Source organism: Lepidochelys kempii, chromosome 1, assembly GCF_965140285.1.
Source record: "Lepidochelys kempii isolate rLepKem1 chromosome 1, rLepKem1.hap1, whole genome shotgun sequence".
Taxonomy (NCBI): domain Eukaryota; kingdom Metazoa; phylum Chordata; order Testudines; family Cheloniidae; genus Lepidochelys; species Lepidochelys kempii.
In genome coordinates, this window is record NC_136380.1 from 212,802,247 (window position 1) to 212,946,425 (window position 144,179).

The 144,179-nt window shown below is 46.4% G+C and overlaps 1 protein-coding gene across 1 annotated transcript; it reads left to right on the forward strand.

Moving 5' to 3' along the window:
- Positions 1-15,740: 15,740 nt before the first annotated feature.
- On the forward strand, positions 15,741-100,131 carry LOC140898583 (scavenger receptor cysteine-rich type 1 protein M130). Its single transcript, XM_073312584.2, has 15 exons — positions 15,741-15,810; positions 44,057-44,371; positions 46,096-46,410; positions 69,856-70,170; positions 70,607-70,918; positions 80,953-81,270; positions 82,786-83,100; positions 85,166-85,492; positions 86,286-86,321; positions 86,705-86,842; positions 87,794-87,886; positions 88,897-88,968; positions 89,680-89,769; positions 98,363-98,515; positions 100,007-100,131. Exons 1-15 carry the CDS (start codon positions 15,741-15,743, stop codon positions 100,129-100,131), a joined length of 2,994 nt encoding a protein of 997 aa, XP_073168685.2.
- The last annotated feature ends 44,048 nt before the right edge of the window (positions 100,132-144,179 follow it).

Sequence of the window (144,179 nt, forward strand, 5' to 3'; positions counted from 1 at the left end):
GCCAGGGGCTGCGGGATGGGTGTGGAAGTGACTTCATTTGGCATAGGGGATGGAGTGGCAGTGACATCACAGAGCCCCCGACATCAGACATGCATGATCAGTGAGGGGGTGTGACCTCTGAAATCCCTGTCTTTTTGCTGGGGGAACATACAGAGGTTTCAGGGTCACAGCCCAGGTTGGGAGGTACAACAGCAAAGCTGACCCCAAGGTTGCAGGACAGCCGGTGACACAATCCATCACTGGTCTGGATTACACCCCCCCAACACTAGATCACTGTTCTGGACTTCCTCTTGCCAGTCTGTCTCTTTCCCTGTCTGCACCCCAACCTGCTGCCTGGGCAGTGTAATGTGCCAGTGCAGCATCCTCTGCAGCTCTTGTTGGTCCCAGAGTGTCAGGAGGAAAGTGAGAATCAGCATCTCTAAACATCCGCCAACAAGGACCATCATCTAAAGCAGTGGTTCTCAACCTATTTATAATTGTGGGCTGCATATGCGGCCCACAAAGTGTTACCTGGGTTGCAGGTTGAGGACCACAGTGCTCCCCACCTAACACCCCCACAAACCTCTATGCCCAGCATCCACCACCCAGAGACCCCTCCACAGAGTGGGGCCAGGAGCAGAGTGCTGGGCATGGGGTGGGTAGCAGGGACCCAGACCCTGTTGTGTGGGGACCCCTGACCCTGGATCCCGCTGTGTGGGGCCGGGGGGCAGCCAGGACTCTGACCTCAGACTCTGCTGCAACTCTGGGCCTCAGCTGGGACCCTGGACCCCGGACCCCGAGCCCGCTGTGTGGGGCTGGGCAGTGGGTGGCAGCCAACAGCCTGCAGCTCACCATGTGGGGCTGGGCGGTAGCTGGCAGTCCAGAGCCCGGAGCTTCCTGTGTGTTGTTTCCTAATACCCAACTAGACCTCCCACACTGCAACTTGAGACCACTGCTCCTTGTTCTGTGATCTACCATCACTGAGAACAGCCGAGCTCCATCCTCTTTGGAACCCCGCCCTCCCCCCATTCAGGTAGTTGAAGGCTGCTATCAAATCCCCTCTCACTCTTCTCTTCTGCAGACTAAACAAGCCCAGTTCCTTCAGCCTCTCCTCATAAGCTCCAGCCCCCTAATCATTTTTGCTGCCCTTCTCTGGACTCTCTCCAATTTGTCCACATCCTTTCTGTAGTGGGGGCCCCAAAACTGGACTCAGTACTCCAGGTGTGGCCTCACCAGTGCTGAATAGAGGGGAATAATCACTTCCCTCAATCTGCTGGCAATGCTCCTTCTAATGCAGCCCAATATGTCATTAGACTCCTTAGCAACAAGGGCACACTGCTGACTAATATCCAGCTTCTCATCCACTGTAATCCCCAGGTCCTTTTCTGCAGAACTGCTGCTTAGCCAGTGGGTTCTCAGCCTGTAGCTGTGCATGGGAATCTTCCATCCTAAGTGCAGAACTTTGCACTTGTCCTTGTTGAACCTCATCAGATTTCTTTTGGTCCAATCCTCCAATTTGTCCGGATCACTCTGGACCCTATCCCTACCCTCCAGTATATCTACCTCTCCCCCCAGCTTAGTGTCATCCGTGAACTTGCTGAAGGTGCAATCTATCCCATCATCCAGATCATTAAAAAAGATGTTGAACAAAACTGGCCCCAAGACCGACCCCCTGGGGCACTCCACTTGATACGGGCTGCCAACTAAACATTGAGCCGTTGATCACTACCCGTTGAGCCTGACAAACTAGCCAGATTTCTATCCACCTTATAGTCCATTCATCCAATCCATACTTTTTTAACTTGCTGGCAAGAATACTGTGGGAGACTGTGTCAAAAGCTTTGCTAAAGTAAAGATATACCATGTCCACTGCTTTCCCCATGACTGCAGAGCCAGTTATCTCATCATAGAAGGCAAGCAGGTTGGTCAGGCATGACTTGCCCTTGGTGAATCCATGTTGACTGTTCCTGATCACCTTCCTCTCCTCTAAGTGCTTCAAAATGGTTTTCTTGAGGACCTGTTCCATGATTTTTCCAGGGACTGAGATGATGTCTGTAGTTCCCCAGGTTCTCTTTCTTCTCTTTTTTAAAGATGGGCACTAGATTTGCCTTTTTCCAATTGTCCGGGACCTCCCCCGATCACTATAAGTTTTTAAAGATAATGGCCAATGACTCTGCAATCACATCAGCCAATTCCTTCAGCACCCTCTGATGCATTAGAACTGGGCCCATGGACTTGTGTATGTCCAGCTTTTCTAAATAGTCCTTAACCTGTTCTTTCACCACCGAGGGCTGCTCACCTCCTCCTCATACAGTGTTGCCCAGGACAGCAGTGTGGGAGCTGACCTTGTCTGAGAAGACAGAGGCAAAAGAAGCATTGAGTACTTCAGCTTTTTCCAAATCATCTGTCACGAGGTTGCCTCCCCCATTCAGTAAGGGTCCCACACTTTCCCTGACCTTTTTCTTGTTGTTAACAAACCTGTAGAGACCCTCCTTGTTACCCTTCACATCTCTTGCTAGCTGCAACCCCAGTTGTGTTTTGGCCTTCCTAGTTACACCCCTGCATGCTTGAGCAATATTTTTATACTTTTCCCTAGTCATCTGACCAAGTTTCCTCTTCTTGTGAGCTTCCTTTTTGTGTTTAAGCTCACCGAAGATTTCACTTGTAAGCCAGACTGGTTGCCTGCCATATTTGCTATTCTTTTTGCACATCGGGATGGTTTGTTTCTGTGCCCTCAGTAAGGGTTCTTTAAAATACAGCCAGCTGTCCTGGACTCCTTTCCCCCTCATATGAGCCTCTCAGGGGATCTTGCCTATCATTTCCCTAAGGGAGTCAAAGTTTGCTTTTCTGAAGTCCAGGGTCTGTATTTTACTACTCTCCTTTCTTCCTTTTGTGAGGATCCTGAACTCAACTATCTCATGGTCACTGCTGCCCAGGTTGCCACCCACTTCTACTTCCCCTACCAAGTCTTCCCTGTTTGTAAGCAGCAGGTCAAGAGGAGAACGGCCCTTGGTTGGTTCCTCCAGTAGTTGCACCAAGAAGTCGTCCCCAACACTCTCTAAAAACTTCCTGGATTGTCTGTGCACTGCTGTATTGCTCTCCCAGCAGATGTCAGGGTGATTGAAGTCCCTCATTAGAACCAGGGCCTGTGCTCTGGAAACTTCATTTAATTGTCTGAAGAAAGGCTCATATACCTCATCCTCCTGGTCCGGTGCTCTATAGCAAACATCCACCACAACATCACCCTTGTTGCTCTTGCTTCTAAACCTAACCCAAAGACTCTCAACAGATGACAAATGTCATCTGCATATGTGACCTTGTGGGACTGGGTACATGGAAGGTTGTTTCTGTACAGGTTGAAAAACATAGGTGTCAGCACAAAGTCCTGGGGTAGACAGTTTGCTTGTTTTCTCCAGGCACTGTCTCCCATGTGCACTCAGAATGTCTGTTGCGGATGAGAATGTCAACAACACTGACTATTCATGCTGGGGGTGCTCTTGACTAAGAACCCCCATGTGCCAGACTATGTCATATGTTGCTGTCAGGTCCAGAAATATGACACCTGTCTCCAGGTTTTTCTGAAAACCATTTTCAATTAATGTTGGGAAAGCACCTTGAATGGAACAGACAACAGAGATATCGGTTGATGACTTTTGATATTCACCGTGTCTTCAAAAGTCGCTTTTTGTTGACCATTTGCTTGAAGAAGCGCTCCAGCCACTGATGAAAAAAACTCTCAAGGTAGTTCAAAAACTCTGGCGATATGTTGTCATAGCCAGCAGCAGTGCCACTCAGAATTTTGTCTAAATCTGAGGCTGTGAATGGCTCTCTGAGTTGCTAAGAGGCACTTCTCTGATGCCACTGACGCCATTCATCACAAACTTGTCATCTCACATGCTTCTCATTTAGGGTCTTTGACACATTCAGCAGATGGCTGGCAGCTTGGTTTGGTTTGACAGGTGGCTGGCTTAAGGTTATTGGTTGCTGAGCTGCACCGAGATGACAAATCAAATTCAAGCCTTTCTGGCTTGAGTGGGTGATATCTTGATTCCAAGTTGTGTCTTCCCATTGTGCCCATCTGGCAGCATCCAGTGACCTGATTAGATTATCAGAAATCTCTGGATCACCAAAGGATTCATTCTGACAGAGGAGTTTAGCACATTCAGCCTCAAGGCATGGTATATAGGCTGGATGGTGGCTGCATGGTACAAATGTACTGGCAGCACTGAAAATGGCTCATTGGAAGAGACTATAAGCTTCATTGACTGGGGTGATGCGTGATGGTATGGAGATGACACTTTTTTCTAGAGCATCTGAGTACTTCTACCACTTTGCCTTCTTGAAGTTCCATCTTGGTTTGTTAAAGGTTCTAATGATTGGGAGTTTTAGGACGATGTGGATAACAGAAGGTTTGTGTTGCCTGTGTGGGAAATCTTCCAAGACCAGATATGATGCAGGTTTGGAATGATCACTGATGACACCCAGCACAAATCATGAGGTATTCCTGAGAGCATCTGGCTGAGCAGAATATGCCTCTCTGCTTTGCATCATGGGTAAGGGCATGATTGTTGTTAGATGACCACTCCACCAGTTTGTCTCCATTAGAGTTTGATGCTGAGTATCTCCACTCAGGATTGTGGCAGTTGAAACCACCTATGTAGACAGCTGGGTGAGCTAGTCTCGACAAAACTTGCTGGTCCAGTTAACATTTGGTGGCTTATAAACATTTGTGATCTGGAAACCTCCCATCTGAATCACGTCACAGACATTAGTTGATGTATGTGGACCAGCATCTGAGAAGTTTGACAGGATGTAGATGGTGCGGCTGTATTTGGTGTGGGGGTGTGGCACAGTAGGTCAAAAACAGCTATCTTGAATCACCTTGAGAACAGCAATAGGAGGTGGGGGGACAACAAAAGTGTTAATGGGGATCAGAAAAGGCTTCAGGCTGGTGTGGTCTGATGTGAGGAAGGGCTGAGAGATGTCTTGTTATTATTCTTACAAGTGTGGAAGGGCAAGAAACTCCTGTATGGTCATATTGCCATTTTCCCCCAGCTTGGAGGAAAAAGGGAAGGATAGGGAGCTTCCCCCACCCTTGCAGGACACTACTGTCTGCTGAGCCATCAGCTGGTCCAAAAAAGAGTTTACCTGTCCCAACAAAGCCTGGCAGAGTGTGGTCAGTGAGATCTGTCCGAGAGAGAACTGGGACTGACTCTGCAATGTCTTGCGGATGGCCACCTCCAGATTTTTACCAATAGTTTGGAACTACCAGAGAATAGACAGGCCTCAGAAAATCCAGTTCAGGTCTTGTACTGACCCCAGTATGCGGTGGGAGTTTCTTATGCAGTGAAATCCCCGAAGGCTTATAAGACGATGGTGACACAGGGAAAGGATCTGCCCTTTCCAACCTCAGTTACACTTCCTGTCGCTGCTGAGACCCAAACATGAGGAACTCAAGCATAGGAACATCTGAGGGGTCACAATGTGGGCAATGCTGCTGCATTGTCTCAGGCTCCCCCACCCTCCTGTACAATGAATGTCAGGAAGATGTTACAATTCTCTTTCCTGTGTTCTGCTCCTTTAAATGTGAGGCGTCTCCTTGCCCTCCTCCAGGATGGGCCAGGCTGGGAGCACAGCACGGACCCCATACTGGGCCTCTCTCTCTTTATACTGATCACCTCTTTGGTGTTTTCTTGACTGTGAAATAAACTGAGATGGAAAGGGCCTTTGGAAAAGATTATTTTCTGTTTGTGGGGACTAACAGAGACACATACTAAAGTATATAGTCATACAGGAATGAATAGGAAATTCAAACAGGAAATGGTTGCCGTATCTAGCCACAGAGACAGAAGTAAAATTGTATCAATCGTCTCCCTGCCCATTCTCAATATGGAGTGAAACCCAATAGATTTTCTCCCTTAAGGAGTATACTAGCCTCAGTGCCAATCATGAGAGCCCAGTAGCAGGACTCTATGGATATTTTATGCTTTCTGGCAGTGTGAATTAGAACATTCCACATCTTCTCCCCACACTTTTGATCCCAGATCAGCAATGTCACAGGATGCAGTCCAGCATCGGTCCCCATGGTGTAGCAATGCTGCCACCCTATCCTCCATTTCCCCTGTGACAGTCCTAAAAAGTGCCCATACCCCATATGGCAGTTCCCCTTCCCTGGGGCTGTGTACTGGAACACTACAAATATGTACTCCTTTCTTCAGCTTCACAGCAGTGATCCTCCACCTTCTCCCTTTAGCCCTTCCTAGCTACACTTGGGCAGGGCATCACCAGCCCCTGTACTCCAGCTCCTAGTCTTGGTGTCTCTTTTATGTGAAGGATCTGGAGGATTCGACAAAGGAGCAGATATGAACGTGAACAACAAGAATTAGCCAAAGTTATAACAGTAAATACTGTGACATCATGGGTGTCTGAATGAATGAGGAGAGACCAAGCACATTGTCTAAAAGTCCACACTCAAATGCAGACAGATCCTTCATACAGCAGTGCCACCTCCCCTAAAACTGGGAATGGGTGGCACCTTCTTCCACAAGAAAGAACAATCACTTACCTTATAGTAACTGTGGTGTTTTGAGATGTCTTGTCCAGGTGGATCCCACTGTTGGCGCCAGAGCCCCATGTGGGTGACTTCAGAACTTTCTAGAAAGCAGAGTCCATTTGGGACTATGCTGAGCCTTACATATCCTCATGCCTTATTTCCCCTCATCCTTCCCAGGACAGAAAAGGCCTGTGACAGACAATTTCTAGGACAAACCTTATTGAATTAAGTATCTTAGTAGTTCATTGTATTAAAAATGAAAATGTGTGTGTCATATTGTCAGATTGTATGTAACTCCCCTAGATAGAAGGCCTGACTAAACCCTCTGAAATATTATGAGCTTCAAAGGACTATTTGAAACAATGCAAACTTTTAAAGTTGAGTGTGTTTCTTAGGACATATCTGGGATAATTTACATCTCTGGACCCAACCTTTTGAAGCTATGCCCTGAAGAGAGATCTATTGCTTACAAATTATCTGTTCCCAGATCAAAGACCCAGGCTATATAAAGGATGAGGCTAAATTATTCATCAGTGTGCTTGTTCTGAGACAAGGCTCTTATGAACTTGTAACCACACACACACACAAATCACACATGTATTAGCACATGTGAAGGTTCTTTTATATATGTAGATAGATAGATGATATGTTTTCTCCATAATGATTTCACTTTAAGAATAAACATGCTTGCTTAGAAAAAGCTGTGCAGTAAGTTAATGGTGAGCAATTACTCTGTTTATAGCCTGTGAGGAGAGGGCAAAGCAAGGCCGCTGAGGCAGTCTGCCTTGCTGGGGAATTCACAGTGTAGGCAAGGAACCGTGCAGCCTGGAAATGCCCAGGTCAGGAGAGAAAGAAAGAGACACATGTATCAGCCCCAAGAGAGGTAATGGCTGAAGAGCCAGAAGCCTAAGAGTGCGTGCCATTGCTCGACCACTAGGGGGAAATACAGGTGCAGTTGCTCTGACCTGTGACAGGGCCCAGCCGATCTTGGGTGGCTTGTGAATCCTCTGAGGTTGTCCTGAGGGCTGGGAACTGCTCATTGGGTGTCCAGCAGCTGAGGGAACTGGCAGCCTGACATCAGGAATGATAATGGACTTCTCAGAGACCTGATGGCTCAGGCTGCCATCAGTCCCCTCTGCCTCCATGTTGTCTTCTCCAGGGGACCTGTAGTGATAATTGGGGCCTACTAGTAACTGTAAGCCTAACTGTGAGAAAATGAATAAAAGTTTGTAATATGCCATACAACCTATAATACAAAGCACAAAATCAGTCACACCCATAAAGAATCATAAAGATCAATATAAAGAGATCCTTTAAATACATTAGGAGTAAGAGAAAGACAAAGGAAAGTATAGGTCTTCTACTTATTTGGGAAGGAGAGCTAATAACTTCACTAAAAAGGTGAATGGTGATCAGATACTCAACACAATTAATATTAACAAGGGATAAGGAATGCAAACCAAAATAGGGAAAGAACAGGTTACTTAGACAAATTAGATGTCTTCAAGTCACCAGGGCTTGATGAAATGCATCCTAGAATACTCAAGGAGCTGACTGAGGAGATATCTGAGCCATTAGCACTTATCTTTGAAAAGTCATGGAAGATGGGAGAGATTCCAAAAGACTGGAAAAGGGCAAATATAGTGCCAATCTATAAAAAGGTAAATAAGGACAACCTGGGGAATTACAGAACAGTCAGCTTAACTTCTGTACCTGGAAAGATAATGGAACAAATAATAAAGCAATCAGTTTGCAAACGTCTAGAAGATAATAAGGTGATAAGTAACAGTCAGCATGGATTTGTCAAGAACAAATCATGTCAAACCAACCGGATAGCTTTCTTTGACAGAGTAACAAGTCTTGTGGATAGCGGGGAAGTGGTAGATGTGGTATATCTTGACTTTAGTAAAGCTTTTGATACTGACTCGCATGACCTGCTCATAAACAAACTTGGAAATGCAACCTAGATGAAGCTACTATAAGGAGGGTACATAACTGGTTGGAAACCGTTCCCAGAGAGTAGTTATCAGTGGTTCACAGTCATGGTGGAAGGACATGATGAGTGGGGTCCCGCAGGTATCAGTTCTGGGTCTAGTTCTGTTCAATATCCTCAATGATTTGGATAATGGCATAGAGAGTACACTTATAAAGTTTGCAGATGATACCAAGATGGGAGGAGTTGCAAGTGCTTTGGAGGACAGGATTATAATTCAAAATTATCTGGACAAACTGGGGAAATGGTCTGAAGTAAATAGGATGATAAGGACAAATGCAAAGTACTCCACTTCGGAAGGAACAATCAGCTGCACACATACAAAATGGGAAATAACTGCCTAGGAAGGAGTACTGAGGAATGGCCATAGTGGACCACAAACTAAATATGCGTCAACAGCGTAACAACAGTGAACATCATTCTGGGATGTATTAGCAGGAGTGTTGTAAGCAAGAGATGAGAAGTAATTCTTCCGCTTTACTCCACGCTGATTAGGCCTCAAGTGGAGTATTGTGTCCAGTTCTGGGTGCCACATTTCAGGAAAGATATGGACAAATTGGAGAAAGTCCAGAGAAGAGCAACAAAAATGATTAAAGATCTGGAAAACATGACCGGGAAGACTGAAAAAATTGGATTTGTTTAGTCTGGAAAAGAGAAGACTGAGAGGGGACATGATAATAGTTTTCAAGTACATAAAAGGTTTTTACAAGGAGGAGGGAGAAAAATTTTTCTTCTTAACCTCTGAGGATAGGACAAGAAGCAATGGACTTAAACTGCAGCAAGGGAGGTTTAGGTTGGACATTAAGAAAAACTTCCTAACTGTCAGGGTGGTTAAGCTCTGGAATAAATTGCTTAGGGAGGTTGTGGAATCTCCATCATTGGAGATTTTTAAGAGCAGGTTAGACAAATACGTCCGGGATGGTCTAGATAATACTTAGTCCTGCCAGGAGTGCAAGGGACTGGACTAGATGACCTCTTGAGGTTCTTTCCAGTCCTATGATTCTATGATTGTATGAAATAATATATAGATAAATTGGATGTATTCAAGTCTGTAGGGCCTGATAAAATTAATCCAGGCCATTTAATGCACTAGGTGAAGCAAGCTCGGAACTGTTAGCAATTATCTTTGAAAACTCTTGGCGAATTGGTGAAGTTCCAGAGGACTGGAGAAGGGCAAATATAGTACCTATATTTTAAAAAGGGAGCAAAGAGGAACTGGGGAATTATAGCCCAGTCAGCCTAACTTTGGTACCTGGAAAGATACTAGAACCAATTATTAAACAATCAATTTGTAAACCCCTAGAGGATAATAGGGTTATCAGGAATAGCCAGCATAGATTTTGTCAAAAACAAATCATGCCAAACCAAGCTAAGTCCCTTCTTTGACAGTGTTGCTAGCCTAATGGATAAGGGGGAAGCAGTAGACATGATGTATTTCGATTTTAGTAAAGCTTTTTGATAATTGTCCCACATTACGTTCTCATAAGCAAACTAGGGAAATGTGGTTGAGATGAAATTACTATAAAGTAAAAGATGAAATTACTATAAACTGGTTGCAAGACCATAGTCAAAGAGTACTCAATGGTTTGCTTTCAAACTGGGAGGGCGTATCTGGTGTGGTCCCAGAGGATCTGTCCTGGGTCTGGCACTATTCAGTATTTTCGTTAATGACCTGGATAATGGAGTAAACAGTATGTTTATAAAAAAGTAGATGACAGCAAGCTGAGAGGGTTGCAAGCACTTAGAGGACAGGATTAGAATTTAAAATGATCTTGACAAATTAGAGTATTGGTCTGAAATCAACAAGATGAAATTCAATAAAGACAAATGCAAAGTACTTCACTTAAGAAGGAAAAATCAAATGCACAACTACAAAATGGGGAATAATTGGTTAGGTGATAGTACTACTGAACAGGATATGGGGGTTATAGTGGATCACAAATTGAAGATGAGCCAACAATGTGATGCAGTTGCAAAAAGGGATAATATAATTCTCTGGTGTATGAACAGGAGTGTCATATACAAGACACAGGAAATAATTGTCCCTCTATTTGGCACTGGTGAGGCCTCAGCTGGAATACTGCATGCAGTTCTGGATGCCACACTTTAGAAAAGATGTAGACAAACTGGAGAGAGTTCAGAGAAGAGAAACAAAAGTGATAAAATGTTTAGAAAACTGACCTATGAGGAAAGGTTGAAAAACACAGACTGAGAGAAGACCTGATAACAGTCTTTAAATATGTTAAGGGTTGTTATAAAGAGGAAGGTGATAAATTGTTCTCCAGGTCCACTGAAGCTAGGACAAGAAGTAATGGACTTAATCTACAGCAAGGGAGATTTAGGTTAGATATTAGGCAAAACTTTTTAACTATGAGGGTAACTAAGCTCTGGAACAGGTTTCCAAGGGATGTCGTGGATCCTCAGCACTGGAGGTTTTTAAGAACAGGTTGGCTAAACACCTGCCAGTGATGGTCTAGATTTACTTGGTCCTGCCTCAGCACAGCAGGCTGGACTTGATGATTTCTCAAGGTCCCTTACAGCCCTACATTTCTATGATTCTATGGACATGTTTTTTTTGGTAAATGGTGCAAAAAAAAAAAAAAAAGAAACAGACAAACTGAATTAGTCTAAACAAAAAGGCCTACTGTGACACTCTTTACTTTAGAGTAGCATGCTGGCACCCCCATATCAGTGACCATCCCTGGTGCTGTAGTGTAGTAAGCAACCCTTTCCAGGACTCTCAGTGCAGGCCAGTATTTAGGGCTGCCCTGTGTGGTAACTCTAGGATACACAATCTGCATTAGTCCACCAGTGTTGCCACAGGAGCCATTAGAGAAGCCACCTGCACCAGCCCCTGCAGATCCCTAGGGAGACTTAGGAGCATCTCAGCCATTTGTGTCCGGTGTGCCTGGAATTAGATGTGGCCCCTTTGCCTGCTTCCCATCTGGGCACAGGGCTTGGTAATTGCCAAGCTCCTCCATGCTAACAGAGGCCAGAACTGGTAGGGCTACCCCAGTCAGGCTGGTGGCCAAATATGTCCCCTTCTCTTTCTGAGATCAGCAGTTAGGCTCATTTGTCATTACTAATGGTGTTGGGTGCAGCATCCAGCTTCCTGACCATCAGACATGGGGGCTTCCTGACTCACCAGGGGCCTCTGCCATCCCCATCATCTCATTTGGTGCTGAAGCAGGGTGCATTCATAGAATCATAGAATATCAGGGTTGGAAGGGAACTCAGGAGGTCATCTAGTCCAACCCCCTGCTCAAAGCAGGACCAATCCCCAATTTTTGTCCCAGATCCCTAAATGGCCCTCTCAAGGATTGAACTCACAACCCTGGGTTTAGCAGGTCAATCCTCAAACCACTGAGCTCTCCCTCCCTGCATTGCTGTCCCAGGTCTTCCCTGACCCCTCAGTTGGTGGGAGATCCTGCAATTTCATTGCTCACTTCTCACAGTGGAGCCTCCATCTGTCCCCGCCTGCTCTGATTCAGCACACAACCTGCCTAGGACTGCCTACTCCATCTTGGCCCACCCTGAACGTAGCTGTGAAAGCTGCTTAGTGGACCCTGCTTCTGTTTGCTGGCATGGGCTCCCTTCCTCACTGTCCTGCAATTCTGGCCCCAGAGGGACATCTGGGGAATCCAAAGGGACAAGGAGAGACTATGTCCTCTAAAATCCAACGCTCTGCTGCCTGGGATAGGGGCCGAGTGAGCCAGAGCCCCTCCCTCCATGCTTGGCCCCGGGGAGGGAGGCACAGGAAGAGAGGAACAGAGGCCTCCCCCCAGGCAGGTAGTGTGGGGTGGGGAGAGTGCAGCAGTCCCCTGGGGCACAAGACAGGGGAGTCACTAGGCAGAGGACATGTGGGGCAATCACATATCCTCTCCTTTAGATTGTGCCCCCTTCAGTATGGGGAGGTGCCAGTTATCCATGCCTTCTGCTTTGCACCACACTTGCTGTGAGGGGCAGATTTAAAATTTCATGCTAAACTCTCCTCAGGTAGGCCTGCTCTAACACATACCTACTGTGTTGGGGTGTATATCCAATCTGGCACTGACAGAGTTTTTTTTTTTTTTTTAAACAGAAAGGAGATTTATTTGTAACAGTTACAGAGAATACAAAAGAATAAAAAAAAACTTAACAACAAAACAACGCAATCAGAAGGTATAACTCAACAGCTTTCAGGAGGGAGAGGTGTTCAGGTTAGCCCAGGCCCAGAGCGGGGGGGCTTCCTCGACACTCGTGGTCTTCCACCCTCCTGAGTTACCTGGTGGCCTAGAGCGGGGGGGCTTCCTCGACACTCATGGTCTTCCACCCTCTCGAGTTACCTAGTGCCGCGCCCAGGGTCACCGACCCTCCCTCTCCTGAGAGTGCCCGACAAAATGGGCACGGCTGCGGGGTGGGTGGTTGGGAGGGAGGGGGGTACACCCATGTATAATAGGACCCCTGGCACTGACAGAGTTAGAGGGAGCTGGAGAGCTCAATTAAGGCACATGGTGGAAACGACTGGGCATGGCTGGCCCAGTGAAGGATGAGACCCAGCTGAGGAGGAGCTGGGTGACTAATAAAAAGGAATGGCAGAAGGAGAGAGGGAAGCTCAGGGGAAGAGTTGGTCTTGAGATCCTCCCCCGAATACTCTGGCAAAAGTGCAGGAGGAGAAAGGGAGCAAACACAAGTGTGGAGCAAGCTCTGGCAGTGAGCCTTGATAAAAGAGAGAATCTGGATTTCCAAGGAGAAAGTACTGGCAGGTGCTCAGGTGAGGAATGGAGCACAGGGAGAACTTAAGATGGAGGAATGTTCAAGCCCAAAAGGGCTTGGGGAACTCCATGCGGGAGCCCTGTGAGCTCTGGCCCAGAAAGAAGGGTGAGCCTGGAGAAGCCGTGGTGCCTGGGAACATAGAGAGGTCATGGAGGCTGAGAAAAATACAGTTTCATACTGGGCCTAGGAAGAAGCTGTGGAAAAGGTCTGCTGACAGACTGAGGTAGGAAGAAGCCCAGGGCGGCAGTGCGTGTGTGTGGGATCTGAACAGACAGATTTTGCCTGCTCACTACAGGGTCCTTAGGCTGCAATCCAGAGGAGAGGGAGGGTCTGGGAACCCTGATAGCCCACTGAGAAGGGTGGTACAAGGTCCCCAGAGACCAGGGGTGGAAGGATTAGTGAGTCTGGACTTGGATCAAAAACTCAGTGTGAGGCTGCTGGACTTTTATCTGTGGTGCTCTCTGCTATCCTGGAAAGGAAGGACTATAAGTGAGCTAGCCAGAGGGCCAAGTCCTGAGAAGAAGCAGGCCAGGCTGGGCTGGAGTGACTGTTGTCAGGGGGAACCTGCTATGCCATGCCCAGCCACTGCGGGCAGGCCAGCCAGTGAGCCATTCTTCAACACTGACACGTGGCTTCTTCAGGCTGAATTTAATCTTTGATTGCCCCTCCCCTGGCCACCTTTCCACTGGGTGGAAGTGATGGGGGCTGTCCATTTATTACTCATCCCATTTTTTTGGTGATATTCAAGACCCACCTGCCCCTTTGTTACACTTTGTGTGTATCAGTGTTACAATCTGCCATGCAAAATTAAGGACCCACCAGCCCCCTAATGCAGTGGTTTTCAAACTTTTTGCGCTGAGGCCCTGCTTTGAGATAAAAGTTTTGGTTGCGCCTCCCCAACCTAGACAAAAAGAGGTGAGTTGGGGGTGCAGGTGGAACTTCCTCCCCTAGCCCTGCCATGCTGAGCTGAAGCCTGAGCATCGCCACTCAACCCCCCTGAACGTTCCTCTCTTCCCCCTAGAAGGGCATGCCCCGGTTTGAAAACCACTGCCTGAATGTGTTACATAACGTGCTCCATTGTTTTTCCTTGCTGACGTCTCCACTTGGGGGCCTCATGTCCTTATGGCCAATGTAGTGCTCTCCTTGGTACAGGAGAGGTGGGATTCAGCTGCACTGACTACACAACAGAAGCTCTATCCAGATTGATGCAATCAAGCAGGACCCTGGGGTTCTCTCTAGCTGCCAGGCGGACTAATGCAGATTGTGTATCCTAGAGTTACCACATAGGGCAGCCCTAAATACTGGCCTGCACTGAGAGTCCTGGAAAGGGTTGCTAACTACACTACAGCACCAGGGATAGTCACTGATAATCAGACCTGGTCAAAAGTCGGAATTTCCATTCCTGAAAAAAAATCGTTCTATTTCTCAACAAAAAGTTAAATTTCCCATGAAAGCAAAAATCTGAAAAAAGAAATTCATTTGAAAATGTCTAATGGAAATTGAGCCTGAGAGCTCAGCTGTAGCTCCTAGGATTTCTAAACTCCTGACTCTCCACTGGCTGCCAGGAAGTCCTGAGAGCCCTGGCTCAAGCGGAAGTGAAATCTGAGCCTGAGAATCCAAGCTCCAAAGGTCCCAGTTCAGCTAAGGTTCAGGGGACCCTGGAAGCCCTGACGTCCCCGACTCTGGGGCAGTCTGTGTACAGGGCCTGGTCTGGAGCCACAGAGTCTGGATGTCCATTGGAAAATTCCTAATGGGCTCTACTCATAATCAGATCAGTAAGCATTAAGAACAAGGTCTAACAGCCTGAACAGAAAGCCCTACAAGCCTCTGTTGCCAGTGATAGTCACATGTTAAGAAGGAAGCTCTATGACACACTACTCCCTCCAATTTGCTACTGCTATTCATGCTCCATTCAGGAGGCCTTGAGCAGTCTAGGTTCCACAGGAGGAGCAGGGGTGGTTCCCTGTGTTTCTGATGCAGCTGATCCCAGGGGTACTGTCCCAGCTCTGTGGTTTTAGTGGTGTGGCTAAAACTGGACCCCAACATCTCTGAGGGGTTGGATTTTAGAGGTTTATTTTTCTCAAATTATACAATGATCAGCATTCAAGGCTCCACATTTATTTGCCTAATAAGGCAGAATCATTTTTCACGCTGTTCTGCCCTGTACCAAGGAGGGTGGTTGCATGATGATCTGAGACTGAAGCGAACATGACATCAGAAGCGGACTCGTCACTCATATATGGTCACAGCTGGAGTTTTAGAATTGTATTGGATGTTTTGGCTGCATAAAGTTTTAGATAAACTCTCTGATAATGTCTAAAAAGGTGAATGTTGTTTCTATTGGTTCCTTCTGGCAGCTGATGCTAGTGTCTGAATCTATATATTTCCCTGCAACTGCTTTGTTGTCACTTGTTAGACACAGAGAAGCCAGTGCAGTGTCAGGAGGGCACAGGGGTCAGGATGGCAATGAAGGGACATATCTCTGCTCAGCTGCTTTGGCTGTTTCTCCTCTCTCTTCAGGTCGCCATGGGTAAGTGCCTGCTTTATTTCTCTTACTGAGCCGGGCAGTCTGGAACTGAGAATCCACTAGAAATGTGTTTTATTCCAGAAGTCAGTGGACAAAAGGCAAGCAGGCAATTGAGTTAAAGTAAATTTGTGTCTCAAATTAGCTCCCAAAGGTGATTTTGAGAGAGGAGGTTTATATATTTACAGTAATCATAGATTTTACCCAGTCACCGACTGTGCGTATTTATGAATTGTCCCACTCTTGTAGCACTGTGAGCCCAGATTTGGTTTCAAGGAAAGACTGACTTCAGTGCTTAGAAATTCCTGATAAAGAAACTTGCTACAAGACAAGCAAAGTGGGCTTCTATATTGTGAAATCCAGTCTCATCCCCCTGTCCAGCTCTGTGCCTGAGTATGGGGCCTGTAAATAATTCCAGACATACAGCCCATACAATTTAAATAACACTGCTATGCTGTGTGTGTCAAATGTTCTGGGCCAACTTCAGCAGGGTTTGAGCGATCCATGTGTCAGGACATTGAACGGTCCAGTAGCAGCCTGTTTCTTTGAATTGGTGCAGTGTGAGACACTGAAGTATAAATCGGTGAAGTTGAAGATGGGAATCAGATTTTAAAACCTCAAATATTTTGCTAGAGACAAACCGTGGTATCACACCTGGTAAGTGCAGATCACAGATAGCTCTGCAACATCTCTGTGTCTGGGAGGGTAGAAGCTGGGGATTGCAGAGCAAGACATATTCAGGAGCAGTTAATGTGAGGTCAGGGCTGTGGTTAGGGAAATTGGTGCCCTGGGCAAACTTGTATTTTGGCCTCCTTGCCCCCCATTGCCCTGGGCCCTGATGCCTCCCTGAACTCCCCCTCACCCCCCATGGGCCCTGCTGCCTCCCTGGGCTCCCCCCATCACCCCTGACCCCCACTCCCTATCGGGACTCTCCTCTGGCCCCCATTGCCTCTCTGGGCTCCCCCTATCACCCTGTGGGCCCACTGCCTCCCCTGCTCATTGCCCCAAGCTCCCTTCCACGACCTCACACCCTAGGACTGCCCTGCTCCTTGCCTCTTGGCCATGGTGCCCCCCTGACCACAACGCCCTGGGCAGTTGTCCACCATCGTCCTCTCTGTCTGGAGTTTGTACCTGAACTTCCCAAGAAATTCAAACAGAATTAGCTGGAGTTTGATCTCACAATAAAACTGAACTTCACCAGAGAGAAGCAGTAGAGAATTCCACTGGGATTCCTGGGTAACCACACTGACAGGCTTAATGTGAAAATATGGGACCCTATTCTCTCCACACGGTCAGAATGATTTCCATTAGCTACCATGGGCGTAACTTGTACCTTTCAGAGAGAGAGGGTGGCTGCGGATTCCATTTATGAACAGTCTGGTGAGAGTATTAATAGGAGTTGGTTACAGTATTGCTTTTCTTGCCTTTAATGTGGCTCTGTGGAACAGGAATATCATCATCACACTTGTGTCTAGTTAAAAGTTCATAATCCAACAGACCATGAGCATGTTGTATGAGCTTGAAATTAAATAACAGTTTAAAATGGCACAGGAGTTCTCTGCCACCCTCCCTCAGTAATGGGGTGCTTTTCAAATCTACAAATGCCCATTTATATATGGGCCAGATTCTCACTCTTGAGAAACTTCTCGTGCTGTGTAGGCCCTTGCTGCATGAATAGTCCTGCTGAGTCCAGTGGGACCACTTGTAGAGTTAGGTGGTGCTCGGCATGAGGAAGAGTGTCAGAATCTGGCTATATCTCTCTAAACACAATCCCTCATAGGATATACTAGAGGAAATATAGATTAATGTTATGGGGAATGTTCCCCCTTAGTGTATGGAGTACCCCCAACAAAGGCTCTGATTAAAGAATCCCATGAAATTTAGTATGCTGAAAAGAACATGTGCTAAAGGACTTAAAATTCAAGCATGGAAGAGCTGAAATCATTCAGCTGTAAGACCATTTCCTTTAATCCCCAAAATGGTCAAGAGAAGGAGAGTAAATATTGTTTGGTTAACTTAACTGTGAATTTTAAACCTTAATTTAGAGGTTCCATGTTTTTCTTATTTGTGGGTTTGTTTGTTTTTTTCCAAAATCTAAAATATTCTCAACGATTTGTGTGCTTTAAATTACCCATACTTTTCCAATCTGTATTCCAATTTAACAAGGGCTTTTGGTTTTTGCCTTGGGATAATAATTTACAATGGGCTAAAGGGGATTTTGTTGTTAAAGCAGTAGTACTATATACATTACTGACTTTTTTTGCTAAAATTCGTAACTAGAAGAGTACTTTAATTCCCTTACTCTAAGAAGTTATTGGAGGAGCATTCACTTGAATAATCCACTGTTGACTTCCAGTGGCTTTGAGTCAGAGATACCAGCAAATGCTATGTGGAGGTCCAGCAGTAGTGTCATGGATATATGACCCTTGCCCATGTATGGCTCTTGCCCATGGCCAGGAGTAAATCATCCATCAGGGCCACTAGTGCCATCTCTGCTGCATGTCCTCATGTGAAGCCTGATAGGGAGAGGACCGGCTGTTGGCCCTACAGGTAGAGTTGGAGGGACCTTTGGGTACATCTACACTGTGTTTTAAAACCTGCAGCAACCAGTCTCGGAGTCCAGGTCTACAGACTTTTTGGGTTTGTGGGGCTCATGTTACAGCACTGTGTAGATGCTTAACCTATGAAACCCATGGAAGGGAAGGGATTAGGAAGGGAAGGGATTAGGGTTCAGAGCCCAGACAGCCGTGTGAGTGGCAGCTTCTGCACTGCTGTTTGTAGTGCAGGGGAGTGAGCCTGTGTCCGTAGACCTGTGCTCTCAGGCTTATGGCAGTGGGTTGTAAAACACAGCGTACCCTCGGTGAACCTCACCATTAGCCTGCACAGGAATGGGAGATTAGATACCCGTTAGTAGCTGCAGAGATTGGCTGAATCAAGCAATGGTTTATTAAGTAATGGCTGGATTATGTTAAATTTAGGGGGATGTTTCGGCACTGACTCCATGGGTGCTCCAGGGCTGGACCATCCACGGAAAATTTAGTGGATGCTGAGCACCCACCAGCAACCAAGCTCCCCCCTCCCCCCTGGCACCTCCCACCCGCCACAGTCAGCTGTTTTGCAGCATGCAGGAGGCGTTGGAGGAGCAGGGACAAGGCATGCTCAGAGGAGGGGGCAGATCTGGGTGGGAAGAGGCAGGGCAGGGGTTGGGGCTTGGAGGAAGGGGGCAGGTGGAGGCGGGGTCTGGGGTGGAGCAGGAGTGGGAAGAGATGGTGTGGGGGCTTGGGGAAAGGGGGTGGTTGGAGGTGGGGCATGGGATGGAGCAGGGGGTTGAGCACCCCCAGAGCCCGGAGGAAGCCAGCGCTTGTGGGGGGATGATGGTGAGGGGCAGTAGTGGACAATCAGTTTGTAAACAGCTATAGGGTAATAGGTCTATAAGGAATAGCCAACATGGATTTGTTAAGAATAAATTACGCAAAAGCAACCTAATACCTTCGTTGACAGGGTTATTGGCTAATGGATGAGGGAAGCAATAGACATGCTATATTTTGACTTTAGTAATGTTTTTGATATAGTCCCATGTGACATTCTCATAAGCAGACTAGGAAAATGTGGTCCAGCATCCGATGAAGTGAGCTGTAGGTCACGAAAGCTTATGCTCTAATAAATTTGTTAGTCTCTTAAGTGCCACAAGCTCTCCTTTCCTTTTTACAGATAAAATTGGAGGTTTTTAAGAGAAGGTTAGTCAAACGCCTGTCAGGAATATTCTACATTTACTTGGTCTTGCCTCAATGCAGGGGGATGGACTAAACAAGTCTCTTCCATCCCTTCTTTCTATGATTCTCACCTCAGAGGAAGTGAGGATGATTTCTATTAGAAGGGGTCCGAGGCGCACTCAACTTTCACTGGGCAAGAAAGACTAGGATCAAAGTCGCAATGTGATGGCTTGGAGTTTCTGGGATCCTCTTAGATTTTCAGTTGGGTGAATGGGTCAAATTAAAAGAAAGGTTGCATTCTCTGGCTTTTGTCTGATCTGTAGTTATTAGTGTCCTGAGAAGCCCTCTGGCATGCAGGTGATTTTTTCTAAGAAGTGAGCTGACAGTTCAGTGCAGCAGAAGGTGCTGAGTTCTGGAGCTGTGTAGGCACTTAGTGGGCTGATAAAATTATTTATTGTGTCTCAGTCTTGCATCCTTTAAGCAGGGAACACTTAAGATGAAGTTCTATCTCTAAGGCTGGCAACATTCTGATCTGTTGACCCATGAGCAGCTGCTCAAGGTTATTCTGATAACTGACATGGGGCCTGCCCTACAAATGAGCTGATATGGGTCTTTTTGCTACAGAATTTTGTTAGCAATGTGAGCTGCTATTTCCAGCATTTTATTCCCTCATGGGTGGGGGAGGTGGAGATAATATACTTGAAATCATACTATACCCCCAAAAGGTTCTAATTCAGAGATGGCAAACTGTGGTCCATAATACCAAAATGAGAGGAGATGCCTTTTAATGTTAACAATGGTGCTGCAAATCTAGAAGAACACCCATGGCTATTGGGCCCAGGTGTGTCCCTTTTTCTCACACAGATCTAATTAGAGATGGTTGAATTGTTCGTGTGGAAAGTTTTTTTTCTCCAAAAAGATGGTTTTGTTATAAACAATTTTTTTTACAGGAAAATTTCTATTTGGTTGAAAAATTTCAATTTTCACATAAGGACTATTAAAATGATTTCATTTTATCTTGATGTAATGTTCTATTTCAGCATTTTAGTTTAAAGAATCAAAACACAGGGACAAATTTTCATCTTGTTTCAAAATGTTGCCTGGAATTTTTTTTTCTTCAAATCTGTTCAAAAAATATTTCTGGCAAAAAAAAAATTTTCAGTAAAAAATATTGGTTTTCTGAGGGAAATTTTGATTTTCCAACCAGCTTTTGTTCTAAAGTTGTTCCTTTCCACAGCCTATCAAGTGACACAATAAGTAGGGAAGGATCTTTGAGTTGTATCTTCCTGGTCATTCTGCAAGACTTTCATGACTCTCCATGTGCTACCAAACCAACATTCAGGCTCATTCCTGGCATTTTGTGAGGCCCTGGTTGTCTCTCCTGTTTCCAGTACCACAACAGGAATATCATAGGTAACCAGAGTTCACTGTTGGAGAGCTCCTGTCATTGCACAAAAGTCACAGGCTGAATGGGGATCTCTGAGATATAGTTGAGCCAAGCAAGTCTAATAAACTTGGATGTAATTTGCAGTTGTGTATCAGCAGTAGTGCCTTTCAAATAAGTTCTATTTCTGGGCTGAGGCTGGCAGGGCATTCAAAATGGCACCCATGTGTCCTTGTATATCAACCTGAGCCTCTAGGCAACCTGTGTGATCAGTCAGGCTCCTTTAGAATGTGTTATTCCTTATGTGGTGTACAGAGAACTGTTAAAATTACAAACAACCACCTTAAATTGTAAGAGGGTTCCTGGTCCTGCTTGCAGGCTAGGGACCTCTGAGAGAAACCCTCTGACCTGTGTCCTCTTAGGCAACCTGCAGAGAGCTAGCCTTGAGCAAGGTGGGTGGAATTGTGCATCTCTGCTTTAGGGACCATCCTTCTTTTTTTGGGGGGGGGGGGGGGAGTTGTTCCTGTGTGTTAGGGTTCTGGAGTCTAAGAAATAAAATTGTGTTCCATTGCAACCTTCCAGAAAGAGTATTTATATTTTCTTCTACTTCTCTGGGTGTACGCTGTGTTTAAAAAAAACAACAACAACAACAAAAACCTCACTAGGGACTTCCATGGTTCATATTCTCCTAATGGTTTAAATCTCACCACTTGCATGAGCAGTCTTGTAATAAGGGACTAGCTCTTTACTGTTTATTTGTGTCACTAGTGGCTGTTGGTTTCTCATAAGCTTGAAATTATCAAACCTTGCAACTATCTTGTGTACCACGTTCACACCCATACATTTGCCAGATTATCTCTCCCTAGTTGGGTGTAACTGCTCTTGGAATCTGAAACCCTCACAGAATAATATTGTTACCTCTTTTGACCTGAGCAGTTAAAAGCATAAGAACGGCCATATTGGGTCAGACCAAAGGTCCATCTAGCCCAGTATCCTGTCTTCTGACAGTGGCCAGAACAGGTAATCCATTCCCCAGAGGGAATGAACAGAACGGTGATCCATTCCCTGTTGCTCATTCCCTGCCCATCCTGGCTAATAGCTATCTGTAGACCTACCCTCCATGAATTTTGAGGCTTGGGGCAGAATTTTGAGGTTTTGCAGGTTGTCCCAGTTAGGAGAAATTATTGGTAGAATCTGATATTTCTTTGATGCATTCCTGTTTATTTCCAAGGAATGTACGAAGTGCTTTCCTCCAGAACATGGCAGGAATAAAACAAGAGACAATTTCTTTGCTCACAGCTCCAAGCCCCCTTTCCAGTCAGCACTTAGCCCAAAAGCTCTGTCTCTAGGCTTTTCTCAGGGCCATGTTCCCAGTGTTTATTATGGCTGTGTCCTTGTATTTGCTGCTGCTTCTACACTCTGGTGTTTTCTCCTGCAGTTCTGCTTATCTCAAAAACACAGTAACACACATAGTGCCACCAGTCAATACCCCAACCCTGCATTTGCTATATCAGCCCCTGGGAAATCCTTTGGGCCATATCATACAGCTTCTGCTCAGCCTTGCCATATGGGCCTGTGTTTGGGGCAGTCGCCTCTATTGTTTCAGCTATTGATGAACAAAGGGGTATTTAAATTCTCGGTCATTTAGCCAGAATGGAAGGGCAACTGTTACATCTACCAGTTTCAATGGGGTTTAACCCAGCCATAACAATAAGCTACAGACAGCCAATCATCACTGGAATAGCACCTCAATGTGCAACCACAGCTGTTTAGTTTGTGGAAATGACTGGAACCGTCAGAAGATGCTAGTACTGGGGATGTGGTCAACAGATTGTTAAATGATCAAAAACACGTTCTGCTTTGTCCCAGAATCACACAAAGGCCTGGCTGTCCACTTCTTGAACCTTTTACCAGGCAAAGTGCATATGAAGTATTGCCATTCTGAATACATCGTGTTTGAAACCCACTGTACATGCAGATTGCACAGGCAGAAATAACTACCCAAAGTGCAAACCAAAGGAGAACCAGACACAAGGCTGTTTTAAGCAGTTCATAAATAATTCCAGCTGGTAGAACTCAGAGTATTTTGTAACCTGCTGTAAATTATACTGTTGTCCAACATGCCCTGGCTGACTCACCTGCACGATGCAAATGTAAGCAAGGTAAAGGGGCTTGACCCTGTATTGGGATATATCATTTAGGGTGTGTTCAGGGTGAATGCGCTGTCTTTGTTTCATGGAGCGGCGATAGCCCCTCCCTCTGAGAAAGTGGGAGTAGGTGGCCTCTCCCCTTGTGGGGTTGGCGGGGAGAGTGGCAATTGGAGGAGAAGGACGGTTGAGGGACAGGGGCAGGGAAAGCCTGAGAAAGAGACAGAGAGAAACAGAGTCTGGGACTAAATGGAGAGAAACAGGGTGAGGGGACAGGGCAGCCAGAGGGATAGAGGGAAACTGGGACTGAGAGGAACCCAGAGTGAGTGGAGAGGCAGAGGCTGGGCAGGACAGGCAGGCAGGCAGGAGAGGGTCTCTGTCAGTTTAAAGCTGGCTGGTCAAGTCAGTTCATGTTCGACGATGTGTTCCTGAGCATCCGTCCCTGTTTGTTCCTGAGCATCGGTTCCAGTGAGTCAGGTCTAATGACCAGTGAATATCATGAGTCAAGTTCATCCTGTCAGGAACTCACAAGAGGCACCTAATGCTCAAAATCTGACTTGGTCATTATCCAGCACCAAGTGAGATATTTGGGTAAAGGGGAACCTTGAAGAAAATAATAATAATAATAACCTAGAAAATAATAGCTTGTGCATACAGAGATATAGATATATTTTTTTATTTAAGTGCGTTACATTTAGTTAAGTACACTTAGTAGTAAATGATAGAATGATTTGAACACACACACACACACACAGTTTTTTATATTATCTATATTCATCTATTTAGTGTTATTGTAGTTAGGTGGAATCCAGTTTTGTTTGTTCCAGGTTAAATATGTTATGTAATTTTTTTGACAACCAGTTGTAGTGTCTTGTCTACCATTAAATAACCTTTTATCATGCTGTAACACTACCCTGCCCCCAGCTCTCACCTGCTGAGTAAATTATGCCGCCACAGTGTTGGACTCTTAATAAATCTTGGTCGGTGGTTTTGGGACAGGGTGACCCTCAGGTGTATTTCAAATTATAACACAAATAACTCTCCTCTGAGAAAAGAAAAGGAGTACTTGTGGCACCTTAGACTAACCAATTTATCTGAGCATAAGCTTATTTCTTTTTGCGAATACAGACCTACACGGCTGTTACTCTGAAACCTTCTCTGAGAAGTCAGTTTACACAAAGCTCCATTCAGGTGTGGGTCTGGTCTTGTATCTTCTGTGCTGTGAGGAATACAGTTTTTTTTTCTCCTTATTCCTTCATCGATCCTCTCTAGGGGTTAGTTTACATTAGAATTCCTACAGTGGCATAGTTGATAAAGTGACCATTCGGAACCTCATGTACCTGATATATTTGAGGCCAAGAAGGTCAAGGATGGGTCTTAAACCTCCTTTGTGTGTGGGTACCAGAAAGTACTAGCAGCAGTGAGTGGTCCTGATCAAGGAGCAGTATCTCATGAGACAGGTCCCTGAAGAGGGATATGAAGAGAGGGTGAAGAGGAGATGTGGAGAGGAATTGGATGGCATAACCCGATCTGAAGATACTTAGGACCCAGCTGTCGGTAGTGACTGAGCCCCAAGCATTGTAAAAGTGGGCTAGCCAGTCCTAAAAGGGGAGGGAGGAGCAATGACAAGAACAGTGCTCTGGACCAAGGAGTCAAAATGGACACTTGGGGGGTGCCAGGGTCGGTCATGTGGACTGGCCAACCCTGAGTCCAACTGCTTCCTCCTGTGGGATCTGTCCCTTTCTGGAGTAGTCCCATTGCGCCTGAGGAGGGAAAAGCTGGCCAAAGGTGCACTGTGGATGATATTACTGCTGCTGCCCAACGCCATAGCGGTATGTCTGCACTGCTGGTATGTACACCCCCAAGAATCACAGGGTAGCCCTGGAGTCCTTGAGGGAGTGCAGCATCTTATCAGTTTTGTTGGAGAACAGCGTTTGGCTGTCAAATGGCTAATCCTCAATAGTTTGCTGGACAGCTGGACCAATGCCTGAATTCTGCAGCTAGGAAGCCCTCCTCATGGTGATCTCAGGCCATCACCATGGCCGAGGTATCTGCAACATCTAGCGTGGACTGCAAGGACATCTTAGCCATGAAGCAGCCTTCAGTGACAAATGCCCCAAATTCCTCTTGCGAGGCCTCAGGGCAGCTGGTCTGCAAACTTTGACATAGCTGCCCAGTTAACAAAATTGTATTTGGACAGCAAGGCTTTCTGGTTAGCAATTCGCATCTGTAAGGAAGATGCGGTGTAACTCTTCCTGCCCATGAGGGCCATTTGTTTACAGTCCCTTTCCTTGGAGGTGGACTTAAAATTGCCCTGCTGGGCTCTGTCATTCACTGCAGTTACAGCTAGGGAATTTGGGGCGAGATGGGAGTGAAACCCCTCAAACCCCTACACCGGAATGAATGTGTGCTTTTTCATGCATTTAGCTGCAAGCAGTACCCAAACCAGAATGCTCCAGAGGGCCTTAGCCAGTTCAAGGACCGCCTCATTGATAGGGAGGGCAATTCTCCCAGGAGCAGATGGCTGCAGTATATCCACTAATTTGTGGGTGTTCTCTTGCAATAAGTCCACTTGGATACTGAGGGAAGCAGTTACATGTTGCAAAAGGTCTTGTTATGCCTTAATCCTCTGGTACTGAAAGGAAGGACGAGTCAGGCAGCACAGAGTCGTCCAGAGAACAAGACAAGGTCTTTAATTGGGTCAAAGCTGGATTCTGTTACAGAGCTGACAGACCTGGGCAGAATGGCTCTGGAGGCTCTGCAGGGAGAAGGACCTCTGGTGCCTGGCCCTGTAGCAGATTGATGGTCACCAACACAGACCTCACCAGCAATCTTGTCTTCAAGTGTGACAAAGGGTGGGAGCTCCATGATCTCAGCTGACAGACGGGGAGGATGATGACCCTGACCCAGACACCAAGGAGCCTCAGGATCCTAGGGATATGGGAGGAGCAAAACCAGACGGAGTGAGTAACCGTTCTGACATCTGTTGCCCAGAACGAGGCAGGAAACAGCATGGAAATGTAAGCAGTACCATTGGTACCAAGCATGCAGGTGCTGGAAGCGGTGTCAATCCCAAAGTCAACAGCAGTACCAGAGTGTCTGATGGTACTGATGTCGAGGGTGGTAAAAGCTGCCAAGGTAACATTTGTGGTGCCACCTGCAGCAGAGCCAAGGAGATTCCCAGTACTGAGGTCCCCTGTACCAATCCCAACATGTGGAAGGGGAACATTGGGGTGCAGTGCCTCCAGACCTGGGGGTTCAGCGGCAAGCAGTTGATGGGGCTCTAGAAGTATTGGACCAAAGGAGAGGTCAGGGCCAAAAGGTAGAATAGGCCTGTAGCTGCCTTGTATGCTGCCAAGGTGGAAACAGTCAGTGCCGGCATCTCCCTTGTTGGTATGGATTCAATGGATGCCCAGGGGCCAGAACTGGAGTCAACAATATGGGGTTTCTAACCTCCCTACTTGGTACTGGGGAAGGGCTAGAGGTACCCATGCCATCCTGCACACTAGCACCAACTGCGTGCCAGTCCATGCTTTTCCTAGGGGAGGCAGAAGTGTTCCCCTGAGAACATGAGCTGTCTTGACTAGTCTTATGTGACCTTGTCCTTGGCACAGTTGACAGGGAGCGGCCCCTCTGTTTCTTCAGAGAGGTGCTACTCTGAACGTGAAGCAACAGTACTCTTGGAGCCCGAGGGTGACCTCCGACCCAACAAGGGCCTTGGTGCTGAAACAACCTCATAGCCTGTTTGAGCAGGTGCTGTTTCGGGCAAAGCCTCTTGAATCTGTTTCTTGAACAATATGCAGATCACACAACACTCTTTAATGTGGGCCTCACTGAGACAGAGCAAGCACAGTATGTGAGTGTAACGGGGCACACTCACCTCTCATGAGCACCCCCTTGGCCAAGTGCATGTACCTGGGATAGAGCAGTGTCCCAGGGCACCCACCCTGGTGACAATGTCTTCATCCTCTTGGGCTTTCTGGCTGCAGCTCTCCAGCGGGGCCACTATAGTTCATTTCCTGCTCTGGGGTGCATCGGTGTCCAGACCACTTCCCCCCCCAGTGGCTAATGGGGCATGGGGGCAGAACTTGAGCTCGCCACTACTCCATCTGCTGTGTCCCTTTAATTAGCTTCTCTAATTCCCTTGTCCATTTCCCACACCCCCGTGCCTTATCCTAATGGAGTCCCATCAACCAGCTCAGGGTTCCTTCTCGCTCTCCCCAGCTTCTGGCAGCGCTGCCCTGTCTGAGGTTTTGCAGCTCTGCCAGTCAGCCACACACCATCCACATTCCTACAGCTTCTGCAAGGAACTGAATTCCCTCTGGCCCTGCAGCATGGTCTGTGAGGAATTCGAACGGGGCTCTCAGTAATTAGTAGCACAGTGCCACCACTGCCCAGCAGACAGCCAAGCACTCTTGTTCTATGGTGGAGTACCTAGTTGCCCACAGCTGAAGTTTTTTGCTCAGATAGAGGATTGGATGTTCTGTCCCTTGGAAGTTCTGGGACAGTACAGCCCCCAAACCTACATTGGATGCGTCTGTGTGCAGGATAAATGGTAAGTAAAAGTTGATGCATCAGACCACTGGCTGCTGCCCCAAAATGTCTTTTATACTTTGAAACACCACCTGGAATTCCTATATGCATAGTACCATATTCGGTGCCAACATCTTGGTCAGGTCTGTCAGTGGTTCTGCTACTGTTGCAAAATGGGGGATAAACCCACGGTAATAACTGGCCAGGCCTAAAAAGGCCCAAACCTGTTTTTTGTTTTGTTTTTTGAATTGGAGTTTGTTCTAGAGCTTTGGTTTTATCTTGTAGGGGCTGTATCTTCCCATTCCCTACCAGATACCCAAGGTATTTTGATTTCCTGCATACCAAAGTTACATTTCTTTGGCTTTGCTGTGAGCCCAGCCTCTCTCAGTGACTGCAGAATGGATGCTACCTGCATTAGATATGACCACCAATCTTCACTGAAGATCACTACATCATCTAAATAGGAAGCTGCAAATTGCCCATGGTGATGCAGTACCTGATCCATCAGGTGTTGGAAGGTGGCTGGCATCCCATGTAATCTAAAGGGCATAGCTATAAAATGGAACAGCCCTAGGGGTATGGCAAGTGTAGATCCCCTCCCTTTCCCCTCCCCCGGAATCTTTTGTAAGGGGTATTTGCCAATACCCCTTGGTTAATTCCAATGTTATGTACCTTGCCTGTCCAAGCTGATCAACTGGGGGCATGGGATAAGCATTGAACTGTAGGGCTGCATTTAGGGCCCTGAAATTGGGTGGTGCCATCAGATTTGGGCACCAGGACCATTGGGCTGCACCAAGGGCTTTGGGATTCCTCAATGACCCCCAACTCCAGCATTGCCTGAACCTCTTGTTCTAGAGCCTCACAGAGCTTTTCAGGAACTTGGTAGGTATTGTGTTCAGGCTTGGCAGTCAGATTTGCATGGATTTGATGGGCAGTAGATGATTCCAACCTGGCTGAGAGGAGAAGAGATCATCAAATTATCCCAGAAGATTCTTGTCCTGCCATTGCAGACGTGGAGGGAGGCATTCTGCTATGGGTACATCTGCAGCACCTGCTGGGGATTGCACCACTGGTCTCAAATCATCCGGCAGGTCCTGGAGGTCTATAAATAGGCCCTCCTGTGCTTTCCATGCTTTTAACAAGGTTACATGGAAAATTTGTTTTTCCCTCCTCTTATGTGGGCAACAGATTTCACAGTCCACATCCTCTATTTGTTTTATGACCTCATAGGGCCCTTGCCATTTGGCTAAGAGCTTACTCTCGGAGCTGGTAACAATAGTAAGACACAGTCACTGGGTTGGTAGACTTTCTCCTGGGCTCCTTTATTATAATGCAAAAAGAAAAGGAGTACTTGTGGCACCTTAGAGACTAACCAATTTATTAGAGCATAAGCTTTCGTGAGCTACAGCTCACTTCCTCAGATGCATATCGTGGAAACTGCAGCAGGCTTTATATATACACAGAGAATATGAAACAATACCTATTCCCACCCCACTGTCCTGCTGGTAATAGCTTATCTACAAGTACTCCTTTTCTTTTTGCGAATACAGACTAACACGGCTGTTACTCTGAAACCTTTATTATAATGGTGAGCCTAGGTTTGTTGGGCCCACTCCAGATTCTCTCTAGCAAACCTGGCCACCTGATCTAGTCATTCACGCATTTGTAACATACCGAATTACAATTTGGGCTTGGGTAGGTTGCTCTTTCCATCAAGGCTGGCTCCAGGCACCAGCGAACCAAGCAGGTGCCTGAGGCGGCAAATGTAAAGGGCGGGGCTGCGGGGGCACATTTCTAGGGGCGGTATGGCCGGTGCCGGAATGCCGCCCCTAGAAATGTGCCGCCCCAAGCACCTGCTTGTTTTGCTGTGCCTGGAGCCAGCCCTGTATACTGTTAGTAGTTGGGAGAGCGGGGTCAGTAGTGGAAGCAGATGCTTTTGTGTCCACAAGAATTGTGCATGGCCAGCCCCTTATTCATGCTTGTAAGTCTGGCCTCAAGGGATCTATATCTGCATTAGCAGTACAGACGAGCAAGCGTGCAGGGGGTGCGCTGGATTTTAGTGGGTCATGGAATTTAAAAGCCTGGCCATTTCCTTTTTGCTTAGGTGTGAGTAAGGGTTGGCAGCTGGTTGATATACAAGTTGGGGCCGGTTGCCCAGGGCTACTCGGCATGGGTATCTAGCTTGGGCATGATTTCCCCACATACAAAACACTGTGAGGTGTGTGAGGGGGTGGGGACGGGACGAGGACCAGATTGGCAAGGGCAGTGAGATGCTGCAGGGGGATTCAACTGGCCATGATGTGGTCCCTGACTAGGCTTTTGGGCCTTGCGCCTGCAGTTTTTTTGGGTATGCCCGAGACACCCACAATTATAGCAGGCTACATTACTGTTTGCTGTTACCACAGAAACGCGAGTAGCCTTGCTCTTTATTTATTTTTTTTTAGCTTATTTGGCTTTGCATTTGGAGGCCCACATATAGATGGATTAGAGCCTGGGTTCACTCCCAAATTAAGGGCTGTTTACAGGTGGGAGTTAAAACCTTCCTTTAACATTTTTAGAAATGCCTGATCAGTTTTCTTTGAGTCCGCAATACCTGCATTGCTGGAATACATCTCCCATTTTCTCTCACAATACTGAGAAGCAGGCTGGTCCTTGCCTTATCCCCAGTTACCGGCTCCATTCCCCAAGGCTTCTTGGATGGCTTCCTTAAACTCAGTGGAGGCACAGGTCATATCATTTTCAGATTCAAATTTTACAGAGGCCCAAACGCTGTTTCGGTGCCCTTCTGTAGGGATCTTGGCCCATGATAGGTTGGGGCATTTAGCTTTTGTTAAGATATAAAAATCCCTGGGATATAACGTATAGGTGATAACCATTTGGCTTATTCTTTTTCAGAATATCAAATTTGGGTCTTTGGGCTTTATATCAGGGAGATCTTTCAGTAAGCCCCTTATTTCCTTTGTGCTGAGAGGAGTGTACTTGTGAGTATTATGGGCCACTCTGTTTTCACCTGTCCCTGACCACCAAGTGGTCACTTGGAGAGGGGCCAAGGGAGCACTGGCACTTAATTCTGGGTTAAAGGGCAGGAGGAGGAGGAAGAGGGGGCCAATTATCTCGATCTTCGCCTGTGTGTGCCAGGTTCCAATTTTGAATTTGTTTTTTAAGGTGTTTCCAATTAGTTTCATTTTGTTTTTTATTAATATTGCTGCCTAAACCAAAGTCAGTGAAATTACCCTTTTATTGTTTGCTAGCAACAATATGCCACGCAGAGGAGTTGTTTACTTTTAGTTTTGCTTTTAGAGCTTTGTTTTCTGCTTCAAGCTTGCTCATCTTACAGTTGCAATTTGCCTTTTGATTTAGCTCTGATGGTAAGAGCCTTTTGGAGTATTTCTAACTTTTGTAATTTCCATTTATATTTACAATACATTATTACAGTCCTCTTCTTTAATTTTTTTTCTCTGACCAGACTATTGACACACTATCTATCATACTCATACCCTCATTCCATCCATTTTTTGCCATTGTCTTTTGAATCGTCTCATGTTTCCCCTTTTATAAAATCAATGAGTCTCCTTCCTGTAGAGGGTATCATTGGTTCACCCTGGGGCACGCCAACGAGTCCCCCTCCCTTAGACGGAATTGTTGACACCACCCTATACTGGAAACCTACTGACCACTATACTTACCTACATGCCTCCAGCTTTCATCCAGATCACACCACAAGATCCATTGTCTACACCAAGCTCTACGATACAATCGCATTTGCTCCAACCCCTCAGACAGAGACAAACACCTACAAGATCTCTATCAAGCGTTCTTAAAACTACAATACCCACCTGCTGAAGCAAAGAAACAGATTGACAGAGCCAGAAGAGTTCCCAAAAGTCACCTACTACAGGACAGGCCTAACAAAGAAAATAACAGAATGCCACTAGCCGTCACCTTCAGCCCCCAACTAAAACCTCTCCAACACATTATCAAGGATCTACAACCTATCCTGAAGGACGACCCATCACTCTCTCAGATCTTGGGAGACAGGCCAGTCCTTGCTTACAGACAGCCCCACAACCTGAAGCAAATACTCACCAGCAACCACACACCACACAACAAAAACACTAACTCAGGAACCTATCCTTGCAACAAAGCCCGTTGCCAACTGTGCCCACATATCTATTCAGGGGACACCATCATAGGGCCTAATCACATCAGCCACACTGTCAGAGGCTTGTTCACCTGCACATCCACCAATGTGATATATGCCATCATGTGCCAGCAATGCCCCTCTGCCATGTACATTGGCCAAACCGGACAGTCTCTACGTAAAAGAATAAATGGACACAAATCAGACGTCAAGAATTGTAACATTCAAAAACCAGTCGGAGAACACTTCAATCTGTTTGGTCACTCGATTACAGACCTAAAAGTGGCAATTCTTCAACAAAAAAACTTCAAAAACAGACTCCAACGAGAGACTGCTGAATTGGAATTAATTTGCAAACTGGATACAATTAACTTAGGCTTGAAAAAAGACTGGGAGTGGATGTGTCATTACACAAAGTTAAAACTATTTCCCCTTGTTTATTTCCCGTCCTACTGTTCTTGTCAACTGCTGGAAATGGCCCACCTTGATTATCACTACAAAAGGTCCCCGCCCCCCCGGCTCTCCTGCTGGTAATAGCTCACCTTTCCTGGTCACTCTCGTTACAGTGTGTATGTTAACACCCATTGTTTCATGTTTTCTGTGTCTATAAAATCTCCCCACTATATTTTCAACTGTTTGCATCCGAAGAAGTGAGCTGTAGCTCACGAAAGCTTATGCTCAAATAAATTGGTTAGTCTCTAAGGTGCCACAAGTACCCCTTTTCTTTTTGCGAATACAGACTAACACGGCTGCTACTCTGAAACCTGTTACTTTGTTCTCTCCATTATTACTTGGAACCACTTAAATCCTACTTTTTATATCTAATAAAATCACTTTTGCTTATTAATTAACCCAGAGTAAGTAAGTAATACCTGGGGGAGCAAACAGCTGTGCATCTCTCTCTCTCTGTGTTATAGAGGGTGGACAATTTATGAGTTTACCCTGTATAAGCTTTATACAGAGTAAAACAGATTCAATTGGGGTTTGGATCCCATTGGGAGCTGGGTGTCTGGGTGCTGGAGACAGGAGCACTTCTTAAGCTGTTTTCGGTTAAGTCTGCAGCTTTGGGGCATGTGGTTCAGACCCTGGGTCTGTGCTGGAGCAGACTGATATGTCTGGCTTGACAAAGCAGGGCTCTGGAGGCCCTAATTGGCAGAGAAAACGGGCTCAGAGGTAGTCTCAGCACATCAGGTAACAGTCCCAAGGGGGTTTATGTGACTGAACCCGTCACACCTGCCTTGAACCCTTTGGTGGAACCTGCTGACAGTCTCGACAGGACACACAGAAATTAGTGGCATCCTTATAGATCTCTGGCCAGAAGAACTGAGCCAATAAGTGGGCTAATGTTTTTTCCCCAACCAAGATGGACAACTGACAGTATTGAATGAGCCAGCCACAAGACCTCCCTCCTGAGGTCACTAGGAGTTACTAGTAGGCTTCCCTTGTTTTCAGGTCAAGGTCAACTTGATAGAGCATATCATTCTTTAGTTCAAAATGGGGAAATTGGGCAGCTTGGGCCTCCTGGATAACCGTCCTGTCAACCATCGCTATCCAGGTGTATGATTCTCTCAAAGTGTCATCTTCCTTTTGCCCACGTATAAAGTCATAGGTCTGCGTTAAATGGGCTAAGTCTATGTGGGGAGAGGATCTCCTGATCAGAAGGCGCTTCTCCCCCTTTGCACTGGGCGTCATCCATCTGGTGAGACAGTTCCCCTGGTCCCATCTCCCCAGCCAGATGGGCCTGTAACTAGGCACTCCCTTCTTCTGGGTGTTGTCTTCAGGATTTCCTAATCCTCTGGGTTTGTGTAGACCTCTCCAAAAGGTCAGATTTCAGTACTGGAAATATCTCATCCAGTTTTTGGGGTATTGGTTCAGACGGAGCAGGAGGTCCGGATCGGGGGAGGAGCAAAGGGGGGAACTGTTGTCAGTCTCTCAGAATTATAACCTTTCAAGGAAGGCATTTTGTTATGCCAACCTGATTTTTGCTTCATGATCGCCCAAAATCAATTGTATCCAAACCATGGGATAGGAGTGGACATCCCCATGTCATGACATGTCACCTTCAGGGAGCAGCCATATTGGAGGGTGCTAAAGTCAAACAGGGACTCTTGAACCAGGGTTTGGGAGCACCCTGAGTCCACCATCCAGAGCATAGTGCATCCCCACATGTTAACTTGGCCCACATAGGCCTTATGCCACTGGTGCAGCCTGGGCACAGAGCTGCTACATGTTTCAGTGACCCCACAGTCTAAGAAATCACATTCCATGACAGGACAAGATTGGCTGAAGTGTCCTGGCCTCCCACAGCAAAAGCATACCAGCAGGCCATTAATAGGGTCTGGCTGACCCCTTCTCTTTGGGGCTTCTGGGGTGCAGCTCTGGGATGGGAGTGGGGCAGGCACCCATTGTGACCGGTGCTCTGGGGCTGGATCCAGAGGCACTTCCCTCCTGGTTGGTTTAGGTCTCTTGGGTGCCCCCTTTGGCAACCAGGCAGAGTTCCCTGGACTCCGGGCCTGCCAGTTGTCAGATCTCAGCGGGGTATATTTGAAAGGCCTGGCAGCTAACGAATACTCCTTTTGTAATCTGTACCACAGTGGCAAGCGAGTCAGAGCTATGCTGTCAAGCCCATGTTGGAATTGACATTGGCAATATGTCTAGGTACTGCTCTAAGACTATCACGTCTATGATGGGCACAGTTGTGTGGACCTCAGGGCGTAGCCATCGGGTGGCCCAGTCTTTAAGGCATTGGGCTACAGCCCGGGGGTGAGCCCCTGAGGCAAAAAACTCTGAGCAGAACCTGCACTGGTAGGTTTCTGGGGATACTCCCAGGCAGTCGAATATGGCAGCCTTCACTGTCCGATAATCTCTCACTCATTCGTCATATGAATGGGGATATGGGGAAAGCGGTGGACACGATATATCTTGACTTTAGCAAAGCTTTTGATATGATCTCCCACAGTATTCTTGCCAGCAAGTTAAAGAAGTATGGATTGGATGAATGGACTATAAGGTGGATAGAAAGCTGGCTAGATTGTCAGGCTCAACTTGTACTGATCAACGGCTCGATGTCTGGTTGGCAGCTGGTATCAAGAGGAGTGCCCCAGGGGTCGGTCCTGGGACCGGTTTTGTTCAACATCTTCATTAATGATCTGGATGATGGGTTGGATTGCACCCTCAGCAAGTTCGTGGATGACACTAAGCTGTGGGGAGAAGTAGATATGCTGGAGGGTAGGGATAGAGTCCAGAGTGACCTAGAGAAATTGGAGGATTGGGCCAAAAGAAATCTGATGAGGTTCAATGAGACAAATGCAGAGTCCTGCACTTAGGAAGGAAGAATCCCGTGCCCTGCTACAGGCTGGGGACCGACTGGCAAAGCGGCAGTTCTGCAGAAAAGGACCTGGGGATTACAGTGGACAAGATGCTGGATATGAGTCAGCCGTGTGCCCTTGTTGCCAAGAAGGCTAACAGCATATTGGGCTGCATTAGTAGGAGCATTGCCAGGAGATCAAGGGACATGATTATTCCCCTCTATTAGGCACTGGTGAGGCCACATCTGGAGTATTGCATCCAGTTTTGGGCCCCCCCACTACAGAAAGGATGTGGAAAAATTGGAGAGAGTCCAGTGGAGGGCAATGAAAATGATTAGGGGCTGGGACACATGATTTATGAGGAGAGGCTGAGAGAACTGGGCTTATTTAGTCTACAGGAGAGAAGAGCGAGGGGGGAGGGGGGGATTTGATAGCAGCCTTCAACTACCTGAAGGGGAGTTCCAAAGAGGATGGAGCTTGGCTGTTCTCAGTGATGGCAAATGGCAGAACAAGAAGCAACGGTCTCAAGTTGCAGTGGGGGAGATCTAGGTTGGATATTAGGAAAAACTATGTCACTATGAGGGTGGTGAAGCACTGGAATGGGTTACCTAGGGAGGTGGTGGAATCTTCTTCCTTAGAGGTTTTTAAGGCCCAGCTTGACAAAGCCCTGGCTGGAATGATTTAGTTGGTGTTGGTCCTGCTTTGAGCAGGGGGTTAGACTAGATGACCTCCTGAGGTCCCTTCCAACCCTGATCTTTTATGATTCTGTGATCATCCAGGGCCTGGTAAGCCACCTGAGCTTCCCAGACAGGAACAGAGCCAGGTGAGTGGCGTAGGTCTCTTTATCCCAAGCTGTGGTTGTGGCTACCCGCTCAAAGGTGACTAAATAGGCCTCCGGATCATCATGTGGGCTCAGCTTGGCCAGCAGTATACCCAGCCCAGAGTTCAACTGATTTTGAGGAGGCTGAGCTAGTTAGTCGCTGCGACAATGCCTCTGGGAATTGCTGCTCCTGCTGCTGCCAGTGCTGCTGGAGCTGAAGCCTCTCCAGTGGTACAGCCTGCTTTTATTGAGCAGCCTGCTGCACCGCATGTTGTGCTTCAGCTAAGACCCTCTCGGTTTCAGTAGAGCTGTGCTGCTGCTGGGCCAGCAGCCTTACCAACTTTTCCATTGGCCCCTTGTTTCAGGGGTTGGTCACCGAATCCCCACTTCTGGTACCAGTGTAATGGGGCACACTCATCTCTCGTGAGTGCCCCCTTGGCTGAGTGCGTGTGCCTGCACTCTCTCTTTGAGTTTGTCCCTGCTCCAGGATAGAGCAGTGGCCCCAAGGCTACCACCTTCATGACAATGTCTTTGTCCACTTGGGCTTTCTGGCTACAGCCCTCCAGCTGCGCCACTATAGTTCAGTTCCCACTCTGGGATGCCTCAGTGTCCAGGCCACTTCCTCCCTGTGGCTAATGGAGGATGGGTTCAGAACCTGGTCTCACTCACTACTCTGGGTCCCAGCCCAGGGACCCTGCTGATAGCAGCCATCTGCTGTGTCATTTAACTGTGCCACACAGCTTCTCTAATTCCCTGGGCCACTTCCCCACAACTATGCGCTGAAGGAATTGGCGGCTGTGATTGCAGAGCCATTGGCCATTATCTTTGAAAACTCGTGGCGAACCGGGGAAGTCCCGGATGACTGGAAAAAGGCTAATGTAGTGCCAATCTTTAAAAAAAGGAAGAAGGAGGATCCTGGGAACTACAAGCCAGTCAGCCTCACTTCAGTCCCTGGAAAAATCATGGAGCAGGTCCTCAAAGAATCAATCCTGAAGCACTTGCATGAGAGGAAAGTGATCAGGAACAGCCAGCATGGATTCACCAAGGGAAGGTCATGGCTGACTAATCTAATCGCCTTTTATGATGAGATTACTGGTTCTGTGGATGAAGGGAAAGCAGTGGATGTATTGTTTCTTGACTTTAGCAAAGCTTTTGACACGGTCTCCCACAGTATTCTTGTCAGCAAGTTAAGGAAGTATGGGCTGGATGAATGCACTACAAGGTGGGTAGAAAGCTGGCTAGATTGTCGGGCTCAACGGGTAGTGATCAATGGCTCCATATCTAGTTGGCAGCCGGTATCAAGTGGAGTACCCCAAGGGTCGGTCCTGGGGCCGGTTTTGTTCAATATCTTCATAAATGATCTGGAGGATGGTGTGGATTGCACTCTCAGCAAATTTGCGGATGATACTAAACTGGGAGGAGTGGTAGATACGCTGGAGGGGAGGGATAGGATACAGAAGGACCTAGACAAATTGGAGGATTGGGCCAAAAGAAATCTGATGAGATTCAATAAGGATAAGTGCAGGGTCCTGCACTTAGGACGGAAGAACCCAATGCACAGCTACAGACTAGGGACCGAATGGCTAGGCAGCAGTTCTGCGGAAAAGGACCTAGGGGTGACAGTGGACGAGAAGCTGGATATGAGTCAGCAGTGTGCCCTTGTTGCCAAGAAGGCCAATGGCATTTTGGGATGTATAAGTAGGGGCATAGCGAGCAGATCGAGGGACGTGATCATTCCCCTCTATTCGACATTGGTGAGGCCTCATCTGGAGTACTGTGTCCAGTTTTGGGCCCCACACTTCAAGAAGGATGTGGATAAATTGGAGAGAGTCCAGCGAAGGGCAACAAAAATGATTAGGGGACTGGAACACATGAGTTATGAGGAGAGGCTGAGGGAGCTGGGATTGTTTAGTCTGCAGAAGAGAAGAATGAGGGGGGATTTGATAGCTGCTTTCAACTACCTGAAAGGGGGTTCCAAAGAGGATGGCTCTAGACTGTTCTCAATGGTAGCAGATGACAGAACGAGGAGTAATGGTCTCAAGTTGCAGTGGGGGAGGTTTAGGTTGGATATTAGGAAAAACTTTTTCACTAAGAGGGTGGTGAAACACTGGAATGCGTTACCTAGGGAGGTGGTAGAATCTCCTTCCTTAGAGGTTTTTAAGGTCAGGCTTGACAAAGCCCTGGCTGGGATGATTTAACTGGGAATTGGTCCTGCTTTGAGCAGGGGGTTGGACTAGATGACCTTCTGGGGTCCCTTCCAACCCTGATATTCTATGATTCTATGATTCTATGATTCTATGATTCTTCACCCTTACCTCAGGTTCTTGTCCTAATGGAGTCTCATCAACCAGCTCAGGGCTCCTTCTTGCTCTCCCCAGTTTCTGGAAGCCCTGCCCTGTCTGGAGTTCTCACAAGAGTGATGTAGTGGTGGGAGTCTGCTATAGACCACTGGACCAGGGGGATGAGGTGGACGAGGCTTTCTTCTGGCAACTTGCAGAAGCTACTAGATCGCACGCCCTGGTTCTCATGGGCGACTTTAATCATCCTGATATCTGCTGGGAGAGCACTACAGCGGTGCACAGACAATCCAGGAAGTTTTTGGAAAATGTAGGGGACAATTTCCTGGTGCAAGTGCTGGAGGAGCCAACGAGGGGGAGAGCTTTTCTTGACCTGCTGCTCACAAATCAGGAAGAATTAGTAGGGGAAGCAAAAGTGGATGGGAATCTGGGAGGCAGTGACCATGAGTTGGTTGAGTTCAGGATCCTGACACAGGGAAGAAAGGTAAGCAGCAGAATACAGACCCTGGACTTCAGGAAAGCAGACTTCGACTCCCTCAGGGAACGGATGGGTAGGATCCCCTGGGGGAATAACATGAGGGGGAAAGGAGTCCAGGAGAGCTGGCTGTATTTCAAAGAATCCCTATTGAGGTTACAGTGACAAACCATCCCGATGTGTCGAAAGAATAGTAAATATGGCAGGCGACCAGCTTGGCTTAACAGTGACATCCTTGCAGATCTTAAACATAAAAAAGAAGCTTACAAGAAGTGGAAGATTGGACAAATGACCAGGGAAGAGTATAAAAATGTTGCTCGGGCATGTAGGAATGAAATCAGGAGGGCCAAATCTCACCTGGAGCTGCAGCTAGCCAGAGATGTTAAGAGTAACAAGAAGGGTTTCTTCAGGTATGTTGGCAACAAGAAGAAATTCAAGGAAAGGGTGGGCCCCTTACTGAATGAGGGAGGCAACCTAGTGACAGAGGATGTGGAAAAAGCTAATGTACTCAATGCTTTTTTTGCCTCTGTCTTCACGAACAAGGTCAGCTCCCAGACTGTTGTGCTGGGCAACACAGCATGGGGAGTAGGTGGCCAGCCCTCTGTGGAGAAAGGAGTGGTTAGGGACTATTTAGAAAAGCTGGACGTGCACAAGTCCATGGGGCCGGATGAGTTGCATCCGAGAGTGCTAAAGGAGTTGGCGGATGTGATTGCAGAGCCATTGGCCAATATCTTTGAAAACTCATGGCGATCGGGGGAAGTCCCGGATGACTGGAAAAAGGCTAATGTAGTGCCCATCTTTAAAAAAGGGAAGAAGGAGGATCCGGGGAACTACAGGCCAGTCAGCCTCACCTCAAAATCCCCAGAAAAATCATGGAGCAGGTCCTCAGGGAATCAATCCTGAAGCACTTACACGAGAGGAAAGTGATCAGGAACAGTCAGCATGGATTCACCAAGGGAAGGTCATGCCTGACTAATCTAATCGCCTTCTATGATGAGATTACTGGTTCTGTGGATGAAGGGAAAGCAGTGGATGCATTGTTTCTTGACTTTAGCAAAGCTTTTGACATGGTCTCCCACAGTATTCTTGTCAGCAAGTTAAAGAAGTATGGGCTGGATGAATGCATTATAAGGTGGATAGAAAGTTGGCTAGATTGTCGGGCTCAACGGCTAGTGATCAATGGCTCCATGTCTAGATGGCAGCCAGTATCAAGTGGAGTGCCCCAAGGGTCGGTCCTGGGGCCAGTTTTATTCAATATCTTCATAAATGATCTGGAGGATGGTGTGGATTGCACTCTCAGCAAATTTGCAGATGATACTAAACTAGGAGGAGTGGTAGATACGGTGGCAGGTAGGGATAGGATACAGAGGGCCCTAGACAAATTAGAGGATTGGAACAAAAGAAATCTGATGAGGTTCAACAAGGACAAGTGCAGAGTCCTGCACTTAGGACGGAAGAATCCAATGCGCCGCTACAGACTGGGGACCGAATGGCTCGGCAGCAGTTCTGCGGAAAAGGACCTAGGGGTTACAGTGGACAAGAATCTGGGTATGAGTCAACAGTGTGCCCTTGTTGCCAAGAAGGCCAATGGCATTTTGGGATGTATAAGCAGGGGCATAGCCAGCAAATCGAGGGACGTGATCGTTCCCCTCTATTCGACACTGGTGAGGCCTCATCTGGAGTCCAGTTTTGGGCCCCATACTACAAGAAGGATGTGGAAAAATTGGAGAGAGTCCAGTGAAGGGCAACAAAAATGATTAGGGGTCTGGAACACATGACTTATGAGGAGAGGCTGAGGGAACTGGGATTGTTTAGTCTGCGGAAGAGAAGAATGAGGGGGGATTTGATAGCTGCTTTCAGCTACCTGAGAGGTGGTTCCAAAGAGGATGGTTCTAGACTATTCTCAGTGGTAGAAGATGACAGGACAAGGAGTAATGGTCTCAAGTTGCAGTGGGGGAGGTTTAGGTTGGATATTAGGAAAAACTTTTTCACTAGGAGGGTGGTGAAACACTGGAATGCGTTACCTAGGGAGGTGGTAGAATCTTCTTCCTTAGAAGTTTTTAAGGTCAGGCTTGACAAAGCTCTGGCTGGGATGATTTAGTTGGGGATTGGTCTTGCTTTGAGCAGGGGGTTCGACTAGATGACCTCCTGAGGTCCCTTCCAACCCTGATATTCTATGAGCTTCGTCAGCCAGCCACACACCATCCACATTTCTGCAGCACCTGCAAGGAACTGAACTCCTTCTGGCCCTGCAGCTCTTCTTATACTAGGCTGCTGGCCCTGATTAGCTGCTTCTCACACAGCCATTCTAGGCAGCTTGGAGGACCCTCTTCACTTTCCTTTTTTGGGTGGGGTGTGGCAGGGCCAGGAGGCCTCCAGCAGGGGGCCTCAGAGGGTCTGGTATACCTCATCACAGTGAGGATTACTATTGGTATCACTACCCCACATGAAGGACTGTGTTTAAACCCCATTGAAGGCATCACTGAGGAAAACTAAACAAATACAACTAATGCTAATCTAACAATAAGGATACTAATAACTATATGCAACAAAAGAAAACTAAACTGATTGAGAGGTTGTGAGGTTAAGACCACACACAGCTCCAACTCCAGCCTCGGCAGTAAAGAGGAACTGAGGGTTGGTTGAGGTGGCAGTGTTACCTCCAGGGCCGGATTTACACCTTATGCACCCATAGGCACAGCATCTTCAGTACCCCCCTCCTCCGCCTACAGCTGACCTCCAGGCTTTCTGTAAAAAATTAAACTTTTAACTCACTTTTAAGTTTTAAGCGCCCCTAGAATGCCGGTCCCCCTAGGCATGTGCCTACTGTGACTAATTGGAAATCCGTCCATCATCACCTCATGTAGTTGGGGAGGGGCAATGGCCACAAGATGCAAGTGCTGCCCCTTGACAGGTATTGCTAAGCAAATTTTTCTTGCTCTGGAGTGCTGGGTGCGTGCGCGTGCACACACACACACACACACACCCCTGAGTGGCATGCACAGCTGCCTCTACTGGAAGAAGAATCTGCATTTATACTTTATAACAAGCAGATGAAATGCAGATGGTGGAAGAGCCCCTGTGACTGAGGACCTGGGGTCAGTCAGTAATTTACATGTTAAGATAAGGTAAAATTGAGCAGAAGGATTTAACACGAGCTAAATCCATGCTACTTCTGTGATTTAGCTAATACAGAAACTGGATACATCCCACATGAGGGTGCAGCTCTTGAGTAGTGCTGGAATGCTCCAGAATGCCTTTCTGGCATTTGGTTTAGGAGCCAGAACAGTGTCCCGGTACTTGTCATAACTGTAAAGCTAAAAATATTTGAATTTTTTAAGAGACCTTTTCCAAAAATCCTACATCAACCCCCTGCTAATTCTAGCATTCTGGCACTTATTTTTTTTTAGGACTCAAGCACAGTGAGGATAGGATCTAACACGTAGTCAAGAGGGGAGGACATGCAAATTGAGCTGACTGCATGGGCGGCAGATATAATAGGCCAGGGGAGGCTTGCTGCTGGTGCTGGACACCTGGGTGTGGGTTTTGGGAGAAGTTTTTTGTTTGTTGTGGCCCATGCAGATTCCAGGGCATCTGAGGAGGTGGTATGTGCTATTCTGCTTCCTGGGTACATCAGTAATCTCCCTGGACTCCAGAGAGATTACTGATGAACCCAAGAAGCTGAGTAGCAGATACCACCTCCTCAGCCGTGCTGGTACCTGCATGGGGCATATCAAAAACCCAGGTTCTTCTTTGTGGGGAGATGCTGTCATGTTTTTGAGGATTTTCCGAGGTGGCTTGTGGTCTGGGGAGGGGAGGGAAGGTTGCAGTGCGGCTAGGGTTGCCAACTTTCTAATCACACAAAACCGAACATCCTAGCCCCGTTCTTCCCCAAGGCCCCGCTGTGACCCTCTGTATCTCAGCGGAACACCCTGCATCCCCTTGTTCATCCTTATAATATGATTGTGTGGTATCCAATGCAAAGTTTGTCATGTCAGGTGTCTTCGGAAGGCTCATGATGCACTGAGCATTGTTGTTATAGTAATGTTATAGCTTGTAGTTTTATGTATAAAGTTACGAGGCTGAAAATGTGTCCTTGTAGCTTAAAACAATCCCAGGCAAAACTCTCCAGGAACAGAGGGGCAGTTCACACCTCATCAGGGCATGTATAGGACAAACCCAGTGAGGAACAAAGGACACTGGCCTAGGCAGCAAGAAGTGATATGTTGGACTCCTGAGTGAGTCACCCCCTTCCCTTGGTCAGTTTGGGACTATGATGAGGTAATGCTCACCTGAACCTGAAGGTGGGGGGGGGCAACGCCAAGAGAGAAGAAAGAACATGATAAAAGGGAGAGACATTTGCCATGCTCTTCGTCTCTCTTCCACCTCCATCTACAGATATCACCACCAACTGACTGAAGCGCTGATCAAAGAGCCTGGCTGAAGGCCAACCAGCAGCCTGTGGTGAGAAGCATCTAAGTTTGTAAGGGCACTGAACGTGTTGAGATCATCTTAGAATGTGTTCTTGCTTTTATTTCATTTGATCAAATCCGACTTGTTGTGCTTTGACTTATAATCACTTAAAATCTATCTTTTGTAGTTAATAAGTTTGTTTGTTTGTTCTACCTGAAGCAGTGCGTCTGGTTTGAAGTGTGTCGGAGGGTCCCCTTGGGATAACAAGCCTGGTACATATCAATTTCTTTGTTAAATTGACAAACTCATATAAGCTTGCAATGTCTAGTGGGCATAACTGGACACTGCAAGACAGAGGTTCGTAGGGTTGAGTCTGGGCTCGGCGATATTAGCTAGTGTCATTCGGTTGCAGAATCCAAACAATGACTGGCCAAAAGTGCTCACTCACATAGCTGGGAACAGCTTACATGCCAGAGGCTGTGCATGAACAGCCCAGGAGTGGGGGTTCTCACAGCGGCACAGAGTAAGGCTGGCTCCCAGACTCGAGGATTGGAGTGACCTAGCAGATCACCAGTCCAGATAACACCAGAGGAACTTCACAACTGCCCCCTGCTCACTACATTACCCCTCCCTCAGTGGCTCTCTCTCCCCCACCCTCACTCACTTTCACTGGGCTGGGGGTGCAGGCTCTCTGGTGGGATCAGGGATGAGAGATTTGGGGTGCAGGAGGGGGCTCCAGGCTGGGGGGTGGGGCCAAGGAATTTGAAGTATGGGAGGGGGCTGCGGGTTGAGGCAGGGGGTTGGGGTGTGGAAGGGGGTATGGGATCTGGGCTGGGGGTGCAGGCTCTGGGGTGGGGCCAGGGATGAGGGGTTCAGGGGCAGCAGGCAGAGAGGGATGAGGTCTGACTGGGGCAGCAGGGGGTAAACCCCATGTTTGATACTGTCCAGGCCAGAGGGATTATTACCAACAACAAGGGGGCTCTGTGCTGTCTGTAACTCTGCTCTTTGTCTCTCTTTGAAGGTGCTGATGAACTGAGGCTGGCGGATGGAGGCAGCCCCTGTGCCGGGAGAGTGGAGGTTAAACACAACAATCAGTGGGGGACGGTGTGTGATGATCGCTGGGACATGGAAGATGCTGAGGTGGTTTGTAAGCAGCTGGGATGTGGATCTGCTGTCAGCGCCCATGTTTGGGCTCATTTTGGACAAGGATCTGGACCAACTTGGCTGATTGTAGTTGATTGTGATGGTGACGAGTCAGCTCTCTGGGACTGCAAACATCCAGGATGGGGTATAATCACGTGCTCTCATTCTGCTGATACTGGAGTGATCTGCTCAGGTAAGAACTTGGCAAATCTGCCCCCATAGAAAACTCACCACGAAAGAGAAGGGACTGAACCCATGTGTGTGACATTCCTGATGAGTCAGAACTGAACCATGCCCTGCACTGGGGTCCATGTGGAGCTGACCAGTCTCTCCCTGAGCTCCTCTGGGCAAACTGGGGATGAGTAGGCTGCAACATCCTCTAGGCTTCCAGTATGGGGCAGGTGGAGGTCAGGTGGTCCCATTAGAAGGTCTGTGCTGGTAGGTGCCTGTGTACAGAAGCCCAGTATCTCACCAGAGTCTCAGCAGCAGGTCGTGACAGTGGCTGCTGGATCTGGGACAGGAGCCAATGGGGGTTGAGTGCTGTGGAGCTTTCCCTAGAGTTCACTGAGGCAGCAGGAGAGGAACCATGAACCTGAACTTGGCAAGGGGGAGGCAATCAAAACAACTGCACCAACTGTTAATACATCCCAGAATGATGTTCGTTGTTTGGTTTTTTTTGCAATGGTGTTACACTGTTGACTCATATTTAGCTTATGGTCCACTATGACCCCCAGATCCTTTTCCACAGTACTCCTTCCTAGGTAGTCATTTCCCATTTTGTATGTGTGCAGCTGATCTTTATTGATCTTTATTAATGACCTGGACATAGGAATAGAGAGCACACTGATCAAGTTTACAGATGACTCAAAGCTGGGGCTGGGGGTTGCCAACACTTTGGAGGACAGAGCTAAAATTCAGTGGGATATTGATAAATTGGAGAACTGTCCTATATACAACAAAATGAAACTCAACAAAGACAAATGTAAGGTGTTACACTTAGGGAAGAAAAACCAAATACGCAAATACAGAATGGGGGATAACTGGCTTGGCAGCAGCACTGCTGAGAAGGATCTGGGAGTTGTGGTGAATCACAACCTCAACATTAGTCAGCAATGCAATGCTGTTGGAAAAAAGAAAATGAAATTTTAGGTTCCATTAACAGAGGCATAGCATGCAAGTCATGGGAGGTGATAGTACTGCTCTACTCAGCACTGGTTAGGCCTTACCTGGAGTACTGTGACCAATTTTGGTCACCAATGTACAGAAAGGATGTGGAGAAACTGGAAAGGATCCAGAGGTGAGCAACAAAGATGATCAAAGGGATGGAATGCAAGGCATATGAGCAAAGGCTGAAGGAACTGGGTATGTTTAACTTGGAAAAGAGGAGATACGGGGGGGACATGATAGTGGTCTACAAATACTTGAAACGCTTCCATAAAAAAATTGAGAAAAGTTGTTCTCTTTTGCTACAGAGGACAGGACAAGAGGTAATGGATTCAAACTACAGCATAGCAGATTTAGATTAAATCTCAGGAAAAATTTCCTAACTGTAAGTACAGTAGGACAATGGAGCAGACTGTCCAGGGAGGTTGTGAAAGCTCCTTCACTGGATGTTTTCAAAAGCAAGATGGATAACCATCTGTCTTGGATGGTTTAGACACAACAATTCCTGCACCTTGGCAGGGGGTTAGACTAGATGACCCTTGAGGTCCCTTCTAACCATATGATTCTATGATTCAAACTCTCTCATCACTGGAGCACAGAAATTGTCAGAGTGGGTAAAGGATTCCTGCCTATTTAAAACTATCTGTTACTGGGAGAAGAAGGTGCCCTTCGTTTTGTCTCTATGAAAGTGTATGGAGGGCTATGGGATGTCAGTGCAACCCCTGCTTACTGATGGATTTATTGACTTTCTAGGTCACATTGAGCTCCGGCTGGTTGGAGGGGGCACTGCCTGCTCAGGACGTGTTGAAGTAAAACATGGAGAAACATGGGAGACAGTCTGTGATTCACACTTAGATTTCAAAGCCGCTACAGTTATCTGTAATGAATTAGGGTGTGGACAGGCTGTAGCCACCTTGGGAACAGCTCACTTTGGAGAAGGACATGATCTGATCTGGAAGGAAGCATTCCAGTGTGTGGGGAATGAGACTGTCCTTTCAAACTGTCCCAGGATGTCCCATTCTAATGAGACATGCTCCCACGCTAATGATGTTGGCCTATTGTGCTCAGGTAAGAATTCAGATTGATGACTTTAACATACCATAAACATGGGTCCGGCAGCTGGGATACTCAGTCTCTTTTCTCCCACATCCACCTATTTCTCCTGTGAACGCACATCTCAGAATCCTTTGCATGTTTCCATGATGCTTCAGAGGATTCCAGTTTGCTAGCAAGGGTGGCTTCACTCTCTCTCCCCTCAATGGGAGCCAGAAGGGATGGCAGGAAACCACATTATCTCTCTCACATTCCTCACTCTATTTCAGGTATCCTCAATAAATGGGGGGACAAGGTGGGTGAGGTAATATCTTTTATTGGACCAACTTTTGTTGATGAGAGAGACAAGCTTTCAAGCTACATCAACTGCAGTTGGTCCAATAAAAGATATTACCTCAACCACTTTGTCTCTCTAATAGCTGGGACCAATAAGACTACAACAAGACTGCATCCAATAAATGGAGACACTTCTATTTACTTTTCTTCCTCTATTACATCACAGTCCCAGCAATGCTCTGATTCTCCTTCATCCTTCATTAGGGGTACATGTTCTCCAATGCGCTTCCAGTGCTGAGAACTCCGTTTCCTACACTCCCTACATTTGTAAAGGGATAGGGCATGGTCTGGTGGCTTGAGAACAGAACCAGCACCTGGGAGACATGGTTCCAGCTTTGCCATTTTGTTCATTAATCCCCGTGCCTCAGTTTCCCCATCTGTAATAATAATTACCTACCTCAGCGAATAGTTATGAAGCTTAATTCATTAATGCTTGTAAAGTGCTTTCAGGCACTTGGATACCTCATGCTACATACGGGCCATGTGTTGTTTCAGATCTTTACTGACAGAATTTGTGCAGTTGTCGCCACTTATGTATGTTATTGCCCTGTAACAGGGGTTGGCTTCGTGGCCCCCATTAATATGGATCTGGTTTTCAGAGATAACAGACACTGTCTTCTTGTTAGGGCCAAGATCTTGTCAGGACACAAATCTAAATGGGTGAGTTAAAATAAGGGCTGGACCATCTAGTGCGTAGCCTTTCCCATCACCGCTAGTAGCACAGCCTGGAAAGGATCTGTACTGCCCACCAGCCTGCCTGTGGAACACACGGTTGCCTGAAAGAGCCATCCATTGCAGCCAGCCAGTTAGCCTGTCTCTGTGTGAATAAAGAGCCCATGGTCATGCTGCTAGGTTGGGTATTGGGATGGGTGGGGGAAATGGAAAACATAATGGTCCTTTTTCCTAAAAGGTAAAGTCCTGGGGAGAGGAGGCCAGGATCTGAGAGGGAGCTCATTCCTCCATAAAGAGGGGCAGAGAGAGAGAGAGAGAGAGAGAGAGACCCTAGCCCTCTGGTGCTCATTACTGCAAATGTCTCTGTGAGAGCTCCTAGAGATAAAGCTTTCTCCTCTCCCTGCCCCTTCCCCAATTTTCCCTTCAGTGGTGTGTTTCACTCCCTGTCTGATCTGGCAGTGGCAGTTGAGGGATCTGCTCCATATCTTGTGCGATTGAGCTCTGTATTTGGGGGACTGTGACACACCAGGGCACAGTCCAGACTAACGAATAGCTGTGTCACCCCTACCCTCTAACCTAGGGTGCCCTTTATAATATCTTGAGGCTGTAGCCTCCAACCTGGACTTCTCACAAACAGCCTCCAGCATGTAAGTCACTTCCAGTTATGTTTGTGCTGCTGCCAGTCAGCCACACCTTGGTTCTTGCCAGCCTTGGTTATACTGCAGGGTGACCCCAGGACACCTCCATTGCCAGATCTTCCCCTAGAAAAGTATGTCCTGTATTGCCCAGTCCTCTCCTGGACAGTACAAATATATTAAGTTGATTATTCCTTTAAGGGAATGATATGCCAGTTTATTGCTTTAAATCAAATACCCAGACACTTCAATTTAAACACCCTGGATTAGATAAAACAGTAAAACAAATTTATTAACTACAAAACAATTTTAAGTGTGTAAAAGTAATGAGGCATAAAAGTCAGAAATGGTTACAAGAAAAATGTTTAATAGTGCCTAACTCCACAAACTATGCTAGATTCAAGCAAAAATTCTCATCACATGTTTCCAGCCAGGTTACTGACCAAACTCTTCAGGTCAGGGCCCCTCTTCCAAATTCCAGGGGCAGTTTCCTTTTGTCTTCTCAGGTGCAGAGAACGCAATGGGCAGGGAGAGAGAGAGAGAGCGGTCCGTTGGGGTGTTAGTCCCTCCTTTTTAAAAAGTCCCCCTCTTGAAAAACATTTCCAGCTGAGACCCAGGAGCGAAAGTGTCTTTGTGGAAAGTTATTCCCTGCTGGTTTTTAAACCTGTTTAAATTTTTTTGTCTTCCCTTCCTGCTTGATGCCTCTGTTTAATGCTTAACTGAAAATTAAGGCAAGCACACAATCCTTCCTTTCTTTAGGGCAGACATGACTTCTGCCAGGGCAGGGATGTGGGGTTTGGAACATGTGTCAGTCACACCATAGACTCATAGAATATCAGGGTTGGAAGGGACCCCAGAAGGTCATCTAGTCCAACCCCCTGCTCAAAGCAGGACCAATTCCCAGTTAAATCATCCCAGCCAGGGCTTTGTCAAGCCTGACCTTAAAAACCTCTAAGGAAGGAGATTCTACCACCTCCCTAGGTAACGCATTCCAGTGTTTCACCACCCTCTTAGTGAAAAAGTTTTTCCTAATATCCAATCTAAACCTTCCCCACTGCAACTTGAGACCATTACTCCTCGTTCTGTCACCTGCTACCATTGAGAACAGTCTAGAGCCATCCTCTTTGGAAACCCCTTTCAGGTAGTTGAAAGCAGCTATCAAATCCCCCCTCATTCTTCTCTTCCTCAGACTAAACAATCCCAGTTCCCTCAGCCTCTCCTCATAACTCATGTGTTCCCGTCCCCTAATAATTTTTGTTGCCCTCCGCTGGACGTTTTCCAGTTTTTCCACATCCTTCTTGTAGTGTGGGGCCCAATACTGGACACAATACTCCAGGTGAGGCCTCACCAATGTTGAATAGAGGGGAACGATCACTTCCCTCGATCTACTGGCAATGCCCCTACATATACATCCCAAAATGCCATTGGCCTTCTTGGCAACAAGGGAACACTGTTGACTCGTATCCGGCTTCTCATCCACTGTAACCCCTAGGTCCTTTTCTGCAGAACTGCTGCCGAGCCATTCGGTCCCTAGTCTGTAGCAGTGCATGGGGTTCTTCTGTCCTAAGTGCAGGACTCTACACTTGTCCTTGTTGAACCTCATCAGATTTCTTTTGGCCCAATCCTCCAATTTGTCTAGGGCCCTCTGTATCCTATCCCTACCCTCCAGTATATCTACCTCTCCTCCCAGTTTAGTGTCATCTGCAAACTTGCTGATGGTGCAATCCAGGCAATCCTCCAGATCATTAATGAAGATATTGAACAAAACCGGCCGCAGGACCGATCCGTGGGGCACTCCACTTGATACCGTCTGCCAACTAGACATGGCAGATCACTACCCGTTGAGGTAATGATCTAGTTAGCTTTCTATCCACCTTATGGTCCATTCATCCATCCCATGCTTCTTTAACTTGCTGGCAAGAATACTGTGGGAGACCGTGTCAAAAGCTTTGCTAAAGTCAAGAAACAATACGTCCACCGCTTTCCCCTCATCCACAGAGCCAGTTATCTCGTCATAGAAGGCAATTAGATTAGTCAGGCATGACTTGCCCTTGGTGAATCCATGCTGACTGTTCCTGATCACTTTCCTCTCCTCTAAGTGCTTCAGAATTGATTCCTTGAGAACCTGCTCCATGATTTTTTCAGGGACTGAGGTGAGGCTGACTGGCCTGTAGTTCCCAGGATCCTCCTTCTTCCCTTTTTTAAAGATGGGTACTACATTAGCCTTTTTCCAGTCATCCGGGACCTCCCCTGATCACCATGAGTTTTCAAAGATAATGGCCAATGGCTCTGCAATCACATCCGCCAACTCCTTTAGCACTCTCGGATGCAGCGTATCCAGCCCCATGGACTTGTGCTTGTCCAGCTTTTCTAAATAGTCCCGAACCACTCCTTTCTCCACAGAGGGCTGGTCACCTCCTCCCCATGCTGTGCTGCCCAGTGCAGCAGTCTGGGAGCTGACCTTGTTCGTGAAGACAGATGCAAAAAAAGCCTTGAGTACATTAGCTTTTTCCACATCCTCTGTCACTAGGTTGCCTCCCTCATTCAGTAAGGGGCCCACACTTTCCTTGACTTTCTTCTTGTTGCTAACATACCTGAAGAAACCCTTCTTGTTACTCTTAACATCTCTTGCTAGCTGCAACTCCAGGTGTGATTTGGCCTTCCTGATTACATTCCTGCATCCCTGAGCAATATTTTTATACTCTTCCCTGGTCATTTGTCCAATCTTCCACTTCTTGTAAGCTTCCTTTTTGTGTTCAAGGTCAGCAAGGATTTCACTGTTAAGCCAAGCTGGTCACCTGCCATATTTACTATTCTTTCTACACATCAGGATGGCTTGTCCCTGTAACCTCAACAAAGATTCTTTAAAATACAGCCAGCTCTCCTGGATTCCTTTCCCCCTCATGTTATTCCCCCAGGGGATCCTGCCCATCAGTTCCCTGAGGGAGTCAGAGTCTGCTTTTCTGAAGTCCAGGGTCCATATCCTGCTGCTCTCCTTTCTTCCCTGTGTCAGGATCCTGAACTCAACCATCTCATGATCACTGCCTCCCAGGTTCCCATCCACTTTTGCTTCCCCTACTAATTCTTCCCGTTTTGTGAGCAGCAGGTCAAGAAGAGCTCTGCCCCTCGTTGGTTCCTCCAGCACCTGCACCAGGAAATTGTCCCCTACCCTTTCCAAAACTTTTTGGATTGTCTGGGCACCGCTGTATTGCTCTCCCAGCAGATATCAGGGTGATTGAAGTCTCCCATGAGAACCAGGGCCTGAGATCTAGTAACTTCCGTGAGTTGCCGGAAGAAAGCCTCGTCCACTTCATCCCCCTGGTCCGGTCGTCTACAGCAGACTCCCACCACAACATCACCCTTGTTGCTCACACTTCTAAACTTAATCCAGAGACACTCAGGTTTTTCTGCAGTTTCATACTTGATCTCTGAGCAGTCATACTGCTCCCTTACATACAGTGCAACTCCCCCACCTTTTCTGCCCTGCCTGTCCTTCCTGAACAGTTTATATCCACCCATGACAGTACTCCAGTCATGCGAGTTATCCCACCAAGTCTCTGTTATTCCAATCACATCATACAGGGGAATCTTATAACTTCACATACACTGTTGCCCCACATAATTTACCAGGACAATACTGAACAGCAAATTATGAGTTTTCAAATGATACCTTAAGAGGCATACTTTGTACAAAGTTTATTAAGTAGTATGTACAGTGTGAATACTGGGGTATATTCCATCCCAGGGACCCTCCCTTGGGACATCAGTGTTATCCAATGTAAAGAGCCACAGGGTAAAAGGGGATGTGCTGTGTCCTGCAGTGTGAACATGCACAATAAAGCTGTTACATTTATTAATGCTATCAGCAGGGGATGGGTTGATCGAGGATTCAGGGGTACAATGTGCTAATGCTTTTCTTGGGCAGCATCAAATGCTCCATAATTTAAGCTTTTGTTAAAAAAAACAACAACAAAACAAAACCCCAAAGACTCAATAAGATAAAAGGACACATTTTCATATTTGGGTACCTCAAGTTAGGCACCTAAATCCATACTTAATCAGCTAAATAAATGGTCATATCTTCCTTGGTGAAGAGCTGCCTGGTGCTTCCATTAACATCAGTGAAACAAGAGCTCCAAGAGATGTGAATTGCCTCAGTGAACAGTGTTTAATTTGAGACTTTATGACTAATCAAGCACCAGTGACTATTTCAGTGCCCCTCATTTTAGAGCTGATCTGGGACTGGGGTAGAACTGGAGACTGAGGCCAGAGTTTGGGTAGAATATCTCCATTCTTTATTTTTCTCTAGTCAGACCCCTGAGTCCTAATGCTTTGATTAAATGAACTTCCAGTAACTTAGAACACAGTAGCAGTGACATGTAAGAACCCCATTTCCTTCACATGACACTTATATGAAGTCTTGGGGACAGTCCCTGCAGAATCCTGACTAAGATTTTGGAACAGTCAAAGGAGAGACTGGCCCAGCCCTCAGAGAACCCATCCGAGGTGTGACGCTGAACCCAGAGCAGTATATGCTGGGGCAGAGTTTGATGAGTGCTGCAAGACCCCTCAGGCAGGGCAGACATCAGACATGGGCAATAACACCAAGCAGCTAGTCCTGGAACCCACCAGAGGAGAGGCAATCCTTGATTTAGTCCTAAGTGGAGCATAGGATCTGGTCCAAGAAGTGAATATAGGTGGAACGCTTGGTAATAGTGACCATAATATAATTACATTTAACATCCCTGTGGCAGGCAAAACACCACAGCAGCCCATCATGGTAGCATTTAATTTCAGAAAGGGGAACTACACAAAAATGAGGAAGTTAGTTAAATAGAAATTAAAAGGTACAATGCCAAAAGTAAAGGAGTACTTGTGGCACCTTAGAGACTAACCAATTTATTTGAGCATAAGCTTTCGTGAGCTACAGCTCACTTCATCGGATGCATACTGTGGAAAGTACAGAAGATCTTTTTATACACACAAACCATGAAAAAATGGGTGTTTACCACTACAAAAGGTTTTCTCTCCCCCCACCCCACTCTCCTACTGGTAATAGCTTATCTAAAGTGACCACTCTCCTTACAATGTGTATGATAATCAAGGTGGGCCATTTCCAGCACAAATCCAGGGTGGAACGTCGGGGAAGGGGGGAGGAAAAAACAAGGGCAAATCACACCTGGAGTTGCAGCTAGCAAGAGATGTTAAGAGTAACAAGAAGGGTTTCTTCAGGTATGTTGGCAACAAGAAGAAAGTCAAGGAAAGGGTGGGCCCCTTACTGAATGAGGGAGGCAACCTAGTGACAGAGGATGTGGAAAAAGCTAATGTACTCAAGGCTTTTTTTGCATCTGTCTTCACAAACAAGGTCAGCTCCCAGACTGCTGCACTGGGCAGCACAGCATGGGGAGGAGGTGACCAGCCCTCTGTGGAGAAAGGAGTGGTTCGGGACTATTTAGAAAAGCTGGACGAGCACAAGTCCATGGGGCTGGATACGCTGCATCCGAGAGTGCTAAAGGAGTTGGCGGATGTGATTGCAGAGCCATTGGCCATTATCTTTGAAAACTCATGGTGATCAGGGGAGGTCCCGGACGACAGGAAAAAGGCTAATGTAGTGCCCATCTTTAAAAAAGGGAAGAAGGAGGATCCTGGGAACTACAGGCCAGTCAGCCTCACCTCAGTCCCTGAAAAAATCATGGAGCAGGTTCTCAAGGAATCAATTCTGAAGCACTTAGAGGAGAGGAAAGTGATCAGGAACAGTCAGCATGGATTCACCAAGGGCAAGTCATGCCTGACTAATCTAATTGCCTTCTATGACGAGATAACTGGCTCTGTGGATGAGGGGAAAGCAGTAGACGTATTGTTCCTTGACTTTAGCAAAGCTTTTGACACTGTATCCCACAGTTTTCTTGCCAGCAAGCTAAAGAAGTATGGGCTGGATGAATGGACTATAAGGTGGATAGAAAGTTGGCTAGATTGTCGGGCTCAACGGGTAGTGATCAATGGCTCCACGTCTAGTTGGCAGCCGGTATCAAGTGGAGTGCCCCAAGGGTCGGTCCTGCGGCCAGTTTTGTTCAATATCTTCATAAATGATCTGGAGGATTGCCTGGATTGCACCATCAGCAAGTTTGCAGATGACACTAAACTGGGAGGAGAGGTAGATATACTGGAGGGAGGGATAGGATACAGAGGGCCCTAGACAAATTGGAGGATTGGGCCAAAAGAAATCTGATGAGGCTCAACAAGGACAAGGGCAGAATCCTGCACTTAGGACGGAAGAATCCCATGCACTGCTACAGACTAGGGACCGAATGGCTCGGCAGCAGTTCTGCAGAAAAGGACCTAGGGGTTACAGTGGACGAGAAGCTGTATATGAATCAACAATGTGCCGTTGTTGCCAAGAAGGTGAATGGCATTTTGGGCTGTTTAAGTAGGAGCATTGCCAGCAGATCAAGGGACGTGATTGTTCCCTTCTATTTGACATTGGTGAGGCCTTATCTGGAGTACTGTGTTCAGTTTTGGGCCTCACACTACAAGAAGGATGTGGAAAAATTGGAAAACGTCCAGCGGAGGGCAACAAAAACGATTAGGGGCTGAAGCACATGACTTATGAGGAGAGGCTGAGGGAACTGGGATTGTTTAGTCTGTGGAAGAGAAGAATGAGGGGGGATTTGATAGCTGCTTTCAACTACCTGAAAGGGGGTTCCAAAGAGGATGGATCTAGACTGTTCTGTCATCTGCTACTACTGAGAACAAGGAGTAATGGTCTCAAGTTGCAGTGGGGGAGGTTTAGGTTGGATATTAGGAAAAACTTTTTCACTAGGAGGGTAGTCAAACACTGGAATGCGTTACCTAGGGAGGTGGTGGAATCTCCTTCCTTAGATATTTTTAAGGTCAGGCTTGAGAAAGCCCTGGCTGAGATGATTTAGTTGGGGATTGGTCCTCCTTTGAGCAGGGGGTTGGATTAGATGAGCTCCTGAGGTCCCTTCCAATCCTGATATTCTATGATAAGCTGTCATGAGATAAGAGGGAAGGTCCTCTCATGGATTGGTAACTGGTTAAAAGATAGGAAACAAAGAGTAGGAATAAATGGTCAGTTTTCAGAATGGAGAGAGGTAAATAGTAGTGTCCCCCAGAGGTCTGTACTGGGATCAGTACTATGCAACACATTCATAAATGATCTGGAAAAAAGGGTAAATAGTGAGCTGGCATAATTTGCTGATGATACAAAACCACTCAAGATAGTTAAGTCCAAAGCGGACTGAGAAGAGTTACAAAGGGATCTCACAAAACTGGATGACTGGGCTACAAAATGCGATAGCTGATGGATTCCTTCATCAAGTAGTTGCCTAACCGACTAGAGGGGATGCCATTTTAGATTTGGTTTTGGTGAGTAGTGAGGACCTCATAGAAGAAATGGTTATAGGGGATAATCTTGGTTCAAGTGATCATGAGCTAATTCAGTTCAAACTGAATGGAAAGATAAACAAAAATAAATCTGCGACTAGGGTTTTTGATTTCAAAAGGGCTGACTTTCAAAAATTAAGGAAATTAGTTAGGGAAGTGGATTGGACTGAAGAATTTATGGATCTAACGGTAGAGGAGGCCTGGGATTATTTTAAATCAAAGCTGCAGAAGCTATTGGAAGCCTGCATCCCAAGAAAGGAAAAAATTCATAGGCAGGAGTTGTAGACTAAGTTGGATGAGAAGCATCTCAGAGAGGTGATTAAGAAAAAGCAGAAAGCATACAGGGAGTGGAAGATGGGAGGGATCAGCAAGGAAAGCTACCTTATTGAGGTCAAAACATGTAGGGATAAAGTGAGACAGGCTAAAAGTCAGGTAGAGTTGGACCTTGCCAAGGGAATTAAAACCAATAGTTAAAGGTTCTATAGCCATATAAATCAGAAGAAAACAAAGAAAGAAGAAGTGGGACCGCTAAACACTGAGGATGGAGTGGAGGTTAAGGATAATCTAGGCATGGCCCAATATCTGAACTAATACTTTGCCTCAGTCTTTAATAAGACTAAAGAGGGATAATGGTAGCATGACAAATGGGAATGAGGATATGGAGGTAGATATTACCATATCTGAGGTAGAAGCGAAACTCAAACAGCTTAATGGGACTAAATCGGGGGGCCCAGATAATCTTCATCCAAGTATATTAAAGGAATTGGCACATGAAATTGCAAGCCCATTAGCAAGAATTTTTAATGAATCTGTAAACTCAGGGGTTGTACCGTATGATTGGAGAATTGCTAACATAGTTCCTATTTTTAAGACGAAAGGGAAAAAAAGTGATCCGGGTAACTATAGGCCTGTTAGTTTGACATCTGTAGTATGCAAAGTCTTGGAAAAAATTTTGAAGGAGAAGGTAGTTAAGGACATTGAAGTCAATGGTAAATGGGACAAAATACAACATGGTTTTACAAAAGGTAGATCGTGCCAAACCAACCTGCTCTCCTACATGATTTTTTAGACAAAGGAAACGCAGTGGATCTAATTTACCTAGATTTCAGTAAGGCGTTTGATACTGTGCCACATGGGGAATTATTAGTTAAATTGGGTAAGATGGGGATCAATAGGAAAATTGAAAGGTGGATAAGGAATTGGTTAAAGAGGAGACTACAACGGGTCCTACTGAAAGGTGAACTGTCAGGCTGGAGGGAGGTTACCAGTGGAGTTCCTCAAGGATCAGTTTTGGGACCAATCTTATTTAATCTTTTTATTACTGACCTCAGCACAAAAAGTGGGAGTGTGCTAATAAAGTTTGCGGATGATACAAAGCTGGGAGGTATTGCCAATTTAGAGAAGGACAGGGATATCCTACAGGAGGATCTGGATGACCTTGTAAACTGGAGTAATAGTAATAGGATGAAATTTAATAGTGAGAAGTGTAAGGTCATGCATTTAGGGATTAATAACAAGAATTTTAGTTATAAGCTGAGGACGCATCAATTAGAAGTAACGGAGAAGGAGAAGGACCTTGGAGTATTGGTTGATCATAGGATGACTATGAGCTGCCAATGTGATATGGCTGTGAAAAAAGCTAATGTGGTCCTGGGATGCATCAGGAGAGGTATTTCCAGTAGGGATAAGGAGGTTTTAGTACTGTTATACAAGGCACTGGTGAGACCTCACCTGGAATACTGTGTGCAGTTCTGGTCTCCTATTTTTAAGAAGGATGAATTCAAACTGGAACAGGTACAGAGAAGGGCTACTAGGATGATCTGAGGAATGGAAAACTTGTCTTATGAAAGGAGACTCAAGGAGCTTGGCTTGTTTAGCCTAACTAAAAGAAGGCTGAGGGGAGATATGATTGCTCTCTATAAATATATCAGAGGGATAAATACCAGAGAGGGAGAGGAATTATTTAAGCTCAATACCAATGTGGACACAAGAACAAATGGATATAAACTGGCCATCGGGAATCATAGAATCACAGAATCATAGAATATCAGGGTTGGAAGGGACCCCAGAAGGTCATCTAGTCCAACCCCCTGCTCAAAGCAGGACCAATTCCCAGTTAAATCATCCCAGCCAGGGCTTTGTCAAGCCTGACCTTAAAAACCTCTAAGGAAGGAGATTCTACCACCTCCCTAGGTAACGCATTCCAGTGTTTCACCACCCTCTTAGTGAAAAAGTTTTTCTTAATATCCAATCTAAACCTCCCCCACTGCAACTTGAGACCATTACTCCTCGTTCTGTCATCTGCTACCATTGAGAACAGTCTAGAGCCATCCTCTTTGGAACCCCCTTTCAGGTAGTTGAAAGCAGCTATCAAATCCCCCCTAATTCTTCTCTTCTGCATTCTTCTCTTCCCCACATGCAGCATGCTATATTTTGGGCTCTCCCTGTCTGCATTCGTCTCTTATGCTCTTTGTTCTCTGCGTAGCCCCTGGCTCTGTGTTTTACTCTTTCAGGGGCAGCAGCAACCAAGTAATAGCATTTTCTGCTTTCAGTCTTCCCACATGCTAACTAACTAGCTCCCCTCTGAAGCCATTCTGCCTGGAGACCCTCCTGTGCTTGACAGAGGAAACCCACTTGCCTTCTAGATCGTTCTTATTTGGATCAGACCCTTTACGCAGCCAGCTGGAGAGCCTAGTCATTTCCCTAGTCTGCACAGAGCTCCTGTTCGGGGAACAGCCTGCAGTGCATGGCCCAACAAGCCACTAAGCCACTCACCTTGGTCCTGCTTCCACTGAATTCAGCAGGAGTATGCAGTGTGATGGAAGCAGAGCCAGGCTCTTTGTGCAGCCTGAAGGAGGTTGCTCCAAAGGTCACAGGCCCAATGAACGTGCGCGCGCAGGGAATTGTCCAGCAGTCCAGAGCACTAATCTGGGACTGGGATTCAAAACCCTGCTCAGCCACAGGCTTCCCAGGTAAGCCTCCAGCTCCCTGCACCTCACTCCCCCTCTGTGCAGTGGAGACAGCCTCAGCACTTCCCTGTTCATGGGGGTGTTGGATGGTGAGGTGTTCAGACTTGTTTAGACTTGAAAGGGAAGTTTAGACTTGAAATTAGATGAAGGTTTCTAACCATCAGAGGAGTGAAGTTCTGGAATAGCCTTCCAAGGGAAGCAGTGGGGGCAAAAGATCTATCTGGCTTTAAGATTAAACTCGATAAGTTTATGGAGGAGATGGTATGATGGGATAACATGGTTTTGGTAATTAAATATTTATGGTAAATAGGCTCACTGGCTTGTGATGGGATATTAGATGGGGTGGGATCTGAGTTACCCAGGAAAGAATTTTTTGTAGTATCTGGCTGGTGAATCTTGCTCATATGCTCAGGGTTTAGCTGATTGCCATATTTGGGGTCGGGAAGGAATTTTCCTCCAGGGCAGATTGGAAGAGGCCCTGGAGGTTTTTCGACTTCCTCTGTAGCATGGGGCACGGGTCAGTTGCTGGAGGATTCTCTGCTCCTTGAAGTCTTTAAACCACGATTTGAGGACTTCAATAGCTCAGACATAGGTGAGAGGTTTTTCGCAGGAGTGGTGGGTGAAATTCTGTGGCCTGCGTTGTGCAGGAGGTCAGACTAGATGATCATAATGGTCCCTTCTGACCTAAATATCTATGAATCTATGAAAATGGCAGATGAAAATCAGTGTTGATAAAGGCAAAGTAATGCACCTTGGAAAACATAATCCCAACTATACATATTGTGATACAGGAGGGCCAAGGAGCAGTGGTAGAGTGGTCGAGGGGAAATATAAGCCCTAGGCTAATTAAGGCGTGGTTCCCCGTAGACTAGAGAGGGTTGCTACAGATTAATTGGAGCACCTGTGGTCAATTAAACCCTGTCAGGAACCTAATAAAACCTCCTGCTTCAGGCAGTCAGAGGAGGAGAAGGAAGGAGAGAGGACTGGAGCTTGGAGGTGTGTTTAGAGATTTGGAAGACCTGAGAATTGAAGTAAGGGAGACCCTGCCCCAACGGGACAGGGGGACCCCTTCCCCCCAACACCTAAGGACCGAGGGTAACCGCACCTAAAATGGACAAGGGTAAGAAACCCGCAGGGGTTGAGAGGGGCTGGGACTCAGAGTGAGGAGCAAACCCAGACCCCTTAGAATCATAGAATCATAGAATATCAGGGTTGGAAGGGACCCCAGAAGGTCATCTAGTCCAACCCCCTGCTCAAAGCAGGACCAATTCCCAGTTAAATCATCCCAGCCAGGGCTTTGTCAAGCCTGACCTTAAAAACCTCTAAGGAAGGAGATTCTACCACCTCCCTAGGTAACGCATTCCAGTGTTTCACCACCCTCTTAGTGAAAAAGTTTTTCCTAATATCCAATCTAAACCTTCCCCACTGCAACTTGAGACCATTACTCCTCGTTCTGTCATCTGCTACCATTGAGAACAGTCTAGAGCCATCCTCTTTGGAAACCCCTTTCAGGTAGTTGAAAGCAGCTATCAAATCCCCCCTCATTCTTCTCTTCTGCAGACTAAACAATCCCAGTTCCCTCAGCCTCTCCTCATAAATCATGTGTTCCAGTCCCCTAATCATTTTTGTTGCCCTTCGCTGGACTCTCTTCAATTTATCCACATCCTTCTTGAAGTGTGGGGCCCAAAACTGGACACAGTACTCCAGATGAGGCCTCACCAATGTCGAATAGAGGGGAACGATCACATCCCTCGATCTGCTCGCTATGCCCCTACTTATACATCCCAAAATGCCATTGGCCTTCTTGGCAACAAGGGCACACTGCTGACTCATATCCAGCTTCTCGTCCACTGTCACCCCTAGGTCCTTTTCCGCAGAACTGCTGCCTAGCCATTCGGTCCCTAGTCTGTAGCTGTGCATTGGGTTCTTCCGTCCTAAGTGCAGGACCCTGCACTTATCCTTATTGAACCTCATCAGATTTCTTTTGGCCCAATCCTCCAATTTGTCTAGGTCTTTCTGTATCCTATCCCTCCCCTCCAGCGTATCTACCACTCCTCCCAGTTTAGTATCATCCGCAAATTTGCTGAGAGTGCAATCCACACCATCCTCTAGATCATTTATGAAGATATTGAACAAAACCGGCCCCAGGACCGACCCTTGGGGTACTCCACTTGATACCGGCTGCCAACTAGATATGGAGCCATTGATCACTACCCGTTGAGCCCGAAAATCTAGCCAGCTTTCTACCCACCTTGTAGTGCATTCATCCAGCCCATACTTCCTTAACTTGCTGACAAGAATACTGTGGGAGACCGTGTCAAAAGCTTTGCTAAAGTCAAGAAACAATACATCCACTGCTTTCCCTTCATCCACAGAACCAGTAATCTCATCATAAAAGGCAATTAGATTAGTCAGGCATGACCTTCCCTTGGTGAATCCATGCTGGCTGTTCCTGATCACTTTCCTCTCATGCAAGTGCTTCAGGATTGATTCTTTGAGGACCTGCTCCATGATTTTTCCAGGGACTGAAGTGAGGCTGACTGGCCTGTAGTTCCCAGGATCCTCCTTCTTCCCTTTTTTAAAGATTGGCACTACATTAGCCTTTTTCCAGTCATCCGGGACTTCCTCGGTTCGCCACGAGTTTTCAAAGATAATGGCCAATGGCTCTGCAATCACAGCCACCAATTCCTTCAGCACTCTCGGATGCAACTCGTCCGGCCCCATGGACTTGTGCACGTCCAGCTTTTCTAAATAGTCCCTAATCACCTCTATCTCCACAGAGGGCTGGCCATCTCTTCCCCATTTTGTGATGCCCAGCGCAGCAGTCTGGGAGCTGACCTTGTTAGTGAAAACAGAGGCAAAAAAAGCATTGAGTACATTAGCTTTTTCCACATCCTCTGTCACTAGGTTGCCTCCCTCATTCAGTAAGGGGCCCACACATTCCTTGGCTTTCTTCTTGTTGCCAACATACCTGAAGAAACCCTTCTTGTTACTCTTGACATCTCTGGCTAGCTGCAGCTCCAGGTGCGATTTGGCCCTCCTGATAACATTCCTACATGCCCGAGCAATATTTTTATACTCTTCCTTGGTCATATGTCCAACCTTCCACTTCTTGTAAGCTTCTTTTTTATGTTTAAGATCCGCTAGGATTTCACCATTAAGCCAAGCTGGTCGCCTGCCATATTTACTATTCTTTCGACTCATCGGGATGGTTTGTCCCTGTAACGTCAACAGGGATTCCTTGAAATACAGCCAGCTCTCCTGGACTCCTTTCCCCTTCAAGTTAGTCCCCCAGGGGATCCTGGCCATCCGTTCCCTGAGGGAGTCGAAGTCTGCTTTCCTGAAGTCCAGGGTCCGTATCCTGCTGCTTACCTTTCTTCCCTGCGTCAGGATCCTGAACTCAACCAACTCATGGTCACTGCCTCCCAGATTTCCATCCACTTTTGCTTCCCCCACTAATTCTACCCGGTTTGTGAGCAGCAGGTCAAGAAAAGCGCCCCCCCTAGTTGGCTCCTCTAGCACTTGCGCCAGGAAATTGTCCCCTACGCTTTCCAAAAACTTCCTGGATTGTCTATGCGCCGCTGTATTGCTCTCCCAGCAGATATCAGGAAAATTAAAGTCACCCATGAGAATCAGGGCATGCGATCTAGTAGCTTCCGTGAGCTGCTGGAAGAAAGCCTCATCTACCTCATCCCCCTGGTCCGGTGGTCTATAGCAGACTCCCACCACTACATCACTCTTGTTGCACACACTTCTAAACTTAATCCAGAGACACTCAGGTTTTTCTGCAGTTTCGTACCGGAGCTCTGAGCAGTCATACTGCTCCCTTACATACAGGGCTACTCCCCCACCTTTTCTGCCCTGCCTGTCCTTCCTGAACAGTTTATAACCATCCATGACAGTACTCCAGTCATGTGAGTTATCCCACCAAGTCTCTGTTATTCCGATCACGTCATAGTTCCTTGACATCACCAGGACCTCCAGTTCTCCCTGCTTGTTTCCAAGGCTTTGTGCATTGGTATATAAGCACTTGAGATAACCTGCTGATCGCCCCTCATTCCCAGTATGAGGCAGGAGCCCTCCCCTCACAGACATTCCTGCCTGTGCTTCCTCCCGGTATCCCGCTTTCCCACTTACCTCAGGGCTTTGGTCTCCTTCCCCCGATGAACCTAGTTTAAAGCCCTCCTCACTATGTTAGCCAGCCTGCTGGCAAAGATGCTCTTCCCTCTCTTCGTAAGATGGAGCCCGTCTCTGCCCAGCACTCCTCCTTCATGGAACACCATCCCATGGTCAAAGAAACCAAAGCCTTCTCTCCGACACCACCTGCGTAGCCATTCATTGACTTCCACGATTCGACGCTCCCTACCTAGGCCTTTTCCTTCCACGGGGAGGATGGACGAGAACACCACTTGCGCCTCCAACTCCTTTATCCTTCTCCCTAGAGCCACATAGTCCGCAGTGATCCGCTTAAGGTCATTCTTGGCAGTACCTTCCCTGCTTCCCTCCTCTACCACCTTCCTGGGCTAATAGCGGGACCCTTGGCACCCAAGAGCAGGGGCAAGGGGTGGCATCTTAGCCCCTCCCCAAGAAAAGCGCAGGACCCACCATATAAACATCGGCCATCTTGCCACATGTGGTGTCAGGGGTGGGATTTCTGTTCTGTGAACATAATCCAGGGTGGGTCATGACCACCCTGCCCCAAGGTGGAGGACATGGTCAAAGCACTGGTGCAAGCCACTGCTGCCCAGCAGGCGGCTACCCGGGTCCAGGCAGATGCCCAACAGGAGGCCATGAGGCTGCAGCAAGAGACCAATCACCTGCTGATGACCCAGGCCACCCAAGGTCAGCCCATGCTGCAGGAACTAGTGAACCAGGTGAAGGCCCTTACGGAGCTGAGCCATGGGTATGATGGAACACAGACCATACGGGCCACCTACTGTCTGCAGAAAATGACCTGAGAGGATGATGTGGAGGCATACCTCCTGGGCTTTGAGAGGACAGCCCTGCAGGAGGCCTGGCCCCGAGACCAGTGGTCAGGCATACTCACCCCATTTTTGTGCGGGGAGGCCCAGAAGGCCTACTATGATATAACTGCAGAGGAGGCAGCAGATTACACCTGACTGAAGGGGGAGATTCTGGCCAGGGCAGGGGTAATGACAGCCTTGCGAGCCCAGAGGTTCCATGAATGGCAGTACTGTGAGGACAAGACACCACGGTCACAACTATTTGATCTAATCCACCTAGCCCGGAAGTGGTTACGCCCAGAGGCTCTCAGCTCGGAGAAAATGATGGAGCTTCTGGTGCTGGACCACTATACAAGGGGACTACCCTTGGGCCTCTAAGCCGGGGTAGGCCAGAATGACCCCTCCACCTATAATGAACTGGCCACCCTTGTAAAGAGACAACTGGCAACCCGTGAACTGGTCGAAACCCCGGGAGGTGAAACACGGCGTTCCAGGAAACCAGTCCCGACCCTCAGGCCCCGGATCATCGAGAACTCCATGAAAGCCATAGTGGGAAGAACAGGCACCAAGGAGCGGTCTGAGGCCCCAAAGGGACCTGTGGGTCTTGGGGGAGAGGGCTGGCAGAGCGTGTCAGTGGGCCCAAGACAGAGGGCGACCTCTGGGATGAGATATTGCTGTTATGCGTGTGGGGAGTTGGGGCATATAGCAGCCCAGTGTCCCAACAGGGAGGAGCCCATGCAATGCAACTTCGGGGATCCCAGACACCAATGTGGCCTAATCAGGCTGGTGGAGGTCGTGATGGCCCCACATGAGTACACCGGGCCAGTAAGGATAAATGGCATCCAGACCACAGCTTTGCTGGACTCTGGAAGTGCTGTCACATTGGTCTCAGGAAAGTTAGTGGGACAAGACCAACTGAGCCGGGCCAAGAGCACCAGAGTGACATGTGTCCATGGCACAGAACATTTCTACCCCACAATTCCAATATGGATTGAGATCCAGGGAAACACTACCAAGATGACTGCAGGGGTGGTCCCCAAACTTCCCTACCCAGTCTTAATTGGCAGAGACTTTTCTGGGTTTGAGAGCTTACTCCCCCCGCATCGAGTTAGGGGAGGGAAGTAAACCCCAAGCAGAGTTCAAGGCATCCATGGATGGCCCTACCATATTTTTTGCTGGGTTTTCCCCAGAGTTATTTTCACCCCCCGGGAAGTCTTGGAAATCCAGATGGGAAAGGAGGGCAGATAAAAGACTAGGAACCAGGATTTTGGCAGCAAACCAAAGAGCTGCCCTGGTTGGGAGGAAGTCCCGTGGAGACCCAGAAATGGCCCCCAGCACAAGCAGAAGCACCACAAGAGAAGGAGGGGAGCCCATTCCGATAGAATCAGGCCAGATCGGTCCCACACGCAAATATTTTGGGCAGGACCAAGCTGATGACCCACTGTATGTGAACGTGAGGGACGATGTAGTAGAGGTAAATGGTGTGCAAGTAGAAAGGAAAACCAAAGGCCCAGGGCCCTACTATTATTATCAAGCAGGATCTGTTGTACCAGGTAGTGCCAATACGGGGGGGAAGTAGTCGAACAGCTCTTGGTGCCACGGAAGCACACAAGGGCCGTATTAGAGTTAGCTCACAGTCATCTGTTTGGGGGACATTTAGGAGTAGACAAGACCCTGGATAGAGTCCTAAGGAGGTTCTACTGGCCGGGGTTACGGGCAGAAGTCTGGCGCTATTGCACCTCCTGCCCAGAGTGCCAGCTGCATAGTCCCCGACCTCAGTTAAGGGCCCCGTTGGTACCCTTGCCTATAATTGAAGTTCCTTTTGAAAGGATAGCAATGGATCTAGTGGGACCTCTAGAAAACAGCCCGGGGCCACCGAAGCATACTCGTCATTCTGGACTACGCTACACGGTACCACGAAGCCATTCCTTTAAGAAACCCCATGTCCAAGGTGATTGCAAAAGAACTGGTGCAGGTTTTTGCTAGGGTAGGCATCCCTAAGGAGATCCTGACAGACCAAGGGACTTCCTTCATGTCGAGAGTAATGAAAGACTTATGTACCCTGCTTCACATCCAAGCCTTGTGAACCTCGGTCTACCATCCCCAAACAGATGGTCTGGTTGAGTGATTTAACCAAACTCTCAAGAGTATGATACAAAAGGTGGTTGCCCAAGATGGAAAAGACTGGGATACCCTCCTCCCATACCTGATGTTTGTAATACAAGAAGTTCCCCAAGCATCTACTGGATTCTCCCCCTTCGAGTTACTGTATGGATGTCACCCACATGGCATATTAGACATTGCGAAGGAGGAATAGGAGGAAAAACCCAACCCAGGGCAGCACGTCATTACACATGTAGCCCAGATGAGAGAATGAATAGCCCAAGTGACCCCCATAGTAAGAGAACATTTGGAAAAAGCACAAGAGAACCAGCGAACCTACTACAATCGGGCAAAAACACGGTAATTGGTGCTGGTACCAACCACAGAAAGTAAGCTCCTGGCCAGTTGGCATGGACCCTATGAGATCGTGGAAGCCATTGGGGAGGTGAATTATAAGGTGAAGCAGCCAGACTGCTGAAGGCCAGAGCAGATATACCACATCAACTTACTGAAACCCTGGCATGATCGGGAGACATGCCCGGCTGTCCTGCCAGTTCCATCCCAGGCAGATGGCCCACAAGGGCAGGTAAAGATATTCCCCGAATTAGCCCCAGAACAATGAACAGAGGTTGTCGAATGATCCAGAGGAACCAAGATGTGTTCTTTACACAACCAGGCCATACAACGCTGATCCAGCACCACATTGTCACCTCTCCCAGAGCAAGGGTGACGACAAAGCCATATCGCTTTGTCTATGCCCAATGGCCTTTTCCAATATACCATCCTCCCTTTTGGGCTCCATGGGGCCCCCGCGACTTTCCAACGATTGATGGACAGATTACTTAGATCCCACGCCAAGTATGCTGCCACCTATTTAGATTATGTGGTAATCCATAGCCCTGACTGGGAGAAAGTGGAAGTGGTACTAGATACTCTTAGACAGGCTGGCCTCACCGCTAACCTGTCCAAATGTGCAACAGGGTTAGCCGAGGCCAGATACCTCGGGTATGTACTTGGAAGGGGCCTGTTGAAGCCCCAGTGGAACAAAGTGAAGGCAATACAGGAATGGCCCCGCCCAATCCAGAAGAAGCAAGTCAGAGCATTCTTAGGGATAGTGGGGTACTATTGCCGGTTCATCCATCACAAGAGCTCGGGGCCCGGAGATAGTTAAGTGGACCGAAGCGGCAGAAGAAGCTTTCAGAGACCTAAGGATGGCCCTTTGCAGTCATCCAGTGCTCATAGCCCCAGATTTTAAAAACAAATTCATCTTTCAGATGCCTCGGAGGTAGGACTTGGGGTTGTCCTTTCACAGATGGTGGGGGATGAGAAGCACCCAATCCTTTACCTTAGCCAAAAGCTCCTGCCCAGGGAGTAACGATATGCCGTAGTAGAAAAAGAATACCTAGCGGTTAAATGGGCCATGGAAATTCTACAGTATTATCTGCTTGGGTGGCGGTTCACTCTTGTGATAGACCATGCCCCACTCCAATGGATGCACACAAACATGGAGAAGAATGCACAAGTGATTAGATGGTTTCTATCCCTACAACCTTTCCACTTCTGGATACAGCATAGAGCTGGAAGCCAACACGGCAAAGCGGATAGCCTGTCACGACAACACTGTCACTCGTCCCAAGTAGCCCAACCCCATGGTATTGAGTGGTGGTGGTGGTGGTGGTGGTATGTGATACAGAAGGGCCAGGGAGCAGCGGTAGAGTGGTCAAGGAGAAATATATAAACCCTAGGCTAATTAAGGCGTGGTTCCTTGTAGACTAGAGAGGGTTGCTACAGATTAATTGGAGCACTGTGGTCAATTAAACCCTGTCAGGAACCTAATAAAACCCCCTGCTTCAGGCAGTCGGAGGAGGAGGAAGGAGAGAGGACTGGAGCTTGGAGGTTTGTTGAGAGATTTGGAAGACCTGAGAATTGAAGTAAGGGAGACCCTGCCCCAGTGGGACAGGGGGATTCCCTTCCCCCCAACACCTAAGGACCGAGGGTAACCCCACCTAAGGGGGACGAGAGTAAGAAACCTGCAGGGATTGAGAGGGGATGGGACTCAGAGTGAGGAGCAAACCCAGACCCCTTCCCTGCTTCCCTCCTCTACCACCTTCCCGGGCTAATAGCGGGAGCCTCGGCACCCAAGAGCAGGGGCAAGGGGTGGCATCTTAGCCCCTCCCCAAGAAAAGCGCAGGACCCACCATATAAACATCGGCCATCTTGCCACACTATAAAATGATGGGGTCTAAATTAGCTGTTACCACTCAAAGAGATCTTGGAGTCATTGTGGATAGTTCTTTGAAAACATCCACTCAATGTGCAGCGGCAGTCAAAAAAGCTTACAAAATGTTGGGAATCATCAAGAAAGGGACAGATAATAAGACGGAGAATATCGAATTCATAGAATCATAGAATCATAGAATATCAGGGTTGGAAGGGACCCCAGAAGGTCATCTAGTCCAACCCCCTGCTCAAAGCAGGACCAAATTCCCAGTTAAATCATCCCAGCCAGGGCTTTGTCAAGCCTGACCTTAAAAACCTCTAAGGAAGGAGATTCTACCACCTCCCTAGGTAACGCATTCCAGTGTTTCACCACCCTCTTAGTGAAAAAGTTTTTCCTAATATCCAATCTAAACCTCCCCCACTGCAACTTGAGACCATTACTCCTTGTTCTGTCATCTGCTACCATTGAGAACAGTCTAGAGCCATCCTCTTTGGAACCCCCTTTCAGGTAGTTGAAAGCAGCTATCAAATCCCCCCTCATTCTTCTCTTCTGCAGGCTAAACAATCCCAGCTCCCTCAGCCTCTCCTCATAACTCATGTGTTCCAGTCCCCTAATCATTTTTGTTGCCCTTCGCTGGACTCTCTCCAATTTATCCACATCCTTCTTGAAGTGTGGGGCCCAAAACTGGACACAGTACTCCAGATGAGGCCTCATGAATTGCCTCTATATAAATCCATGGTATGTCCACATCTTGAATACTGTGTGCAGACCTGGTCGTCCCATCTCAGAAAAATATATATGTTTTGGAATTGGAAAAGGTTCAGAAAAAAGCAACAAAAATGATAGGGGTATGGAACAGCTTCCATATGAGGAAAGATTGAAAAGACTGGGATTTTTCAGCTTTCAAAAGAGATGACTAAGGGGGGATATGATAGAGGTCTATAAAATCATGACTGGTGTGGAGAAAGTAAATAAGGAAGTGTTATTTACTCCTCATAATTCGGGCTCCATGTCTGTCACAGAGGTCGCAGAAGTCACAGATTCTGTGACTTTTCGCAACCTCCGTGACTTCTGCAGCGGCCAGTATGGGTGGCCTTGGGACCACCTGAGCAGCTAGTTTGGGGGCCAGCTGCTCAGGTGCCCCAGGGACAGCCGCACTGGCCACTGCTGGAGCAGCCCGGGGCTAGTCGCACCAGCTGCTGCTCTGGCAGCCCCAGGTAGCTGGCTCTGGGGACTGCCCGAGCAGCAGTTCCCGGGATAGTCAGAGCAACCGCTGCTCTGGTGCTCCCAGTAGTGGTTCCTGGGTGGCTGAAGAAGCCGCTGTTCTGGTGGCTCCTGGCAGTTGTCCCCAGGGCGGCCGGAGCAGCTGCTGCTCCAGTGGACCCCCGGCTGCAGGTGCCGCTAGCCCCAGCCCCCTCCTCCAGCAGCAGCCCCCTGGGGTGCGCCCCCGCAGCAGCCATCCCAAGATTTAGTCAGGAGTATTTATAGTATAAGTCATGAACAGGTCATGGGCCGTGAATTTTTGTTTATTGCCGATGACCTGTCCATGACTTTTATTAAAAATACCCATGACTGAGTCGTACCCTTACTTATAACATAAGAACTAAGGGTCACCAAATTAAATTATTAGGCAGCAGGTTTAAAACAAGCAAAAGGAAGTATTTGTTCATACAACGCACAGTCAACCTGTGGAACTCCTTGCCAGAGGATGTTGTGAATGCCAAAACTATAAACAGGGTTCCAAAAAAAACTAGATACATTCATGGAGAATAGGTCCATCAATGGCTATTAGCCAGGATGGGCAGGAATGGTGTCCCTAGCCTTAGTTTTGCCAGAAATTGAGAATGGGGAACAGGGGATGGATCACTTGATGGTTACATATTCTGTTCATTCCCTCTGAAGCACCTGGCATTGGCCACTGTTGAAAGACAGGATACTGGGCTAGATGGACTTTTGGTCTGACTCAGTATGGCAATTCTTATGTTCTTAGTGTAAGAGCCTGATTATAAAGTCTGTGTGCCCTGAGTTAAAAAGGTCCCCAGTAAGCTGTGAATTAATTATTATTGATCCCAGGTAACTGGGGCTCCTTTATCTCATCTCTGTAGACAATTGTGTAAGAGAAATGTCCCTCTGATCTCCCTTTTCCTTGTTCTCAGGGTATGCCGGGTACAGGCTGGCAAATGGCAGCACAGGGTGTTCGGGGAGAGTGGAGCTTCACCATGGAGGCGCCTGGGGAACCCTCTGTGATTCCCAGTGGGATTTACAGGCTGCCCACGCCCTCTGCCAGCAGCTTGACTGTGGATTCGCCCTGTCAATGCCAGCAGGGCAGCTCTTTGGGACAGGAGATGGGCCTGTCTGGAACGGCACGTTTGGCTGCGAGAGGAACGAATCCCGTCTGAGGGACTGTCCTGTTACTGCTCTGGGTACAACTGAGTGTCCCCCTGGGAGCAAAGCCAGCGTGGTGTGTTCAGGTGAGCTGCAGTGGGAAGAGGAGCTGAAAGCAGAGGAAGGAATGTCCAGTGGTTAGAGCACTAGCCTGGGCCGTGGGAGAGCTGTGTTCAGTTCCTGCTCCACCACAAAATCCTATATGACCCGGGGGAAGTTCCTTAGTCTCTCTGGGCCTCAATTCCCCTCCTGTAAAATGGGGATAACTGTACTTCCCTATCTCACAGGGGTGGTATGAAGATGCATATATGAAAGACTCTTGTCCTCCCTTTGCACTAAGTGGGATGGATCAAGTATCAGTTTGTGCATATGCTGATGGAGAAAAGCCACACAGCCCCGACAGAGTAACTGCTAGCATTGAGCATGAGCAACAATCCCTTCCTGTTCCCCACTCCCTTCCCTGTTGTTGCCATTAACACTGATCACTGCGCCATCTCAACACTTACTTTCCCTTGTACTCAGAGTGCTCAGGCGGCAGGTTAGTGAACGGCACCGAGTGCTCCGGGAGAGTGGAGATCCGACATGGAGACACATGGGGAAGCCTCTGTGACTCCCACTGGGATTTGCAAGACGCCAATGTCCTCTGCCATCAGCTGAACTGTGGATACGCCGAGTCGACCTGGGGAGGAGCCCATTTTGGGGAAGGGAGAGGAACCGTATGGAGCGATGCTTTTCATTGTGAAGGGACTGAATCCTGTCTGTGGGATTGTTCTCGCACAGCCCTGGGCAACCCAGCCTGCTCCCCCAGAGACACAGCCAGGGTTATTTGCTCAGGTAAGTTTAATATAGACGTGTATATGTTAGTTACAGTGCAATGTAATGCCCAGATTAGTACATTCACGAGTAGTCCCATTGACTACAGTATTCAATGTAGATAGGGGTACCAGAACCTTACTTTCTTCATTTCATGTTCCCCAGAACAGAGACCCCTCTGGATGCAGTGAGTGGGGTCGGGAGGTAGATCCTAGTACTACAGTAGAGTGAACTGGAGAGAATGGCTATGCACTGTAAACTTGAGTTTTGCAGTTCACAGATTCCTTCAGACCTCAGCAGGACTGATCCAGCCATTCATCAGGTTGAGGCTGGCATTTCAGAAGTGAGCTATGTGCAGAGATGTCATCCAAGCTGTTGTGCCATTACAATCCAGTTTTACTCTCTGGAAAAGTAGGTGTTTGCCCCGGTGTTCTGGACAAAATGCTTCCTCTTCTCCCTCCCCCACTTATCCAAACTGTGTCACATGCTTTTACTCTGCAGCCCTAATCTGCAGATTTTGCAGTGTGTGTGTGTATATGTTTATAGATAACTAATACCCCCAAACACTTCATATAATAGTAATTTCTTTACCAAAGATCTTGGTTTTCAGGGAAGTGTTCAGATGTTCTCTTGAGCAGGCTTAGATGTCCCTAAGAGCAGGGTCTTTGTGAAATTTAGTACCTGACTCAGATCTTGCTCTCAGGGTAGGTTTACACTACCACATATGTTGATATAACTTCCATTGCTCAGGGGTGTGAAAAAGCTACCCCCCTGAGCATCACAAGTTATAGCGACCTAACTTCTGTCCACTTATAACGTTATGTCGGCAGGAGACGTTTTCCCACTGACATAGCTTCCAGCTCTCATGGAGGTGGAGTAATTATGCTGAAGGCAGAACTCTCTCCCATTAGCATAGACCATCTTCCCTAGATGATCTACAGCTGTGCAGGCTGCATCAGTAGAGTTGTGCTGATTTAGCACTTCTAGTGTAGACTAGTGCTTAGTGACAGCAGCTGGTGCTTTGCTGAAGATCCTCCTCTACAAAGCAACACAAATACTGCAGGGGTCTTTTTTTCCTCAAGGTTTCTCTGAAGCTTTCCCTCAATCAACTTCAAAGGCTTTTTCATGACACACTGGAGAACAGAAGTAGCTGACGGAGTATGTTTCATAGATTTATAGATTCCAAGGCCAGAAAGTACCATTGTGATCTAGTCTGATCTCCTGTATAACAGAAGCCATAGACCTTCCTCAAAATAATTTCTTTTCAACTAGACCATATGGTTTTAAAAAAACACCCAGTCTTGATTTAAAATTTGACAGTGATGGAGAATCCACCATGACCCTTGGTAAATCGTTCCAATGGTTAATTATGCTCACTGTTTTCTATTCTGAATCTGTCTAGCTTCAACTTCCAGCCACTGGGTCTTATTATACCTTCATCTTTTAATCTGAAGAGCCTATTATCAAATATTTGTTCCCCATGTAGATATACAGAGTGATCAAGTCACCCCTTAACCTTCTCTTTGTCAAGTTAAATAGATCGAGCTCCTTGAGTCTAGCACTCTAAAGCATGCTTCCAATCCTTCAATTATTATTCTGGTTCTTTTCTGAACCCTCTCCAATTGATAACATTCTTCCTGAATTGTGGATACCAGAACAAGATGTCATATTACAACAGTGGTTGCACCAGTGCCAAATACAGGGGTAAAATAATTTCTCTACTCCTACTCAAGATTCCCCTCTTTATGCATCCAAGGATCGCATCAGCTCTTTTGACTACAGTGTTGCTCTGATAATTTATGTTCAGGAGATTATCCACCATGACCCCAAAATCTTTTCCAGAGTCAGTGCTTCCCAGGATAGAATCCCCCATCATGTAAGTATGGCCGACATTCTTTGCTCCTAGATACATTTAACCATATTAAAACATATATTGTTTGCTTCTGTCTATCTTACTAAGGGTATGTCTACACTACGAAATTAGGTTGAATTTATAGAAGTTGGTTTTGTAGAAAGCGTTTTTATATAGTCAATTGTGTGTGTCGCCACACAAATGCTCTAAGTGCATGTAGTCGGCGGAGTGTGTCCACAGTACCGAGGCAACCGTCGACTTCCGGAGCCTTGCACTGTGGGTAGCTATCCCACAGTTCCCGCAGGCTCCGCCACCCATTTGAATTCTGGGTAGAAATCCCAGTGCCTGATGGGGCTAAAACATTGTCGCGGGTGGTTCTGGGTACATATCGTCAGGCCCCCCTTCCCTCCCTCCTTCCGTGAGAGCAAGGGCAGACAATCGTTTTGCGCCTTTTTTCTTGAGTTACCTGTGCAGATGCCATACCATGGCAAGCATGGAGCCCGCTCAGGTAACCGTCACCGTATGTCTCCTGGGTGCTGGCAGACGTGGTACTGCATTGCTACACAGCAGCAGTTTATTGCCTTTTGGCAGCAGACAGTGCAGTATGACTGGTAGCCATCGTTGACGTAGTCCTGGGTGCTCTTTTAACCGACCTTGATGAGGTCGGGGCGCCTGGGCAAACATGGGAGTGACTCAGACAGGTCATTTCCCTTTTAAGTTTCATCTCATGGCGATTCAGTCCTACCGGCAGTGTACTGTCTTTTAATCAGCAGCCAGCAGAAGATGATGGCCAGCAGTCATACTGCACTGTCTTCTGCCAAGCACCTAGGAGATGACGATGGCTAGCAGTCATACTGTACAGTCTGCTGCCAGCAAGATCTATAAAGATAGATGAAGTGGCTCAAAACAAGAAATAGACCAGATTTGTTTTGTATTCATTTTCTCCTTCCTCCCTCCATGAAATCAACGGCCTGCTAAACCCAGTTTTGAGTTCTATCCTTGAGGGGGCCATTCAGTTTCTCGCAAAGCCACCCCCTTTGTTGATTTTAATTCCCTGTAAGCCAATGTTGTCAGTTGCCCCTCCTTCCATCAGGGCAACGGCAGACAATTGTTCTGCGCCTTTTTTCTGTGAAGACGCCATACCCCGGCAAGCATGGAGCCCACTCAGATCACTTTGGAAATTAGGAGCACATTAAACACCACATGCATTATCCAGCAGTATATGCAGCACCAGAACCTGGCAAAGCAAAACCGGGCAAGTAGGCAACATCAGTGCGGTGACGAGAGTGATGAGGACATGGACACAGACTTCTCTCAAAGCACGGGCCCTGGCAATGTGGGCATCATGGTGCTAATGGGGCAGGTTCATGCGGTGGAACACTGATTCGGGGCTTGGGCAACAAGCACAGACTGGTGGGACCGCATAGTGTTGGAAGTCTGGGACGATTCCCAGTGGCTGTGAAACTTTTGCATGCATAAGGGCACTTTCATGGAACTTTGACTTGCTTTCCCCTGCCCTGAGGTGCAAGAATACCAAGATGAGAGCAGCCCTCACAGTTAAGAAGTGAGTGGCACTAGCCCTGTGGAAGCTTGCAACGCCAGACAGCTACCGGTCAGTCAGGAATCAATTTGGAGTGGGCAAATCTACTGTGGGGGATGCTGTGATGCAAGTAGCCAACACAATCAAAGATCTGCTGATATCAAGGGTAGTGACCCTGGGAAATGTGCAGGTCATAGTGGATGGCTTTGCTGCAATGGGATTCCCTAACTGTGGTGGGGCCATAGACGGAACCTATATCCCTATCTTGGCACTGGAGCACCAAGCCGGCGAGTACATAAACCGCAAGGGGTACTTTTCAATAGTGCTGTAAGCACTGGTGGATCACAAGGGACGTTTCACCAACATCAGTGTGGGATGGCTGGGAAAGGTACATGACGCTTGCATCTTCAGGAACTCTGGTCTGTTTCAAAAGCTGCGGGAAGGGACTTTATTCCCAGACCAGAAAATAACCGTTGGGGATGTTGAAATGCCTATAGTTATCCTTGGGGACCCAGCCTACCCCTTAATGCCATGGCTCATGAAGCCATACACAGGCAGCCTGGACAGTAGTCAGGAGCTGTTCAACTACAGGCTGAACAAGTGCAGAATGGGGGTAGAATGTGCATTTGGACGTTTAAAAGCACGCTGGTGCAGTTTACTGACTCAGTTAGACCTCAGCGAAACCAATATTCCCACTGTTATTACTGCTTGCTGTGCTCTCCACAATATCTGTGAGAGTAAGGGGGAAACGTTTATGGTGGGGTGGGAGGTTGAGGCAAATCGCCTGGCTGCTGGGTACGCAGAGCCAGACACCAGGGCGGTTAGAAGAGCACAGGAGGGCGCAGTGCGCATCAGAGAAGCTTTGAAAACCAGTTTCATGACTGGCCAGGCTACGGTGTGAAAGTTCTGTTTGTTTCTCCTTGATGAAACCCCCCCGCTCCTTGGTTCACTCTACTTCCCTGTAAGCTAACCAGCCTCCCCTCCTCCCTTCGATCACCATTTGCAAAGGCAATAAAGTCACTGTTGCTTCACATTCATGCATTCTTTATTAATTCATCACACAAATAGGGAGATAACTACCAAGGTAGCCCAGGAGGGGTGGTGGAGGAGAGAAGCACCAGGAGGGGTGATGGAGGAGGGAAGGACAAGGCCACATAGCACTTTAAAAGTTTAAAACTTTTGAATGCCAGCCTTCTGTTGCTTGGGCAATCCTCTGGGGTGGAGTGGTTGGGTGGCTGGAGGCCCCCCCCACCGTGCTCTTGGGCATCTGGGTGAGGAGGCTATGGAACTTGGGGAGGAGGGTGGTTGGTTACACAGGGGCTGTAACAGCGGTCTGTGATCCTGCTGCCTTTCCTGCAGCTCAACCATACGCTGGAGCATATTAGTTTGATCCTCCAGCAGCCTCAGCATTGAATCCTGCCTCCTCTCATCATGCTGTTGCCACCTTTCAGCTTCAGCTCTCTCTTCAGCCCGCCACTTACACTGTCTGCCTCCACGCATTCGTCTGTGCTCTGTCAGTGTGGGAGGACAGCATGACCTCAGAGAACATGTCATCGCGAGTGCGTTTTTTTCACCTTCTAATCTTTGCTAGCCTCTGGGAAGGAGAAGATCCTGTGATCCTTGAAACACATGCAGCTGGTGGAGAAAAAAAAAGAGACAGTGATATTTAAAAAGACACATTTTATAGAACAATGGGTACACTCTTTCACAGTAAACCTTGCTGTTAACATTACATACATAGCACATGTGCTTTCGTTCCAAGGTCGCATTTTGCCTCCCCCCACAACATGGCTAGCTTCTTCCCCCTCCCCTCCGTGGCTAACAGCGGGGAACATTTCTGTTCAGCTACAGGCAAACAGCCCAGCAGGAACAGGCACCTCTGTATGTCCCCTTAAGAAAAGTACCCTATTTCAACCAGGTGACCATGAATGATATCACTCTCTGGAGGATAACAAAGAGATAAAGAACGGATGTTGTTTGAATGCCAGCAAACATACACTGCAATGCTTTGTTCTACAATGATTCCCGAGTACATGCTACTGGCCTGGAGTGGTAAAGTGTCCTACCATGGTGGACGGAATAAGGCTGCCTTCCCCAGAAACCTTTTGCAAAGGCTTTGGGAGTACATCCAGGAGAGCCGCGAATGCTAGGGCAAATTAATCATTAAATATGCTTGCTTTTAAACCATGTATAGTATTTTAAAAGGTACACTCACCAGAGGTCCCTTCTCTGCCTGGCGGGTCCAGGAGGCAGCCTTGGGTGGGTTCGGGGGGTACTGGCTCCAGGTCCAGGGTGAGAAACAGTTCCTGGCTGTCGGGGAAAACCGGTTTCTCCGCTTGCTTGCTGTGAGCTATCTACAACCTCATCGTCATCATTTTCCTCGTCCCCAAAACCTGCTTCCGTGTTGCCTCCATCTCCATTGAAGGAGTCAAACAACACGGCTCGGGTAGTGGTGGCTGAACCCCCTAAAATGGCATGCAGCTCATCATAGAAGCAGTATGTTTTGGGCTCTGACCCGGAGCGGCCGTTCGCCTCTCTGGTTTTCTGGTAGGCTTGCCTCAGCTCCTTAAGTTTCACGCGGCACTGCTTCAGGTCCCTGTTATGGCCTCTGTCCTTCATGCCCTGGGAGATTTTGACAAATGTTTTGGCATTTCGAAAACTGGAACGAGTTCTGATAGCACAGATTCCTCTCCCCATACAGTGATCAGATCCTGTACCTTCCGTTCGGTCCTTGCTGGAGCTCTTTTGCGATTCTGGGACTCCATCATGGTCACCTCTGCTGATGAGCTCTGCATGGTCACCTGCAGCTTGCCACGCTGGCCAAACAGGAAATTGAAATTCAAAAGTTCGCGGGCCTTTTCCTGTCTACCTGGCCAGTGCATCTGACTTGAGAGTGCTGTCCAGAGCGGTCAGAATGGAGCACTCTGGGATAGCTCCCGGAGGCCAATACCGTTTAATTGTGTCCACAGTACCCCAAATTCGACCGGGCAAGGCCAATTTCAGCGCTAATCCCCTTGTCAGGGGTGGAGTAAGGAAATCGATTTTAAGAGTCCTTTAAGTCAAAAAAAAAAAGGGCTTCGTTGTGTGGACGGGTGCAGGGTTAAATCGATTTAACGCTGCTAAATTTAACCTCAACTCCTAGTGTAGACCAAGGCTAAGTGATTCAGATTGCTCTGTATTAGTGACTTGCCCTTTTAATTATTTACCACTTCCTAATTTTTGTGTCATCTGCATACTTTATCAGTGATGACTTTATGTTCTCTTCCAGGTCACTGGTAAAAATGTTAAATAGTGTAGGGCCTAGAACCAATCCATCTGGGACCCCACTAGAAGCACACCCACTCCATGAGGATTTTGCATTTACAGTTATACTGTGAGACCTATCAGTTAGCCAGTTTTTAATGCATGTAATATGTGCCATCTTCATTATGTATTGTTCTAGTTTCTTAATCAAAATATGGTGCTATACCAAGTCAATTTTTTTACATAAGTCTAAGGCTATGTGTAACTTTGGAGTTAGGGGTGTGATTCCCACCTCACGAAGACATACTTACGCTAGCTTTCATTGAGCTACCATACTAAAAATAGTAGCGAAGCCATGTAGCACAGGCAGCAATGAGTGGCAGCATGGCTTAGCTGCCCCAAATATGTACCCAGGAGGTCCAGACAGCTTTGTGCTCAGGGCAGATAGCCTGTATCTCTGCTCACTGTTGCCCATGCTACCATGCTACCACTCTGTTATTCTGCACAGGCTTGATCTCAGATTGACAGGCTTATAATTACTCAGGTCACCCTGTTTACCCTTTTTAAATATTGGTACAACATTAACTTTCTTCCTGCCTTCTGGAACTTCCTCAGTATTTTAAGACTTATTGAAAATCAACATTAATGATACACTGAGCTCCACAATCTCTTTAAACTCTTAGATGCAACTTAACTTAGTAGCTGCTGTTTATCCTCCTGAGTTACCATTGAAATGTGCAACACAATCATGTTATGATTACATCATCTGTCTTTTTTCCAAATACAGAATAAAAATATTTATTGAACACTTCTGTCTTTCCTACATTGTTATTGACAATTTTACCATTTCCATCCAGTAATGGACCAATACTATTGTTAAGATTCCTTTTATTCCTAATATACCTTATTGTCCTTAACTCTGCTGGCCATAGATTTCTCTTTGAGTCCCTTTGCTTTCCTTATCAATTTTCTACTTCCCCATTCTTCTTTTTGTTATATATTGAATTTTTATAGCTGCTTTCACTCCCTCTCTAAGCCAGGTTCTGTATATTGGTCTCTGGAAACTTGGATTATTTTAAGGATAAAATGTAAAAATCCATAATCAGCTAGTCCTCTTCACAGCTGCCAAGGGAGACACCTCTTTGTCCTTTTTCAGGAAAAATGGAGACTCTGAAACAGAAGAAGGCAGCCCGCAATGCACCCCTGGCCTAGGAGCAGGGGCACTGTAATTCCGCACATAGGGAACTGGGACCATTCATACTCTATAATTCAGGGAGGGGGAATGTTTGCTTTGTTTATGGAGGAGATTGGGCTCCTGTTGGCCACCGTGCCCCATGCCAGCCCTCTTACCATGTCCACACAGCAAAGTCTTGCCTATATCCATTAAACTGTACACCTTCCACTCCTTGCACATGAGATGGAAGAGCCATGTCTAATCTCCTGCTTCATCACTCCCTAGCAAATGATTCTTCTGTCCATCTTTGCCAATTAAATCTTTCATCCCTGAGCACTGGAGCCAAACAGCAGTGATGTGGGTGGCAGCAGATGAGGTCAGAGCAAAGCTGCAGTTGGATAGGTGGGTCCCTGTGTTTGGACTGGGTAGGTTAGGGAGTGGAGTGTGTCGCTAGGCCTAGAGCACAAGCTTCTCACATGTAGTGTGAAGCACAGAGTGGAGGTGGGTGGGGCAAGTGGTGACTCCAGCCTGGAGTAGTTTACATGGTCAGGCTTTCACCGAGCCGCAGAACCTGGCAGTCTGTCCCAGGACCTGCAGGCTACCAGCTCCATGGGAGTGAGCCAGGAATCCCTGAAAGCCCCAGCTCAAATTAGGCTTCTCAGGACTTCCAGGTTCTCTGCCGTAGAACCCAGAGCCAAGCTCTAGTTAGAATTAGGGCTTCCAGGCTTTCTGCTGCAGAGCTGAAAGCCCAGAATTCCTGAGATTCCTGGCTTAAACTGAGTCTCCCAGGGCTTCCAGGGCTGTCAGGCTCCCAGTTCCATGGTGGGGACTCTGGAAGTCTGGCAAGGCAGAGCTTCCCCAGAGCCATGGGCCATAGAAATGTGGGTCCCCAGTCCCAGGGCAGTCAACATGGTGGGGCTGCCCCAGAGCTTCCAAGACTAGAAGTCTGGGGTCTCCAGGCCTGGGGCAGTAAGCACAATGGGGCTGCCCCAGGGCCAGAGCCAAGAATACTAGAAGCCTGTGGTATCCAGTCCTGGGGCAGCCTGCATGGCAAGGCTCCCCAGAAGCCCTCCAGGCAAGTAAACCTACCTGGCAGAAAGGTTTCATGGTAGTACTGCCTTTGATTCAGTGAAAGTTAATTAAACACAACTGGCTTTTGTGAGAAATTTTGGGTTTGGTGAACCGGCATTTTTAATTTCATTGTAAAATTTCCAACCAGCTCTAGTCATTGCTGTCCTCTGTGACATACATATATACTTTTTTTCTTACAGCTATTTATTTAGGAAATTTTAACAGGTTTATAAATCATAATATTTTTAAACAACATGGATTCTTTGGAATGCAAGGTACTTTATGCACTTTATAAATCTGCAATAACAGTAATTAACTGAAAGAGTATGGACTTCTCCCACTAAGAACTTCAACACATTTATATGCTCAGTGGTCACAATTTTAAAATAAAAAAAAAAAGCTTTTAAAAATTAGGATGGTCTTCCCCATTTCCTGGGAGGTCATTCATCCTTCTATGCATCCTCTCCAACCAGGACAATAGGTAGAGTTCATGAGAAAGGTAATTCAGGCATCCAGAGTTGCTGACCTGGCCTGGAAAAACCCTAAAAAAAAATTATTTTGTTGGCTTCTTATGAGTTTGGAGCTGACTCGGTGATCGTGGGTCACTAACATGCATTGAACAGGGACAAAGAGGACAGGGGGGCTATTTAAAGGAACCACGTGTCCTGGCAGTGCTGGCTTTGGGAATTGTAGCAGGGAAGTGAGGAGCTTGGTGCACTCGTTGCAGTCCGATACTCAGACGCCTGTTAATCACAGCTATCCTACAGCACTGCCACTATCAGTATGTTGGGTGAGCACTGAGCTCTTTTGCACTGGGCACTTTCGTAACCAAGGGCCTGATCTGCACAGTGCTCCTGAGCACCCCCTGCTCACATTGACTTCAGAGGGAGGTGAGAACCCTTCACACTGAATAGGAGGTGCCCAGCTCCTCACAGGATCTGGCCTCAGAGCTGGGGAAGCCTTTCCCACCATCACCCCCTGCATTTCTGAGTACAGAGACAAATGAAGCCCTTGCTAGAGGCTGCTCCCAGTATCGCAGAACAATAATGAGGGTTATCTTCCACTTAGCCACTTAGCACAGAAATTTGTGTTTCCCTTTACATCTGTGCATTATTTCTAATGCAGTACCAGCGGGGAGTGATATTCAGTGTATTTCCCATCTCTCCTGAGCCCAGGTCGTTCAGCATCACTCCGACTGTTGAATGGAGAGAGCCGGTGCGATGGGAGAGTTGAGATTTCACTCCGTGGTGCTTGGGGCAGAGTGCTGGATGACCAGTGGGACATGAACGATGCCAGCGTGGTGTGCAGGCAGCTCCAGTGTGGAATTTCTGAGAAAGCTTTTAACCTCCCTAAGTCTGGGCGAAGAACAGGCCCTGTGGGGCTGAGAAGTGTCCAGTGTGCAGGAAATGAGACTCATCTGACTCTCTGCAACGTCTCCACATCTGAGACCACTCAGGCACGAATTGCTGAGGATGTCGGTGTTGTTTGCTCAGGTGACTTACCGTGAAATCTTAAAAATATCCTGTCCTTGTTCAATAGGAACATAACCCACCCCAGGGTCTGCCTCCAGCTCATCTTGTGCTGTGAGCTCATCAGCGCTCAAAAAAATATAGATCTGAGGTTCAAACGTTGACACTTTTATAGTAAACATATTGTTTTATAAACAGAAAAAACATAGCCACATTATAGGGGTAACCTGCAGCAACCTCTGCAGCAACCTCTCTCTCTTTGTCTTGTATTTATTAGAGCTGGTCAAGAACCGTTTTTTATCAAACTTTTTTCTGCTGAAAAATATTTGCAACAGAACATAAATTTTCACAAAAGGCTGTTTTTATTGACAATGTTCAGGTTTTTATGGAAAGACGTTTTTATTTTTTTGAAAAAAAAATATTCATTTTTGTCTAATTTTTTTCCAGGAAAATAAAAATTCTGAGCAGTTCTAATATTTTTAGTGACTTCTTAATCTTAAATCATGTGCTGTCCTACTCAGAAAGGAATAATAGGAAAAGAAAGTCATATGTAAGCCAATTTGATCAAGAGGGCCACAAATAGTGGCTCTGTGACTCAGAAGTTAAGTAGGTTTCAGAGTAGCAGCCGTGTTAGTGTGATATAGTTATGTTCAAATCTTATAACTATGTAATTTTGCTTCATTTAAAGGGAAAAATGAAGACTGTTATTGTTATTGATTGTGCATATTACCATTGTAAAAGATAATTCTATTGTTCTCTTTGCTGATATATTTACTTACTTTAAGAGTCCACAGTAAACATAAACATAGGCCCTTCACACTGGTAACTGTCAAGCAACAGATTTGTTTGTATGTACTGTGCACTGTAATGTTACTGCACCAAAACTTTTATTCATGCATATTCCGGTTGCAGGGTAATTACAGTGCATTAAGGGCCCATTCCTCCACCCATTGTGTTAGTGGAGGTGTTGCTGTTGACTTCACCAGAAGCAGAATTGAGCCCTACCTATTTGGGACTTGCATCAAATTGCCTTTCTTTTTTTATTTGCAAAATAAATTGGTACCATGTTTGCTTTTCTCAAATCCCAGGTACCTCCCAGTTCTGTGAGAATTTAAAAGAAAATTAGAGTTTTTGATAAATGTATTAGCTAATCATAAATTCCTCAAACACCCTTGATGCTTATAATCTTAGAGCTGTTTGAAAAAAATCAGTTTTTCCAGTAAGGGCTGATCCTGAAAACCCTTACTCTCACAATTACTGTCGTTCTTATTTATTTGGGGAATTCCATACGAATTACTCAGATGAGGAACGAATTCACAATTAGGCTCTTACCTTTACATACTTTTTCACAATAGCTTTCTCTAAAAAGTCTTCATAATTTCCTTACTCTACAGATTTTTTTCTTTTCTAAGTTTCTGGTTAAAGACAGATGTTTAAAAGCATTTATGTCTCAGCCATTGTAGCAACCTCACTGATTGGCATGGAAGCTGTTCACTTATCATTTTATTGCACATTAACAGTTAGGATTTATTGCTGCAGGAAGCAGGCGGATCAGGCTGGTGAATGGGGCGGGTCGCTGTGCTGGGAGAGTGGAGATCTATTACAATGGCACCTGGGGGACAGTCTGTGATGATTCCTGGGACCTACTGGACTCCAATGTTGTTTGCAAACAACTGGGATGTGGCCATGCCATAAGTGCAACTCTCACTGCTCATTATGGACAAGGATCCGGGCAGATCTGGCTGGATGATGTGAACTGCTCTGGGAAGGAATCTGATCTCTGGGAGTGTCCTTCCGGGGGCTGGGGCCAGCACAACTGCAGACACAAACAGGACGCAGGAGTTCTCTGCTCAGGTTTGTTCTGTGAATGCTTTGATGGTTGCCAGGGAATTTAATGCGGGGCTGATGTTTGAGGAGAGTGAGAATGATAGAGCCGCTCCCTCGCTGTCGTTGTCTCTTGTCTCGCTCCTACCTCCCTACAAACCACAGACCCAACTGAAAGTCACCAGTTACTATCAGTTCCCACCCAGGGGTATTGGAGATATCACAGCATTTCCATAGTGGTAGGAGGGTCAGTCACTGCTGTATCTTGGCTATCTGTGTGTGTAACTGTTGGGAAATGGTGACTTTCCCGAAGGGTTCACTGTATTGCTAATGGGCCTGTAGTGTCCAGAAGAGTCTCTGATTCTTGGAGTGATTCTCTCTGGCATTTGTACCTGCAGAATAATGCACAGGATCATTAGCGATCACTGGCATTTCATTCTTCACAGACAGATAGTTGACCTATGTTCGGTTGACTTACAGCCACTGCAGTAATTACTCAGGTGGTTCATGTCCACACTGCCCTCCTTCTGCCGGTGGTGTGCATCCTCACCAGGAGCACTTCCACTGACTTAAGAGGGGCAGTGGAGGAGGGGGGGCTGAGAGCCTGGGCTCTTAGCTCCATGCACAGCTCCCTGTCAGGAGCCCGGCCACTGCCCCAAGGCTCTCAGCTCCCTGCCCCCTGCCAGTAGCACAACTGCACCCCCACACCCAGGTTCTCAGCTCCCTGCTGTCCACTAGGACCACAGCAGCTACCCAGTGGGGAGCTGGGAGCCTGCGCGAGGGAGCTGTGCTCCTGGCAGGGAGCTGGGAACCTTGGGGCAGCAGGGAGTGGGAAGCTGGGAGCCTCTGGGCAGCACCCAGGCTCCTGGCTGGGAGCAGGGAGCTGGGAGCCCAGGCAACAGCCCAGCTGGGAGCAGAGAGCTGTGTGGATGCAGCCCAGCTCCAAAAAGGGAGCTGGGAACTGGGAGTTTCAGGGAAGCACCTGGGCTCCCAGAGGGGAGCCAGGCGCCTTGGTGCAGCCAGGCTCCCCACATGGAGCGGGGAGCTCGAGCAGCAACACAGCTGGAAGCAGGGAGCCAGGATCCTAGGGAGTAACCAGCTCCGAGCGTGGAGGAGGTAGTCTGGGCAGCAATCTGGCAGGGAGCAGGGAGCCTGGGGGCACCTGGGCTCTAGCTGAAGCCCCCACACAACTTTCTTGTCAATTTCATGGTTCTAGCATGGAGCTGTGAAATTGACATGAATCATAGAATCATAGAATATCAGGGTTGGAAGGGACCTCAGGAGGTCATCTAGTCCAACCCCCTGCTCAAAAGCAGGACCCATCCCCAATTAAATCATCCCAGCCAGGGCTTTGTCAAGGCTGACCTTAAAAACTTCTAAGGAAGGAGATTCCACCACCTCCCTAGGCAATGCATTCCAGTGTTTCACCACCCTCCTAGTGAAAAAGTTTTTCCTAATATCCAACCTAAACCTCCCCCACTGCAACTTGAGACCATTACTCCTTGTCCTGTCCTCTTCCACCACTGAGAATAGTCTAGAACCATCCTCTCTGGAACCACCTCTCAGGTAGTTGAAAGCAGCTATCAAATCCCCCCTCATTCTTCTCTTCCTCAGACTAAACAATCCCAGTTCCCTCAGCCTCTCCTCATAAGTCATGTGTTCCAGACCCCTAATCATTTTTGTTGCCCTTCGCTGGACTCTTTCCAATTTATCCACATCCTTCTTGTAGTGTGGGGCCCAAAACTGGACACAGTACTCCAGATGAGGCCTCACCAATGTCGAATAGAGGGGGACGATCACGTACCTTGATCTGCTCGCTATGCCCCTACTTATACATCCCAAAATGACAGCCAACAGCTGATGTAAGTAACCCTCAGTGTCCACATGGACACTGCATTGCCCTAACTCCATAGACATAAGCCCTACACCTCTCGTGGAGGTGGAGTTATTATGTTGATGTAGCAGGGCACTTACATTGGTGGGAGCAAGGCTATAGTGGGTACACTGACATAATCAGTCAACCTTACGCTGTAGTGTAGACCAAAAACTTTCAGGATCATCAATTTAAATTCCCTTTTTGTGCATTTCCTTCTAGAGTTCACAGATCTGAGGCTGGTGAGCAGCAGTGACTGTGCTGGGCGCCTGGAGGTTTTCTACAATGGGACATGGGGCAGTGTTTGCTCAAATCAGATGACTGGCATCACCCCGACAATTGTATGCAAACAGCTGAACTGTGGAGATGGAGTGCTCACTGCAGGAGAATTTCAACATGGGGAAGGTTCTGGTCTCACGTGGCTGGACCATGTTAAGTGCACTGAGCAGCACAGCTCCCTTTGGCAGTGTCCCTCAGGCCCATGGAAATGGCAGTCATGTGATCACCGAGCAGAAGAGACCCATATTATTTGCAATGATTCTTCAAATGGTAATTATAAAAAAATGTATAAAAGAAGTGGGGACCCATGGTGCAATCCACTAGTAAGACCCCAGAAAAGCCTCTCAGTAGAAAGCATAATTTGTGCAGCTCTTTGGCTATTGAGCCTTTTGGGATGAACAATCAGAGATGGGTCCAGGATGTGCAGTTCGGGTCAGGATCAGAATTCCCCACAAGTCTGTTTGTGAGGATGTGTGTGTGAGAGAGGGGTGTTGTGGGTGAGTTTCAGTTCCATTTTGAGCCCAACTGTAATAACAATATTTCTCTTCTATGGATTTTTATGGGTGGGTGACTTTCAGATGATTAATCTGTGCACATTTGAACCCCTTGTATGAAGTGAGCTGTAGCTCATGAAAGCTTATGCTCAAATAAATTTGTTAGTCTTTAAGGTGCCACAAGTACTCCTTTTCTTTGAACAGACTCAGATATACAAAAACAAACACAGCAGCAGAAGCTATGCCTAAAGATTTCAGCATCCATAGTAAAAACTGAATAGCAAATCCATAAATGATAAAATACACCAATTTTTCGATTTTTCCATTATAAAGTGCTGAAATTAATGGTTTAATATGCAGATAAACTCTATTATCATCTGTGTCATGCACACTACTCAATTTGTTGTCTCAGAATTTTATTTCCATAAGAAGAAAAGGGAAACCATCTCAGACACTGTTTGACAAATGTCCACACACAGAGACTTTGAGAGTGGATGTTCTCCCATGTAACAAACACATCACCTGCCCCTTACTTCAGACTCTAACTCTCGTTTCCTTTCCCTTTGCAGGTGTGATGAAGACAACAGCTTCACTGTTTAGAAGAGGTAAAATATTCCCCTCCCATCAAGGATTAAATTTACCTGGTGCCAGGGTCACAGAGGAATGAGCTGGAACCTCCAGCCTGAGCGAATGAGCTCCTTTATACTGAGTGTGAAATCTAAGGACTGAATGACACATGTGTGAATGACACCTGGGTGGGAGCTGCAGGCTGTGCTGAGCAGGATGATTCCTGTCTATTGGTTCTAGCCACCAGAGCAGGGCCCATGATTTAAACAGCAGCCTGTGAGCTGCCCCTGTAGCGCACAGACTGTGTCCCAGCCCGTTACCCTGCTGCCCTGGGCCATGCAATGAGTGACTGAGGAGCTCCCTGGGGCCCCCTGACTCTCACAGGATAATTACTCCTTGTTGCATATTCATTTCCACCCAGCTCCCCCGCGCCGCCCTCCGACCGACAGTGGGAGAGTCACAGTGCCCGTGGTCATCTGCATTATCCTGGGGGCCTTGCTCTGCCTGGTCTTAATCATTCTGGGCGCACAGGTGCGAAGTGCCAAGGCACAGCGCAAAGGTGGGTGCTGATTAGTGTCACTGTCTGAAATGCCTCTGCAATAGCAGGGGGAGCTGCAGGTGTGGAGAGGGCCAAGGCTGTGAGAGGACCTAGAGCTGGATCAGCGCAGGGTGAGGGGAGGATGTAGCTGAGGAGAGGGAGGACCCTTGGTAAAACTATGAGGTTCCATGTGAAATCTTGTTTTATTTAATATTTTCCTTGATGATCTGGCCCTGGAAATGAACAGCACAGCAGAGACACTTGCACATGACACTGAATTGGGAGGAGTTGAGAGCAGTGATGAGGACAGAGAAATAATTCAAAGAGGATTAAAGAGATTGCAATAGTGGCAGAAAATAACATGTAGAGATTCCATTTGGAAATCTGCAAGAAAATCCATGTGGGGCAAAGTTTCTGAACAGAGAGATTGAGTGGGAGAGAGGGTATGAAGAAGGAGAAATGCTGGAAAAGAGCCTTGGTGATAATGTCTAAAAGATCAAAACACTGATATTAATCCATGGCACTTAGAGTACTTTCCATTGATAAATCACTGCACAACCATTAGTTAATTCCTCCCCACAGGGTCACTGGCCAGTAGATAAGTAAGTACTATTATTTCCACTTTGCAATTGGTGTAAACACCAAGTTGGTGGAAGAATTATTTAAGGTGATACAAGGAGGACTAACCAGGAGCAATGGGATGAGAGCATGAGGGAACATTTAGGATGAACACGAGGAAAGACATTATGATAGTAAACCTGTCCATGGAATCGTCTCCAAAGGGACGTTGTGGAATGGGATGTGGCTCCCATCAGCTGGGACACTCACTTGAATATAGCCTGGACAGAGCAGTGGGAATGTGCTGTAAGGCTCAATCTTGCACTGCTCCCAGAGGGAGGGGCTGGATGATCTAATAGGTTTTCCCAGCTCTACTTTCTATGACCCTGGGCAAATCCTGACCTTTGTTTCCAGACTCCAGAAGATCCTCGGACCCTTTCACTGAAGCCATATATGAGGAGATCGATTATAACCTGAATGGAGAGAAGCAGATGTTGGGTCGCTCAGGTCCGTGTGTCTCATTCCTAACGGAGCAAATATCTACTGCACTTTCCATCCCGAGGCCCTGACCCAGAGCTAAAATCTCAGCCCTCATCCCTGGGATCCCTGGCACACTGTGGATACAGATTTCTTAGTGATTTACTCCCACATAGCACTCACTCTCCATTGGTGTAAATGACACCACAAGGTGCATCTATCTCCAGGTTTGTTGTGTGATGAACTCATGAAGATGACAGGTTTCAGAGTAACAGCCGTGTTAGTTTGTCTTTGCAAAAAGAAAAGGAGTACTTGTGGCACCTTAGAGACTAACCAATTTATTTGAGCATGAGCTTTCGTGAGCTACAGCTCACTTCATCGGATGCATACCGTGGAAACTGCAGTAGACATTATATACACACAGAGAATGGTCTCTGTGTGTATATAATGTCTACTGCAGTTTCCACGGTATGCATCCGATGAAGTGAGCTGTAGCTCACGAAAGCTCATGCTCAAATAAATTGGTTAGTCTCTAAGGTGCCACAAGTACTCCTTTTCTTTTTTCATGAAGATGAGCTTCCTCCCCACTCTTCTCTGCTTGTTCCCATTCTTGGAACAGACATCCTGCAGCCTTGGGCCTTGTCTTCACTGAAAAGAAAAGGTGTGTTCTTAACTTGGGATAACTAACACAAGGTAACACCTCAGTGTAGACAAGACAGTTTGTAGCTTTCACATGAGTTAGCAGGTGGAGTTGGAGATTTTTAAATTCCTTGTTAAAGGTCACACTCAGTCCCCCCCGCACCTCCTAGGTTCAGCATGGATGTTCCCAGCATCTTCCCAGTCTGATTTTATCCTCCCCAAACCCACGTTTACCACAATAAAATGGATATTTCTCAGTGTCACTGTGCATTCAGCATCTTCCCTAAAAGAAGGAGACCAGAAATCTTTCTCCCAGCCCCCAGATGCACCAGCCATTTGTCAACTTAGCTGCTCTCACTTTGATAACATCTCATTTGTTGTCCCTACAATCTCCTATTCAGATGATTCACTGATGAAACTTCGGTATTACACCAGGGACAGCGAGGTGGGAAATGATCCTGCATCAGAACAAGGTAATGGGGAAGGAGAGATACAGAGACCATATCTGGGTGGAGAATTTAATCTCCACAGCATTTTCTGTAAAGGCTGTCATTTCCCCTCAATCAATTTCATGACCCAGAACAGATTTTATACATTCTGATGGGATTAGATTTAACCAGACTTTCAAAGATTTCTGTCAACCTTTGTGATGGAAACGTGTGATAAAATCATCACCTTTCCTGTATGTGGTTTGTGATGCCCTCCACTCGGGGAGGAGCTTCAGGGAATGCGGTCCAGAACTATTCGCTTGGCATGGAAGTACTGAAAGTCACAGCTGGAGCCTACCAGTAAACAAACCCTGATCTGTACCTATGGTTTTACCAGCTGGCATAAGCAAGTAGCCCAAGTCACAATCTAGTCCATATAAACTAAGAGACTATAAACCATCATTATAGAGTTTGGTTGGAGTCACAAAGGTCAGCTCTGGTGCAGCAGCTACCATCTTCCAGTGTGTCTAGTGTTAGCTCAGCACCAACACAGATCCTGATCCCACTGAAATGCATGAGAAAATTTCACAGAATATCAATCATGCTTTTCCCCTGGATCACCCTGTGACTTTCTCCTACAAACTCCATGGTAAACAGCCCATGCTCCAAGGCAACAGGCACTTAATGGGGAACTAGAAACCTGCTCAGGAACTGGGTGTGTTCAGGGGACACTGAGTGTGCTGTTTGCTGTTACAGAGGGAGTTTCCCCTTGGGGGTCTCAGTTGGATTTCGATAATGTGGAGGACCCTGTGTCGAGTGATGTGCTCCTGACTTCAGACAGCCAAGGTGAGGAGTAAATCTATAGCCTTGAAGCAATGATACCCTGTGGAAAAACTAGTAATTAATAACACCTAGCTCCTATGTAGGGCTTTTCATACATAGACCTCAAAGCACTTTAAAAAGGAGGGTGGTACTATTATCTCCATTTTACAGATGGGAAAACTGAGGCACAGAGTAGTGAAGTGATTTGCCCAAGATCATTTAGCAGGGCAGTGGCAGAACTGAGAAAAGAACCCAGGTTTCTGCATCCCTGTCTAGACCTCCGCCCAATAGATCACAGTGTCTGTCTATACAGGCAAAAATTGTCATTTATGGCTTGATCTTGTGAGGTGCTGAGCATCTTTAGTACTTGTTAGGGGCTTTCCCTTCACCCCTCCCCTGGTTCTTGTCATGCAGACAGAAAGCAGAAGACTGGAACTCCGAAGTACAGGCAATGCAATGTTTATTGGTGTTAATTGAAGCAAGCATATCCATAGCTCTGATGCCGCAGAGCCTTTTTCCCAGTGTCACTGTTCTCCTTCCTTAGCAGGCATAATTATACCTGTAATGCATGCCCTTGGTCCCACCCCTTACAGTTTATGGTCATGTTCCATTTTGAAGGGTCTTGTTGTGACATGTTCCCCGCACCCCATTTGGGGTGCCGCTTGGAACTGGGGTACAACTGAACCCACCTGAACCACCAGCCTGGATTCCCTTCTCAGTGTACTGCTGAGACAAGCCTGCCAAGCCCATCCTCAGGTTTCAGACTGCACCTTACCAGCACACGTAAAGGTAGGGACACACCCATCTGCAGCTTTACACACACATGTTGAGATCAGCTCTGCATGGGAAGGCTCAGCTAAGCAATTGCCCAGCAATTGTGTGCACCCCCCTCTGGGGTGTAAACCCAAAATTATACTGCCTTGCAGTTCACTGAGAACTGTACAGCATAAGCTCATGAAATTCGTCCCCTCCCTCAATGTGGAGAGAGATATGCAACAGCTTTTTGCTCCCCAATTATAGTTTCCACACACACTGGTTTTAGACAAAACCAAAAACAAGTTTATTAACTACAAAAGATAGATTTTACATGATTATAAGGGTTAACAAACAGATCAAAGCAGATTACCTAGCCAAAAACAATAAAAACCACGCAAGCTAAGCTTAATATACTAAAGAAACTGGATATGTGTAACAAATTCTCACCCTAAATGATGTTTTAGGCAGATTGCAAAGGTTCCTGAAGGCAAGCTGCACTTGCTTGCAGCTTAAATCTCCAGGTATTTCTTTCACAGGCTGGAACTCCCTCTAGCCTGGGTTCAGTCCTTTCTTAGAATCATAGAATACCAGGGTTGGAAGGGACCTCAGGAGGTCATCTAGTCCAATCCCCTGCTCAAAGCAGGACCAACCCCAATTTTTGCCCCAGATCCCAAATGGCCCCCTCAAGAATTGAACTTACAACCCTGGGTTTAGCAGGCCCATACTCAAACCACTGAGCTATCCCTCCCCCCAGGTTCAGTCTTAGGTGTTTACAGCAGTCATCATAGGTGAGGAGACAATGAAGAACCAACCACGATGATATCACTGCCCTGCTGTTAGGGGGCTTATTCCTTCACCCACTTAGAATCATAGAATCATAGAATATCAGGGTTGGAAGGGACCCATGAAGGTCATCTAGTCCAACCCCCTGCTCGAAGCAGGACCAATTCCCAGTTAAATCATCCCAGCCAGGGCTTTGTCAGGCCTGACCTTAAAAACCTCTAAGGAAGGAGATTCTACCACCTCCCTAGGTAACGCATTCCAGTGTTTCACCACCCTCCTAGTGAAAAAGTTTTTCCTAATATCCAATCTAAACCTCCCCCACTGCAACTTGAGACCATTACTCCTCGTTCTGTCATCTGCTACCATTGAGAACAGTCTAGAGCCATCCTCTTTGGAACCCCCTTTCAGGTAGTTGAAAGCAGCTATCAAATCCCCCCTCATTCTTCTCTTCCGCAGGCTAAACAATCCCAGCTCCCTCAGCCTCTCCTCATAAATCATGTGTTCTAGACCCCTAATAATTTTTGTTGCCCTTCGCTGGACTCTCTCCAATTTATCCACATCCTTCTTGTAGTGTGGGGCCCAAAACTGGACACAGTACTCCAGATGAGGCCTCACCAATGTCGAATAGAGAGGAACGATCACGTCCCTCGATCTGCTCGCTATGCCCCTACTTATACATCCCAAAATGCCATTGGGACATTGGCCATTGGCCTTCTTGGCAACAAGGACACACTGCTGACTCATATCCAGCTTCTCGTCCACTGTCACCCCTAGGTCCTTTTCCACAGAACTGCTGACTAGCCATTCGGTCCCTAGTCTGTAGCTGTGCATTGGATTCTTCCATCCTAAGTGCAGGACCCTGCACTTATCCTTATTGAACCTCATCAGATTTCTTTTGGCCCAATCCTCCAATTTGTCTAGGTCCTTCTGTATCCTATCCCTCCTCTCCAGCATATCTACCACTCCTCCCAGTTTAGTATCATCCACAAATTTGCTGAGAGTGCAATCTACACCATCCTCCAGATCATTTATGAAGATATTGAACAAAACCGGCCCCAGGATCAACCCTTGGGGCACTCCACTTGATACCGGCTGCCAACTAGACATGGAGCCATTGATCACTACCCGTTGAGCCCGACAATCTAGCCAGCTTTTTACCCACCTTATAGTGCATTCATCCAGCCCATACTTCCTTAACTTGCTGACAAGAATACTGTGGGAGATCGTGTCAAAAGCTTTGCTAAAGTCAAGAAACAATACATCCACTGCTTTCCCTTCATCTACAGAACCAGTAATCTCATCATAAAAGGCGATTAGATTAGTCAGGCATGACCTTCCCTTGGTGAATCCATGCTGGCTGTTCCTGATCACTTTCCTCTCATGCAAGTGCTTCAGGATTGATTCTTTGAGGACCTGCTCCATGATTTTTCCAGGGACTGAAGTGAGGCTGACTGGCCTGTAGTTCCCAGGATCCTCCTTCTTCCCTTTTTTAAAGATTGGCACTACTTTAGCCTTTTTCCAGTCGTCTGGGACTTCCCCGGTTCGCCACGAGTTTTCAAAGATAATGGCCAATGGCTCCGCAATCACAGCCGCCAATTCCTTCAGCACTTTCGGATGCAACTCGTCCGGCCCCATGGACTTGTGGACGTCCAGCTTTTCTAAATAGTCCCTAATCAGCTCTATCTCCTCAGAGGGCTGGCCATCTCTTCCCCATTTTGTGATGCCCAGCGCAGCAGTCTGGAAGCTGACCTTGTTAGTGAAAACAGAGGCAAAAAAAGCATTGAGTACATTAGCTTTTTCCACATCCTCTGTCACTAGGTTGCCTCCCTCATTCAGTAAGGGGCCCACACTTTCCTTGGCTTTCTTCTTGTTGCCAACATACCTGAAAAAACCCTTCTTGTTACTCTTGACATCTCTCGCTAGCTGCTGCTCCAGGTGCGATTTGGCCCTCCTGATTTCATTCCTACATGCCCGAGCCATATTTTTATACTCTTCCCTGGTCATATGTCCAACCTTCCACTTCTTGTAAGCTTCTTTTTTATGTTTAAGATCCGCTAGGATTTCACCATTAAGCCAAGCTGGTCGCCTGCCATATTTACTATTCTTTCAACTCATCGGGATGGTTTGTCCCTGTAACCTCAACAGGGATTCCTTGATATACAGCCAGCTCTCCTGGACTCCTTTCCCCTTCAAGTTAGTCCCCCAGGGGATCCTGGCCATCCGTTCCCTGAGGGAGTCGAAGTCTGCTTTCCTGAAGTCCAGGGTCCGTATCCTGCTGCTTACCTTTCTTCCCTGCGTCAGGATCCTGAACTCAACCAACTCATGGTCACTGCCTCCCAGATTCCCATCCACTTTTGCTTCCCCCACTAATTCTACCCGGTTTGTGAGCAGCAGGTCAAGAAAAGCGCCCCCCCTAGTTGGCTCCTCTAGCACTTGCACCAGGAAATTGTCCCCTACGCTTTCCAAAAACTTCCTGGATTGTCTATGCGCCGCTGTATTGCTCTCCCAGCAGATATCAGGAAAATTAAAGTCACCCATGAGAATCAGGGCATGCAATCTAGTAGCTTCCGTGAGCTGCCGGAAGAAAGCCTCATCTACCTCATCCCCCTGGTCCGGTGGTCTATAGCAGACTCCCACCACTACATCACTCTTGTTGCACACACTTCTAAACTTAATCCAGAGACACTCAGGTTTTACTACAGTTTCGTACCGGAGCTCTGAGCAGTCATACTGCTCCCTTACATACAGTGCTACTCCCCCACTTACTTCCTTCTCGCATGAACAGAGAGCAACAATACCCGAAGTCCAAAGGTTCAAACAATTCGATGTTTATTGGGGTGAACTTCCATCAAGCATGATTCCAGTTTCCTTCCTTAGTGTCCCCCTTCCCAGCTCTGACACCACAGAGTCTTACCTGTGTCCCTGTTCCCATTCCTGCTCTTAGCTAAACATGATTCCAGTTTCCCCACCCCCATTTCCTGTTCCCATTTCCCCCTTTAGCAAAACATGATTCCAGTTTCCCCACCCCCATTCCCTGTTCCCATTTCCCCCACCCACACACCCACCTACTTCCTGATTGACTGCAGACTATATAGTAAAACTTGAGTTCTGCTTAGCTATACCTTAACCAATCATTTTCCTGAAATTTAACTAACCAATCCTAACACATTGTAGCATGATTATGTAACCAATTATATCCCACCACCTTAATTAGTTTACACCCAGCAAAATTAATTATACAGCAGACAGAGACAATCATAGAACCAGACAGAGATTATGCAGACAAACAATAGGGAAATGGGGACTACAGTGATAGAACAAACACAGAAGTGAGGATTTCACATCCCAGCTATTGATAAGTGAGTTCTTGCCAGACAGGCTGCTATCAAACTAAGTTTCCTTTTACATCTTCTAGACACTTCCCTTTCTCTGGAGGTGATAGGCATTATCAGGACAGGACTGTATTCCTAACAGCCCAATAGCACCTTATTTCAATGTGACTACGTTGGAATGTGAGGAACCGTTCGCTTCCCAGCTTATGGCTGCCTCTGCTGCTTAGCCAAAGGCCTTAGCCTAAGAACAGGGTCTCAGACTGTCACAGTAAGAGAAGGCTCTTACACTGGCAGACAGTGATTTTGATTGTTTCTTTTATACCTCTATAACTAGCCAAGTGGTAAGAATACACCTAAATTCTTAGAGTATAGCCCTTTACAGACAGGACTGAATATCTATATCCTAACACCTGCCTTAACTAGTTTTTGCATATGGCGGGAATCCTTTGTCTCCCAGTTTGATTTCCACCCCCAGCCAGTAGGAAAATACTAGTATTATCATGGTGTCCAATACCAGGTGAGTTGGTCACATGTCCCTGCAGTCATAACTCAGAGGCTGTTTGCAGCATCCCCATGAAGACTTCCCAGGAAGGTGGGAGATTAGCATCTTCAAAGACCTATTGTTCTCTCTAATGGTCCATTGACTTGTTCCTAGCTAGCCATCTAGACTGATTGCATTCTGTCTAGTGGGCGTTCCCCATGTGTAAACACAATTTGTAGTACAGATACATAGTCAATATTCCTAACTTCAGATACAGAAATGATACATGCATTCAAGTAGGATAATCATATTCAGTATATCAGTGATATTTCACATACCTTATCTTGCATCAAATACATCATAATTATGCCATACTCATATCATAATAATATTTCTATGAAGAATATGGGGGCATAGTGTCACACTGGGGGCTTTGGTGCCACTTCTTTTGTATCCCATGGGAGGGGTAGGGAGTGAGATTATGTATCAGCCAGCGTCAGGATTTTCTTTGGCTTTTAGTGTTTCTTATACCTTCCCCACCATCCACCTCACTCCTCCCAACTGGTTGCTTGACCTTGCCTTGAGATAGGAGTCGAGGCAGTCTTCAAGTGTACGCTCATATATTACACTCCCACCGTACCTAGCAACACTTTAGGTCTATCTCTTATCTTTTCACATTGTACTAAAAGCCCCATCTGGTTGTGGGAAATGCAACACACAGTCTCTTTGTTTCTTGTCCACACATATTAGTAAGGATATAAGAGTATCAAAAATCAAACTCAAAATTCTATCTCAGGCTAACAAACAGGCCTATTTTCTAACAGTACTGATGCAATCAGTGGGAGCTGATCAATGGAGAAAATGCCTTACATGGGGAAATTTAAAGTGCTCAATCTGTTTAGCTTGACTAAAAGAAGATTGAGAGGTGCCTTAATAAAGAATCTTCACAGGGAGAAAATACTGATATTAAAGGGCTCTTTAACTGAGTATAAAAAGGCATAGCAAGAATCACTGGCTGGAAGCTGAAGCAAAACAAATAAAAATTAGAAATTAGGTGCAAATTTTTAACAGTATGGGTGATTAATCACTGGAACAAACTACCAAGGGAAATGATAAGTTCCCCATCTCTTGATGTCTTCAAATCAAGAATGAATGCTATGGCAGATATGGCAATTTCCTACATATCATTGGGCGGCCTTATTGAATTAAGTTTAAATATATCTGGGGTCCACTGTATTAAATGCAAAGGTTATGTATTACCATGGGCCAGGATTACATATACGCTATTTGAGGGGAGGTGTGATATGAGTTCTGGGAGTTCAAAAGACTATATTGAAAATGTGCCAGACAAGAATGGACTTTTGGGAAAATAAGTGTGAAGTGGATTTCCTGGAGAATCCCTAGGGAGCGGTTAATGCAAATTGCACCATTGCGGGTTATGTAAAAATCCAGTCTTTTGAAGCTACACCCCGAGGAGTAGGTCATTGTGTGCGGATTACCTGTTCCCAGAGATGAGTTAAAAAGCCAGAGCTGTGTAAAGAAACAGCTGTACCACCCAACCTGGGTTCGGGTTCTGAATCTGAGACAGTTGTGAACTTGTAACTCTGGAGAAAGCCCATTTGTGGGTTGTGAAGGACTGGCACCTGCCAGAGCCTGAGGTTTGAGTTGGGGTGCTCTCTGGTAAGCTTTTTAGCTTGTGTTTAGGTTCTTTTATTGCTCTATGTTTTCTTTGTAATGCTTTTACCTTAAGAATAAATGTGCTTGCTTGGAAGGAGGTGCATGGCAACTTACAACTGCAGGCAATATACTGGAAATAACTTCTGGAGAGAAAGCAAAGCATACACACTGGCCCTTAGGCAATCTGACTTGCTGGGAATATCACCATGTAGGCAGAGAACTGTGAAGGCTGGAAAAATCCCGGTCAGAAGGGATGGAGGTATCTTTCCAAGAGAGGAGACAGCTGAGGAGCCGGGAGCCTAGAGTGGGTGTCCTTGGTGGCCCACAGAGGGGGAATACAGGTGCAGTTGTCCTGAACTGTGACAGACATACCTTAGCCAAACACGGGTTATTCTCCTTAATAGAGGGGCAACTAGGTAAAATTCAGTGGCCTGTTATATATACAGGCCGTCAGCCAAGATGAGCTAATGGTCCCTTTTGGCCTTGAACTCTATAAATCTGTGACTCTCAGGGTGCTCAGCATGTCATAGGATCTTCTAACTCTTCTCCCACAGAGCATGGCTGTGGGTGCTGGTTTAGGTCAGAGCTGTATGGAGGGGAAATAGTAAAGCATGTGGTACCACACAGGCCAACCAGTGTGACTCTAGAAGAAGTTTATTCAGTGCCTGCCCATGGTGCCCCTGACTCTAGTCACTGCTCCCTGACCTTCACTTTAATGTGCACTAACATTACTCACAAAGTTAGGAGACAAGCTCTCTGAGCACAGCCCTCTGCTCTGTGGTAATGGTCTCCCTCAGCCATCCCTGTCTTTGCTAAGTCCACTGATCTATACTTGAGTTTCACACATGAAAGGGATGTACAGATTTCACACCCACAGGCCCATAGAATCATACAATATCAGGGTTGGAAGGGAGCTCAGGAGGACATCTAGTCCAACCCCCTGCTCAAAGCAGGACCGATCCCCAATTAAATCATCTCAGCCACAGCTTTGTCAAGCCTGACCTTAAAAACCTCTAAGGAAGGAGATTCCACCACCTTCCTAGGTAACTCATTCCAGTGCTTCACCACCCTCCTAGTGAAAAAGTTTTTCCTATGCTTGGCCTGACTTGGTGGTGTGTGTTCCAGACACTGCAGATCAGGGGTGGGTTATGGGCCAAACTCGTTTAGAGAAATGGAACAAAATGAGCTTTTCACAATAATGGAAAGTTTAGAAAGTAAGTGATAGAACAAATTAAAGTATCATTTATCTGTATAATTAGTATAACAACAAAGTACCATGGGCAAATCGTCCTCTGACATAAACCCCACTCCTAGCCACCTCTTCCCAAATCTCCCACAACCTTCATTTCAGTTTCTGTTTGAGGCTCCTTTGAGTAATTTACAGTTATATCAGGTCCTTGAAATGTGTCAGACAAACGTTACATGAATGAAATTCCTCTGACACTAAGGTTGGTGAGGGAGGGACTTTTGGTTTCTCATCCCCCTTGGGGTGTCAGTACCTCAGGCTGTTTGTACCTGGTGTATAATTTATTTCTCTATTCAGTGGAAGTTCTCTCCTCATTACCATTAATTCTTGCCTCTTTTTCAGAGGCTCCTGCACTGCCTGGAAATGTCACAGAGAACGGTTATGATGATGTCAAAGAAGTTTCTGACCCCAATGATAACCACGGCCCCGGGCAGTGTGCCTGGGAAGACACTGGAGCCCCAGGAGAGAGTGACAGGAACAGGGATTCACAGACAGGTGAGTGGGGAAATGCACTTTTGCCAATTCTTGCAGTTTATTGCTAGTCTCATGATATCTAGTATTTTTAAAAGTTCAAACTCCAGGAGACATGAGAGTCTCTGCTTTAATTTTTTAAAAAGCAAGTTCTCTAGCCCTGATGGTTGCAGAAAGAAGCTTCAGAACATGAACTGAGTTTCACCTAAAGGCTCAGAAACCAGAGGACAAAAAAAAGACCAAAAAAAGTCTTTTTAATCTACTGATTTTTAAACCAATCTCATGATATGTTGAGGCCTAACTTCTGTCAGTGACTGAGACATAGGTAGTCGTGTCCAATAGTTAGACCCAGAATCAGGCTCAGTGGTTAGAGCTGGAGTCAGAGCTAAAGTCAGAAATTGGAGCCAAGGGGCAGAACTGGAGTCAGGAATTGGAGCTGAGGGTCAGGACCAGGTAACCTGGAGTAAAGCAAGGCAGGGGTAAGGCTGAGGTAAAGCAGGAACAGAAGTGGGAACAAGGCAGGAGCGATGGCAGCCATGGGTGAATGCTACAAGTAGCTGCTGAACTGCAGCTCTGCTGGACTAATGAGCCACTCTGAGGACTCTTCCAGCCAATAAGGCAGATTATTAGGTTCTCTGGAGATTGGCTCTGCTGCAGGCCCTGCATCCTGTCAACTTCTAATTTTTGAACGCTTGGGGTTGGCAAAGCTGGAAATGTCTGTGTTTCCCAGTGATCCACGGGACCAATGTCTGGATGGGAATATGGATTATGCAGCAAGGAAGTGACCCTGGCCAAATTACTTGTTGTGAGGACAAAGTTACACAGGTGCGTTTGCAGGATCACAGCCTGTGTGTCTTCCCCCAAACAAGGTGTCAGTGCCCAGTATGGTAATGGGAAGAGCAGGGCCCTGCAGTGGGGTTAGTTAGAGGCCTGGCATCAGGTTTGAAATCACTCTCTTCAATATGTAAATGGCTCCATTAGCCTTGTATGAGAGCAACTCACAGTCTGGAGCTGACGGCTGAGCTCCCACTTTGCACCTCAGAGGAAAGTGGGTTAGGATGAAATGTGCATTTCTTTGTTCTTGTTGAGAGAAACATTCAAACTCATATTGTGTGGGCAGTTGAGATCTATTATGTCCCCTGTTTTTTGGCTTCTTGTCCTTGAATGTCTTGTGGGATAGAAGCTCCAGCCTGCTCCACCCTACCTGGTTTCAGCTGGTGTATGTACCCTTAGGGACTATACCAGCCATCGGGAGTTAGAGCAGCCCCTGCTTGAGCATCAGGGAGGCGTCACCAGCTCACTGACATCTCCACACTACTCCTGCAACAGGCAGGTCTCAGCACAGAATGAATGCACTCCCAGATGTTTTCTTTGTAGGCTATAGAGAGATAATGGATTAAACTTGTAGGGCCCCAATCACAGGAACAGAAGGGATATGTCACAGCCTATACTGTGAGTATACATGGGTGTAGAATGGTTACATTGACTGCAATGTGGCCCCTTGTTCATTTTCAGATTGGAGTCTGCACTTGCTAAGAAGTGAAGAGGTCTCTGAGGCTGAGAGAGACGCCCTGTCCCTACTTCCTGGAGACCCAGGTTATGATGACGTTGAAGATGGGGTCTCTGGGACATCACTATAAGAATGCTGAGTTCAGATCAAATATCCTGTGAGGACATAAATGTTGTATGATTGGGCTATTCTTCTTTCAAATGCTCTCTGGGCCATCAGAAACAATCCCTACCTGGGAACTAGTTCATACAGCTTTTATATTGCAGTTTTGTCTGCTTGCAAGAAATATGTGTGACTGAGACAGGATCTGTGGTTTCCCCTGTAATTCCCAATTGATCAGACTGTCTGGAACTGTCCTGCTTTTTTATTCCTGCTGTTTTATTTGTAACATGAAATATTATTTCTTCCTTGTGAATTTTTACTTTCTTAGTAAACTGTTTTTGAAAGACTGTTCCAGGGCTGATGCTTCTCCAACGAGGTGTGTTGGGCAGCTCCCTGGAGACCATTGGGGGAAAAATTGAGATTGAACCACCAAAAAATTATAATGGTAAAATGTCACCCCTCGGGTATCTCAGGTTGTTGGACAGGGTGTTACATTGAGAATGAATATTCTGCCAGGTGTGTGGTAATAGTGAGATACCTAGCAACAGAATATTCCTCACTCCAAAGATGGCCCTAACACCCAGTCCAGACTTTCCTTTGAAATTCTGGAGGATAAATAGGATGCTATTTACAGGTATCTTAATGCCCATACACACACAATCAGATAGCAGTGAAAATATGCCCCTATCCTTTCCTCTTCTCTTCTATATAAATTCATGTGCCATGCCCATCATTCTGGCATCAGAGCACCTTCCAATGATTTACTTTCAGTGTACATGTGTACTTTTATTCCTCCCCAGAGCAAAAACACATGGATTTTTTATGGTGGGTCATGGGTGGTTATCGGTGAGTTTATTTTATGATGTGATATGGGCTTATATTAGCAAAAGCAGACTGAGGAACCCCGCAAGTGGAACAGAAAGAGGTTTCAGGTGATTTTTTAGATCTTGTGGGATTTTGTTCTAGAGTCTTTGATCAGCCCCCAAGAAAACTGTCTCCTGTACAAATGAGTTTTCCCCTTGCAGGAGACAGCTCCTTTGTGTCTAAGGCAGTGGTTCCCAAACTTGTTCCGCCACTTGTGCAGGGAAAGCCCCTGCCAGGCCGGGCCAGTTTGTTTACCTGCCTTGTCCGCACGTTCGGCTGATCGCGGCTCCCAGTGGCTGCGGTTCGCTGCTTCAGGACAATGGGAGCTGTGGGAAGCAGCGCAGGCCGAGGGATGTACTGGCCGGCGCTTCCAGCAGCCCCCATTGGCCTGGAGCAGCGAACTGCGGCCAGTGGGAGCCGCGATTGGCCGAACCTGTGGACGCGGCATGTAAACAAACTGGCCCGGCCCAGCAGGGGCTTTCCCTGCACAAGCGGTGGAACAAGTTTGGGAACCACTGATCTAAGGGATAAAGCTGATGGGCACAGTCCTGGAATGAGTGGGAATCTCTTAAGTGTCCCAGGCCCAAATCATGAAGTTCCTTGAATGACTGAGACATTACATTAGACATAGTGTTCTGTGGGAGGCCAGTGTAGTAAGCCCAGGACAGGCTTGGTGTGCCCTGGTGACCTGGGTTGCCAGGAGGTGCTCTGTTGCTTTCTATAGCAGTGGTTGTTTCCTCAGGACTGGGCACTACATACCCAGGCAGAGTCCAATTAACCATTGGAACAACTCACCTAGGAAAATGGTGGATTCTCCATCACTTGCAGTATTGAGATCATGATTGGATATTAGAGCTGTTCAAAAAACAGAATTCCCATCGTACCAGAAATACCAACATTTCAAAATGTTGTTTAATCTCAAATCATTCATAGTGGAATTCATAGTCATTCATAATAAGACTGGATAGTCATTGGGCCAAGGACAATAGCAGATGACTCTATAGCTTGGTGGCTAGGATACTCACTTAAGATGTGGGAGACCCGACGTCAAGTCCCTACTGCAATAGCTATTTATAAATAGAACAGCTTTGGCATGTGAAAGTTTCACATCAGAATAGCCCAGTTGCCAGAGCACTTGTCTGCAATGTGAGATACCCAAGTTCAAATGTCCTCTCCACATCAGGCAGTTTGGAGATTTGAACCTGAATCTCACAAAAGCCAGGTGAGGGATTTAACCACTGGGTTGGTGCCTATGTCCCATAGCTCTTTTGTGAATCTACTCGTCTATTGCTTTTTTGAAAATATCCTAAATTGAAACATAAAATTTTGAGTTAGGTTGAATGAACCTAAGCAGAACTGGACAGGACACAGCATTCTAGTGCAGTGTTACCAGTGCTGTGTACACAGGCAAAACTTCTCCCTACTTCTACTTGATATTTCCCTTTTTATGCATCAAAGAATCACATTAGCCCTTTCTGCCACAGCGCTGAGAGCTCACGTTGAGGTGCATATCTATGATGACTTTCTCTGAGGCATTGCTTTCCAAGACAGAGTCTTCCATCTTGTAGGTATAACCTGCATTCTTTGTTTCCAGGTGTACTACTTTGAATTTGTCTATATTAAAATGTGTGTTGTTGGACTGCGACCATTTTACCAGGAGGATCTCTGTAACAATGACCAGTCCTCCTCATTGTTTATTACCCCACCGATCTCTGTGTCATCTTCAAACTTTACCACAAAAGATTTCATATGATCATTGATGATACTATTGAATAGCATTGGATCAAGAATTGATCTCTAGGGGACCCTCCACTAAAAACAGCCTCGCTCACTTATATCTCCCCATTAACAACTAGACTTTGTGATCTGTCAATGAGCCAGTTTTTAATCTATCTAATGCATGCCCTCTTCATTCCATATAATGCAACTTTTAAAATCAAAATATATGTGGTACTAAGGCAAATGCCTTGGAGAAATGGAAGTTGAGTATATCAACACAGTTACCTTCATCTGCCAGATTTGTAATCCTGTCAAAAAAAGACAACAGGTCTGCTTGATAAGACGTATGTTCCATGGAACCAGGCCAATAGATATTATAGCAGAGCACCAAAGACAAGCTTTTTGTTTAAAGCTCAACTCTTCTATAGGTATGTCTACACAGCAATGTAAGCCTAGGGTTAGTGGGACTTGAGTCAGCTAACTCATGTCATGGGCCCCTGGGCTTGAGCATCTACATTGCATTTTAATCCTAGGTTAAGGATTTTCTGACCCATACTCAAACCTCTGCACAGATCTGAGTCAAAGTAAACATATCACAAAGTGCCTAGCTCCCCACTCCCCACAGGTGTCAACACTCTAGCCCTGTGAATGGGGTGCACTGTGGGAAAATTCCACTGCCCACCCTGTTTCCTAACTGTGAGTGTGCTATTGATGAAACTCAGGTGCCCATAAGGAGCACAAGTACATAAACTGTATAATTAGCTCTTTTGGTGGCTGTTTCAGTAGAATGACTGCAATTTGGGAAGGCTTTATACTCTAATCTGAGAACTGGACTCCCCACCTGTAGGCTGAGTCACATTGGCAGGACAATGCCCATGTGCACCTGCTCTGAGTTATTAGCCAATATAAACTTATTAGCCAACTATTTTGGTTCTCCAGTTAGGTGTGCTGCAAGCATTTCTAAGGCTCATGTGCAAAATGGGTTACATTGTACATGTGCAGAGACAGAGGCTAAGGGGGTTGAAAGCTAGCTATGCTTACAGGTACTGAATAGCTCAAGGGGCCTGTTATAGTAATTGAAATTAAGCGGCACACAGGTGCTGTAAAGTCAAATTCAGCTACAGGCAGGCATCTGAAATAAAGAAAGAGGGGTCTTGCTACAATCTGCATCTGTCAAAATATTTTTATTTATTATATTGGGGAGATGTCACCTGAGCACAGCACAGTATTCAGCAGGCACTGAAACCATTTTTTAAAAAAGAAAATAAATTACATATGCAAATGCTCACTGGGTGGGAAGGATGATTAGGGTTGGAAGAGTAGATGGAAATAGGGAGAGAGGTGTTTGGACTGCAATGAGGGTAGGGGATAAATGGGAGTGGGTGGGTAGGAAAGGGGTTTGGGTGAAGTGATAGGGAAGGACTACATATTGAGAGAAGGGAAGGGGGGACACCAGGAAGGGGTCATGTGTGTGAGTGGCAAGGGGACTGGGAGAGAACAGGGGTAGGGGGGCCTGTCAGCCCCACATTCTCCCCTCCCCTGTGTGTGCCATGATCAGCAGGGTGTTGCCTCTCTTGTGACCCAGGTTCTGTGTGTGGGGGGGTTCTCTTTCTGCAGGTGCCTGAGCCTCTCAACCTACCCCACTCACCAGGATCTGGGGGCCCTTGCCCCTTTGGGTATCTGAGCCTCTTTCCCTGACCCACCATGTGAGCTGGGATCTGGGGGGGAGCTTGTCAGAGCTCCTCTCCGTGCCAGCATCTGGGGAAGCTCTGCCCCTCTGGGTGTGAAGCTGAGAACAAGCATAGTAGACTCGTACACCAGGAACACACTGCTGATACTGGAGTGAGGCGCTGAGAAAGGGCATGCTTGATCATGGTAGCAGTGGAGATGTGGAGTGTGGGAACACTTCCTGACATGAATGGAGCAGTTCACGTCTCAGCAGTGTACTACTGTTTTAGGCTGTATTTACTTCTATGGGGAGTTCCTACTCCCTTGAAAACATCTCACTGAGATGAATGGACCACAAGGTTGCATGGGCATGTACCTTAGCTCTGTATTTCCTGGTTTTCACAAGTATGACTTTTGCTGAACTTGATGTTTTGGCAGGGTGTGAGCAGTCACCGACCAACCTTAACTCTGCATTAACAATTTTTTTTGCCATTTAATTAATTATATTTTTAGTCTCTAACTCTTTGTTAGTAGAGTCGTGAATTAATTGTACCATTATTTTACCCAGGATTCCTGTCAGGCTAACTGGTCTATAGTACCCTGGGTCATCCCTTTTACCTTTTATAAATATTGGAACTACATGGGCAGTTCTCCATTCATTTGGAATTTCCCCAGTTTTCCAAGATTTGATCAAAATTAACTCATGTCCTCATTAGCCATGTAATGCCCTTCATGGTACAGGAGAGACGGGAATCAATAGCACTGGCTACACATGAGATCCTCTATTCACACTGATGGGAATGTACAGGACCCTGGGGTTCTCTCCAGCTGCCTGTTCTGCCTAGAGTTACCACACAGGGTAGCCCTAGATACTGACCTGGACTAAGAGTCCTGGATTGGATCGCTACCTACACTACTGTATGAGCAATGGTCACTCATAATCTAATCAGTAAGCGTTAAGAACAAGTTCTAAGAGGGTGAACAGGAAGCCCTACAAGACTCTGCTGCCACTGATGGTCACTCTTAGAAGAAAAAAAAGCAGGTTGACCCAGAGGCAGATATGAGTACAGGCTTCTTTATTGCGATACTTGGTTTTTTGGACCCCATTGTTTAGTAAGCATTGAATTAGTTACAGGACAGTCTTTTTGTTTGGGTTAGTATGTACATGCCTACATCTGGTACAACTCTCCCAAAACCGTTATTAAGTAATAGAAACACCTACTGTTAGTAAACCCACCTCTATCTGTTACTCATAGCATTACACATACTTTTACCTTGAAGATACATTTCTTTGCAATACTTTGTTGCCATAAATTTTCCTTGTCAGCAGTTCTCAGGGGAGGCAGGAAGGGGCTATGACCAGTTCTCAGGGAAGGGGAAGGAAGGGGCCCTAAGCCAGGACTGGTTTATGTAGCTGAGAAAGGGAGGTAAAACATTCCTTTTACCTTCTTTTACACAAGGGCATTTCTCCTGCAGCTTCTACAGCTGCATTTTATTAATCTTTATGAGCAACAGAGAAGGGAAGAATCTGGCAACTTATATTTTAGACAAATACTGAAAAATTTTCAACTTATGTATTAGACACGAAAATATTGCCTACATATGCCTTTGTCCACTAATACCATGTCAGCACATTAGTAGCTTATTGTTATGCTTAACCCTGAAATATCCCAACAGTCACATCTGAAGAAGGAAACACTCCTAATGCCAATGCACCACTGACATTCCTGTTCCATTCAGGAAGCCCTGAGCACTGGGTTCCACAGAAGGAGCAGGGGTTGTTCACTGTGTTTCTGATACAGCTGATCCCAGGGGTACCATCCCAGATCTGTGGTTTTAGTGGCATGGCTATAATTGTGAAAGCAGGGTCTGAATGAGTTCTCCCGACAGATAGCTGGGATGCGGAGAGACTTCAGGAACAAACTGTATTTACATGAACACACGTACTCTGCCAAGATATCCAGTAGATAGAGCGGTGTTGCTCAAAGTGATCAAATCTGGCTGGTGTTGGGTGACAAATCACTTTAGTACTGAATGCAGGCATAGTGAAATGTTATCAATATTGTCTGTTGCAGTGCCTCCTAAACTCTCCAGCCTGGGCTGTCTCTCACGATGCCTTGCTAGTGACAAGTAGCAAGCCCCTCCAGGCACAGTTATCACTCAGCACAACTGCATGTGGAGCCCCATACCCAGCTAGATTGCATGAATGGATTTGTTCCTGGATATTTGTTTGTTCCTCATGTTCCTGTGGTTAATTAAGTTAGTTCTGTTTCTCTGATCTTTTCCTGAGGACTGCACCTTGATGTGGCAGGGGAGCTTCTGTGTTCCAGTGACTGGAAAGCTATGCTAGCAGGAGTGTAAATCCTGATAGGGCCACCCAAGCTGGACAGGCCAAAGGGGAGCTGAAAAGCAGATGAAAAGCAGTAGACTCGTCACCCAGGTTGAGGGTGGAGTGGTAGGCCAGCAACCCATCCTTCTAAAAAATGTTAAATTATAGAAGCAATCAGGGCAGCCATTCCTGCATACAACATGACAGACGGGGAAGGTGAAGCCTTGTTCATGTCCTAAGCAACATCTGAACAGCTGTGCTTTGCTTAGCATCTCTTCCTCCATCTCCTGCTTTGAGGGGTTTGGGTGTGTCCCTGATCATCACTCCTTTGTTATGTTCCTAAAGACTTTCTAAAGAAACCATTCTGGGGTCCATAATTACTCATTGTCAACAAACATTTGTTTTATTTAGGTAACTGTTGTCCAAAACAACACATGGGAAACATTAGTCATCACTTCTACTACCTATTTGTGGGCTAGGTTATAGTAATAGCACAAGTGATCCAAAATCCTCACAGTGTACTCCCCCAAAATGCCCCGTGCATACACTTCACCCACCTACTCTGTGGCTTTTACACTGAAACCAGAAGCAGACCAGGGGTGAGAGAAATTCTGAAAATCTATGCATGGAATTGTTCTGCAAACATGAAACACAAATAACAGTAAATAAATCATATGTGGTGCCAAGCCAGTTGTCCAGTGTTGTCTGGGGGGAAAGAGGGGAAGTTCAACAGGAAATAAAAGTGCGAGTGTCCCTTCCTTACACAATTTCTCTCAACTAAAGTTGCCCCTTCCCCACACCCAACAAACACAGCAAAGACAGGAGCAATATTAGTTCTGTAGACATGAACACATTGAATAAACCAAATGTGGTGCAAAACCACTCGCTGTTCCACAGAATTTGGAACTGAACAAAGTTAAAGGCAAGAAGTGGGGGATGGGGGAAAAGGTTTCTTCATTCAACTCCTTACAGTTCCCCCCACCAACATCAACTTAGCACAGCAGCAATATTTGTTCTGTGGCTGGGATCTTCAAACAGAAAAGCAAATAAACCTAACATTGTCAGGGGCTACAAGTAAGAACAGTTGCTTGCTGCTTTTTCCATGTTATTTGGAAGAAAACTAGTTAGCTTATGAGACCGTCATGTGGGACTGTGTCAAAAGCCTTGCTAAAATTCAGGTACATTATGTTCACCTCATTCCCCCTATCCACCAAACCAGTTACCTTGTCAAAGAAGGAAATCAAGCTGGTTTGGTATGATTTGTTCTTGGTAAATGCATTCTGGCTGCTAGTGATTACTCCTTCATCCTCCAGGTATTTGCAAATAGAATGTTTTATACATTGCTCTGATAGCTTCACACTGAAGTCAGGCTGACTAATCCATGGTTCTATCTTTCTATCTTTGCTGTTCTTTTTTCTTCCCTTTCGTGTGTGTTTGTCTTGTTCTGTCTTCTAGGAAATGGGTTTGGACTTTAACAACAACAGCAACAACAATAGCTCCAAACTACCTTAATTAACATCTTCTCTTTTCTCCAAAAAAGACAGTTATTGTCATCTTTGATACCATCTAAAAGCCTCTCAGACAAGAGGGGTTTTTCCTTCTACAAACTCTCTCCAGCTAAAGGGAGCGTGAACAAGGGATGTTGTTAAGATAAAAGCCCCTTATTTAATACTGTGATGGGTTTGGTCACAGAGACCCCCTTGAGACTGTCACCTGATGTGTTGGAATTACCTCTGAGCCCATTTTCCCTGCCAGCTTGGGACTCCAGAACCCTGCCTTGTTGAGCGAGACATGCTAGCCCGCTGCACCACAGAACCAGGTCTGGTCCATGCCCCCAAAGCTGCAGTCTTTAACCAAAAACTGCTCAGCAGGTCACCTATCTCTAGCACCCAGTCACCCAGTTACCAGTGGGATCCAAACCCAAAATAAATCTGTTTTACTCTGTATAAAGCTTATACAGGGTTAACTCATAAATTGTCCACCCTCTATAACACTGATAGAGAGATATGCACAGCTGTTTGCTCCCCCAGGTATTAATCACTTACTCTGGCTTTACTAATAAACAAAAGTGATTTTATTAAGTATAAAAAGTACGATTTAAGTGATTTCAAGTAATAACAGACAGAACAAACGAAGTCACCAAACAAAATAAAGCAAAAACACGCAAGTCTAAGCCTAATAAATTAAGAAATTGATTACAGGTAAAATCTCACCCTCAAGATAGGTTTCAGAGTAACAGCCGTGTTAGTCTGTATTTGCAAAAAGAAAAGGAGTACTTGTGGCAACTTAGAGACTAACCAATTTATTAGAGCATGGGCTTTCGTGAGCTACAGCTCACTTCATCGGATGCATACCGTGGAAACTGCAGAAGACATTATATACACACAGAGACCATGAAACAATACCCCCTCCCACCCCACTGTGGGAGGGGGTATTGTTTCATGGTCTCTGTGTGTATATAATGTCTTCTGCAGTTTCCACGGTATGCATCCGATGAAGTGAGCTGTAGCTCACGAAAGCCCATGCTCTAATAAATTGGTTAGTCTCTAAGGTGCCACAAGTACTCCTTTTCTTTTTACCCTCAAGATAAACTTCTTTTACAGACTAGCTTCCTTCCTAGTTTTGGCCCCATCCTTTCCCCTGATACAGTCCTTGTTAGTTCCTGCAGACATCTTAGGTGGAAACTAGGGGTTTTCTCACAACTGGCAGCCTGCTTTATTCTGTTCCACCCCCTTTTATAGCTTTGGCACAAGGCAGGATTCTTTTGTCTCTCTGGGTCCCCACCCCTCCTTCTAAATTGAAAACCACCAGGTTTAAAATGGATTCCAGTATCAGGTGACATGTTCACATGTCCTGTGAGACCACAGCCTCTATTCTTCCAGGGCTCGCCTGCATGGACCCAGGAAGGTTTGCAAGTAAACAGAGCCATTTATAGGTCATTGATTCTGAAGCACCCTTAATGGATTCCACTTAACATGTTTACATCAGTAATACAAGTTTATATCTTATTCTCAGGTTTCAGAGTAACAGCCGTGTTAGTCTGTATTCGCAAAAAGAAAAGGAGTACTTGTGGCACCTTAGAGACTAACCAATTTATTAGAGCATAAGCTTTCATGAGCTACAGCTCACTTCCTCACGAAAGCTTATGCTCTAATAAATTGGTTAGTCTCTAAGGTGCCACAAGTACTCCTTTTCTTTTATCTTATTCTCCTAACTCCAGACATAGAAAAAATACATGCAAACAAATGGGATGAACACACTCAGTAGAGCATATGCTTTGTAATGATACCTTACAAGAGACCTTTTGCCTAAAGCATATTCCAGTTATATCATATTCATATTCATCAGTATATTTCCATAAAACATATGGAGTGCAACGTCACAAATACTTTACATTTTAAATGCTTTAACTATTTTTCCTTCTTTTCTGTATCTTTAATAAAAGGTTAAGAAGGATATTAATTGTGTGTTTGCCATTCTGCTAAGTAAGCTGAGGTCTCTGTATACCCAACCTGAATCTTGTTTAAAATAGTTTAATGTTGGATTGTAACAGGGTTATTTTAATACCTTTTGTCCACGTATTCCATCTAAATCGGTGGTTCTTAACCTGCAGGCCGCTTGTGGCCCAATCAGCGCACAGCTACCACCCATGTGACATCCTCAGGTCCATACAGGTAGTATATATGTTGTGTGGATGTGGTCCACATAATCCATAGAGAGCTGCATATGTGCCCACAATGGTAAATAGGTTGAGAACCACAGATCTACAGTAATATAACATGGTTCTCCTGCAATGTCAATCTAGGCCACAAGGGGGTGCACAGGGATGGCACAGTCCCTTAGGGTCTCCATTGTCCCTGCAGGGTTGGAATGTCTCCTGTTAGCTTCAAGACAGATCTCGAACTCTGTGGAGACAGAAAGTGGCTGCAGACAATACTGATGAACAGTCTAGTCAGAGTACTAATAGGAGCTGGTTACAACATTGCTTTTCTTGCCTTTAATTTGACTCTGTGTGGAACCAGAATATCATCATCCCACTTGTGTCTGGTTAAAAATTCATAAGGAAACAGACCGAGAGCATGTGTATGAGCCACTATTAAATATGAGCTGAAAATGACTTATGGGGTTGGCAGCAGGGAGGAAGGCAGGAAGTGGTTTCCCTCCTCAAAGGAAGTGTGGATGATCTCTGTTACTGTAGTAGGGGTCCCAGGTGCTTCTGACGCTTTCACAAACCAAAAAATGCAAATATCAAAATCACAGGGGGTGGCTTGCATTTCTGAGATCCTTCTAGATTTCTTATTCTGTGAATGGGGGAAATTATAAAGGGAAGGTGTTGTGTCATGGACCTGTGTCCACTGTGTTGTTCTTAAAAAGAAAAGCAGTACTTGTGGCACCTTAGAGACTAACCAATTTATTTGAGTATAAGCTTTCATGAGCTACAGCTCACTTCATCGGATGCATACTGTGGAAAAGCAGGAGAGTGGGGTGGGAGGAGGTATTGTTTCATGGTCTCTGTGTATATAATGTCTTCTGCAGTTTCCACAGTATGCATCCGATGAAGTGAGCTGTAGCTCACGAAAGCTCATGCTCAAATAAATTGGTTAGTCTCTAAGGTGCCACAAGTACTTCTTTTCTTTTTGCCAATACAGACTAACACGGCTGTTACTCTGAAACCTGTGTTGTTCTTGGTGCTCTGAGAAGTCATCTAGGGTAGGATGCAGGTGATTTCCTCTAAGAAATGAGCTGACAGTGCAGCGTGGCAGATGGTGCTGCACTCTGGAGCTGTGTGGATACATAATGGGTAGATAAAATGATTTGTCTGTCAGCCTTACATCTTTTAAGCAGGACATTTGAGATGGCAGCATTCTGCTTTGTTGACCCATAAGCATCTGAGCTGAGTTTACTCCAATGGTTAACCTGGGGCCTACCCTACAGCCCAGCTAAGCTTGTGGGGCGGGGGGGGGGGGGGTCTTTTAATGCAGAATTCTCTTAGCAATGTATATTGCTCTTTCTGTAAAATCCACTCCCTTGTTGGTGTGGGGAACTGGAAGTAATATGATTGAAATCACACTGTTTTAAAAACAGTTTTATTCAGAGCTGGTAAACGGTGGCTCATTGTCAGTGATTATTTCCTCCAGAATGCCGAAGTGACAGAAGATTCCTTTCAACATGTGTATGGTGGTGCTGTAAATCTGGAATATCAATGGCAACTATGCCTAGGCATGTCCCCTTTCTCCATATGGGCCTAATTAGAGCTGGTGAAACTGTCTGAGGGGAAAGGTTTCTCTCCAAAATGTATGGTTTTATCAAACATTTTTTTTATCATAAAATGTCAATTCTGATGAAAAATTTCATTTTTCCCCACAGAAAAGATCAAAATGACAATTTTCATTTCAAATTAAAATGTCCTTTCATTTAATCATTTTGACTTTAGAAAATAAAACAAAATGGCAATTTTCATTTTGTTTCAAATGTTGACTCAAAAAATATTTTTGCTTCAAATCAGTTTGAAACTGATACCCTAGGAGCAGTCTGGGAAAGTGCAAGGTGTCCCAAGGAGTCAGAGAAGCTAACTGCTACATTTAATTTTGGATAAATTAAATAGAAACATTTTGATTTTTCTGAAACAAATTTTATTCAGAATTTCCTTTCCTTTACACTCTCCTTACAACCAGTCAGCTGCCCACACATAATGCTGTGGCGAAATGAGCCATCTGTGCATATAGCCCTGCAGTCGCTGCTAGGGCTGAACTTCAATCCACACTGGTGACCTGTTTATTATCATTAATGTCTAAGAGTCCCTCCAAGGACAGGAGGCAGTCCTTCATTCATTGTAACCAAGGCCAGGCTCTCCTTACTGCCTGAGAACAGACAACTTTGCATGTCAGTCACTGTGGAGTTACATTAGAATTACATAACTCTTGTGTCAAAAGTGACACAATCCCCCCTCCACAGAGAGGAGGAAACAAAGGGATGGGGAGAAAAGCAAGGAATAAATGAAACACTTCAGCTGTGGGAAGGGAGAGTTTCAGTCCCTCACCCCAAGCGCTGAGTAGGCTGGGGCTGAAAGGGGAGAGCAGAAAAAGCTCTGGGAAGGGCTGCGGGGTCAGGAAAAGCCCCAGCCCAGAGAAGTGGAGACTAGAAGCAAAACAGGCAGAGCACAGAACACTAAACTCTCTTCAGATCGACAGCAAGAAGCCATAGACAGAGAAAGGGGGATCCAGAGGAGCAATAAGAGAGAGAGCTGCTTCACAGGGCTAGAAGCATCGGAAAGAAGCAAATACTGTAGTTTGGAAAGGAAGAAGGGTGATGGAGCTGATGGTTCCTATAATCCCCCTCCCCAGGTGCTTTAACCTTATTAATAAATGATAGTGAAAGAAATTGAGGCACCATTTTGAGCAGCTTTGCGAGGCATCCAGCCATGTGAGAAATAGCATGTTAGCTGCCTCCTGTTTGACATGGGGGATGAGTCAGGTCGAATGCTGATGATCTCCAGCCTCACTCCAAAACCTTGGGGAACTCAGGGGAGATAATCAAAAGGCACAAATGGCAGTTAGGGACCTATTGGCTTTCAATGAGCTTGGCACCTAACTGCCATTTGTGCCTTGGGTGATTTCCCCCAAGGTCTATAAATATTTCCCCTCTCAACAGAGGTCACTGAGAATAAATGAGGAGTGCTTCACACTGCAACCTGTGTTCCATGTACCACACTGTGTTGGGATTAGGTCAACATGCTAGGGTCTTACTCATTCAAAGCAATCTGAGCAGCTGTGGTGCAGAACATTCTCTACTTCATTCCCCATGAGCATCTTATCTAATCTGTTCTGGGCTATCTTCACTCATGGTGGCTCACTCACTTCCCTTTATGTTTATCTCATTGCCTCCTCCTTCCACTGCTGGGGAATTATTCCTCATCTCCATCCTTTGCTATTCCTTTCTGAACTCTTGGTTATTATTCTAGCATTGTCAAATAAAATGAATAAGCACTTCCATGGCTTGTTATTCCTGTGTGATACTTGCATTTGTTGTCCCTTCCCTCTCCTTCTCCTTTATTCTCCAGTATCACAGATGGAGACTTTTCCCAGCCTCCAGTTCTGAGAACTGTTGGTTTATCATTATCCTTCCTATAAAAGGACAGATGCTCACAATATTGCAGCTGAGGATGGGCTAAGTCTATGTAAGCACTCCTCATTCCCACCTGATTCTCTCACCCACCACCACCGCCCCACACACGCACACACAATCTGGCATCTACCTATTCACTCCCAAGAATTATGTCACTGACTTGCCCCTCCCCACGTTCCAGATGCTCTCTTATTCAGTTTCTTTGCCCCTGCAACACAAGAATTGCCATAGTGGGTAAAGGGCTCTGTCTTGCCTGTTTAAAAATGGCTTTGCTATTGGGGAAAAGAAAGAAGAAAGCAACTTTCATTTCATGCCCATGAAGGTGCAAGAGGGTTTATGGAATGTCACAGTAACTAACACTCACTGATGGGTTGATCTGGGAATGTCAAAAGGGCCTGAGGCAGCTGTGTGTACAGCTTCCATTGAAATTACATGGGACTTAGACATGTAACTTGCTCCCTAAGGCCCCTTTGAAAACTCCAGCCTTTGTTGGCTTTCTAGGACACATTAAGCCCCGGCTTGTTGGAGGGGACAGTGCCTGCTCAGGATGTGTGGAGATAAGACACGGAAATGTGAGCTACCATCTGTGATGCACACTTTAATTCATTATAGATAACACTGGCAGCTTTGAGATCAGAGTGTGGAACAGCTTTATCTGTCCCAGGAAGAGCTCTTTGGAGGAGGACATGGGCTGATCTGGACTGAAGAGTTCCAGTACGTGGGGAATGAGTTACACCTTGTGTACAGTCCCAGGATATCACATGTGAATCAGATGTGCTCACATGCAAATGATACTGGCACCATATGCTCATGTAAGAATTCAGCATCCCAGTGATAACTGGACATCCAGAGATGTTCCAGAGATAACTGGACATCCAACACCTTTGTGGCCTCCTTGAGGAACCCCACTTGGCTCTCTGGCCTCTAGCCATCATCTTTCTCATAGCAGGATCCTGCAATCTGCTCCTTTCAGATCAGGGACTTCTGCAATTCACTGGGATCACCTCATCAGATCTAACTTTAGTTCAGCACCTGCACTCCTGTTCTCTAAGGGGCAATGACAGGGTTAACCAGTAGCCAGCCAGCTTCCCTAAAGCAAAAGTATTATTTATTCAGCACAAAAGCATTACAGAGAAGACATATCTTAAAGAAAAACAACAAACAGCTTCATGCATACCTGGCTTACCAGGGGTCGCCTATCCTCCCCATGGAGATGCTGGCAGGTTTCAAGCAACTTCAGTTCCTTTGCATGGCCTATCTGTGGTCACTGGTTCATGTCTGTCCATTCTTGGAAAGAGTGTGAGAGACTCTTTCCCCAGATCATGGCAGTTTCTTTACACAGTTTTCAGTTCTTCATTTGCCAGGCCTCTTGAACCAGGTCAGATCAGCATATGCTATTGGCCCAGCAGTGAAACTTCCCCGATACCTGGCATTACAGATTTGCATAAATAGCCCCCAGTGATTTTAGTTTCTATCAGAAGCGTCCTTTAACTCAACCATTGAGCCAGGAATACAATCACTCGCCAGCCCATAAAGATACATATAAAACATAGATAAAGTTGATACAATAGTCTCTGATAATTCAATGTTTTCAAATCACCACATCTGTCAGAATGTGTATTCTAGATTAGGGTGCAGCAATAAGACAATCTCACTATATAGGGAGCTGGGATGATAGGGTGCCATCAGCTTCTGGTAAAACCCAAACAATCCAAGATAATAAGAAAGGGATCAGTCACCCCAACTTCCCGTACTTATCAATTTGATATAAAATTGCTCCAAGGCTCCTTCTCTAAACCCCTTCTCCCTTGGGCACACAGGGTTCCTGCTGGTGAACGGCAGCACAGCGTGCTCAGGGAGGGTGGAGATCCAGGTTCTTGGTGCCTGGGGAACCCTCTGTGACTCACGCTGGGATCTATCAGATGCCAACATTCTCCATCATCAGCTCCACTGCTGGTTCGCTGTATCAGCTCCAGGAGGATGGTATTTTGGGAAGGGAACTGGCTGTCTGGACAGACACATTTTACTGTACAGGACTCAACCCCATTTGGGGCATTGCCCTGTTACTGCTCTGGGGGCCTCTCTGTGCCCACATGACCATGATGCCAGTGTGATTTGCTCAGGTAAGTGCAGCAGAAATGCTGCCCCTCAGTGTGTGACACTGGCCCCAGAGCAGGGGAGCCTCAGGGCAGAGACATAAGCTAAATCCTAGTTCAAAGATTATACAATATGATAATTATTAGTACCTGGAAAAATCTCTGTGTTTCTGTGACAGGGTGCTGGCTAAGGAAATCTAAGCCAGGCCTCTGTCATGCCAGCTCCAGTCAAGAAAGGGGGATTGGAGCTGGCTGAGTAAGCCCAGGCCTGATTGGCAAATGGGGAACAGTTGCTGGCCTCATTAGCAAGGGCTACATAAAGGCTGGCAGGAAAAAAAAGCCAAAGGGGAGAAGGAAAGGGAGGAGTCAGAGAGTTCATAGAAGATTAGGGTTGGAAGAGATCTCAGGAGGTCATCTAGTCCAACCCCCTGCTCAAAGCAGGACCAATCCCCAACTAAATCATCCCAGCCAGGGCTTTAAGCCACTGACCTTAAAAACCTCTAAGGAAGGAGATTCCACCACCTCCCTAGGTAACCCATTCCAGTGCTTCACCACCCTCCTAGTGAAATAGTGTTTCCTAATATCCAATCTAAACCTCCCCCACTGCAACTTGAGACCATCACTCCTCGTTCTGTCATCAGCTACCACTGAGAACAGTCTAGATCCATCCTCTTTGGAACCCCCTTTCAGGTAGTTGAAAGCAGCTATCAAATCCCCCCTCATTCTTCTCTTCTGCAGACTAAATAATCCCATCTCCCCATAAATCATGTGCTCCAGACCCCTAATAATTTTTGTTCCCTCCGCTGGACTCTTGCCAATTTTTCCACATCCTCTTGTAGTGTGGGGCCCCAAAAGTGGACACAGTACTCCAGATGAGGCCTCACCAATGCCGAAAAGAGGGGAATAATTACTTCCCTCGATCTGCTGGCAATGCTCCTACTAATGCAGCCCAATATGCCGTTAGCCTTCTTGGCAACAAGGGCACACTGTTGACTCATATCCAGCTTCTTGTGCACTGTAATCCCCAGGTCCTTTTCTCCAGTTAGTCCCCAGCCTGTAGCAGTACATGGGATTCTTCCGTCCTAAGTTAAGGACATGGCACTTGTCGTTGTTGAACCTCATCAGATTTCTTTTGGCCCAATCCTCTAATTTATCTAGGTCCCTCTGTATCCTATCCTTACCCTCAAGTGTATCTATCACTCCTCCCAGTTTGTCATCTGCACTAAATTGATTCCATCATCCAGATCATTAATGAAGATGTTGAACAAAACCGGACCCAGGACCCCTCCCTCCCTGTCCCGGGCACTCAGCTTGATACCGGCTGCCAACTAGACATCAAGCTGTTGATCACTACCCATTGAGCCCAATGATCCAGCCAGCTTTCTATCCACCTTATAGTCCATTCATCCAATCCATACTTTCTTAACTTGCTGGCAAGAATACTGTGGGAGACTACAGCAAAAGCCTTGCTAAAGTCAAGGTATATCACGTCCACTGCTTTCCCCATTTCCATAGAGCCAGTTATCTTATCAGAGAAGGCAATCAGATTGGTCATGAATGACTTGCCCTTGGTGAATCCATGTTGACTGTTCCTGATCATCTTCCTCTCCTCCAATTGCTTCAGAATGGATTCCTTGAGGACCTGCTCCATGATTTTTACAGGGACTGAGGTGAGGCTGACTGGTCTGTAGTTCCCTGGCTTCTCCTTCCCTTTTTCAAGATGGGCACTATATTTGCCTTTTTCCAATCATCCAGGACTTCCCCCAGTCACCACAAGTTTTCAAAGATAATGGCCAATGGGTCTGCAATCACATCAGCCAACAACCTCAGCACCCTCGGATGCATTAGATCCAGCCCCATGGACTTGTGCACATCCAGCTTTTCTAAATAGTCCTTAACCCGTTCTTTTACCACTGAGGGCTGCTCACCTCCTCCCCATATTGTGCTGCCCAGTGCAGCAGTCTGGGAGCTGACCTTGTGTGTGAAGACCGAGGCAAAAAAAAAAAAAAAAAAAAAAGAAAGAAAAAGAAAGGGTTTTTTTTTTTTTAGTACTTCAGCTTTTTCCACATCATCTGTCACTAGGTTGCCTCCCCCATTCAATAACGGGCCCACACTTTCCCTGACCACCTTCTTGTTGCTGACATACCTTTAGAAACCCTTCACATCCCTTGCTAGCTGCAACTGCAATTGTGCTTTGGCCTTCCTGATTACACCCCTGCATGTTTGAGCAATATTTTTATACCCCTCCAAATTTCCACTTCTTGTAAGCTTCCTTTTTGTTTTTAAGCTCACCAAAGATTTCTCTGTTAAGCCAAGCTGGTCTCCTGCCATATTGCTATTCTTTCTGCACATTGGGATGATTTTTTTCCTGCACCCTCAATATGGCTTCTTTAAAATTCAGCGAGCTGTCCTGGACTGCTTTCCCCCTCATATTAGCCTCCCAGGGGATCCTGCCCATCACTTCCCTGAGGGAGTCAAAGTCCAGGGTCCGTATTCTGCTGCTCTCCTTTCTTCCTTTTGTCAGGATCCTGACCTTGACCATCTCATGGTCACTGCTGTCCAGGTTGCCACCCACTTCTACTTCCCCTATCAATTTTTCCCTGTTTGTGAGCAGCAGGTCAAGAGGATCATGGCCTCTGGTTGGGTCCTCCTGCACTTGCACCCAGAAGTTGTCCCCAACATTCTCCAAAAACTTCCTGAATTGTCAGTGTACTGCTGTATTGCTCTCCCAGCAGATGTCAGGGTGATTGAAGTCCCCCATGAGAACCACGCCTGTGATCTGGAAACTTCTGTTAGTTGTCTGAAGAAAGCTATAGACCACCAGATCAGGAGGAGGAGGTAGACGAGGCTGACACCCACCACGACATCACCCTTGTTGCTCTCGCCTCTAAACTTAACCCAAAGACTCTCAACAGGCTTTTCTCCAGTTTCATACTGGAGCTCTGAGCAATCATACTGCTCTCTGACATACAGTGCAACTCCTCCAGACTTTTCCCCCCGCCTGTCCTTCCTGAAAAGTTTATACCCATCCATGACAGTGCTCCAGACATGTGAGTTACCCCACCAAGTTTCTGTTATTCCAATCACATCATAGTTCCTTGATTGTGCCAGGACTTCCAATTCTTCCTGTTTGTTTCTCAGACTTCTTGTGTTCGTGTACAGGCACCCATGATAACTAGAGAATTGCCCTACTTTCTCAGTAGGGATCAGGAGGCTTCCCCTGTTGCACCCTCCTCCTTGTGTTTCCTCATGGTATCCTACTTCCCCACTTACCTCTGGGGTTAGGTCACCATCCCCCGGCAAACCTAGTTTAAAGCTCTCCTCACTAGGTTAACAAGCCTGCCTGCCAAGATGCTTTTCCCTCTCTTCATTAGGTGGATCCCATCTCTTCCTAACAATCCTTATTCCTGCAACAACATCCCATGATCGAAGAACCCAAAGCCCTCTCTCAAACATCACCAGCATAACCACACATTTACCTCCACAATTCAATGTCCCTACCTGGGCCTTTTCCTTCAACAGGGGGGATGGGCAAGAACATGACTTGCGCCTCAAACTCCTTTATCTTTCTTCCCAGCGCCACAGTCTGCAGTGACCCACTCAAGGTCATTCTTGGCAGTATCATTGGTGCCCATGTGGAGAAGTAGGAAGGGGCAGAAGTCGGAGAGCTTGATCAGTCTCGGCAGACACTCCGCGACATCCTGAATTCTAGTTCCAGACAAGCAGCACAGTTCTTGAGTCTCCCAAGACTCTGGATGGATGGATGACTGTCCCCCTTAGGAGGGAGTCCCCGACCACCACCATCCATCTCCTCCTCTTGGGAGTGGTGGTCATGGAACCCCCATCCCTAGGGCAATGCATCTCATGCCTTCCAGTCGATGGGGTCTCCTTCTGATCCCTTCCCTCAGATAACTCTTCCAAATCAATCTCTGCTGTAGTACCTGTGCAGACAGCCTGAAAACAGTTTCTTACCGCTATCTGCATTGGGGATACATGGGTTCTCCCCTTTCTTCTTCTGGATGTCACATGATGCCAATTTTCTTCCTCATTCTGCACTGCCCTCTGATTCTTCAGCATGCTGTGCCTGCAGTACCAAACTCTGACTTCTATCCAGAAAGTCTTCATTTTCTCTGATGCAATGCAGGGTTGATACTTGGGTCTCTAGTCCTTTAACTTTCTCTTCCAATATGGAATCCAACTTGCACTTCATACAGACGAAGTCGCTTCTATCCCCTGAGAGAAAGACAAACATGGCACATCCTGTGTAGGTCACAACAGCTGATCCCTCACTATCCATAATGTCTTCCTTCTAAGAGCCTCTTCAGATGTTCTATTTACTGCTGACAGAAGACTGAAAGGCAAGAACACAAAAAACCCTCTGAGGGAACTCCCTCTGTTTGCCTGTCCTCCGTTCACAACTGGCTGCTTTTTTATAAGGCTACTGGCTCAAAGCAGTTGGCTCGGCTCAAAGCTTTCCCTCCTATCAACCACTCAAGGCCCACCTGGAACAAAGCACTCCCAATTCACACTTTTCAAACAAACAACCACACAGTCAAACAGTCCCTGCCACTAGCTCCAGACAAACCAATGGTCACAGCAGACAGACACTCAGATATTCACCCCACCACCTCACAACACAGCCCCCCTAATGCAACACTCACTGTAGCTCTTATCAGACAGCTCCCAGGCAAACTCCCCCTGCTTGCCATTCACTCGGTTCGCAACTGGCTGCTTTTTTATAAGGCTGCTGGCTCACAGAAGATGGTTGCCCTAGTCCTAGAATAATTGCTACAGGGCCTCCCCAAGAACATCTGAGTCAGGGTCAGGCGACATCAGCCAAGTACGGTCAATGCAGCAGTCAAGCTGACTGAGGAATACACGGAGACAGACCTCCCCTGAATGAAGGGCCAACCATATAAAGACCTAGAGTTGGGGAAGAAGCCGAGGGAACCCTTCCCCGGGAAAGGCCCAAAGAGGAAGAAGGAGGAACTCCAAGGAGCTCCCAATAGAGCCGGTGCGATCATTTGCTGGCAGTGTGGGTGGCCCAGGTGCCCCTAGAAGTGCAGGGCAGATTTAAATAGAAGCGAGTCATGGTCATAGAGGAGTTACCATACCCCATTGTGTTGGGTATGGACTGGGGCCCTCTCCCCAGAGGGAAAAGGAAAAGTTCCTCAAAGAAGGGGGTGGGGACACCTAGACTGAAAAGCCCCAGGGAGGAAGAGGAGCAGGGTCATCGGGGAAGCAAATACAGAAGTCCCAGACAACAGAGCCCAGATGGGATAGAAAGAGATGGAGGATGTGTGGGTGAGATGGCCAGCCCTAGCCCCTTAGTGGGAGAAAAGGGGCAACTGAAGCTCCCCACAACACAGCTCGCTGGAGAGGAGATATGGACCCCGCATGGTGGCTTGGGAGAACCAGAGGCCCAGAATGTCCTGCAGAAGGTCAGGATTGACCCCGACCCCTTACTGGATGAAAAAGGGATAAAAGAGAAGGGACGCCCACGGGGGTGTGACTGATGTGAGGACCTGTGGGTGGTGGCAGAGCTATGGGGGGCATCCACCCCCTACATAGGGTATGTTCTGCAGGTTGGGGATGAAGGAACTCCCCCAGAAATGGCACCAGGGATCACCCAAAAGAAGGAGAGAGACTCCCCTGGACGAACCCCACTGGCAGGGGATATAGAGGATGAGGAAGGATGAACCTGGTGGTTCATAAGCGGGGAGGTTTGCTGGCTAAGAAACTCTGAGCCAGGCTTCTGTCACGTCAGCTCCAATGAAGAAAGGGAGATTGGAGCTGGCTGAGTAAGCATAGGCCTGACTGGCAAATGGGGAACAGCTGCCAGCCTTGTTAGCCAGGGGATACATAAAAGGCTGGCAGGAAAGATGCCAAAAGGGAGAAGGAAAGGGAGGAGAGTGCCTGTCTGTAGCTAGAAAGTGGTGGGAAAGCATACTGTAAATAAAGAGCATGGGTGATTGCACCAATGCAGAGGTCTCTGGCTGGTTTGTGGGTGCAGAAGGGGCAGAAGCCAGAGGTGCCCAGCTGCACCCTGTTACAGGTCCCCAGTAGGAACTTCAGCAACTTTGCCTGCTCTGCAGAGACCATTTTACCAGGGAAGAAACTAAAATTTACCAAGAAGAATAGGAGCATTTGCCTCTCCTTTTGTAGGGCAGATGTACTAGATGCTGGAAAACAGAGTGTGAGAAAGTGTGTGTGTGGGGGGGGGGAGCGGGGAAGAATGTTAAATTAAACAGTGAAAACTTGTGAAAGGTGTGTATATTTCCCACACTTTCTGTTTCCCGGTTGGCCAAATTTGGAAGACATCAGCAATGTATGAGAAAGTGGGGGAGGAAACCTACTGCTTTGTTACTGTTTTCCAGTTTTTGTCAGTTGGAAAACAGTAAAGCGACGTGAAGAGTGAGTTCTTCCAATTTTACCTTTTTTTCATATCTTTCACTCCTTTTTCCAGTGGAAAAAATGGGGAAAGTAAAAAACAACAAGCAAAGGGGTGAAGGGGAAGCCCTGAACATTCAAAAATCAAACTGGAAAACCAAGATTTTTAGCTTTCCAAAAGTTGCAAGGAAACACACCATATTTATTTTGGTTCATTTTCACAAATCAATACAGTTAATCTCATTTGAAATTGTCATTTTTTTTCCATTTTGACATTTGAAAATGAAACTTTTCTAAATGTTTTGTTCCACAAAAATCTAAACATTTTGTCTTGTCATCCTGCTTTGTTGAAATATGTGAATTTTCCATAGGACAGGAGTTCTGTTTTCACAGTAGCTCTGCTTGCCTGGAACACCACCATGATGCAATGGCCCAGATCTCAGCTATTTCTTGTGCGGGAAACTTCCACTCCACTTCCTGCCTGACAAAGCACACTGGAAAAAGAGCTTGGGTAACAGCTCTCATGCTCCCCCTCTGCTTCTCTGCCATAGCTGGCATAGTGGAGCAGAGACTCACTTCACAGCTCTGTCATGCTCAGGAATCCTGTGCTCAGCCACTGGCACACCACTTCACTCCCCTGTAAAACATCTGCCTTATTTCCTGCAGAAGATGTGAAGTGTGCTGTGAATGGGGCACGGGAGAGCAGGAAGTGAAAGGATGGTCTCATGGCTAAGGCAGCTTCAGCGTTACTCTGGGAACCTGGGTTCTATTGTTTCCTCTGTCACAAACATCCTATGTCATGCTGGGCAAGTCACTTACCCAGCATGGTCAGAGATGGCTGCTAATGGTGTGTTCCTCATTTCTGGGTGCCTAACTTGAGATCTCTGCGGCCTGATTTTCAGAAATATCAAGTGCTCCCAACTGCAAATCGTTGAGAAGTCTACTGAGGGGTGTCTGTAGATGAGGACTCTACTAAGGCTCGCCCATCCATGTATAGGTGCTACATGGTGGGAGGCCCCCTTCCCACAAGCCTTTAGAAATTCTTTGGCAATTCTCCAACCCCTCTGCATTTTAAAATAAAATATACACACTTCAGTAGGGTTCTCATCAGCTACAAACAAGCCTCAGTATGTTTCTCAGTCCCCAATAAGCTTAAGTCTGTTCACAGGGGGCAGACAAATGGGCATAGGCCTGGTGTGGGGGAAGCACAGAAGGTAAGATGTGTCTAACAAGATTACTAATGCTTGTGGGGGGGAGAGGGGCAGCTATCCTCACATGCAGCAGTGGCTTTAGCCATTTTTCCAGACAGGGTGGAAAATAGGGTTGCCAACTTTCTAACCACATAAAATTGAACACCCTAGCCCTGTCCCTTCTCCAAGATCCTGCCCCCCAAAATTCCCCCTCCCTTGGTGGCTCACTCTTCCCAACCCTCACTCACATTCACTAGGCTGGGGATGGAGGTGTGGGAGGGGGGGAGAGCTCTGAGGTGGGGCCAGAAATGAGGGGTTCAGGGTGTGGGAGGGGGCTCGGGGCAGGGAGTTGCGGTGCAGGAAGGGGGTGAGGTCTCTGGCTGGAGGTGCAGGGTCTGGATTGGGGCTCCAGGTTGAGGGGGTGGGGCAATTGGATTCAGATGTGAGAGGGGGCTGCAGGTTGAGGCAAGGGGTTGCGGTGTGTGGGGGTTCTGGGGCTTGGGGCCAGGGATGAGGGATTTGGGGTGCAGGAGGGAGCTCTGGGATTACCTCAGGTGGCTCCCAGTCAGTGGCACAGCAGGGCTAAGGCATGCTCCCTGCCTGTCCCGGCTCCATGCTGCGCCCCAGAAGCCGCCAGCAGGTCCAGCTCCTAGGTGGCGGAGCGGGGGGCTCTGTGCGCTGCTGTCGCCCATAGGCACCGCCCCCCAGCTCCCATTGGCTGTGGTTCCTGGCCAATGGGACTGCAGAGCCAGTGCTCAGGGGCGGGGCAGCACATGGAGCCCTGTGTCCCCCCGCCACCTGGGAGCCAGACCTGCTGGCTGCTTCCGGGCCGCAGCACAGTGCCAACAGGTAGGGACTAGCCTGCCTTAGCCCCGCAGCACTGCTGACCAGACTTTTAATGGCCTGGTTGGCAGTGCTGACCGGAGCTGCCAGAGTCCCTTTTTGACCGGGCGTTCCAGTTGAAAACCTGGCAACCCTAGTGGAAAATGTTTTGAGCGCCACTTCCTTGTCCCAAGTGGCTGAGCCAAAACAAACAAATCACAAGTGCAGAACAATAGTGATTCAGGTCCCTAATATCTTCACCAGGCAGGTGCCATCTTGTGATGTTAGAAGATGAGTGTGTTGGGATGGGTTGGGGAGAGCATGGTGTATGGAAGACGCCAGCAGAGCAGGGGGGGATGTTCCCCAACCCCAGAATCTACTGTAAGAAACCTGGGGAAGGAACAAGCCCACTCACTGGATGCCTCCTCCTGCTTCCTGGCCCTGGCAGCGAGTGAAAGTTAGCTCATTAGAGCCAATCTCCCATCCTGAAGCTCCTGTTTAAAATACTGGTGATTTTTGCACTCAGTCACTAGTCAGTTAACCTTCAGCCCTGGGCACTACATCATAACTTAGTGAATCCAGGAAATGATGTTTTGTCACCCTCCTCCTTGTCATTATTTTATCCAAAATGGTGAAACAAAGCTATGAAATATTAAATGAATTTTAAACTCTGGAGAACCTCTCTGTACTTTAAGGCATTATAGATTGGGACACCCACCCCCCCAACTTATTTACTTTAAATTAGACAGTGAAAATGGACTTTGACCACAGATCTCAACTGCCAATACTGAGGCCTACATTCCTTTAACAGGAGATGTTTGGAGGGGGCCAAAATCAGTTCTATACAAGAATCTCAGTCCCACCCATAACTGTGCGATGGCTGCCACTGCACCGTACTTTTGATCTATTGGTTCATTTCTTTGTGTGAAAATCTAAACAAACCAACCAACCAAATCAGGACAATGTACTAGACTTTTCTCATTGTAAACAGAGGGTCTCTCTCTCCTTCTGTTCTTTTTAGATGTAGTCCCTCCCCGATGTGTGGCTTAAGCTTCCTCCCTTGTATCCCTGGCGCTTGCTGTTACCTTTGCTTCTCCCTTCTCCTCACATGGGTTGAGTCCTGGGTTCTCTTTCTTAGCACCTGATGCCTCCACCTAAACTACTAGCTGGCAAGCTGTGTAAAGCCCAGTACACAGGGGACAATAAGATAAACACAAGCACAGGAATGACATAAAAACAACAGGTTTCAGAGTAGCAGCCGTGTTAGTCTGTATTCGCAAAAAGAAAAGGAGTACTTGTGGCACCTTAGAGACTAACCAATTTATTTGAGCATGAGCTTTCGTGAGCTACAGCTCACTTCATCGGATGCTCACGAAAGCTCATGCTCAAATAAATTGGTTAGTCTCTAAGGTGCCACTAGTCCTCCTTTTCTTTTTATAAAAACAACAGTATAACAGAGGGGAACTTTATTGGGAACTAAAAACAACAGGATCTGGGGAAAGAAGGGATTAAGGTTAATACTTAACTAACATTTATAAATAAGCCAGTTCCCCAGCTCCTATCTCTCAGTAGCCCCTCCAAATCCCAGCTCCCTTCCTGGCACCTTCCCAAGGCAGATGGCACAGCTCAGATTGAGTGTGATGGGAAGCAGTGTTGCAGCACTTTGGCTAGCTTAAGCAAACTCCTTTACCCCTAGGTGTGGCAGGATCCTCTCCTGACCCCAGCCAGGCTTGCTGATTCCCTGGCTTGGAATGCTCCTGGGGTCTTGATCATGAGGGCAGAAAGAGAAAACATGGCTAAGGTTCTGTTGTGGACAAACACCCCCTAATCTTTCCATAGGTGGACTGAGCAAGGAGAGGTGAGGAGAAGTGGTTGAGATCTCATGATTCCTCCACAGAGCAGTGAAATAACTGGTAACACATTAATTGTACCCACACTGGAGTTTGGTCTGCATGAGCCCAGCAGACAATCATAGAATTATAGAAAAGCAGGTCTGGAAGGGACATGGAGAAGTCAAGTCCAGCCCCAGGCTGGAGGCAAGATCAAGTAAATCTAGACCATTTCTGACAGGGTTGCGTGTGCAGAGGGAGCAGGGGATGACACTGACAGGACAGGTGCTATTACCAGGCAGCATATCCAATTGAGAACCACATCATTGCTGGAGCATTTCAAAAAGGCAGCTGTTGAGGTCATGTGCCCCAGTAGAACAGCTGAGGCAGTTCTTTACTCATCAGTTTTTACTCTTATCCTGTGCTTTGCAGAGGAAATCCAGCCACATAACTGTAATCTTGAAGAAGTCTTTGCAATGCTTCTTGGCACTTTTTTTGTTGCTAGGTGGAACCCAGCTGCAAAACCTCACATTAAACTCTGTCTCCTAGGAAGGCTGCTCTGTATCAGATGAGCCCCAGGATGGCAAAATCATGCTGTTTAGCAGGATGGAAGAGGATCTAGTGACAAAGAATTAAAAAACCCTTTCAAAATAGAAATGCTATCTGGATCATTCCTTAAAAGATTTTAAAATCTTTGTTAAACTGCTTACTACAAGGGTGGATGGATTTCACTCTTGGATGAAAGAGAATGGAACACTGAGTGTCTGATAACTTGGAGCTGACTCTGGCAAAACAAAGCCAAGTGTGGCACTCACAAGCCTAATCAGAGACTGTGCTGTACAAGTTAGGCACTGATCTGCATTTCCAGTGGCAGTGCGTACAAAACCTCTGATCATTCCCAGCTATGAGTTGTGCAGATTTCTGAGGTGTAGGGAAATGCAGGGCATTTGAAACACTGTTGTGCCAATGCTGGGATTAAGGAGGATTTAATCTTAATTTAAGGAGTAAATCCTTTCACAATTGTTTCTGTGAAGTCTCTGACAGAGGAACTGATCTAGGTGATGGATCATAGAAGATTAGGGTTGGAAGAGACCTCAGGAGGTCATCTAGTCCAACCCCCTGCGCAAAGCAGGATCAATCCCTAACTAAATCATCCCCGCCAAGGCTTTATCAAGCTGGGCCTTAAAAACCTCTAAGGATGGAGATTCCACCCACTGCCCTAGGTAACTCATTCCAGTGCTTCACCACCCTCCTAGTGAAATAGTGTTTCCTAATATCCAACCTAGACCTCCCCCATTGCAACTTGAGACCATTGCTTCTTGTTCTGTCATCTGCCACCACTGAGAACAGCCTAGCTCCATCCTCTTTGGAACCCTGTTTCAGGTAGTTGGAAGCAGCTATCAAATCCCCCCTCATTCTTCTCTTCTGCAGACTAAATAATCCCAGTTCCCTCAGCCTCTCCTCATAAATCATGTGCTCCAGCCCCCTAATCATTTTTGTTGCCCTCCACTGGACTCTCTCCAATTTTTCAACATCCTCTTGTAGTGTGGGGCCCAAAAGTGGACACGGTACTCCAGATGAGGCCTCACCAATGCCGAATAGAGGGGAATAATCACTTCCCTCGATCTGCTGGCAATGCTCCTACTAATGCAGCCCAATATGCCGTTAGCCTTCTTGGCAACAAGGGCACACTGTTGTCTCATATCCAGCTTCTTGTGCACTGTAATCCCCAGGTCCTTTTCTGCATAACTGCCGCTTAGCCAGTTAGTCCCCAGCCTGTAGTAGTACATGGGATTCTTCCGTCCTAAATTCAGGACACTGCACTTGTCCTTGTTGAACGGCATCAGATTTCTTTTGGCGCAATCCTCCAATTTGTCTAGATCACTCTGGACCCTATCCCTACCCTCAGTTTAGTGTCATCCGCGAACTTGCTGAGAGTGCAATCCATCCCATCATCCAGATCATTAATGAAGATGTTTAACAAAACCAGCCCCAGGACAGACACCTGGGATACTCCGCATGATATTGGCTGCCAACTGGACATCGAGCTGTTGATCACTACTACTTGAGCCTGACGATCTAGCCAGCTTTCTATCCAATTTACAGTCCATTCATCCAATCCATACTTTAACTTGCTGGCAAGAATCCTGGTGAACCCAGGCTGGCTGCCCTCATAAACACACTTGGAGGGTTCTCATAATGAGAAACCATCTGCTACTTCGGAGACATGGTTGATGGGCTCCAGACTAGTTTGCTGAATCTATGGGAAGCAGTGCCATGTCAGTAGGGGACAAATACCCCATCTCCTCAGGCTTGGTTTGGACCACTATCACTCTGTTTTAATGAGCTGGAGGGCATCATGGGGGTACAGCCACTCTGCTCCTGCAGCAATGTTCCCTGGGTCCATGGGATGGCAACTAACAACTTGCCCCCAGGGACAGGTTTCCTTTGGAACAGTTTGCCCTTTGCAGGGGGAAAGGTCTGTTGGTTTGCTCAGCAGAGCTGCTCTCGTACATTCTTCAGCCTTTCCTAAGCTAGCTCTATGGTTCCTGCCCAGACCAGGATGTAGTCCAAGTGCACTTGATGGTCAGCAGGTGGCAGATTCCCCAAGGCTGCTCTATTAACTGCTCAAATGTAGCTGGTGCCATCTTATGAATCTTCCATTCAGCTTCCTCTCTTTGGGCCACAGGCAGGTGATGTGGGACTTGTGGGCTAACCCCTGCCTCCTGTTTCCCACAGACCAGGGGTTCTGAAACTGGGGGTCATGACCCCCCCAGGGGGCTGCAAGGATATTATATGGGGGGTTGCGAACCGTCAGTCTCCACCCCCAAACCCTGCTTTGCCTCCAGCATTTAGAATAGTGTTAAATATGAAAAAAGTGTTTTTAATTTATAAGGGGGGGGTCGCACTCATAGGTTTGCTGTGTGAAAGGGATCACCAATACAAAAGTTTGAGAACCACTGCCATAGACGCTGCTATAAATCTACTCTCCTTGATCCCTCTGGTGGGGGCGGGGGAGAGGTCCAGGGATGTAATAATAATAATACACTGACCTGGTCCAGGCTGCCTGCTCCCTGGGGGAAAAATGACCATTACAGGCTAATAGGACTCAGGGCCCCTTGCTAGGGCTGCCCATCAATACAATCAGGTTTCAGGGCAGAGGCTGAACAAGTCTTCCTAGCCCTGTCCGGGGCTCAAACCCCCTAGAGTAGCATCTCACAGGGAACTGCATGGAAACCCCCTCCAGAACCCTGGCAGCCCCAGTTCCTCCCTTAGCTGGACAGCTCCATGGTGCAGGCATTATGTGCGGGATCATCTACTTTGGACCCCACCACGGAGCTGCTGAACGAATCTGGGCTGCTGAGTTTCTGTGACTGTGAGGGTGGCCGAGTTCACAATGGAGAGCTGCTGGAGTGACGCATGCCACTGATCCAGCATGGAGACCCCTGGCCCTGCGGTGGGGACTAGGAGTGGAGGGAGGAGGCCAGGGCTGATGGGGACTCAAGCAGATGATAGTCCCAAGAAGGGAAATCCCCTCCACACCTCTGTACAATGGGCGAGCTTCCATCTGTGCCCCTGAGAAAGGGGGGGGGGGCGGATCTGCAATATGCCATTGATTCCCCCCAAGCCCAGCACAGAGGGAACTCTGCTGCTGACCCAGAGACACTGGGCACAAAATCCATTTCTGAATGAGCATTTTAGGTGAATGTGACAACCCCAGGGGAGACAGAAAGTGTGTTAGTCTCCCATGATGTGCTCAGTCCCAGGGATACCTTCAAATAAGCCACCCCGGACCCTCAGGAAAATTCTGGATATTCTCCTAATTACCTGTGTTGCTCTGATACTTAACTAAGTCAGTTTGATGCAGTTCACCTGGCTTCTGGGAGAACACCCCCTATAGCCCCACCTGAGCTGCCATAAAACTGCCTTTCAAACTTGGGGCTCCTGCCTACTGACACATCTCCTCCAACATGTCTGTCAGAACCCCAGGGGCCTCTATTCCTCAGTGGGAACCCACTTTCCCTCCCCTGTCTGCTCCTAAATGGACTAAACCCAACTGAACCACCTGGCCCTCAGTCCCCACAATTAGAGAGATTTCTATGGATCACATTAGCTACTAAAGTGCTGGGATAGCGGGTCAGAGTGGCCATACCCCCAGGATGCCCACAAACTCATTAAACCAATGTATTGAAGATTTGTAGCTCACACAGTGTTTTACTAGAAGTAACACTGAATGGGGGAAATGAGCGGAGGAAGAGAAACCACTTTCTTCCTGGATTGGGCTCTGCTGGGGGGAGTTCATGTCTCATGTTGGCAAGTTGCCATGCACTGTGGTTTCTGTACCTAAAAATCTACACGTTCAGGAGGTTATTTTCTAGATCACAACTTGAGGGGGAATATTTGGGACTTTATTTTTAAATGCCTGAGGCAATATCTCTGGCTCTGTGCGTTTTATTCCACCTGTGTTGTTTCATAGCTTCCCATGTGTATGAATCAAGATCACTGGACAAACATCCTCAGAGATAGCCAAGGACTAACCTTTGCATTTTATTTACTTCATTTCAAATTTATAAAATGCACCAAATGCCTGGTGATATCAGTCAGCTCTGTGTTCTTGGGGAACTGGGGTGTAGTATCCAGCCTGTCTGACTCATGAAAGACACCCCCCCACACACACACACCCCAGTCTCTGCTTAAACCAAAACCCATCAGAGAAAAAAGAACTTGCAGAGAGCAGTGAAGGGCATTCAGAGACATACCTAAACCCCTCCTGACAAGGGTGACAAGATTAAGACATCTCCATTAGCATACAGAATGAAGAACAGAGACAACTCCCCTAGCCTCATTTGCATAACATCCTTAGCCTCATCAACCTAGGTCCTGCAAGATAGCTTCATTGGGAGGGGACTTGCAGAAGGAAGGGTTAGGGACCAGAAAAGCAGGGAAGCACTGCATCATGGGAATCTCTGCTCCAGATATTAATGAACCTACACACATCCAGCTTAGCAATTATCAGACCAATTCTAGTGATAAATCCTTGATTGATATCCAAAATACTGAAGCAGCCTAGTTACATTGTGAGCTCCCTGGAAGAAACCACCACCCATAGCCAAGAGTGATCAGCTCCTATTGTCTAACCTAAAGAAAACCCTTGAGTCATCAGTTTACCTATAAACAAATCTAGTGTTCTCCCTTGAACCATTGTATTTTCTCTACAAAATCCCTGCTCACCCTCTAGTCAGTGTCCTGATGCTTAGATCCAAACTATGCATCAGTTGCACTGGGACTCCATCTCCTGCCTGATGGTGCTGGGGGCTCTGCCTGTCTCCAGGAGGCTTGAACTGGTCAGGGTTCCCAGGTGATGGTGGTAGCTCAGGGTCCTGAGTGGTGAGACCCTTTTTTCCCCCTTCTCTCTCCATTTTCCTTTCTACTTCAGTTATTAACCTTTAATAATATACGTTATGTTGGTTTAGGCTCTCCTTGTGTAGTTATCACTATTATTCAATAAATAACTTATGGTTAAGCTGGTTGCCTCTCTCTCTCTGCACTTTATTCTTTTGTGTTTTAGCTTCCCCCATTTACTCTGCAGCAGCGCTTCTTTTACCTAAGCTAAAGATCCCTGTAGTGCCCAAAAATCCTGTGGGGTTTGTTCATCAAGCAGGTTACTACCAGTACAATTGTGATGTGAAAGTGGGATAGGGACATGTAAGGGGATCAGCTTGAGAGTGCTGAATGACCCGGTCCACTCAGACTTGCTCTGTTAGTGTGTGTGTACACGTGTGTTCATCTAGTCCTAAGGCTGGAGGAACCCAGTCCTGGGGAACCTAGGTCCTGCAGGATAGCTCCATTGGGAGGGGACTTGCAGAAGGAAGGAGTAGAGCTCCATATGAACACACAAGTGACATAAGCGGTACATTAATAGAATTACAAAACCACCCCGCCCCAGAAGAGTAACACTAATAAATGAGCATACCCCAAAGTAACGGCCACATCTGGTAACACTGGTCTTAGGGGTAGACCCAGGAATTAGGAGAATATAAGTTATTTAACAAATAATAATGCACTGAGACTTTTGTTGCAGCAGACAGACCTTCACAAGCCCCACTAGCAGCATCTCAGGTAAACATGTGAATAAACAAGGGGCCTGATTCTGTCCTGTGGGTCAGCAAATCAGGATTTATCCCACCAGTGTGAGAATGAGCACTGGAGCCTTGGTCTGTTCCCTGGGGGCACCTTGCCTTCAGACATCCAAATCCAGGAAAAGTGAGTGGGAGGATCTCAGATGTCACGAAGGGAGAGAAGTGGGTCCTTGATTTATCCAGGACTCAAACTACAGAAGGGTTTATGGAGAAACACCTTGAATTGCACCTTGCCATGGATAAAAGCCAATGCAGACATCAAAGTATTGGAGTGCTATGGTCTTATGACAGACAGCACTTGACAGTGAAGATAACGTAGGTCTGCGGTGTGCCCATGTACAGCACAGGATGGTAACTCATGAGAGCATTATAGAGCCTTGGACAACTGTGATGAGTCCATTTCACAGACAAATTGTTGCAGTGATTTAGCTAAATACACATGAATGGATAAAGGTGGTTCTTATTATGGATGCTGCCTGGGGATTTAGGAGTATTTGGGGACTTTAGAAAAGTGACTCACTGGCCAGTATGCAACCTTGTTGATGGGCATGGGATAGCAGGACTTAAAGAAAAAAGCATAGTCCATTGAATAAAAACAGGTAAAGCTCAGATCTTACAGTGTGGAGCTGATTCCCCCTGTTGGTGTTGTGACAGGGTCACGACTCACCACTGCTGGCACCTCCTGTGGGTTGCTCTGGGAATTAGCTCTTGTCCGCTGCAGAGCACCCTCTGGGCATGGTGTCTCACCTGCTATCTGCTCTGCTGGTTTGGGAGCTATGTTGCACCCCGCTCTGCAGCATCCTCTTCAGGACACTGCCCAATACTCCAGTCTCACTGCCTTCAGGGTGGGGGGCAGTTAACAGCAGTCCTTCAGTTTGCACCTGCCTCAGTGGCCAACCACAACCCCAAAGCCTAGCCCCTCACTGCAGGGGCAAGTTGCAGTCTGTCTTGGCCACACTCCTCTGTGGCCAGGTGCAGTGCAAGGGGGGGACCCAGGTCCACCTGTTACTCTCGGTCCCAACCCAGGGACCCTCTAGCAGCAGGGTCTCTCTGCCCTTCTTTTCTCCCCTCTTGTCCAACTAACTTCCCTAGGCCACTTCCCCTTTGGCCCCATGCACCTTCTCAACCCTTTCTAGCAGGGGCCACAGCCTGGCAGGTAACTGGGCCAGAGCTCTCCTCTGCTCCCCCAAGCCTGCCCAGCACTACTCTGTCCAAGGCACTACATCCTTGCCTCAGGAGCTAGTCATCCTCCTCCCTTGCTAGTTAGGGAGAGACTCCCATCTCTGCTGCTAGGCAGCCTTTATATAGGACCCAGCCTGGCCCTGATTGGCTGCCTCTCCCTTTGCCCTGATTGGCTCTCCACAGGCCTTTGCTGATTGGCTGCTGGTCTGCGCAGCCTCTCTGGCCTGTTCTAGCCCTTTTCCTCATGGAGTGCAGCCTCCCCACTGCAGTGTATGTGAGCTTGAAGTAAAGGTAAAAGGCAATGTAGAAAGAATAATGTTTGTAATTGTGCAAGGGAAAAGGGTGCCAATGCTAGTGTTGAAAATGTGTCAGACCCTGGGTCTTATAAAGTCAGTGTACTCTTTAGAGGGGCAGGGGATCACATACACTGAGGACCAGCTCTAAGAAGTCTTTAAGGGGATTGAAAAGTTTTCAGCAGAATATAAGATATAGTTGACTGAGCCCAATAGACCCATTATACACGCCCTGAGGAATGTAGTCCTTAGGCAGGAATTTAAAGAGGAATTGGACATGATGTGCATGTGAACCTCATAAGAAAATATTCCCAGTCACAGACAGAATGTGGATTGAAATTGCCAAAGCCACAGGTGAGGATGAGACTTTGCAAAGAATCATCCACACTATGTGGGTAGAGTTGGCATTGAGGTTTGTTGCATGGATTGATTCCTGAGTTAGAGTTACAATGGTGTGGTGTGTAGTTGCTGGTGAGAAAATGCACCCCATCACTAGAGGAGCTCTGAGGGCTTCCTCATTGATGGGGCTGGAGGGCTGAGCAGATCATGGCAGGGCTTCAGCTGCAGTGGTGTGCACCAGATGTAGAGTGCCTGCTATGCCATGCCCAGCCACAAGGGGGTGTGCCAGCCAGTGAGTCACATCTGGACATCTACACACAGCTTCTTCAGGTTGAATTTTACATGTGAATGGACCTTCCTCCAGCCGCTTTTCCATGGGATGGAGGCAGTTGTTTTCTTGGTTAATTTGCTGATGTCTCCACCGGGGGGCCTTGTGTCCTTATAGCCAGTGTAGAGCTCTTCACGGTACAGGAGAGGTGGGATTCAGCACATTGACTACACAACAGAAGCTCTATTCAAGACTGATGCAATCAGACAGGACCCTGGCATTGTCTTTAGCTGCTAGACAGACGAATGCAGCTTGTGCTGCCTATAGTTACCACACAGGGGAGCCCTAAATACTGGCCTTCACTGAGAGTCCTGGAGAGTGTTGCAAACTACACTACAACACCAGGGGTGATCACTAATAACCAACATGGTCAAAAGTCAGAATTTCCATTCTGAAAAAAAATCGTTCTGTTTCTGAACAAAAAGTTGAAATTTCCCATGAAAGGAAAAATCTGAAAAAAGAAGCTGATTTGGAAATGTCTAATGGAAGTTGAGCCTGGGAGCCCAGGGTCTGAGGCTTCTGGCTCATCCATGGTTTCTAGGCCTTTTAGATGGCTGGACCCCCCATAGTAGTCTGGAAGACCCGAAAGCCCTGGCTTGAGCCAAAGCTCCCAGACTCCCAGTTTAGCTGGGGCTAAGGGGAACCTGGAAGGCCTGGGGCCTCTGGCCCCAGGGCAGTCTGCATGACAGGGTCCCCTTGAGCCTTGGATCCTGGGGTTCCTGACTTCCTCATGGTGGGGCTACCCTGGAGCCACAGACTCTGGAAGTAGCCTGTCTGACAAGCTGGTAGCAAACCAGACAGTGTACCATTGGAAACTGCTTGTGTTTGGTCAGAAATTTATCAAAACAGATATGTTTCCGTAAAACACTTTGTTGCTGACGAATCAGCATTTTCTGACCAAAAAGCCCCCTGCTTCACTGGGAAATCCCAGACCAGCTCTATTCTTAACCCAATCAGTGTGTACTCAGCACAAGCCTGCAAGACTGCAGCCACTGATGGTCACATCTGAAGAAGGAAGCTGTATGACACACTCTTACTACCAATGTATCTGTGGTCCTGCTCCACTCAGGAAGCCCTGACCAGTCTGGGTTCCACAACAGGAGCAGGGCTTGTTCTCTGCGTTTCTGATACTGCTGATCCCAATGGTAACATTCCAGCTCTAGTGGCATGGCTGCAATTGGACCCGCACAGCTCTGTGGGGTTGAATTTTAAAGGTGTTTTTCCTTTCAAATTTTCTAATAGATTTATACAATGAGCAGCATTTGAGTCTCTGCATTTATTTGCCTAATAAGGCAGAATCATTTTTCACGCTGATCTGCTCTGTTCTAAGGAGGGTGGTTACATGATGATCCGAGACTGAAGCGAACATGACATCAGAAGCGGACTCGTCACTCATATATGGTAACAGCTGGAGTTTTAGAATTGTATTGGATGTTTTGGGTACATAAAGTTTTAGATAAACCCTCTGATAATGGCTAAAAAGGTGAATGTTGTTTCTATTGGTTCCTTCTGGCAGCTGATGCTAGTGTCTGAATCTATATATTTCCCTGCAACTGCTTTGTTGTCACTTGTCAGACACAGAGGAGCCCTGGCAGGGTGTGTAGGTGCAGCCAGGGCACTGTCAGGAGGATGGCAATGAAGGGACATCTCGGCACTCAGCTGCTTTGTGTGCTTCTCCTGTCTCTTCAGGTCACCATGGGTAAGTGCCTGCTATTTCACTTACTGAGATGGACAGACTGGAACTAGGAAGTTAGTTTCAGTTCCACTAGAAACAGGGTTTTATTCCAGAAGTCAATGAAACAAGGGCAAGAATTAAAGTAAACTTGTGTCTCCAATTATCTCCCGTGCATGATTCTTAGAGAGAGAGATTATACATGTGCAATAATCAAAGATTATTTGACTGTGAGTACTTTATAAATTATCCCATTCTTGTAGCACTGTGAGCCCAAAGTTGGTTTTAGTGACACTAATGGCTTCAATGCTTAAAAATTCCTGATAAACAAACAAGCCAAAGGAAGAAGAAAAAAGAGGGGGGAGGGTCTCTGTATTGTGAACTCTAGCCTTATCCCCCTGGTCCAGCTCTGTGCCTCTGCATGGAACATGTGAATAATTCCATGTGTACAGTCCATACAATTTAAAATGGTGCTACTGTGCTGTGTGCGTTAAATGTGTTGGACCAATTTCAGTAGGGTTTGAATGATCCATGTGTTGGGCCATTGAACTGTCCAGTAGCAGCATATGTCTGTGAGTTCCTGCAGTGTGATACACTGCTATTCTGGAGCTGAAGTATAAACCAGTGAAGTTGAAGATGAGAATCAGATTTTAGAAACCTCAAATACATTGCTAGAGACAAACCGTGGTATCACACCTGGTATGTACAGATCACAGATAACTCTGCAACGTCTCTGTGCCTGGGAGGGTAGGAGCTGGGAATTCTAGAGCAAGGAATTTTCTGGAGCAGCTAATGTGGGGTTTGTATGTGAACTTCCCAAGAAATTAAACAGAATTAGCTGGAGTTTGATCTCATGATAAAAGTGAAATTTTACAAAAGAGAAACAGCAAAGAGTTCCACTGGGATTCCTGGGTAACCAGACTGACATGCTATGGGTGATGCTTCATGTGATACCATGGGTCCCTATTCTCCCTGCAGAGTGGAATGACTCCTAGTAGCTTCAATGGGCATAACTCGTACCCTACAGAACGAGAAGGTGGCCATGGATTCCATTCATGAACTGTGTATTAATACATGGTCAGAGCATTCATCGAGTCTGGTCATAACTCTGCTTTTCTTGGCTTTAATTTGTCTCTGTGGAACAGGAATATCGTCATCACATGTGTATCTAGTTAAAAGTTCATAATCCAACAAACCATGAGCGTGTGTAAGAGTTTGAATAAAATAATAGCTGAGGACAGCTAAGGAAAAATGGAAACAGAAAAACGGAAAGTGATTACTTGCTGGACCTCAAGCAATAGACCTAAATTTCCATCCACAAAACCTTCAGAAAATTTACGAAAATAAAAAACTTCAACAAACCTAAAATAATTTCATGGCCATTTTCATTAGGACAAAAAAATTCTTTTTTGAAAATTGTTGCTAATGTCTCTTCCTGACACTACTGAGCCCATTGTGACTGGAGCAGTCCCAGTGGGGCTGTGTAGTCAGTGGGATGACTCCTGTGAGCAAGGGCTCACCAGTGTTGCACAGTCTGGCCTTAAATAAATATGGGATTCAAGGGGGGAGAGGTCACAAATGCGCCCATAGGCACTGACTTCCCTCTGCCCGATGGGTGCTTGACCTCCCCCTCCGGCCCCTACCCCACCTCTTCCTGTCCCTGCACCACCCTCTCCCCACCCCCATTCCACTCCTTCCCCAAAGTCGCCGCCCCACCCCGCCTTTTCCAACCCCAGCCCTGCCCCCTTCCCACCCCATTCCACCCCCTTCCCACTGCCCTGCCTCTTCTCTGCCTCCTCCCCTGAATATGCCACATCCCCGTGCCCTCCCCCACTCAAAAGTCCTAAGCGCCGCCAAACAGTTGTTAGGCGGCAGAGGGCAGGAAGCGCTGGCGGGGAGGGGAAGGAGCGGGGATGCGGTACGCTCGAGGTGGGCGGGGGAAGAAGGAGGCGAGGAGGGGGGAGCTTGGCTGCCAGTGGGTGTGGAGCACCCACTAATTTTTTCCTGTGGGTGCTCCAGCCCTGGAGCACCCACGTAGTCAGCGCCTATGAATGCACCAGGGCCTATGCATGAAGGGATGTAAACACAACACGGACAGCTTAAAAATCAACCCATCAGACTATGGGAATTAATGTAAACTCCCTTCCAACAAAGCTCTTTAACACAGATGTAACTTTAAGCACATCAAGTTGTCCACTGTGATTAAGTGCTGTGCATATAAAGAGCACAGTGTGGTATCCAGTGATAACTCCGAGCCACTGTCTGAACTCTAGCAGATCAGCACTGCATAAAACTATCAGTGTTCAATTAATCTCGGAGTTGCCCAGATCTGTCGCTTCCACCTGCGGGTCTCCCCTGATATATCAGCAGTGCCACTGTTGCCAGGCAATGGTAAGTCTATTAGTTGTGGTTGTGCCATGTCTAAGGGCTGCGGTTGTTGCCTGTCTGGGTCCCTCTTGGGCAAAATGGCAGACACAGTGCCACTTATCTCCCTCCCTTCTGGGATTTCGAGAAGGTGTTGCCTATTCCTTTTCAATTTGTGTCTCTCTGGGGAGACAACCTCATATGACCATGGGACTATCTCTTGTAGGGTGAAAAGATGCCCCGATTTTATAGGGACAGTCCCAATATTCAGGGCTTTCTCTTACATAGGCACCTATTACCCCCCACCTCATCCAGATTTTTCACACTTGCTATCTGGTTAACCCTAAGCTCTTGGATCACCAATGTTGTTTGCAACCATTGTTTCCCATTGTAGAGATGCATGGGGGGTGGGGTGGGGTGGGGTGGGGGGAAGCTGGCAACTTTTCCTTGTCAAGTGTGGGGATCTTCACTTATAAACTAGTAGCACAGGAGGGGAAGGTGGTAAAGACCTTGGTGGATTCAGGGAAGTTACCAAACTCCGTTTCAAGGACATTCGTTGAAACATAACAACCCATAAGTTCAACATCCATTATGTGTGTCCATGGAGACACCAAGATATGTCATGTGGTGGAAGTTAAGATCCAAATGGACAAGAGATTCTTATGATGGGGGTATGATGGAAACAACTCCTCATTAGTATTAGGAAAAAATTGGTACCACAGATCTTTTGGGAGGAGGAAGGGGAGCTTTCAGCAGGTAGGGCCAGGGTCACAGGCCCCTGGAAGCTCTTGGATTTATTTTTGAAGTACAAAATGTACTTTAAATGTACTCAGTGTCTTAGAGAAGTAAATGGATGGTCCCAGCCCCAGGAGCTTGCACTGCCAATGCCCCATGGAGGATGATGCCAGTTCAGGTGTAGTAGTAGAATTTATTGTTTGTATTTTGTATAATTTAAAATAAAAAATAAAGAATATGATAAAAAAGATAACAATGTAGCATGTATTAAATGTATTGTAGTATGATTTGATTATATTTTGTTAGCTATTTTTTTTTAATCACAGAAAGGAATGGCCTAACAGCTATTGGTAGAGATGCATCAGCCAGAATTTCTTTGTGTCTGGACTGATTTCAAGGCAGTAACAGACCTTTGAGGTCATCACTTTTTTGTAGGTTTAACATTTTAAAATAAGTAAAAGAATACCATGATTGTTTTCTTTTGCATTGCAACTTAATATACTAGAGGCCATTCCCGTGGACGGGGAAACCAGGGGTGACAAGGAGATCGGTTATACCCAGACCTCCAGCAATATCAGACAACCTCCTCCCAGCAATCAAAGGAGGGAGGTGGGCACACGGAAAATAAAGTTCGCCAGATAGCCTGGCGAACACTGATGGAGCATGGGGCAAACCAAGAACAGTGGAACGGAGCCCCTACATTAGAACTAGTCAGGGAAACCATGAGGTTGCAAACGCCACCAAAAGAAGTGGCTAGTCTAACTCCTAGTGGACCTCCCTCTTCTTCCTCAATGCAATGCTTCCCAGACCCATTCCCTTTTTTGGGGCAAGAATAGAGGGGCCGCTGAACGGGGAATCCCCACCACCAATAGGGGCACAAATGTGGAGGTCATAGACAAGGTCTCCTGGGATCCCAGGGGACGACCATGTGTGTATGTTCAGCAGGGTAAATATACCCCTACACTAGCTTTAATAGATACAGAAGCCACTGTATCCTTAATCAAAACAACCCCAAAAGCAAAAAAAAAAAAAAAAAAATTTAAAACAGGTAGCTTTAAAATCCTTTCAAGGAAAACCTAGTCTCGGGTGGGAATGGACCCAAGTCTCCTTTTCGGTGCAAGGGTTTGAGACATGAGGGGATTTGATCCAAACTCCCGATATTGTTAATGAAATTATTCTGGGATCCGACTGGTTGTTCAAAACTAATGTGGTAATCAATATGCCTAAAGGTACTCTTTAAAAGTTAAAAGTTCCCCCTCGCCATTAAAAAAAAATCGGGCAAAATATCATATTAACAAAAGGGGAGGGAAAGACCAGTAGCTGCACTTACAGCTCAACAAGCTGAAAAGTGGCACTTGAAATTCCACTCAGTATAAACTAAAAAAAAAAAAACCCAAAAAAACAGAGTGTGGTAAAATTAATGCTTCTGTAAAATTGCTGGGGAATTTGTGCCTCCCTAAAAAACAATACTTCTACCTGAGAGAGGCAAAGGCCCAATTGGTGCAAACCATCCAAAAATTAAAACAACGGGGGGGTCATTCAAAAAATGAATTCACCCTTTAACTCCCCTGTGTGGCCAGTGCTAAAAGCAAACGGCCAATCCTGGCATTTAACAATTAATTATAAAAGAATCAATAAGGGCACCATCCCTATGGCTCCTATTGTGGCTAATATAACACAGATAATACAAAAAGTGAAAGCCGCATCTAAATATTTCTCAGTTATTAATTTGGCCAACTGTTTCTTTGTCATGCCCCTACATCCGGACTCACAAGATTGGTTTGCCTTTACAATAAAAAGGCAGCAATGGACCTTTTGTCATTTATCCCAGGAATATCACAACAGCCTGGCTATTGCCCATCGGCATGTTGTGAATATGCTAGACCAGTTGAGTCCACAAGAAAGGCCTTTTGTGTTTTCATATGTAAATGACATTTTAATATTTGGGGAAACTAAAGAACAAACTCAAACACTAACGGAAAAAGTTTTGGCACTAATTTTCAAAAATCAAAGGAAGGTAAGGGCACTGGTAAAAATTCCAGCCTCTACCAGCGTCCACTCTTTAAAAGTACTACTAAAAGAATTCAATTTTCTTAAACCACACATTTAAAAATATGGTAAAATAACTCATCCATTATAAAAACTGCTAAAAAACAAAACAAAATAAAAATTAAATAAAGCAAAACTCCGCTTTAACCCTGCTAAAACAAAGGGCTCTCAGAGCTCCAGCCCTGTGTTTCCCTAATGAATCACAGCCTTTTGTTATTCATTTGGTAGCTAATAACATGGCCTTGGCTGCCACACTATTGCAAAATAATAATAATAATAAAAAAAGCTAGGGCCAATAGCATATAAATCCAAAAAATTACAAAAAGCAAAAATAAATTTTAATCCCTGTGAACGTAAGTGTCTAGCAGCCGTCTGGGCAGTACAATCTTTTAAGCCTCTTACAGGAACAGTCCCTATTACTATCCAAAGCACCCACACTCCTCTCAAGTACATTTTATCAGGGAAATTAATAGGAGGCAAAGTCTCAAACACCCAAATGGCTCAATGGACGTGTACTTTAGTTAATAAAGGGGTGACCACAAAAACAGTGTCCAAGCCGGACATGCTAATACATGCCCTAATTAAAAAAAAACCCAACATAAATGTCCAGAGGTCACTCTGGAGCAAAAAATTGCCTTACCAAAGGCACCCCCACTAAAAGAATGAAATACTATGGGCCAAAAAAAGCACATTTGGTTTCCTAATAAAAGTGCAATGGTAGTAAAAAAAAAAGTGTGTAAAATACGCTGCCATTAACTTAAAAAAAAATCATTCAAAAACATTTAGACCATGAATTGGCTCAGCATGCCAAGCTCCAGGCAATTTATCAGGTTTTAAAGCAATATAAAAATTCCCCACAGCCCGTTTATATTTATGGTAACAGTAATTTTTGTGTGAAGGAAATACAGTTTTAAATACATGATTGGTATAAAAACAGGTAAAAAGCAGCAAATAAAAAAAGCTGCATATACAAAAAAAAATATATTTACCAGGGGGTAACAAACCCCCCTAAAGAGTTAATGGTGCAACATGTAAAGGCCAACATGTACCCAAAAAAATGGGTATAAAAGCCACCTGGAATAATCGAGTATATACAATAGCCCAACAGCATAACATAGCAGCTGTAACCAAAAAAAGTCTGTGCTAACACATCAAAGCCAACAAATGGCACTACAGACAGCCCTATCCAAGTTCCAAAAAAAATAAAAAAACATAAGTTACTTAATGTAGCCCACATCAGTTTATGCATAAAAAAGTAAAAAAAAAAAAACTTTTAAAAGGCTTGAGCAAATAGCAAAATGAAAGTGTATAAAAAAAAAAAGTTAAAACGTCGGTCCGAAATTGTGTGTGGTGCGCTTAGGACAAGGCTCGTCCTCAGCACTAGCAACCCATAATGCACCGTCAAAGGCTTGGGCCATAGCACAGGGTTCAAATTAATCTTATTAATAAATTGCCAAAAAGTAAAAAAAAAATTCCAGTATTTATTGGTAATAATTAATTCCTTTTCAGGATGGGTAAAAGCATTGACAGGCTTGACAAAGCCCTGGCTGGGATGATTTAACTGGGAATTGGTCCTGCTTCAAGCAGGGGGTTGGACTAGATGACCTTCTGGGGTCCCTTCCAACCCTGATATTCTATGATTCTATGATTTCCTACTAAAAATAATAGCACCAGGGTAATGGCCAAAAAGTTTTTTAATAAAGTAGCATATAAATATAGCACCCCCAAAATAATAGATTCTAACAATGGGGGAGCCTTTGTAAAAAAAAATCCTTACAACAATAATACAAGCCTTGGGAATTAAACAAAAGCTCCATATACCATACTGGCCTCAGTCCTTAGGCAAAGTAAAGCACATGAACCGCACTATTAATAAAGTGCTCCAAAAAATAGTAAATCACACACAAAAAGACTGGTCAAATAAACTGCTTCTCATTTTGGCTGCCATCTGCAGCAGTAATAAACTAAACACAAAAATTCAACCCTTCCAAATTCTGTTTGGACATCCAATATGCCTAATAATTAATCCGAGTTATCTGGTACAAATTTTTTTAAAAAAGCTCTAATATAACCTAACATAATTATTTTAAATAGCTCAAATAGCTACAAAAAAATAAAACCACTCTCCAATATAGTGTTAATCAAGCCATCAAACACATAAACAACAAAATTCAAAACAAAGGCCCACAAAGGCAGCCTTATAAAAAAGAAAGCAGATCATGTACCTTAAAATAAAAAAAAGGGGTCACTCACTAAAATAAAAATAAATAGGCCCTTACTCCATAGTAAACTGCCTTAGCCCATTGGTATGCCGCATTAAAAAAAATAAAAAACTGAAATGGGTACATGTTTCACAAATTAAATTGTTTACATAAATAATAATGTTTAAATTCTTTGAAAAAAAAAATTCCCAAAACCTAAGCACAAAGCGCTGCTTAACCACCACAATTTTAATCCACAAAAAATAAAACTCCAGTGTAAGATGTGGCTTTACCTGCTTCTAAAAACTTTTAGTGCCCAATTAATTAAAGCAATCATAAAAAAAATGCAGCCCTCTTTATAAGCCAATATTTAAAACATAATTCACTCCCCACCAACCAATCATAAATTCCTACCCGTAATCCAGTAATCCTAAAAAAATGGTATAATAAAAGTACTAGCCAACTCTTAAAATCCTTTAAAAAATACCAAAATGTATGCCTAAGAAAAAGAGTAAAACTTAAGGTTCACCTTATAAACACCACAAACATACCAAACCACTGAAAAATAGGGGTTAAAATAAAGGGTCCCTATAAAAATACCACCTAAAGTTCCAGCTACCCACAATTATCATACCAATAAAATAAGCCTGTTAAAACAAAAACAATATTAACGGCTATTTTGGGATACGGTCCAATACCCTGTAATAAATTAAAACTATGGTCCCCAAACACATGCACCAA

What these genes read in the sequence shown, in the direction of transcription:
- LOC140898583 (XM_073312584.2), top strand. Translation starts at nt 15,741, where the DNA reads ATGGCAATGAAGGGACATATCTCTGCTCAGCTGCTTTGGCTGTTTCTC. An exon ending in TGTCGGTGTTGTTTGCTCAG is followed by an intron (nt 81,271 to 82,785) that starts GTGACTTACCGT and finishes TTATTGCTGCAG; the next exon opens with GAAGCAGGCGGATCAGGCTG. An exon ending in TGCCAAGGCACAGCGCAAAG is followed by an intron (nt 86,843 to 87,793) that starts GTGGGTGCTGAT and finishes CTTTGTTTCCAG; the next exon opens with ACTCCAGAAGATCCTCGGAC.